The following is a 144,179-nucleotide window of genomic DNA, read 5'->3' on the forward strand; positions in this document are numbered from 1 at the left end:
TATGTTGTTGAGGACACTCAAAAGCAGAGTCCTGAGACAAGACCTGCAGCCCATTGGCGTGGAGTCATGATTTCAGGTATGGCTAGAAGGTGTATCAGTGTAGAACTCAAAGCCTCCTGCCTCAGGAAGCCCCACAAATTAACATGCTGCTGGATATGTCCAGATACGCCGTCTATGAGGCAGCTTTGTGGATGGTAAGAAATATGAAATGCCTTTCCCATGGAAAGGAAGTGCTCTTTAAGAAATTTGTGAACATCACTATAGACTCAGAAAGCAATTTAGGGTTTCAAACGAAAGAAAAAGCCGCAGGCAGTGAAACAGCATGGACCTCACCTCACTCTGAGTTGTTAAAGGTGGGATTTTTAATAGCCCTTGCAACTGTTCATAATAAAATCAATTGGCAGGTTTTCCCCTAGATACGTTGAGGCAGAAGCAGGTTAGCACTGAGTGGCTGTGATAACATCATAGAACAAAAATAAATCTCTCTGGAATGGCCCTCTGTACAAACCCTGGATTATCACACATTCCTGATAATATCTGTGGTAATTTGCTATGACTACGAGGAAGTGTGTTCCCATTTACCGCATGTTTCAGCAACAGCGACTACTCAGACCCTGTATTTTGTGTATTTGTCATCTCCGGCCTTGCAGGTTACTCTCAAAGAAAGAAACAGCACGTCATAAGAGACTATGCATTATCTGTGGTGAGAACAGCAAATAAAAACTGCAAGGTGCTATGATGTATTTACCTTTGGCTGCAAGATACTCTGTTTGGATTTAACAAATTAGCTTCTCAGAAATTTGCTCATCTGAACAGCAGCTGTTTGCCATATGGATCAAAACTGCATTTGGCAAATGGAATAATTTACTCATGCCCATCTGATTTTCATGTACAGTCATATATTTGAATGTTTAAGGGAGTAGTTTGCTGGTGTGCTGAGGGTCGTTCAGCTGAGAAGTGTTTATTTTGAATCCCAGTTTTCTTTTGCTTTTTTTTTCTTTTTTTCCAGAAGGTTTTTCTTCTGAAGAAAACTTAAACCAAAACAAAACAAAAAACCCTAAACCCAAAACTTAATAAAGTAATCTGAGGAAAACGAAAGGCAATGGAAAAGTGAGGGAGAAATATTTTTTAATCCTAACAAAATAAGCCAGCTAAAATATTTTGGGTGAAATTCTGGCTCCAAGGAAATAAGAGACACTGTATTTCCTATATCTTCTAAATATTTGATTACTATCAATAAAATCAATAATTTAATTGAAGAATAAATTATGATGATGACTGCCAGTTATAATATTAGTGCAAGAAACATTAATAGTTGTAATACTTAAAAATGTTGACAAGGAAGGTCCCAATTTACCTAATTATGGTTTAAGTCTACTAAACAGGATTATGCAAATATAAAGAAGAAATACCCTTTCTCTGTATGGGTTATAATCCTATGAGGACATAATTTTTTTTTGGTTACTGATTTCTAGCACTGCTCATGCAAAGCTGTCACAGCAGATTTCATGCTTTAATGAATGAATGGAGCATCACAACACCTTCTGGATATTATGGGTAAGAATTGTTGCAACCAGTAACTAAAGCAACTGAGATTAAGAAATTTGTTCATGGACATAATGCATATCCAGATTTACATATTATGTTCACATGTTCCCATATGGATTCCTACACTAACAACACAAATCACAGAACATCAGAGAGATAATAAATACATAAAAATTAGGTAAAGTATAATTGCAGATTCATTTATAACTTCAGTGTGCTGTCCTCATGACCAGAATGCTGGTTTCATTGACCTCTTGAGCTCTTGACTCATGACTTGTCTAATCAGAACCATAGCATAGGAAATTACGTTTTATTATCAAAAGAAAGTTGGTTTGTTTTTTTCTTTCTTTCTTTTCTAGGTTTTTCCTGTATTTGATGAAATGTCAAAATCTGATATTTCGGGGAATATTAAAAATTTATTGAATTGCAGCAATTAAAATGGTTCATTCTAATTTAATTCTGTTCTATTTTATAGTTCTTTCTGTTACACATTAATTCTGATTTTAATTTAAAAATATCTAGAAACTTCTTCAAACTGGAAAATGTAATTTTAAATTCTGATATCTGTCAAAAAGTTCAGATTGTTTTGTAATTTCAGAGATCCTTAAAACTAGAATAAAGAGACTTGTAGAATGTACCTTTTCTTCAGTTTTGGTTTTGATTGCATTCTGATATTGAAATAATCTGACCTGCAAATTCCCAGTGAGTTTTAATTAATGTTCAGGATTCTGTAAGTAGTTTGATGTAACTTCTATATACACTATGTATATTAGCAATACAGATAATTTCTTTATTGATCATGTTCTAAATGTTAATGCATTCAAAATAACATTCTCAATTAATCATATAAATGTTTAAAATCTCCTAATAGATTCTATCATTCTCTTTTTGGAGCTCCATTCACCTCTCTTGTCATCAGTTGTGATAAATTCAACAAAGAATGTAGAAGACAAGTACTGTAGTTTTTTTTAAAACTAGGAAACTAGTACCCTAAAAGGAATCTATATCCCAGCGCTGGATGCCTGAGCTACTTAGAAAAAATTAAAAAGTTGCATCATATTCCAAATTGCAAATATTCCCTTAGCTACCTTTGACCATGCTGGTACATTCACATAACAGAGTAGGAAATTTCAGAGGTACTGCCTTTGGCTCCTGAACAAATATATATATGCATGCTAACATGGCGCTATGCCCAACAACCTTAATCTCAGAAAGTGTAATTAGCTCAAATGGGAACGCTGTGCCTCTCCTATTTCTAGAAACAGATAGGTGCAGTCTTGGAGATATCTTTGCATATGTCAATAAAATTATATTGAACCTGGATGATAAACCAAGAAGCAAACTGGAAAAGCTTAAGTATGGGGATTAATCCTTGTTTTTCTCCAGAGTTAAATTCTTGATTCATGGTTTCTTTTTAGTGTCAAGGAATTAGAACCCTTAGGTGAAACAATAGATGTTTAAAACAAATATTGAAATACTGCAGCTAAGGTCCTTCTTTTCTTTTGCTGTGGTGTGCATGGAAGAACACTCAGGAAATGTGAGTTTACAGTTCATTGTCCCCCAAAATTGTTACTGACAATTTAAGACTTAAGAAATCTTCGTTTCAGCTTGATGAGTTGCAGGCTGGACTCAAGCCCGAGTGCTATACTGAACCATTGTGTTATCTGTCTTTCAAACCAAAATCTGAAGTCCGTGGTAAATTTTCTGCAAATTCCTGAGGATTCTGTATTACTTCATAAACGTATGAACATGGCAGTTTCATGTGAGTCCACTGGTTTCAGGATGGTTTTCTAATTCATTAGAACACTTCTGGCACACTAGAACAACATAATTTCTGCCCTTTACTTACTTTTTGCCTCATTGGATGCATTTCCTTAATTCTTAGCATTTTTCCTGTTCTCCTCATCTGTTAATTTCATTATCTTCTTGCAGTCTAAAACAATGAGCAAATTTCAGCTGAAAGGCGTTATGTTGAAGACACTCAGAAAGGTAGGCATCTAACCGAGAAGTAAATACTTCCAGGATACTTTGAGGGCAAACTGAAAGTTGCCCTGAAAGTTTACTCTATCCAGTCAGATTAATTGTGCCCCCGATGCTTATTTATTTCTAATAATACTACAATGAAAACTAAGTGATTACCTCAGACATAATTGCCCAAAACATAGATATCTAACATTAGATGAAATGAATACTACCCAAAATTAATAGCTAGGTAAAAATGAGCGGCCCACATAAACGTTGTCCATTTAGTGTGGAGTCATTATATATTTTATTAAGTTTGTTTGTGACCAGTCAATATGTGTAGACCATGTTACATGGCAAAATGGAGTGTGTGCTTCTCGGAGTTCACCACTGAACCCTCTGCCTCCAGCCCAGCAGGTTGCTGTGGGATGTGGCAGGTAGCTGAAGGCAGCACAGGGACAAACAGGTCTATTCTCAGGAGGGGGCATGTGGACCCAGGAAGGTGGGCTTCCTTTGATAAGGCTGGAGGACTACAAGACAGAAATATGTAGTAAATATGGGGTATAACATGGCAGAAATACAGTGTGGCTCAAGGAGAAATATATGTTTTCCCATCTATTTATAATACAATCATAGGTGTCAATGATTTGCCTCCCTTCTTGTAATATTTTTACAGACTTCCTGGGCTCTAGAATGTATCTGAAAGTTTTCTTAAGTTCCTTATTTTCACTTTTGGTTCCACGGTGTGTACATAAAAATGCCTTTTAAAATGGATTTGTGGGTAGGCAACTTTCCATTCCAAACACAGATGGTACATCTGCATTTATTATTTAGACATGCTAAGTGGAACACTTTTTTACAACCTATTGTAACTATACTTTGTTCTCACTGACTTATTAAATTTAGATATGATACAGTGACTCTTTTACTTAAAATAGAACTTTTGTGCTCTATTATCTAGTTAAAAAAAATGAATAAACAAACTACTTTATACCTTCACTGCAGTTGCTGTTCCACAGCCTTCTTGCCTGCAGAGATTTTACCTAGAGAGAAGGTGGTGTCATTGCCTTGTTCATCAAGTATGTGATCAGTCTTGGCTTAAACAGTGTGATGCACTGCTGAAAAATGCTTTTCCTTCCTGTTGCAGTTATGGCATGTTTGACTGAATACTCATTTCACCATGGTTGCTCCTTCACTGGAATTTTTGCTGGCCAGATGACCTATGATTCTCAGTCTGAATGTGTATTTTTCTGTCCTGACATCCTCTTCTTTGAATTATATCACAAAAGCTAGCTATTCATTCAGACTTGATTTTAAAAGGCTGAGATTTGTATTTAATCAGAATAAAATTAATGGGTTCTCCATTTCACTCTGAGTTTTTGATCAATAGTTTGTAAGTTATTTTGGAGTCAAAGGCCTTTGACGTACCTTCTCCATTTTCATAAAAATACTCCTGTATGACTAGACCCAAGGAAGTTCTTTTGAATACATGTCTAAAAACATGAGTAGTCCCGTAGATATAAATGGGAAATAGCCCAGAATTTAAATCTGTGAGCAGGTTTTATTACCTCTTTAAATGTGTCACACAGAAAAACAACTAGTTTATATTATTGATGATGAAGAATTAAGTTTAGGGCAAACCTAAACTCACTTGTGTTATACATTTTCTAAAACATAGTGGAATGAACATTCATGAGAATTAGGATGTCAAGTAGACTTTTACATGTTTTTCTGAATCAAAGCTTCTATGTTAAAAGCAGAATGGCTATTAGCAAAATTTAGAAATCTTTGGAGTTACAACAATTTATACAACAATTACTGCTTTTTGGCCTGCAGGATGTTACAGAGATTGTACAGTATCATAGACTGGGAGGCATATTCCTGATGTGTCCCGCTGTAATGCCTGCTCCCAACTGTAACACCTTCAGATGTGATCTTTGTGATCAGTATAAAAGCTGGTCTCTGTTAACATTCACCTTTTTTAACTTCCTTGTAACAGGTGAGCCTTGGAAATAAAGATTTAATAGGCTGCTGTTTATTGTGTCAATTCTTTGCCTGTACTAGATGAATACACTGATGTAAGTGATAGAACATTTCAAGCTGTTATTATTCCTTTACATCCTTAAAAATTTTCTTTGAAAATCTATTGCACTTTGAAGAAGTATTTTCTCTGGTTCTGTTATAACTTCATATATCAGCAGTCATTCCGGTGTCTGCAAGGTCAGGAAAGAAGACAATTAACAAAATGGTTAGCATATCTCATTATGCCACCTAAAATGCCTGCTAGCTGGACTTGTAGTTGCTAAATTTTGCCCCCAGATTCATTCATTCATTCATAAACTTTTCTACTTTGTTTTGTAGGCCAAAAACTAATTCATAGATCTTAGTCCGTATAACTGTATTTTTAAATTGACAATATACAGGAGGACTTCTGTAATTATGTGGGGTTTTAATAAAACTTTTAGAAGAGAGAAAGAGAAAAAGAAGGAAGAAAAGAAAAGCAGAAAAGCAGAGAGTAAGTTAAAGGGAGGGGCTGATAGAGAGAGAAAAGGAGAAAATGAGACAAAAAATAGAAATAGAGAAAAAAGAGGAAGAGGAAGGGAAAGAAAGAGAACAAGACAAAAAGAGAGAGAATGAGAAAAAGAAAGTGAAAGAAAGGGAAAGAGAAAAAGAAAGAAAGAAAAAGAAAGAAAAGGAAAGTTTAAAATCCATATGCACTGTCAGCTACTGGCAATGAGGCATATAAGTGGTTTACCAGAGTAATTAGTGCTCAAAGTTTTTTTAAAATGTTATATACAACACTCAAAATTTTGGTTAATTATGTCTCCCATTAAAAAGTAGAAGATTATTTCCAGATACAGGGTCAGCTTTCTACACCAGGCCTTTCAATGGGACTATATCAGACATCCTTCTCATAAAATACAGATTAATTGTCGATAGTGTGCTTGCTATTTTAATCTTGGGAAAGAAATACCAGATTTTTTTTTTTTTTTCTGGAGAAACTATAAGAAAAGTAGTTTAAATGTTGTTCATCTCAAGCTGAGTGACATAGCCCTTTATTTCCTGTGGGTGCTCAATGCACATTCTCAGTGGTTTATTTGAAGTGCTTCCATAACTGAAGGACATGTGCATAAAATAATCTCAGGCAAAAATAAAGACAGTTTGTTGCCATTTCTCTTTAATACATGAATTGAAACCATACTGGTTTATCTACTGGGAATAAATGAAGAAATCATTGGAATGGTAAAAAATAGCTAATCAGATATGTGGCATGTAAATCTACATATATTCATAACTGATGGGTTTATTTTCTTATCAAAAATTGTTTGTTCAAGTGTTTACATGAAAATCAACTAAAAAACAGAGACATTCCTCAGTTTTGTTTTGTTTTTCTTAAGGGAAAGTAATAAAACTGTAACACTGAACATTTATTGTTCCATAGTATATGAAAAAGCTATTATTTTTTCAGGTTTTTATATGTAAAACATTTTGTACTAAAAGTAAAAAGCAACTTACAAAACAGTATATTTGAAAATTCCTTATCCAGATGATTTATCTCATTTCTTAGTTTAGCTGTTTACATCGGAACCTTGGTAGGCTACACGAAGAGAGAAAAAAGTCATAAATCACTTTGAAGATAATTAATTTCATAGCACCAAAAATTGGATGACCATCAAATGTTGGCACATTGGAAAACATTCTAAGGAAGTATTTCTGCAAACTTGTTCTGTTTTTATACTTTTCCCTAGACAACCTTCATTGATTACTGTCAGATACAATTTCTTGTCTAGGTGGACTTGTCCTTCAACCCAATTTGTAGATTCTTAAATTAAAAAACAGTGTTACTGATCTGGGGAGTTAAATATACAATGACTATTAATCTGTGTATCACTATTTTAAGAAAGACTTCAGTAATAATATAAAGTCAAAAATAATCTGTTTCAGTTTAGGATAGACCACAACTGCTATTCAGCAGAAAAAAATACTGTTCCATAAAGTTTTTTCTATGCCACTATTGTAAATGCATTTGTTGCTTTATGTCAAGTCATATCAATCTGATTTTATTAAGAAGACAATTTTATTTAAGAATCTGATAAAACCTACTGAAATAGGCCATCATACAAGGTTGCTTAGCAGTAGTGTTCCAAATTCAAAAACTTATTCTTTGATAAGTTTCATTTTGCATGTGAAGAATGGGATCAAAACTTTGGGAAAGTTGAGCAAAGATGATGCACGTGAACAAGCAGACAGCTTTAGAATTGTAACTTCAGCCCATAGATATCTAAATTCTGCTTCAATCTTATTTTTGCTGCAGAAGTTGGTAGCAAAATCCTCAGCAGAAGAATACGCTGAAGCAGGAATATACTCTGTCACTGATTAATATGCAGTGAAGCCTAATCATCCATGCTCAAATTTCACCTATAAGAAAAAAGGTTGGCAACAATTAATCTCTATGAAAAGTGGGGATTGGGTACTTCATAAAAATAGACATCATAGTGTTGCGGTATGGAATACTAAAAATAGCATAGAGAAAATGTGTATATGTTTTATTGGCAGAGCAAATGTAGGGCAATCACACTGTTATCAGTGTCATTTCAGTATCAGCATTGTAATACCTGTGGTAAGATCTTTAAGGGAGAAACCTGTACTGAAAAAGGTTTCTCTTTAGTATATAAAGAAATAGAAACAGCAGAGAAATTTAACGGTTTGCCCTAGTCTTCCTTTGAGAGTTCCTGTCCTGATTCTGCAGCCACATGTCCCTTTTCCCTACTTGACTATTTTCCAGTAGCTGCATTACAAAGCTCATATCCCAAACAAGGAGACTTTGATTCAAATAAAGTACCCAAAGCTTGTTCTTGAAAAGAAGTCAAGCTGAGATTCCTCTTCTGATAACATCTTTTCTGATGTCTTGGCAAGCTTTCTGTCTCTGGAGTTACAAACCTTAAACCAGGAAAGATCAGTGCTTTATGGCCATGAACTGTGAGTTCTTTTTTGTTGTTTGTGTTTTCTCTGAGCTGCTATTAATACATCCTCATGTCTGAGAGATTGCTAGGAAACTGATTAATCCCTATTTAGGTTTCTTTCTAAAAATCTTTAACAGCACCCTAGGTAGAAATTCTCCTCTTTGATATGAAATCCTAGAGAATTTACTCTTGACAAGCAAGTTCTGGAAGTCTTCATCCTCTGGAATTCAAAGGGCTAATGCTTTTGTCTCTGGATTTTCGAATTGCTGAAGTAATTCCATAATGTATAATTCACAGTCAAAGACCAGCATAATTTTATTCTTTGTCACTCTAACCATATTGAAAATACATTTTAAAATGTCTACCAGTCTAAGACATATTAGTATTTTTATAGCAATACCTCATTTTTTTAAACCTCTGTACATTAATTTTTTGTAGCTGGTCTTTCAGCATCAGTTTTGTTGGGGTCTTCTCAGTGTATCTCTCAATGATGTTTCTTTTACAGAAGTATCATATTAGAAGATAAGGAGCCTTTTCTGTCTGCCAACCATTTTACCTCTTCTAGAGGTAAAATGTATACTACAGAGAACCTGTTTTAAACTTTTCCCAACTTAAAAGCATGCATTTAAGTTAAATAAAACAATACATGGGCTTGCATTAACATCTCTGCATTGTTTTTGTCAAAATTTTCCTGGAAATCCTTTTTGTTTGTTTATTTGTTTGTCTGGATTTTTTTTTTACACTATTTTTTTTTTTAAATTATAAGTAAAAATTATGTCCTGATTTGAAATCCTTCAACAGTTTATTTTATTTTTTAAAAAAGAGCAATTAGTGAAAATAAAAAATGTTCTAGGAAATCAAAAAATTGTTGTCCACTTTGGGATTTAACACCTAAAAAGATCTTAGAAAAAACTGCCCTCATTTTTATGGTTTACCCAGTTAAATGAAAAAAATATTCAGCCAGGTATGTTCTGTGGTTTTACTTAAGTACGCTCTTGGTTTTCACTGACAAAAAAATGCAGAGGGAAAGGTCAATTATCTGCACATATAAAAGTTTCAGAGTAAACATTACTGTATTGTCAAAATCACATATATACACACCTTAGCTCAGGCACTAAAACCATTAAACTGCTTTAAAAAGCAGATGATTTTAATATCAATGTGATTTGGAGATTTCCTTAGTGGTTGAATATTTTGGGCTGATATTTTCAGGCTTTTCAACAATAAAAAAGATGAAATGCACTTAAAAATATTTATACAAATGTAGATTTCCTTGATCATGATTAAGCTTTGTAGTTTACCTAAATATGCTAAGGAATGAAGGCACTCTGAATCAAAAAAGAACAGCTGGAGAAAGGGAGATCTGAATACTGGGTGATAACCACAGATGAATTGGGCCAAATCTTTGATTTTCAGACTACTTTGTCCTAGAGAATCTATCTTCTAATAAGCACGAAAAACCACTTCTTTATTTGATAGAAATGAAACACTTACGGAGAAGCACAAATGGATGCGTATTGGAACGGTTAAATAATATAGAGAGTAACTACCCTTAGAGAAGTAACTCAGTAACTATGGCATGTAAATTAAGGGCTTCTGGGACTGTTGCTTCATATCAAATGTATTCAGCTTCTGTTTGTTTTTCCAATGGCCAGTACCACAACTTGATGTTAGTAGACAAAGGTCAAAGAGAGGTTCATTTTTTCTTACACTCTTGCACAAAAAAATATCTATTGTAAGGGGTTTGCACATCAGATTAGGCCCTGAGTAATACGAAGTACATTAGAATCCACTTAACAGTACTCCCAGTGATGTTTATCCTTTCTAGACTTTCTTGGTGCTGCAGAGACTAATAGAAGAGGAAACAGACAAAATTAAACAAAAAGTTTAACATCCTCGTCAATATAGCTAAACTCTGAGTAGGGTGAAGGATTTTTTTGCATTCCTAAAAGTCTATAGCCACAATGCAGCACATTTCCAAAAAGTTCAGATGAATACTACTGGGAATTTTAATGAAAATAATCATTTTGCGTACACAGTGGTTTGCAAAATTTATCTCTTTGTAGATAAAGCATTTAGGTGTGGAAATACCTATTTTTGATCTGGTCAAATTTGACATTTCCTACTAATAGCAATGTGCTATATATAGATATATAGATTCTTGCATTTTTCTTTTATTATTTTTTCCCAAAATATGTGGAACAGTAATTTCCAAACTGATCATCATCTGCTGTTGGGCACCATGCCATAAATGGCTTAAATGGCTTTCATACTAGAACTTAAAAATTAAGCCCTAACTATTCTTAGTTAGCATATAACATATATGTAAAAAGCAGTTGCAATATGTCTTGCACAGGAAAACCACAAAGGATTTATGTTATTAACTGACTTGCAGGGATGAATGCTGGATTACCTGACTAGGGTTTAGGACCCAGACCTGAGCATCTGGGAGTCTGGGTGTGGGGAGAGTTGTGAATTTTGTATGTTTGAATATTATGAACATTATATATATGAATTATGATGGATGGAACCAAGCATAACCAAGTCACTTTGGAGCTCATGTTCCTTTTTTAACCTCAGCAACTTCAAACCCATACTTCTTATTCCCCAGGAGCATGCATCTGTGTATAAAATGATAAACTAGACTGTTTTGTATTTTGCACATGCCCTGCATTATTTTGCATGTTTGTGCCATGAAAGTGCTCAGTCAAGGTGTGAAGCTGCTTGCACAAGTCTGTTTTAGGGTAGAGGAAAGTGCAACTGTATAGTTTCAAGCCAAATCATACCATACCTTGTGCCTACAAAGCCAGGTAATAGCCCCTAACTAATTTTTATTCGTAAGTTCTGATATGGGCTGAAGAAATAAGAAGCTTTTTAAAGCTAGATAGTTTACTTTATTAAATACACATGGAACTTTACCTGCGAATGCCGTGTTTGCAGGGGTGACCTCCTCAGGACTGTAGGTTAGTGCCTACATTGCAGAGGGAGGTGCGGCTCTTGTCTTCATCCTTGGGTTTCCCTGGTGGCTAATCAACAAGAAGTCTCATCCGAGGTGCCACGCTCTCCCGCTTCACTGCATGGGGCTCTAAACACTTGACTCACGTGGTGAATTTGCCCTCTGGGACTAGCAGTTCAGATCTGCAGCATTTAGTATGATGACACGCAAAATCCTTTTGGCTGAATCTAGAATGGTGGACTGGGGAGTTTCTGAGCTTCTGCTTTCAACTACACATTAATCCCTGTGCTTGGATCTTGTTATCCCCTTCTTCCCCCTCTTCCTTTCAGCCTTCCCACTCTATTTGCCTCTTTCTGTCTGTGAAGAAGGCTTGGGGGTTAGGCTGGAAGGTGCCATGTGTCCAGCTGGGGCTCTGGCTGGGGTGCCTCAGCCAGTATTGACACCTGGCATGTGCTGTAGCTCTGCTAAAACTTTGCCTTTCCCAGCAGTGTCGAACCTCGCAGTCCATACCTCAGACTTTTCCCTTCCTAGTCTCAAGCTCAGTTCATAAAAAAAGACAATAAAAATGTATCCTACTTGTAATGTGAAGCACAATTGCTTGGTTTAAACTCCTCAGGCAGCCTGTGACTTTTTTATCAATCAACTCAGAGTTGAACAATGATCACTACATGCACTTGTTATTTTATTGGGCTTATTATCCAATAGGACCTTAACAGTGACACCTATACCAGATAAATCAAGAAGTAAAAAGGTGTATTTCAAACACAAGAGGGGATTCATATGACAGATGCTGGTTCATTGAGAAAAGCTTTCTTTAAAGCTAATTGTGACTTGGTATTACTCTGTGTGTGTGTGTGTGTGCATGTGCGTGTGTGTGTGTGTGTAGATTCCTGCCAAAACTGTGAATATCTAGCATTTCTGAATAGCAAGTTACATCTGAAAAACAGATCCAGCTGTGGTTATGGTCAGAAAAGGGAATATAAAAATAGCAGTTTCTATGTATTTGGTCATGTCTGCTTACTTTTCCAACCAAAATAAAGTTTTTCAAACTTCTTTTTTTTTTCATGTAGGCAGTCCAGAGCAAATACCTCTTTGGTAAAGTGTGCAGTTACTCTTTTCTTTTTAGATATCTTCTACAGAAATATGCTACTTTCCTAATGCAGAGATACACTGATTTGAAAGTCAGGTTATCAGGGCAAGTTTGCAAAGCTGCCAAAAAAAAAAACCTAAAAAAAAAACCCAACAAAACAACCTCAAAATCCCCACTCTCAGCTAAGCCCCCAAAACAGAAAAAGAGGAAGAGATTTATAGGTCAGAAAACATGCCTCAAAAGGCCAGAAAACATAACAGAATATTCTTGTATAAAACCTACAAATTTTGATTATCATATTTAGATCTTTAGTTTCTCTATGTGCAGACTGAAACTTAACACAAAATTCTTTTTGAAAACTTAAGCATGAAATGCAACTTTTGCAGCCTTCCTTCATACTGAAATTCATTTCAAGGTAAAATTTGATTGGACTGAACTAAAATATTATGCTTCAGTTGTAAAATACATGGGGCAAGAAGACACAGAAAAAGGATCATACTACATTTCGCAGTATATGATGCGGGACCAAAGAGCATTTTCTTTTCCCAGATCCAGATGCAAAGCTTTGTCTTGACTGCCTACAAATAGAGCATCTGAATATAGCATCTATAGGATCTCTCCTTTTCTAATCTCCCTTCTGTCCCTGGCCCTCCGCTCCGTGTGCCCTAGTTTCCACTGAGGGGGGATATATCAGGCTGATGTAAAAGGCAGAGGTGTCCTCTAGCAGGTCTCCAAAACTGGACAAATGAAGAACCAGGACTAGTGAGTTGCACTTGCCCAGCATAATATATGCAGCCAAAGAAGCTTATGCCAATGACTTGAGCTCTCAAGCAGAACTGCAGATACATCATGAATAATACACAGGACTATGTATTAATAATAGGAATCCATATAGCAAAGTATTTTCTCCATTAGGGAGCACCCTTGTCCTCAAGAGACACAGCAGAAATCTTCCTAAAATTCAGGAGAAATCTGACTACAGGCCAAATACTCCCCTCAGGGAAGACAGTGGCAAAAAAATCTACTTGACTTTAATGGCGCGTGATTTTGTGCTTTATACAAAAAAGGTCACTCATCACATGCATGGAAAACAAGTCAAATACATCTGGTTAACAGAATGTAGCTATTTTGGGGTCAGCGTGGTGCTATGATTATTTTTGTTGCTTATTGTTTATATTTATGTCTATCTTTAAGCATAGGGAGAAAACCAGACAACAAAACCTAAGTGAGATATTCATGTTCTATCAGTTGCAGTAGACAAGGATTTTGCACAAGGTCATTGGCCAGTGGAATGCATTTTCTCTGTTCTTGAGTTATGCATCTCTAAGGAACTCCTGTAAATTAGCTTTTATTCTTGCAAGAAAAACGAAGACAGAAAAAAACCCAACCTAGAAATAATTTTCATTCTGCAGATTTCAGAAAGTTTGTTGGTTTTTGTTTTTTTTTTTTTTTTTTTATCTCACATAAATGTGTTTTCCCTGTAATGCCAAATGTTCATAATATTTTGTTCACAGGCTCGCTCTCTTTCAAATCCTTTCCCTACCCTTTCTTTCACTTACCAAGGCAGTAATTCCCAAATGGAAATTTTATGTTTTGCCACTGGGCATAAATTGGGTGAAAAAAAAAAAAAAAAGTTTTGGGAGTATAGGAAAAAATCAAATAAAAGTTAACACTGAACATTTGTGGCTTGGGAAACAACCTGTTTTTAAGAAAAGCTGTTTCACTCAAAGGTGTTTATCAGCAGTATGGATAGTAAGTCTGGGCGAAGGAGCCTGGGCTGGAGAAGGAGACCTGTTTTCTGACTCACGTGGCATGGGGCCACATGCAGATCTCTGGTTTATTTGTGGAAGATGGAGGGAAACGGTTTCCTGTGTTGTCACACACTTGTGCTATAGACAGTAGGTTGGGTGCATGGGAGAAAGGAACAGTTTAAATTACGGCAGAATTTCTCCTGAAGTGTTTATTTTTGAAGACTCGCATGTCATGAAGGCCGGTCTCTTGACTTTAAACAAAACCCAATGCCATCGCTTCCATGAGGTTAAAAGGAAGCGCAACGGAAGAGTTAAAACCACTTTGCCTGCGACAGAAGGAAGGTCGGGCCTCACTTTGGACTGAGGCTTCTCTCCACGGAGCAACGCCAGGCAGCTGATACTTGACCTTTAGATTCCCCAGAGTTGCCACAAATTTGGGGAAGTGGCATTGGTCAGATGGCCCAAGAGGGTGATGGAAAGGCCAGTCTGGAGGGCAGGGGCAGCCATGGGCAGGTGGGAGGAAAGGTGTTTTCCTCCTGGGAAGTTGGCCTCGCTTTGTCCCTGGCCACGGGGTGGGGGAGTCCTGCTGGAATGGCGCCGGATGAGGCTGCTGTCTGGGGATGGGGCCGAGGGGCAGGTGGAGAAGGGGGGAGGTTGTGAGGGGAAATGCCTGCAGGGAGGGAGAGGTTCGTTGGGGCTGCAGGTGTGAGGGCAGAGGGGGCGGTGGGGCCAGGAGGGGCTGGGGGGGGAGGCGGCTGCGGGGGGCTGCGCAGCAGCAGACACCAGCCCCGGGGCAAGAGCCCGGTCCGGCTGCTCCTCCTGAGCCCCGAAGGGATGGAGGGAGGGAGGGAGGGAGGGATGGGAGGGAGGGAGGGATAAGGCGGTGGGAGCCCTCTCCCTGGGCTGGCTGCGGGGCGGGAGGGGAGGCAGCTCCTGGGGAGGGGAGGAGGAGAGGAGGCAAAGAGGGGATGTTGTTAAACAGTTTCTTACCGTAAGAGGGAGTTGGGACCCAGATCTTTCCAGTTAATCACACAACAAACTTAGATCATCGCAATAAAAAGCAGCTCGGCTCACTCTGCCTCCTCGAGTGACCGGCCGCGCACGGGGTCCTTCCGAGGAGCCCGCTCCTCTTCTCCTCCCCGCCAGCCGCCGGGGGGGCCGCCGGCACCATGCGGGCCACCCAACTCCTGCCAGCCTTGCTGCTCCATCAGCTGCTGCTGCTTCCCATCACCAGCCCAGCGGCAGGTTAGTTCTTCTACCACTTCGCTAGTGACCCCCACCCCCCCACCCCCGCCCCGCCGCCCTCCACCTCACAGCCGCACCACCCCACCCCCACCCCGCCTCCCCTCACGCAGGGGAAGACCCCGCCACCTCCAGCGCCCGCCGGCTCCTACCTGCTCGGCGGGGCCGGCGCCTCGCCCCGCGGCCGGGCGGGGGCTGAGGTGAGCCGGTGCCCGCCCAGCGCCTGCCCGCGGCCGGGGAGGGCTGCGGAGCGGGTGCGGGTGCGGGTGCGGGTCGGGGCAAGGCGCGGTCCGCCCGCGGCAGGGGGACAGCGGCACGTTTTGGCGGTTGGCGGAGAGGTGGGCGCTTCCCGCCGCCTCCGCGGGTGAAGGGGGGGGGGGGGGGAACTCGGGGCTCGCCCGGGACGGGGGAGCTCCTGGGGAGACCGAGGGAGGGAGGGAGAAGGAACGATCGCTCGGCGCTGCCCGCGGGTCTTGCCGGCCCTCAGCAGGACGGGAACGCGTGTCCTTAATTTCCAAGCGGCGGCACGAACGTTCAGGAGCAGAAGTTGACGAGGGATACCCAAACGCAGGACAGTATGCTGCTGAAAGGGAATGTCCTTGCTGAAGTTCGGCAGCGTGAACATCCTATTTCCAGACTGAAATACTTGTCATTTCATTAGACGTTCCCGGTGAAATCCGGCAGGCGGGGGGGGGGGGGGGGGGGGGGGGGGAAGGAACAAACAATAAGTAATCAAGTGCTGGAAGCTCTTTAGCTGAATTTCTTTCCTGAAGTGTCCCCCTTGGACTGGATATCTGAAGAGCTAACTCTGTGTTTCTATTGGCCCTCTGGGGAGACGTTTAGGGAAAAAAAAAAAAAAAAAAAAAGTTTGCAAAGGTTTCTACAAACCTTTCCTTCCTTCCTTCCTTCCGGCAACATTGTTAGGGTCAGACCTTTGCACAGACAGAAACAAAAGACAGCCACAATTCGGAGAAAAGATCTGCCGGGAGCGGGCAGAGCGAGGGCAGGCACACGCAGCGTCTGGGTCCTGGGGCAAGGTCTGAGGGCAGCAGGCAACGTGTATGGCAAGTGATGTTGATGGTTTCCAAGACGTAACTACAGTTGCTAGTTAAAAAAAAAAAAAATGTTTTGAAATAGGATTTCAAAGTGGAATATTTTGTGATCTGAGTGGGCAAGTCAAAAAAAGACTGGCAGCATCGCATGCAGTAAAACCTGTCGTTTTCCCCCTACAGCAAGAATGTGCTTCTGTAGGATGCTGAACATCTCACCAGAGCTTCTGTGCTCAGTCTGCTCAATGATGATTTTGTTTTCATGGGCATTCTTAGCAGGTGACACAGAGACACAGACACTGTGCTGCTACACTTTCACTTTTCTGAACTACTTTTCCACGTACATTGCAAATTCCATTTTATGGGCACGTGAACTTTCTGAAAAGTGATGACTAGAGCCGGTTAGGAATTTTCTGAGGATTTTTTTTTTTTTTTTTTAACTCAGAAATGCTGACCCTTCAAAACTTTTCACAAAAATAATTCCTTTTAAACAGAAACTTACTTTGGTTGGTTCCGCCAAATCAAATGAATGATAAATTTGCAGCAGGACACATTCACAATAGCTTGTGGTACCTGCTGTTGAGAAACCCTCACCTATGACAGAAACTCATCAACTGATGGGCTAGTTTGAAAAAAAAGTGGAATAAATCCCCCCCACCCCCTTTAATCCATGGACCGAAGATACAGAAACTGGTCTATAGCCAAGTTCATAAGAAGCTAGGTCATGCCTACTCTCTTGATAGTCAGGGTGCTTTTCTTGAATGAGAGAAAGTCCTTGTTCTCCCTGACAGTAGGCTCTTAGCTCTGATCTGTAGTTTACTAAGCTCAGTGTATATTTAATCTATCTAATGTTCCAACAGGAGAGGTTGAAAGACAGCCTCAGTACCCAGTATCAGTAGGCTGACAGAGAGGGTTGAACCCTAACCAAGGGGCTCTCCAGTTTAGAAGTGGATGGTTCATCTTGATGCGGAGGAAAATTAGATTTCCAAAACTTCAGAATTTTTCACAGAGTAGAACTTGTTTTCTGGCCAACTTTCACAGTGACAGTTTCTTGGCAACCCTCCCTTTCCTAACTTTCTTCCCCCACCCGCCTTAATATTAATCAATCCTATTGTTTGCCTTATTGGCAAGAAAGATGACTCTTACCACACACTGCCATTGTGCTTACCTTGCTTTTTAAAAATATATGTTCTTCAACAAAATTGTCTGGATTTTTACAATGTAGGCAAGGGGAAGTTGTATGGTATCTTTGTACGGGATGTTGAATTCTTTTTATTAGGATGTTTTTAAGAAAGATTAATATTTGCCTACAAATTTGTTCTTTTTATATGTGAAAAACAAGCTAAGTGATGAAACTAGAATTTAAAAATAGGAAAAAAAAAGAAGTCTTTCGCTAATGCATGTCCATACTTTTTTTATTACTGTTCTGTCAAAGCTGATTTTAAATGTATCTAATGATGAGTGTTATTTCTTCTGTTAATGGATCTTGTAGGTTTGGAATCCCATGCCCTAAGTTCTGTTCGAAGACAATGTCCTGTGTTACCAGGGTTGCTGACTAATACATTTGGGTTATGTTAATGGGTAAAGAAAAAGGAGGGTGAAGAAAACACAGAGAAATTTTAATGTCAGCAAGCTGTCCACGCTATCGGTTTCTGAGTTTCTTTTTAATATATAAAAGATAAGACAGTGATTAGTGAAAGATAAATGTGCAAGTTTCCTATAGACTGCTTGCCTAGTCATTATCAATATCCTGTAATTCTCTGTCACTTGCACAAAGAAATTAATCTGTAGCTAATAGCTTTATCAGGGAGTTTTCTTCCTTGTTCAGATATTCTCATTATTCAGTATTCTTAGACAGTATCTCTTTAATAATGTTAATCTAGTGAAACTAAAAATTACTTTTTAATCAAAGTAAAAAGTAGATTGGTATATTGCAAAAGACTGAATGTTAAAGATATATTTAAATTAAGGATCTATTTTTCTGTGAAAAGACTGTCAGCCAAGTGTGTTTATTCAAATTTCTCAGCACTTTCTGTAGTCTGCATGATCTAAAGCAGTTGCTAATGAAGATGTGGGAGTTGCACTTAGTTCCTATAAATAACTATTGCTTACAAAAAAAAAAATAAATCCCATAGCCATAATCGATACATGAATGTTGTGTATTCCTGTGGTCTGCATAGCTAAGTATATTTAAAAAATTTAACGTGATTTATACTTCCCCATCCCAGCTGTAGATAATCATTATACTATATACTGTCAACAAAGCGAAATGATACTTTGCCAGTTGGAAGACTGTATTCCTTCTGTTTAATGGAATCCTTTTGGTGCTCAGTGCCAGGGGCTGCTTGTTTTGCTCTCACATGTAATACAGCACTTACCCTGCTTAACAGATTTTCTGTTTCTATTAATGCCATTTTCATAAGCAACATAGCAGGAGAATATCGAGTTGAAAGACACGAGATTAAAATGTTGCATAAAACTCTGGAATATTGTGCACTGAAGTCAAGGAAAGGAAAGCCTCTTATTGGAGGAGCTCATCTGTCATTATTGTAATACTTCAACTGAGGCCAGCGTTGGAAGGGAAATGTGCAGTCTCCCTCGGAGAGTGTAATATCTCCCCTTTGGATCTTTACGCTGAACATTAGTTTGCCACTTAAGCATTTCGAACTTTTCCAAGGAGATCTGAAAGCACGATTACTGGGCCTCTTGATGGGTAAAAGCTTGATGTGGAGAGGAGAGGGTTGCCCTGAACATTTTGCAATTACTTGTACTGGATGAGTATTGGAATTTCACGTTCTGCCCATCAGCATTGAAGTGGGGTTGAAGGGCAGAGGCTGGAAGGCAGCCTGGAGGTGAGAAAGTATTGATCATAGAGGTGAGAAAGGGTTGATCTCCACACTTGCTCGGGAAGCGTGAATTGTGGGAGAATTGGCATGATGTGAGCACCATTTGTACCTTGCGGTGGAGAAGTATGGCAACTACAAACAACTGGGAAGGGGTGAGGACATCCTCGCCGTTACCCCATCTTTTTTCTGTAGGTTTTTTTGGTAGTGCCCTTATTGAAGGGTAGAGCTGTTCCTGAACATGGTTAGTGCCTGCACGTAAAGCAGCGCTGTGGCGAAGCAGAGCTGGGAACATGCTCCAGATTAGTCAGATGTGTTAGCAAAATCTAGCTGCAGGAGTTTTCAATGGCTTGTGGGCCTCCACCCATGTGCTGTCTGATGAGCCCGGCCACGCCTGGCAGTCCTCGGTGCTGCTGGGCCAGCTGGGGACCGGCTGCCTCCGCTGTCTCCCCTCAGCTCCAGCTCTTCCTACAGCTCCCAGCCTTGGCCAGCAGCACTACTGTTGTGTAGACAACATGCAGCGAGGCTCTCATCACTCCTCACAAGGGCTGTTTCCCTGCCCTCAGCAGTCGGTCACTCTGTTTTCTTCTTCTTTTTTTTTTGCCCAAATCCCTGCCCTGCCTGCTCGTGCTTTTCTCTTCACCCCCCACTCCATGCCCGGACGTCCTCGGCGGTGGCTGAGACCCCGTCGCAAAAGGAGTGCACGACGTACTGGGTGCCTTGGAGGAGACGCCAAACACTTGTACAGATTGTGGAATGCAATGCAAAATGGCGGGGGTTTAATTCTTGTGCAAAATGCGTAAGAAGACAAATCTTACAAGGGAAAATCCTCTCAGTAATTTAGACAGAGGTTAGATACAGCAAGTCAGAGTACAAACTGCAGAACATTTGTTTCTGCCAATGGGTCCCAGCATCCTGCTGAGCAGATAACCTTTTCTTGGAAGAAAAAGAGCTGTCCTTTTCCATCTACCATCCAATTTTAGAATATACTATCAGTTGTTAGCATTATCTTTAGCTTCTTGAGCTTTCGTGCTGACTATAGGAGAGGCTTACAAAGGCAGGACTTGGCATAAACATGAAGTTGGGTCCCAAGTAACATGGCAATCTTTGCTAATAAGGGGTATGCGTGCATAGGGGGTGTGTGTGTGAGTGCCAATATGCAACGTAAAGCCAAAAAGAAATATCTTTTTGCATTTCCTGAATCTGCTCAACAACTAGAATGAAAGCCAATGTAAAAATAAGGAAAAAATTATCTCTATATTATATATCTATATTTAAAACTACTTTCCAAAAATTGTAGATTTTTTTCTATTATGGCTCTTTTGCCTAGAAAATCAATTTTAGAAATTAAAATAATCACATCGTCCTCCAGATACCTTTCTGAGAAATTGCTTAATTGTGACAAGGTAGAGATGCCTCCTTGGACAGCTGGTTTTATTTTGGTGACTTTCCATCCATACAGCTGACTGCAGTTTTTATGGGTATGGTTGGTAAACTTTCACGCCAATTTATTGTCTTACATAAATAACCACATTAAACTTAATCTGGCATCTAAGTCTATTCAATCTACAAAGTTCTTTTCTTGGGCACATTTCAGAATTGTTTCAGTTTCTCATTATGTTGGTCTTTCTTTCTTTCTTCCTTTCTTCCTTCCCTTTTTTTTTTTTTTTTTTTTTTCCAAATGAGAAGTCATTTGGAAAAGGTGTTCACTTTTTTGCATTCTAGCCAGGAATTTGGACATTTCTGATACTGAAACAGGCATAAGGAGAAGTCAAAGTAAATGAAAGTAAGTTAAAAGTGCTGAGTATTAATCCTTCTTATCAAAGTGACTCTGTTAGGACTTGCTTTAAGAGAGAAAATCGCCTTGAATGTTATTTGTTTAAAAAGTGCTTCCTAACTATTCTCATAGATAACAATACTTTGATGACCCTATTAATGATTTTACTATCAACATTCACCTTTAACATCTTTTCTTTTATTACTGTGACCATACTGTTAACTTAAGCATGTGGTGTCTGAAACCATTTAGTAACATCTACTTTCACCATCTGGTCAAGTTTTGTTTTGTTTTGTTTTTTCTTAATGAAGCCAGCATATTTATGCTGTCACACTGGGGCCTGCACCAATATGCAATTTACCCTTGATGTGTTAGATCCTTTAAAAAACATTGTCTTGGAAATAGTTTATTGAATTTATTTAAAAGTATCCCTTGAACCATGTTTTATAGACAAGTTAAACACCTCACTGCATTTACATACTGTTTTTCAACCCAAGTATGCTGAGAACTGTTGCTTTATTTCAAACCCTACTCATTGATTTTTTTTCTTACACAAGCTTTGCCAAATGCAATTTTATGCATATAATTAAACATACTTTATTTTTTATTTTCATATTAAATTGTCACTATTTATACTGAGATAAGCGTTCAGCTTTGATATCTCTTCTGAAAAGTGTTGTCTGACGCTGTGATAATCCATGGTTTTGCAGATTTTTGCTTTGTACATTTTATTGAGATCTAACATTTGCTTGTTTCTTTTTTTTCCCATTCAGATACATACTTATGAATACATTTACTTGGGTGTTACTATGCAATTTTTGTCAAGTATGGTGTTCCCTGATGAAATGTTTGAATGTTTATTGTGTTGAACTGTGCTTTGCTACATTTATTTCAGATGTGTTTAGGGTTGTTTTTCTTTTCTTTTCTTTTTTTTTTCTTGAAGGCCTTTCATATGATGGTAGATTTCTGATTCCCCCTGCCCCCCAGTTTTATATCACATGAAATTCAGCTTTCATATTTTATTTTTTTTCTAGTTCATTGAGGATATGTAGTTTACTTTGGCTTGCAGTGATGATTGTTTGGAAAATTAATAGCTAATCTCATTTTGACATTCTGACCTGGTTATCAATTATAACACAAATAATTCAATCTCTAATTAGTCCATCTGTTAACTGCTCAAGGTCAAGTGACTTCATTTCATTGCAAACATGATGCTAAAAATTAAACAGAGATCTAAAATGCCAATTGATACTAAAGAAAGGGACTACGTCTTCTATATTTCTGAAGTAATTGTGTCACTTTATATGATCATTTTTCTTCACTGGAATATATTTTGAATCTTCAGCTTCTCTGAGCTTCCTACACAATGTGTAGACAACTTCCCTCTTTTTCTCCCCAGTGTCATCTTATTTTCATTGCTCCATTTGGAAGGACTGCAGTTGATTCCTGCAGTTCTCTGACAACATCCTAAGCCTAAGGAATTTAGGTGTCTTAATTTTCTTGATTTTTTTTTCTGCCAAAGATTTAGTTTATCTCCGACATCTGACAAACATAATAAACAGCAGTGCTGTTATGTGACTGTCCACATTTTTTTTCAAAACTGAAAATTATAAAAGGACTTTTTTCCATCCATGGTATAAAGACCTGTATCCAACTTACTTACATCAGTAATTATGAGAATAGAAAAAAAAAAAAAAAATTTCATCACTTCACACAGGTGAAAGTTTAACACAACAAAGAAAATAACTAATTAGTAAAATGCTGATGTTCTGCAAGTGTAAACAAACAGAATAAGGAAATAAAACTCCATACCAAACCATCAAGATTTCATTAAGAATCTTGATTCAAACGTTAACCTTTAATTTAGATCTATTTATCTTCTCATTTGGAAAATTTGGTGTTAAGTTTTGATGTGGTTTTTTCTGTATAATAAAATGGGATGCAAAATTAGAAAGAAACAAAAGGAATGAGGCCTCTCACATTCTCACAAGACTTCACAATGTGTTTCTTTAAGAAAGCACTATTGCATAGACTAGAGTGAAACTTGGAAACCCTGGAAGCTAACATGTTGAATGCATCATAACTCCTGTTTAACAAAAGCTTTGTAGAGTCTATGACAAGTCCATAAAAAAGTAGAATTTTTTCCAGGGGAGACAGCCAGTATGCTCCAGTTGTACTCTGTGAGACTATAACTCAGAAGCCTAAATATACACCTACATTAGAAAAAGTTGGGCTGGCAGAGGAAAGAGAAAGGAATTACCAATGAGGTAGATAAAGTCAGATAAAAACTGTAAAATTTTGCAGTAGACAGTCCAAGTAGTGTTTTGATCTCATTATAATGGACAAAGGTGATCTTAAGGCCTGTTGACATCCTGTATGCTACTTTGATTACCACAACGATGGTATCATATTAGTTATATTAGCTTTTTACTACTAAACAGATAATGCAAAACCAAATCCTTTTTTTATGGTCAGACTAAGACCTGAGAGTCTGAAACTTGACTTGCTTAGGTATTTGAACTCTAAATGGCCTGAAATTAGATTTATATTGAATTTCTTGACTCTTATATAACTCAGTATCAGACCTATTGTTTTCTACAAGGTGTGAATTTTTAATTGAGATATAGAACATAATCAGGTAGTTTCAGTTCTTGTAGCTCCCAGGTAAATGTCTTTCACTGTGAGGATCCTTTTTTCTTCAGTAAATATTTAAAGCATTTTATGAAAACGGAAGAACTCCAGCAGGGAGACTGTAGAAATTCCAAATTTGACTTTGGAGTACTTGTCCAACGCTGGATCCTACTAGAGCGAATGTGGTAGTTCCCATCTCCTTGGGCACTGGCTGAGCTCTTCTTTTTTCTCTTCAGCCAGGGTTGCTATCATGTTAAGAAATAGAAAGAGGCACCACCCTCACCTTTTGGGGGAATTTTTTAAGTTGACTGAAGAAATATTTTCAGTTAGTGGTTGTTTCTGTTGAAGAAAATGTTGATTCATATTTAACTGGATTCTTCTGTGTTTGAATCAGCTGCTATTATTTTCAAATTTAAGTGGAATATCAGACTTCCTTAGTAATATGTTATTCAACTACAAGAAATATCAGAGGAAATGGCACACAAAATAACCAAAAGTCCTGATTAATCAAAGTTTAGGAAACTGAAATGAATGGCAATCGCTATCAGGAACATTAGTTATAGCATATTGCATGATAACCTTTGATGTAGAACATTTCTAGGGCACTATTTGATTTAAGATTTTAATAATATAAGCACCTAATTTGAAGTAAAAAGGCTCAAATATTTTTATTTATTTTGTTGTTAGATTTGTAAAAGTAATGCCTTGTGTTATTCTGATGGTTCTAAAAGTCATACCACAGATGCATTTGGCCCTTTGCCTTTTGGATTATAGGCAAGTTGTAGAATGTTGTTGTTTGAAAGCTAAAGTAAATCAGGCTGTTATGAATTGCTAAATGCAGGATCAAACCCATAATCCTCTTTGGACAACTGCTAGGAAAAGAAGAAAAAAAAAAAAAAGCACAACTGTGAACCATGTTTTTCAGCCAGAACAGAATTTCTTGACTTTTTAAATCATATTCTTGCATGCTAGCTGGTGAGTTTAAGAAGCTGTTATCATTGGGAATTAAGGTAATGACACTTATCAGTAGATGGGAAATGTTAGCATCAGGCACTGAAAGAAAATACTTTGATATTTCTGTACAGATTCTTACCTCCATTTGACATAAAACTCTTGGCTAAGAGAACATAAAACTAACAAGTATGTCTTGTAAGATAATAGATTGAGAAATTTACCACAAAAGCTTTATAGAAGACTTGTTTTTCTGTGGTTGTCTTAAAGAGCAGATACAATCCTTTTTGCAGCACTTTGGCTCTGTCACAGGTACAGCAAAAAATAAAGCAGTTTCAGTGTAGACACAATGGTTTCCAGTAAAAGGGTGCTGATACTTAAAGCAAGAGTATCCTCACAGCATTTCCCTAAATATAATGATTCATTTTGGGTACATGTGCACTGCACAAATACAAGGCTAAAAATGCTTAAGTCACCTGATATGAGTCACTAACACAGCACCAAAACTATTAACATTTGATCTTTTCATTAAAAGCTTCTTCATATAATAATAATATGGATTTGGAGGTAAATAAATTCTTTTTTTCTGAAAACATTTGTACTTGGAATTAAAATTGTGAGCTATTAGGTGCAGAGGGATAGCATAGTTCACCTTCAGCAGTTCAAAAAGGAGAGTAGGATGGGGTGAAGATTATTTTCTGGGTACGTTGCAGCAGAGATATTCTACTCCTTTGATTTTTTTTTTATTTTTTTTTTTTTTAAAGGCTGAAGCTTGATGAAATCTAATTTGAATGTCTTTGGTGTATTTTTAGGTGTCTTAGGGATAACTCACCATGGAGAGGTGTGATTTAGCTGAATCCACTGAAAATGTGAGCTCACTTAATGATCAGGATGAAAGTTCTGCAAAGGGAACACCCTTAAGCCCTCTTTGGCTTTACAACATGTGGAGTTGTCAGTAACTCCTTCAGAGCCTCAGCTGTTGCACTTTAGAGAATTATTCTGAGCTTCTGCACAGAGTGCACCCAGCAAAAGTTAACTGACCTAAGAGCACTCTGCACTTGCATGAGGAATTATCTATTCCGGATAACAGAGCACTAGGCTGAGGTTTCATGTATTTGAAAGACTCCAGCAAAATTTAATTAATTGATCCTGAGCATTCGTGTTCTATCATTGTTGCAGATTCTTTAAAGAAAAATTAAAGGACAGCTGTGAAAGATGGAAAGAAGTTATGAAAAATACTATTATCTACTTCAAAAATTAAGGAGGGATTCATTCACCTAACCTTACCTGGATTTGCCATCTAATCAAAAAAGATCTTCTGGGTTCACTGAGGGAAATAGGAGAAATAGATCCAAAGGACAATTTGTCCTCCCTGTGTTACTCATCTGTCAGAATAGGGAGAATCACTCTCCAGAGGTACTCATCTGCCCTCACTGACAATGGAGCAGCCTACATTGGCAGACTGGTTTCTATGGAAAAAAAATAAAAATATACATACATATTGGGAAAATTTGGGGGGGTGTCTTGCAAAAATCAAAGACTTTTCTCTTGCACTTCAGCCAAACATCTCTAGCCAATCTTTCCTGCTCAGTTTTATACTCTTTCCTCTGGGCCTTTCATCAGAGACATTTTTTTCAGAAATCTTTACAGCACTGCAGACTATTTCCATGCTATGGCATCATCTTCTTTTCTGTAGGCTAACAACTTCAATTCAGTTGCACCTAAACTGGGCACAACACTCACATTGAGTCTTCACTGGAGCAGAGGGAGGACAAATGATTATTGTGTGTCACTTCCAGGCACCATTTCCATTCACAATTTGTGATAAGAAGTTTGCTGGTTTAGGAACAATTTATCACATTCAGGTTGTGATTCTCTATAACATTTATATCCTTTTCCTTCTGATTATAACTACATTCTGTCTATCCAAAATAGACCTTTGTTCATCTTTTTTGCTTGAGGTTTTAATGAAAATATTTATAAAATCTCAGATTATTATTATCAGGCGTATTTGGGGGTTTCTGAAAAAAAATTACAAAGGGTGAAAAACTTCCCTCATCATTTTCTAGCATTATGCATGTCTTTATTTGAAATTAATTTGATTATAATTCCTACCTTTCCCTTTTTTAAGAATGGAGATTGCCATCTAAGATAATCAATTCTTCTCAAGTATCTGCTTGTACCGTGTTTTTGTGAATTTCTCTATGCTTTAGGTACCAATGTTCCTATAATTCCTGATAACTGTTATTCATATCTAATGCCATATTTAATCTCAGCACTCCTCTTTTTTTCTTTCTTTTTTTTTCCCTCTTTTTCTTCTTGCTTCTTTCTTAGAGGGTAAAGGAAAAAGGAGAAATCCTCTTCATGACTTCAAAAAAACAGGAGAATTGATGCTCATTAAAGTAAACAAAACACTGGAAGTAAAGACCAAGCTGTTAAATACCACTGAGCAATGTGCCAAAAGATGCAGCAGGAACAAAGGCCTTTCATTCACTTGCAAGTAAGTTATGTATCTCTATTATTTTTATAGTTTTCTTCCAAATGGAACCTATATAACGCCCTTTGGCCAAAGGTCTCTCTGTCATTTTTGTCAGTGGTACCTTTTACTGAGGACAACCTAAAGACTGTGCGTTTTGATTTCTATGATCTTGTTCTACCTGTCCAGACAGTGTCAGTCTTTTCTGAAGTTTTATCTGAGTTGTTCTGTCTTCTTAGCTTGTCTAATCTGTAACCTTTTTCATAACATAGCTGAAAAAATGTACTCATGTTAAGTTGTGGATGACTTGTGCTGCACTGTAGTGTTTGGTGAACATTTCTGAGATTTTTATGTCTCTTATAAAATGGTTATTGTCACACATCACAGCTGCAGTATTTCAGCACCACTTCAGACCATATTCTGTCTTCATACTTTGCACATTACTCCTGCTGAAATCAATGGGAACGTCACACATGGAGCACAGATACATGCACTGCTGAAGTTCACTGGCAAGTACTACGAATCTGATACAATGGAATCAAACCTTCTGGGCTGCACAATCATTACAAGTATATGATAACTATTGTTCAGCATCTGCTGTCTCTTAGAAACACATCATGCAGCTGATTGCTTGTCTGCCTTGTACAGATTCTCTACTATTTTTTGGAACAAATCACTGTTATTTTTCCCATGTATTGGACTTAAATTATCCCCCTGGCCTCTCTTAGTCTAGACCATTAGCAATAAATGAAAGGACATGAATGCAGGAGAATCCTGGAGAGAATGGATGAATTCTGTACTGGTGAGTACTGGGCTAAATATGAGCCTGATCTTGAAACATAAAAAAGTTTTGACAATTGCTACAAATGGAAGCTAGACCAAATGTGATAACAAAAACTCTTCCTTGGCAGAAAAGGTCCTTGACTGTAATTTAATCCTTCTTTAAGTGTTTAATTCCAGTGTTGCAAGATCTATTTTGTATTGTTTTGTACTTTGACTATTTATATATGTAAACAATGAGCAGAGTTTCCTTATTTCTGTTAGAAAATATTTTCCAGGCACTAATATTTTTCACATGGTACAAGCCACTCCTTTTCCTATTGGCAGAGCTTCCACTGATGTCATTGCCAAGTGGATCAGGTTGTGTTCAATACAGCAAGAGATCCTTGAGTTCTGATGGTCAGCAGCAAGGAGTATTACAAAATTAGGTTTCACAGTATAAAGACTTTCTGAATGATGCCAAGCAAACAACAATTCTGTATTCCAATATCTGCTTAGGAAAGTTGTCTCAAGCTAGATGTAGCTGCTCTGGACAGTATGTTTTGCATTCTGAAAATAAAAAGTAAGTTAATATATTTGTTGATTCTATTTTACATGAACAATAATCTAGAAACTCTCTGAATTTTTAAAACTTTCTCATTTGTGAAGAATTTTTTTTCTATTGAGATGCTGTCTGATGGATTCATTAAGGGACAAATTCTCCCTGCTGTAATCGGTTAATAAAGCAACACAGAGGTGCCATCAGGGACTTTGAGAACACAGCTTGGAAGAGTCCTATTCACAGATAGCAGAAATGCAATCAGTCATGTAGTTATTTTGCACTGAAGATGAAAAAGAATTACAAATCTGACTATTCAAGCTCTGAATTTCCAGTTTCCACGACACATTCTTAGCAAGGAAGGCTAGCAGCAAAGGGGTAAGTGATTAGGTCCTGCCTGTGCTACCACTATGCAGCAGAAAAGAGGGATTTTTCTGTATCTGGGAACATTCTTGTGGTTTCCCATTTTGCCCCAGATGAGTCCTGTTGTAGTGTACATAGTTATTTGATGCTACTGTAAACACATATTTTACATGTGTTCCCTTTTAAAGGAACCAGTGATTACTAATGTTTCCCTTTTATTCCTAGGATCCCCAGTCTTTAACTTCATACCAGCATATGGTTACTACAAGGTGAAATTTGTTGCCAACTTAAATTAAAACCAATTAGTTTACTGGTTGCTGTGGGAACCTTCTGAAACAAGAAGAGAAGTAACACAAAATGGCATTTTAAATACTTGAAATACAAGACTTGGATTTTCCTTTGTTTATTGATGTTTTCTTGGCTTGATTCTGATACTTCATACCCGCGCAGTAGTTCTCCATCACTTGGGTCACAGCACTGATGTTTTATTTTCTGAATGCAAACTTAATTTGTTTAAGCATAAAGATTGAATAAAATAGAAATACTTTGTAACATAATTGTGACAACATCACTGGGAGCCGCAACACCTGGGTCTGCGCCCTGTGAGGTACACAAGCAGGAACAGGGTTGGGTTTCTTTTCTGCCAGAAAGTGGCAATGTAGCAGATCCCAGGCGCTACAGACTTATAAAGGATCAGCCACTTGTTGTTTTCTGGGGGAAAAAAGAAATATTAAGACAACTTTTTATTTATAAGTTTCTGTATCATTTGCAAGTAAATTTTGAGTGTGATATTTGGTAATCATTAATCCTTGCTGGTTTTAACTCTGACACCTTTTTGTTGGAGCTAATGTATGTCACTTCTCAGGATGGATGTTTCCTCTTTTCCCTTGCTATCATGCTTGCACAGATCTTGACCATTTCCACTGGAGTTACAAGATCCTTATCTAGACTTATTTCTTCTTCATAACACTATTCCTAAAATCACCTCTCAAAGTACCCCTTAGATTCAATTACTTACCTTGTCTTTTTGACTTCATAACTCTCTGTGCATCTTCTTCTGCCTTCCCTATCAGTTTTATTAACCTGCTGCTAAGCTGTTCTTATTCCTTTGTTTTACCACCATTTGCAGTCCATTACTCCCACTGTTTTCCTTCAGTCATCCTTGCAGCTTTTCCCACTACATTTCTTAATATAGATAATATAGTTACTATTTTAATGGCTATACAGATGACTTTTGCAGGCATGTCACTTCCTTACGTACAAAGCTGTGCCTGTCTCATCCTTTGTTATCTGCTTAATTTCTGGAGTATCTTTGTATTTACATGGAAACGGATTCCAGTACAGACCACAGGATTTCAGTATCTGATCAGAAAATCTAGTGACTACCTCAGTACAAATAGCAACAACAAAAATTGTTGTGATCAGCAGTATCAGTAGAAGAAAGTCCAAAAATTTGCTTAAATATGTTGACTTTGGAAATGTAAAAACCCTCCAGATTTGGGTCCAAGAAAAGATTGTTAGAAACTTTCATGTGCAGAAGTGGCTGAAGCCAAACTGGAAAGAAACCAAAAGGCAACTGGAAGGCAAAAACTGAAAGAAATGTTTGTAAACAGTGCATTCTGCATTCCCACTTTAGGAGGGAGGAGGGGAAAGGAGAATGTAATTGGAAAGGCAGGAAAGGTCAAGGATATTTTTGTGAAGATGGAGTTAGAGGCACTTGGATACACTCATATTTGAGAACCAGCCAGGAGAGAACAGAAGGCTGAACAAGGGCAGAAGGATGAAGGTTAGCAGGTTGGAAACATTTGGAGTCAACAGAGTAGAGAGAGCAGTTGGATGAAAAATCTGTTTGGTGATGGAAACGATAATGAAGAGGATGTTTGAAAGAGAGAAGAGTGGGGAGGTTGGATAGGATCTTGTAATATTTTTAACTGAAGCCAGCGAGATCTCACACAGAAAGACTTGTATGGTGAATTAAATGAAGATGAAAAAGCTTTGAGTTGAGGGGTGCAGTGCTCAGGAATATGGCACAGCCAAAGTATGGATGAAGTGTAGGAAATCTGTGTGTGCTTTGGATATTATCAAGTAGTGTTAAAATGCCTTCTCAGGTCAGAATTAAATATCTCAGAAGGTTTGGGATGACTGACTGAAATGTAGACTTTGTGGTGGGCTAGAGACAATAGTATCATGTCAGTGATTTGTTATTTGGTTCTAATGAGAAATTAAGGGAAAAAAGAATTTTCAGCAGGTTTTTTCTGTTGTCTTTCTTTTTTTCTCTCTCTTCCCCCCCACCCCCCATTGGAATAATTGTTCCCCCCACCCAGGCAGTCAACTGTGTTTTTAAAATTCTTTGAAATATTTTACCTATGCTTAAGGAATTTCCTTTCAAAATTAAGTTAGGAGAAAAAGACTTGCACGTTTCATTTAAAATATTAAAAGAAAGCATTTTCACTCTTCTGATTTCTGTTTGCCTTTCTTGCCCCCCCTCAAATCCACTCAATTCAGCACACATTGTAGTCTATCCTTGAAAACAATTAAAAATAAGAGAAAAAAAAAGAAAACAAAAGCAAAGCAAGGACAAGCTGTAGGTACACTATCACAGTTTAGATTATTCATAAAAACAAAAATAATCTTGTTTATAAACAGCTATGTTGTTCTAGGCAAGAGACTACTTGTGCTTGAATTTTCCTCAAGCTGTCAGTGTGAGATACTTAACTATTTCAAAGGCATGTTGTAAGCACAGCAAAGAAGATGTTTTAGAGTCCTCTTTTTTTTTTTTCCCCAGAAAGCAGCACAACTGGGTACATAAATGTTGTCTCAGTCACATTTATCTTACTTCTAAAATAAAGATCTTCAATGACAAGGGAACTCTTAGATTAGTGTGAACAATCAAGCTGGTATTTAATGTAATGGCCACATCAATTTAATTTCTTTGTTTCTTTGTTCTTGTCAGCACAGTTGTGGGTTTAAATAGTAATTTTGACCGTTTCTCTGACTTTCCCAGTAAAAATAAATCTGATGTCATTGCATGCTCCTTGGCAGGCCATGTGTCATTATTATAAACCACATAGAGATTGTTTTCTCATCCAGATTTTCTTTGCAGGGCCTTTGCTTACGACAGAGTTACAAAACGGTGCCATTGGTTATCCTTCAACAGCTTGACAAATGGTGTGAGAAAGAAGCAAGACCATGCGTTTGATCTGTATGAAAAGAAGGGTAACTGATTTATTTACTGATTTTGTTTTTCCAGCTATGGAGGGGGAAAAAAAGCTGAGGTCAGTCAGTGACTTCTTGGCTGTAGGAGCATCCTGGGCATGGGATGGTTTTATGCATTCTGAAAGCTTCATCCTAAAGTTTTATTTACAAATATCCTGGGTTTGCTGTCATGCAAGTTCATCTACATACTTGCTTTTGCTCAGTTTTTCAACATACATATTTGCTTACCATCACATGTACTAGTCTGAGTTGCTACTTCAGTTTTCTACTAAAAAGCTCAGTTGTATGAGTTACTGTTATTGACTTAATATTGATTTTATTTACCTCACTAATGAGTGGGGGACTTGAGTCCTCAGACATGGACTTTTGATCAAACAAACACTTTGGAAACATTTTCAGGAGCTTTCATTGGGAAGTCAGTGACCGATATTTTGAAAAAAAAAAAAAAAAAAAAGAGACAAGAATATATGTGGACAATGAAATAGTATTTTGAATAATTAAGTATTTAAAGCCTATCAAAATTACATTATTTTTAAGTGAAAAATGATGATGAGCTCAAATTTTAAATGCATTAACCAAATCTCTAATTTTCACCTCTTTTCTTTCAATAGACTATGTCAGGAATTGTATCATTGGAAAAGGAGCAGACTACAAAGGAACAATATCTATTACCAAAAGTGGTATCCAGTGTCAAGCCTGGAATTCAATGATCCCCCATGAGCACAGGTAAGAGTTCAGGAGCAGAGACAATGGGAATAGTGCCCAGACAGCTTCCATAAAGCATGGTTTGACTTATTAGCAGACAAAGAATTTATGAGAAAACTGACCTTAGACAACAAAATCTCTTAGGTGTATTCTTGCCTTCCCCCAAAAGGCGCTGTTCTCCAGATCCCAGAAACCCCTTACCTTCTCAGGCTTTCTCCAAAGAGGTCTCTCCTAATGCCAGCCTGTGTGTCTGGATCCCTTCCTTTCCTGTTTCAGTTTTTGTAGCTGTTTATATCCTTTTGATCTCTTAGCTACTGGCAGAAACAAAACATCTGCATAACTTCAGCCTGGGGTCTGGAAGTTTATCACTGTTTTCCAATTGACTCCCAGGAAATGGGTAATTCTAAAAAATAGATTATTAGGAAGCAAGGGATATTAGAGGTATTAGCCCACCTATTTGATCAGTAAATAATTATTGTTACTGTAGTTTGCATAGTTACTATTAATTCTCTATTTTTTTTGTAGAATATGTTAAACTCTATAAAGCACTTAGACCAGGCAACAAATACATGAAAAGGACTGAACAGATTATTGACATCCTTTCTTTCAGATCATACAAGCAATAACTAAAGACTGATGCAGCACATATGGGACTTAACTTTTGAGTTTAAGACCTGATATAGTGAGGAACAGAGGCCATATCTACACCTTGAGAGTAGACTTAGTTCAACTATTTTGGCTAGAGAAAAAGAGGAGGAAACCAAAAACTGGTGCCAGTAAGAGTAATGGTAAAACGAGATTCAACCACAACAAATGTTGCTGGAAACTAGCAAAAAGACTATGAAGTACTGGTCTACTATTTGACCAATTCTCTTTGAACCTTTTTGTACTGGCTTTAGCCAGTTAGATAATAAACCCTTAAGAGCCCAAACCAAAATTGTCCTCTCACCCATAAGCTTCCTATCTCCATTTCTGCCTTTTGCTGTGGACTCCCAGCATCAGCACTTTGTTTAGGAGGAGCCAAGCTGGAGATTGCTAGTGAGGAACTGGGCTGTGCACTGCTCAGTCCTGTCCTGACCAAATCTATCCAGCGTGCAAGAGGATATCTTGGAACAACATTAAAAGGCAAAGGATACTTGGGTTCTTTCCTCTTATGATGTGTTACAAAGCTGAGCCTCAGGCTTGGACTCGGCTGCTTATAATATAGATGGTAGTGTGTCTGATTTTCAGTGTGAGACCAAAGCCGTTCTTAATTGTGAACATATGAAGAAAACCATCAGCTCCCACAGCAATGACCTCTTGAGACTCAACACCTTGAAGTATACAGTCTTCATCTTTTAGAAGTGAAAGTTTTCTCAATAATTACAGCCTAAGCAAGAACAAGCATTATTCTGTATAATATTCATATGACTTTATATAATTAAAGAAAGAAAAGTGTCTGGATAGTATATATTATCACTAAATTGCATTTTAATATACAGCATACACAGTTTTATCTACTACATTTAGACAGCCACTCTTCTATGATGAATTTTATGAGAATGACTTTTCTCCTGCCTTGTGCAATAAGTTTAATTTTTAAAAGGTCACTGGATAAATGAGGTGGCTGCATGCTAATTTTGTTTTTCAACATCAGAAAATATGATTTCATCATCAGAGACATGAGGGAGATGGGAAGAAGCAGACAGTAGTGGTGTGTTTGGAACTTATTAGTATGAAAGGCTTAGATTTTTAGGTCAGTTTTTCTCAACATCTGATTATCACAAAGTGCCACTGGAAAATAAATGCCTTTTTTTCATATTCAAGGGAGAAATGTACTTTACAGATTTTTCATTATCTTTCTAGAAAGAATTGAAATAACTTCAGACTTTAAACTTGTGCTTGGATTTAACAAACTATATTTTTATTTATTTGTATTCCAGTAGAACGTGGAGACTCCCAGCTGAAATCAGAGTTCCATTATTTTCATCTCCATCCTAGCACAGACTACAAGAGGTTTTTTAAATTTTTTTCTCTTAAGAGCTTTTTATCTAAATGGATAAAGCCAATGCAAAAAGGGTTCAAAGAGAAATGGTCAAAGAGCAGACCAGTACTTCACAGGTTTTTTGCTAGTTTCCATGACTTGCTGTGGTTGGATATGTTTTTATCATTACTTCTACTGGCTTTAGTTTTTGGCTTTTTTCTTTTTTTTCCTTACCTAATATAGTTGAACTAAATCGGCACACAGTTTTAGGAGTGGCTCTATCTTCCATTTCTGGGTGGGTCTTTACTGCATCTCATCTTTTCCTCCCTCAAGAATGTTGCTTCCGTACCCGTTGAAGCCATTTGTATTTCTGTCCCATCTTGAGTTTCTAATGCTATACTTTTAGACTCTTTTTTTTAATGTTCTGATAGCATACCTGATGTAATTTGAAATGCCTTTTCCCTATGTTTTCTAATGTCCATAATCTCTGAGCAGAAATATTTTCCAGCAGGAAAATTAAATAAAATATTATAATATGCACTAACATACTACATTAACACATACACAGGTAGCAACGTCCCATCAGAAAAGTTTGTCTCGGGCTAACTTTAACTAAAAAAAATTCAGAGATTTATATTTCAAAACTACAGAGGAGAAACAGAAGGAACAATTTTATAGGCAGCAGTAATAACATAAAAAAATATTCTTTTCAAGCACCAAAAATAAGAAAAGTGCTTTTAAGTAATGCTTCCACATTGCATTGACTAGAACCACAATGCTATTAACAGAGGTATTTTCCACTTCAGTTAGTTCAAAGATTTCATTAACGGGAATAAAGCATGATTTAAATGTCACGTCAGAATTTTCTTTTTGTTCTTCTTCTTTCCCTCTCTCTCTCTTTTTTCTAATTTTTAATTTATTCATTTGTAACTTAGAATTTGCCAAAGACGGCAGGAACCATACATATTTTTTTCTGCTTTTGTATATAAATTAAATCAATTCATGTGTATAAATACTGTCCCAACTGCTTAGTTTAGTTTCCTAAGCTGCAAGTGTCTACAGTCTTCTAAAAGAAGTTAGATGAAATTTTATTCCTTTTTTTTTTTTCCCCTCTAGAATATAGACATGTTTGAATTCCCTTGGTGATTAAAAAAGCCCACACCAAAACAACAACACAAAAACCAGAAAAAAACAACCAACCACCCAACCAGTCAAAATAAAGTGTTAGGCATTTTCAGAATAAAAGGTGCACTTTACTTGTGATATTTCCACCAGAATTCAAATTTAATGACACCCCCCCCCCCCCCCCCCAAACCTGGATCAAGTCTTAGAAAGTGCAAAAATTAAAAAATTTATTAAGTTGAATTACGAGTTTTGTGTGATCCCCTATGTATTTTGCCCAACCTTTCAATTAACAACAACAACAAAAAGTATCTTCATGGAATTGAGCATAACTTTGAATTTCATGTGTCTTTTAACCACAGAGATTTAGGTGCTGTTTAAGCATCACTGCAATGAAACTGGCAGTGAAGTGCCACAGGGTTTGTGTGCAATGTGCAGCCTGAGTGTGGGCATGAGCTCTTGCAGTGGCATTGAACAGAACCGGCTCTAGGGTGGGCTCCTTACTGTGGGGTTAGCTATGCCCTATCTGTGGGGAAAAATAACTAGTATTACCTTTATGTATAAATATATATACACATATATATATATATATATATGTGCCTACATATATATATATATGTCAGTGTGTAAACGGGGGTTTCTCTAGAGGTAAGCACATAATTTTACAGACAGCTAAGAACACAAAACCTTGACCCTGGAGAGTTTATATCTGATGGACTGAGCATAAGCAGCATTTTCATACTAAAAATGTGTGCTAGGCAAAAAATATAGTATTAGCTCACATTTCTACAAAATCACTGAAGAAAAACAAAGTGCTTAGCATTGGCCTGAGAACCCCTAATCTAAGAGAAAGATCTTACGGGGCATTGTTATTTAATAGCCCCTTACAGCAAAAGCAGAAAATATAATGAAAGAGAGCACAGTTTAAGTCAGCTAGGTTGCTGTTAAATGACCTAATTTGTATGATGGCAACGATGAGTCGGTCTATAAGCAGCAGACCCTAAGGTGACAACAGTGGGGCTTGGGCAGAACATGAAGCAAGATAGCCAAAGCAGGATCTGGGGAAATTTCTGATGCTGAAATGCAAAGCAGCCCGTGGTTTCAGGCAGTGAAAGCCTCTCAGCGCGGTGTGTCACACTGTTCGGCCACGCTCACACGCTCCTGATGCTCAGTTCTAGCTGCTGCCTGACCAGGGATGGGAAGAGGTTTCTCTGCTTGTGGGCTTTATGTCGTGGGTGCACGCTACGCCCAGCTGGGCCTGCTCTATGTGCACAACGCGCAAGGGAAAGGCGGGTCTGACATGGCTATGGACCCAATGAATTTTTCCCCTATGCATCCAATATATTTTTCCCCCTGGTCCAAGGACCTTCCACCGTTGTGTGAGCAGTGAGGAGCTCCTGAAGGAGAGCGCAGTGAGGGCTGGCAGGGAGTCTGCTGCTGCCTCTGGCTCTGCGGCAGATAGTTGGCTCCGGACGCCCGAGGGGTGGGAGTAAAACTCGCTAGAGCAAGCTACGCGCTAGACAAATTGTCCCAGATTTAGGCCATTGATTGAGTAATCCTTACTGAAGATGTGTATTTGTGTATGGACAGATATTTGGGTGTGTGCACTTGTTTAAGCAGGGTGGAGGGAGAAGGAAGCAGAAATGTTTCTAAATGTCTGTAAAAAATAATATGATTAACACCAAAGTTTGCATGCTCTTATACTGTAATGATTGTCATTTTAAAACTAGCTTTTTGCCTTCGAGCTATCGGGGTAAAGACCTGCGGGAAAACTACTGCCGAAACCCCCGAGGGGAAGAGGGAGGGCCGTGGTGTTTCACCACCAGCCCAGAGACGCGCCACGAAGTCTGCAACATCCCCCTTTGCTCACAAGGTAAGCCAGCACGGCTCACGGGGAAAGTTGCCTTTTCTCTGCTGACAGAGAGAACAGCTTCGCTTCCAATAGTTTCAGTGACTCTTGGTCATGGACTTTGGAGAAAGACTAGGTGATTTCTCAGCAACAATAACTCACGTAGCGAGAAAAGCAGTTATTACAGAAAGAGATCTTGTTATGTTCCTGTGCTCTGGAAGACTTGAACAAGCTTTCAGGCTCAGCAGCTTCTTTTCAGGTCACGGAGGAGATGGAACAATGAAGCTTTGCTGATTGCGCAGATGTGACCCTTTATTCACTTGTCTGGTCCATAAAGAATCCATTAACAATTTCAGTGTTACTATGTGATAAAATCAACTAGTGCCATTCCATGGTAAAATCAAATTTTCTTCTTCTTTTTGATGAAAATATAGATACTGAATTACAGGATGAAAGCTCAATCTAAACATGCATTTTGTTTTTCAAATGAATACTATAAATAAGTAAAACTTTTTATAAATCCAATCCCATTCAACTTTCAAGTCATAGAATTTGAAAGACGCTTCATGTGCACCATTTCATTTGTTGACTTTTAAGTTCTGTTAACTTCCAAACTAAGCTCTTATATCTCGCTAATCAGCCAATTCGGTTCCAGTCAATCAACCTATTTAAATTCTCAAGATTGGATGCCTTTAATTTTCCTGCTAATGTGTCATGTGCAATAGCTATGCAGTGGTGGGGGAAGAAAAGGGAGAGGGAGGAAGGGAGGAAGAGGGTGATTTACAAGGAGCTTGAAAATCTATTAAAAGCTAACATTTAAAGATCAAGTTAAGCGAGCTTCTAATGGGATGAGACCTGGAGCTCACTGCAGGATAAAGACTTCGGTAGCGGATGTTTTAACTGAAGAGTGAGATCTGTAATTGCATAAATTAATATTTACTAAGTGATCCTTCGTTACAATTACTCTAATTAGGGGGCACTTGAGAAATGTGTGTATAGTTAATTATGGTGAATTTATTTTTATATTTTAAGTCTTCTCATGCTAAATTATTAAGCATATTTTGTTCAACAGTGATTTCAAATCCCTTTGGTAGCTTTTGTCCACCCTCCATCCACCCCCCCACTTTCCCAAACCAGAGCTGAAAATGTATCATAGTTTAAGCTGCCAAAAAGAATTAGTATCGAAAAGAAACAGTATCATATGTAGCTGAAAGTGCTGGGAATTTAAAGAGACAGACTGTACTGCATGAAATTGCGATTCAGCCATTATTCTGGACTTAACCTTGGGCTGTTATTATACTATGACTTAGAGTGATTTAGAATTATGAATGTTACTTAATTAGAAAATATCACCTCTGAAAAATACTCCTTCATTAGATGTGCGTCTCTCTCTGTTACTAACCGTAAGTAAGGTTAAAAATCTGCCAGGGACATGAATGCCTCTAGCAGCTCACACCTACCTGCCTCGAAACCATAAGTGTCCTATAAAGTGATACCAAATTTAAGCATCTGGATTAGATTCAAGAAAGAGATGCAGTTCTATTCCAGAGGATATTTCCCATACCAACCTAACTAAAAGATACCACTTTTTTATACCTCTCTAGGTTGGTTTCAATTTATAACAGCAGGGATATGATTTAATTTAATTTTTTGTGTGTGTGCTATAAGACATCAACATAATAAATGACCAGTACATATTTTTTTTCCTAGTTGAATGCATGACCTGCAATGGAGAGAGTTACAGAGGGCCAATGGATCACACCGAGTCGGGCAAGGAGTGTCAGCGTTGGGATCTTCAGAGACCACACAAGCACAAATTTCGTCCAGAGAGGTAACCTCTCCTCCCCGCAAGCAAATCCATGTGGTTATAATCTGAAAACTACACACGTTCTGGAACCAGTTGGGCAAAATCAACATTAGCTGAACTGAAATTTATGGAGTTCACCAGTTTTAGTTGCTTGGGCTTCTGGCCCATTGTGTGTGCAGGCTGGCTCCTGTCACGATGGAGATGCAGGATGGGGACTAGAGGCCAGTTTGTGCAGTTGTGGCTACATCCCATGGCTGTGAAGTGCAGTGATGTACATGCACTGCATTAATGGCTCAAAATTTCCTCCCTAGCTTCATTGACAGTAAAAAATTAACCTCTGAATATTTCTGTATACGTTGTGATGCAGTTTCAGTCAGCTTAAAATACCTTAATCACAAAGTAAATAATGATTAAAAGTCATAAATTTTTGTTAGAGTTCTTAACACAATTAGTGAATACAAGCTTGCAACATTGTCAAGTCAGAGTAGGCTCCTTTTTTTAAATATTGACCAGCTTTAAAGTTGTAGATGGTCTTCTGTTGTAATCAGGTTTAAGCATCCAATTTGTTTGATAAAAATATTTGCCCTCTACAAGTTTTTTTTCAGTCTGGTAAAGGGGTTCATCGTTCTGTTTAGCATTTTATGCACATGGATTTATATTTTAGACTTTTCTCTTTTTTTTAATTTAGGCATAGACACATAATGCCAAAAGATGAGTCAGAAATAACAAGATGAAGTGCATCCCCTTTAGGGTTTGTCCTAGAGGGTAAAATTCACCCGACCACAAAGGGTCACCTATAATACACACTTTTGGAAGGGTTTTGTGTGGGGGTTTAGGCCACACAGGAGGGCCTTTGTGTTTCTCTTAAACTTGACTAAAGTTTCAATTTAGTTTTACTCTGGATTTTGGATTAACTCCATTTATAAAGTGGATTGAATAAACTTAAACTGCCAGAGGAAGACTGCAATAATCAACAAACTCAGAATGATTGAGACCCTCCACTGAAAACATCTTTATATATGTTGAAGTGTTGAACTAAATAAAGCATCATTTTTATATTCAGAAATATGGGTACTGGTAGTAGATTTTAGAAAGCCTGATTATTTATCAAAACATTAAGGATCTGCAGTTTTTGAGTTTATGTGATATAACCTCTTTTTCCTCTTGGCTCAGATGATCTACTTCATGAATAATAGCAGGCTATCCCAAAGTCCTGCTACAATAAATATTTTGTATTAGCAGACTGGGACTGAAGATAATCTGTTTCTGAGTTTTGCCATACACTTGCTGTGCATACTAAAATAAGTCACAGAAAGAGTTTTGTTCCTTGGAAGTGAAACATTTATGGAACTTCTGGGTACAAACAATAATACTTTTACTGTCAGGAGGAAATTTCTTTTTTCCGTTAATTTTGGATTGTTTGCAAAATGACTTTTCAGACTAACTGCAATCTCTTGAATGATCGCCTTCCTCCTTGTAAGATTTCCTTCAGAAAATGTCTTGAGAGTTTTCAGACTGTAATAAAAATGCTTTTTTTATCAAAAAGCAACCCATCCGGGTTGAACTCATCTGTATGGGCTTTCAGAAGAGTAACTGGGGTCTAGTACATTTCTAATACACTAATGTTAATTAACATCATGGAATGGTCAGTAAAGGTAGTGACAATTATACTTTGATTATACTAGCTTTTAAAAATGTTGTGGGCTTTGGTTTGTTTGGTGTTTTTTTTAATAGTCATCTAAGTTAAAAATAAAAGCGGAGGTCTGGAACAAATGATCCATTAAAATACAGCAATCTCTGGAGAGGCTTATAGTATATCATCTAGGGGTAATGTGAATAACCTGGAAACCAGGAAGGACTAGCTGGACAGATTTAAACTTATTTTCATTTATGGATCCATCAGTTGCAATGATGAAGAAAGAGAAGTAAAACTAGTAATCTTTTCAAATGCTCCTGTCTACCTGCTATTGACAATGCTTTCAGTTCAGGGTGAGTACATCTCACTTTTCCTTTTTTGTGACCTCAGTGAATTGTTCCATGCTTATTCCCTTCAGAGGTCAGTTACTGAAGAGAATTGATAATACCTGTTTACTTAGATGTGATTGAAGCTAGCAGAAGGAATCCCCCCAAACAGCTCCTGCATGACCCATTTTTAGCTATTAGTGGAGGCAGAACTGTATTCTGAAACTCCAGTTCTCTCGTGTACTGTTCATGGGCAGGTTTATGCCTCAGTATGGAAGGAAGACTGTTGAGGATAATGACTTAGATAGGCATAGAGTAGCATAGAGAAGCAACAGTTTTCTCCTCTTCTGCTCATATTTTCTGCTCAAAATCAAATATGCTGTGAAAATAGGTACTGACTGCATGGAGGAAAGTGGGGTTGAAGTGTAGTATAAGAGTTGAATAACTGCAGGTATCCTTTTATTAAAATACTCTGGTTTATATCTCTTGTATGAAAATCTACTTTATACAAAATCAAGTTTCCAGTCTTGCATGTCTTTAAAAATAAAAAGAAGAGGAAAAGAAGTATTGGTGAAGAGTTTTAGACACTAAGTTTCAGTTTAGTTCCAGCAGAGCCAGACATCAGCATCTGTCTCTTTAAAGAGAATAAATGTTATCTTTGTCTAACACTTTCCCCCCCTAGCAACTGAGAAAAAGTCTTGATTTTAACACCAGATGTGTATCTTAATGCTTCATTTCAGTTTCAGCAGGGAAGTACAGCTACTGCAATTTCAAGGGGAAAAAAAAGAAATATGTAGGGTTCTCAAAGATCTTGGAAACCTCAGGCTCTTTGCTGGGTCTAAGCAAGAGGTCTGTGCCTGAGTGTTCTGGGGAAGGAGGAGTGTGCAGAGCAGAGAGATACGTTCTCAGGGAATCCTCCACAGCCTCACTGTTGAGCTGTGTGGAACAGTTTGAAGTTCTGTTGTTTATCTTATCCCTAATATTTGTGTCTTAAAAGTGTTAGTTGGCCTTTTCCATAGGAACTGAGGAACTGTTGCTTGCTGGATGTGAAGGAAAGCAGAAGCATGCCTGAATATTATGGGAAGAATCAGTGACTGGGAAAGCTGTTGTTGCTCTAGAAAAGGGCACATAGATATAGTAGGTGGAAAGATACAGTTTGTGAATATCCATCCCACAAAGACACTCAAAGCTTGATTCTGGAAGAACTGTTACACCTCTGCTTAAGTTTTAGTTAGTAAATAACACATTTGTTGACATACTGTGGGAACATGTCGTATAATATTAGGAAGGACAGAGCATTCAGTGCTATGAGAGACACTTGCCTTCTAGAGAGTGGATTCTTTACTGCCCCAGTTGTTTTAAATGTTTTTTGGGAGCTATGACTGTAGTTACCTTGCCATTCCTGGCCTCACCTTGGTTCCTGGGTAGTGCCATGGACCCTCCATTGCTATATGACATGGAGCATGTGCTGCCAACATGAAAGCTCATCACTGCACCTGCTGGGTGGCCAAAGCCTTCTCATTTTCTACTATACTATTAGCCCATTAACTATTTTCTTGTGAAATCCTTGGACACAATTTGTTTCTTTACAGGTAGTCTTCTACATAGTACAAAACAGGGTATTGCTACTAGATTTGAAACTACCACATTCTTGAATGCCCTTGAATTCTCAGTTTTGTGAGGTTTCTTCTTGGTGGTTTTAGTGTTGGGTTGTTTTTGTTTTTTGCTTGGTTTCTTGTTGTTGTTTGTTTGATTTTGAGTTGTTTGGTTTTTTTTGGTTGTTTGGTTTTTTTATTATTCTAGTTATAAGCTGTCCCTGTCCCTTGTATAGATGAAGGAACCTGATTTTTCCCAAGGAATGGGAGATCAAGTTGCAAATGCATAAGTCAGAATTAGGATGATTGTTTGACAGAAAAAGCATCCTAGAAAAACACAGTCTTGTAAATCATATTTTCCTCTGCTTGTGTGAAACACATCTGCTTGCAGTTGTAAATGGGTTCAGGTTCCCAGGTAGTTAACTTTATTGTTCTCTTACATATTTTTCATGTTTCCCTCAGGGGCATATCTACTTTTTGTTTCCTTTACAAATATGTTTCAATAGAAGTGGAAAACCAAGATAATTTGTATTCAGTGGAGAAAAAAAAAGTATGCATTTATCTCCTTCTCTTGAAGTTTATAGATGTTAATATAGCACATTTATGCAAAAAGAACCTCCTTATCTTGAATATCTGCCTGATTGTTCAAAGATGGCAGTAGGAACGTGGAAACAATTAAATAGCACAATAGTTTCAAATCTTAATGAGATAAAGTCAGACGGAAGTTAATTCCTTATTTTTCTCCTTTTTTTCCCCAATGCTTGAAATGAGGGCATGACCTAGAATGAGCTCTATTACAAAAATGGAGCTATCATTAGTAACATAGCTATTCAAAATAGCTTCCAGTTTGAACCCAGGGCTGTTGCACTGAAGAACCTGTTTTCTTAATGAGTCCAGCATGCCAGGCAGTGTTTGTATAATCCACACTTAATTGGGCTGTTTTAAAAAAATGAGTGGCTTTAGAGTCTGGTCATCAGTTGACAGACACAAGAGCAAGAGTTTAGCAATTAGCAGAGTTTAGCCCATCCGGTATCCTGTGCATTAGCACAGCAGGGAAGCCCCTCAGTGGAGGTCTGATTCTGCTGCATATTTGGAAAGAGATTTTATGTTATTAACTTTCTAATAGTGTTAAAAGTGTATCTGCATCCATCTCACAGGATCAGACCCAAGGTTAATGGTAACTGGTTCTTGTTTGCCTCTGTCCTTTAAGTACCTTGTACGAGCCTGGGCAGTGTTGCCAGGAAGACTTCCCTGACACGTTTCTCGTTGTGGTTTGCAGATATCCTGACAAGGGCTTTGATGATAATTATTGCCGCAATCCTGATGGCAAGCTGAGACCATGGTGCTACACTCTTGACCCTAACACCCCCTGGGAGTTCTGTGCAATTAAAACGTGTGGTGAGTTCAAGCAAAATTTATTGCTTCCTTTTCCTTTCCAAAATCTGGACACAGATAGCTCAAGCAATATAGGACCACAGCTAGTTCATTCATTGCACTTCAATGACTTCTAAAACATGGCTTTCAGAGAGGATCTCTTATAAAGGCATTGTAGATAATCTGGACAGGAAATAAAAGAGTTGCATGTTACTTAGCACTGGAATATGGGTATATCTTACATACAGGAAATAGCATTAAAAGGTAGGAAAATCGAGAACTAAAAAAGTGAGGCAACATCATCATGAAGAACTCATGTACAGTATTAGTCTGGCCGTGCTGGGCATCTGCATTACAGTTTGGGAGCAGGTGCACGCACACCTTCCCTACTCAGTGCTCTCTCCATCAACAACCGTTCGTTGCTTTGTTTTCCTCTTGTGTGTTGTGCAGTTCTAGGCTTCAGTTCCTGCACACTATTTAGCCTTGTGCTGAAGACAGAATTATTAATTTCCTCATGAGTTTCTCTGTGATATTCAGCACTCCAGTATCAAAGCACTCCACGGGCAATTAATTTCTTTTCATCCATAAACTACAAGATGGTCACTTTTGTTAGTCTCACGTTCCAGACAGGGAATTGAATCAAAGTAATGGTAAAGTATAGAAGTATTGGATGCCCACTTTGAGATGCTCTAGTTCAGAATTTTTAGAGCATTCTGTGGTGTGTTCTATCTTCAAAGCCCAGATCCCAATAACTTTGGTGGTAGCCCTGACAACTCTGTTCTACTGATCATTAGATATCTTAAATGAGCAGTATGGGGACAATGAGAAGGTAAAATTATTGGACATCCCTTGAAAACTTGGGTAAAGTAATTTTGCTAGACTTTCTTGGTAATATTGGGGCTGATGCAGATGGTAGAATTAAGTTTTGCTGGGACATGCTTTAATCAGGAAACCGATATTTACATCCCTGAAATTTCTTGCCTCATTCACAGCTTGTGGGACCTACAGGTGATAGTCTCCTCTCTTATCTCCCATACTTCTTATCCCAGACTTGGGATCCAATTTTTTGCCCTTAGTGAACTGGCAACATGTGAAATAATCAATGTACAAACATGATCTTAAAAGCAGTCTTGTAATACCTAGGCAGATTATTTTTTTATTCTTTTTTACTCAAAATACTTTGTTTATAACAGCTTGGGAATAAAGGCAATTTCTGAAATGAGGCATGACTTTAACTGAATCCATACCGTAGAAGCCTGTCAACTTCATGTGCCCCAGCCCTGTGGCAGACCCCCCAGGAATACAGGCAGAAAAATGAAAACAGTATTTTTGGATTTTCCATGAAGTAGAGGCAAAGGGAAGCTTCCAAAACTGCTCAGTGAAACTCAATGTCATGTTAGCTCATGAGAAAGTCCATTTCTCTTAGATCTGCAGTTTTGGAAACTACAATTTCCTTTGTTGTCCTGCTTCAATTTTGACCAAAATTAAGTGTTAAAAACAAAAAATCCTCGAAACCAGACACTCTGCTTTTCATCTAGCTCTAAGTGTCATTTCAGTAGGCTTATGTCATTGTAAAATTAATTTGGCTCTCTTGGGAGGAGGATAGAAGAAGAGAATAGATTCTATTAAAAAGAACAATAAGACTTACCTGAAACTGGATTTATGTAAGAATCCAAAAAAGGGGGGGTGGGAAGAAAAATAATAATAAGCATAAAAAGAGTGATTTTTAATGACTGTTTAATTTTCAGGGTTCTCTGTATTTTGTTGTTGTTGTTATATAAATGAAGATAAACCGTTACTGGGGTATCTAAAATCCAGATAAAATAGAGACAGTGGTGGATCTTAAGAAAAGTCTGTTTCCATAATGTAATCCTGTATTTTTCCTATAATGTTATTATATACATAAATACTGGGGGTGGGGGAAGGGGGTGTGTGGAGAGAGAAGATGGAATGGCTCTGACATGAACCTTTATGTGTGAGCAGTTGCTGCCTAAAGGGGGAAGCATGGGATTCTCCGTCTTCACTTGGAATTCTTACCAAACCAAATTATGCCATGTTTTCTGCTTCCACCACCAATAGTTTGGAATTTTATCTCCTTGCTTGTTCTTGGCTTAGGCCAGTGTAATGTCTTGGGGTGTCAGTCACATCTTTCCAATTAGTCAATTGTTTGAAATCCAAAAGTTGAGTAAGAATACTCTCAATGTACTTCCTGATGCAGAGTAATTGAATTTATTCTGCACTATCATATGTCATTGCAAATCCAGTATAAACTAGTTAAAACTAGCAAAATTATTCCACTGTAAAAAAAGTGAGGTTAATTTGCTACTTTGGGCAATGTCTGTAATCACGTTCTCCAAAGAGAGAAGAAACTTAACAGCACTACTGCTTGTTTTGTGTCAGGCACCCATTAAGTCACACCCATGTTGAAAGTCTTGCCTGTAAACTACAGTACTAATTCATGTAACTCTATCTAGAGTTACTGATAATCTTTGATAACAGGGAAAGTTCAGTCTTTCGCCATTGTGAACACAGTCTTGCTTAGCTCTATAACTGAATCATCTTTCCAATTTTTTAGTTAATTCATTAAATTAGGGGTTGTTGTTGTTTTGGATTTTTGGTTTGTGGTTTTTTGTTTGTTTGGGGTTTTTTTTTACCTAAACTGTGCTTCCTACATTTCCCTAATTATTAGATAATATATGAATAATATGTAGCATACTAGGTTTGTTCTTTTCCCCTGGTAGAAGTGTTTTTATTATGAAAAAAATATATTCCTAAGTTACAGCTGACTGTTTCACAAATGCAACTTTTATAAACCTTTATCCTTTGGCATTTCCTGAGCTGATGTGTCAGTGTTCTGAGGATTCACATCTGGCTTCGTTGGTCACGTAAGCTTACAGTCCATGCAACTTTCAGTATCTACATTCTGGCTTAAGCTTTATAAAATACTTGGGTGGGAGGTCTCCTGCAAACTACTGTAATGTCACCTTTGTCTACCCAAGTCACAATTAGAGTCCTGAAGAAAAGGTAATCCTTAAAATGAAATTAAAAAAAACCCAAAGCAAAACAAAATCCATAATGTAGTGATTTTAATGTTGTGATGAAAGCCTTTTGTCTCATTTATAGGCAAAAGTTGACTGAATTAACTAGAAATACTTTCCTTCATCTTCAGTTAGTATATTAAGATCAGTGGAAATTTCATATGCAAAACTGTATTTTCACTGCAGAAAACTATAGATCTTTGGAAATTACTGAAGCAATCTATATGAGGAAGAATACAGAAGTGGTGATCTTGAAAGTGTTTAATGTGGCAGATGTTTTCAAGGGTATTTAACACAGGCATATGGCATTGTCCTCTACATAAGGTGCGGTGCTGCTCAGTGCTTTCCTTTATAACCTAGTAAGGAATTTATGGCTGATATTACTGTTATATCACCAGCTCAGTGACCAGCATACCAACACAAAATATCAAAGCCCTGTTTTCAGTTCTCACTCTTTCTTGAGGCACATAGAAAAGCTGTTTTCCCACCTCCTAGCAGGGAGCCCAAAACTCTAAGTCATTCTGGGTTTCAGTGGCTGCGCTATTTTCTGAAGCTGTGGCTGTGTGCAATCTCGGTACACTGAACGGAGAACATCATGAGTTATATGTCTTTATAGTCTTGTGGTTTGGATTCTCACACAGGTTTTTAATTCCTATGCTGAGGACCGTTTATATATTTTACAAGAAATACTAATTAGAAATAATGCTTTGCAAATCCAAGTCCTTGGACCATATACAAAAACGTAGGTGTCCTCTCTTTGGGGGAGTGACCACAAGGCAGCATGCTGCTTGTGGCTTTTGCTACATGTCATGAGTACTATTATGCTCTATAGCCAAAATGCTGACAACAGCTCATATACAAAATTTTCGGCAAAAAGTCAGTGGAAGGAAGCATTCAGAAAATAAATATGTTTTTAAGACTGAAGAGACAGGAAGGCATTGTAACTCTATTTCCAAGCACAGAAGGCAGCATAAAACATTGTGGCTTACAGCCAGGGCTGTGAGAAAGAGATGACAGGAGCAATTAGGGATTAGAGATGGCTCAAGCTGCAAAAATTGGATCTGGATTAAGACTTCAGGGACCCCAGGATTGGTTTGAAGTTGCTCACATATGTGTCTGTGGTTTTGGCTAGAGACAATTTTTAGTTAGAAGAGAGGATAAAAGGACAACTATAACAGCAATAAAGAAGTGTAGGATGAAATGAAGAAATGGAAGCAGTGACAGCAAATATGAAAAAAGAAAATGACTGTTACTTTGGCATGAATGAGGACATGGACTACAGGGAAGACAAGAGTGGGGAACTAATACTGCTTTTTAAAAAAAAAAAAAAAAGGATGGCTGCGCTTCTGTGGATGAACTATAGGGCTATAAGAGAGGTGCTGAGGCCCAGAAATGAAGCTACATATGTCAGTCATTCAAGAGCTGCAGAGCTATATGGAATTATTGTGGTAAGGACAGTGTTTGGTTGCTGTCTACCTGATTTCCGACCAACCCAGCTGATTTTACCATGGATTTAGCCTTTGCTGTCAGTACTCATAGGCAGTAGGTGACTGGAGCCCCAAAAGCCCTGAGAGAATTCAATAAGGGTCTGGGTTTGATGGGAAAGAGCAAGTAATAAAACAGCAAAATTGAGAACCTAGGTGTAAAATGAACCATTGTAGCATGCCTACAACTTTTGAGAAGGCACAGTATCACCAATATTAGATTACTCATTCTTTAGAAGCAGAGATTTCAACTGCCCATTTGAATGTGAAGCTCTGATTAAAGACTTACTTGTTGAATCAACATGTAAACAAATAAATGTCCCACTCAGTTTAAGCTTAATATTTATGCAAATAAAGATGTTTATAGAAAGGAGGCAGTAAAAAGACTGATGTGTAGTAGTTGATAAAGTGTTACCTTCCAGCTCGCTTCATGTGGAAGCATAGCAGAGGTCCAACATTTATTGTGAATGCAACGACTTAATCTACATTTCCTCAAAAAGGATCCTTCTCAGATGCTTTTCATCATCTCTGTGACAGTTTTGAAAGTGAGATTTAAGAGCTCTAAACCTGCAGAAATCCGGATTTTTTTTAATGGATTTAAACTAAAAATTGTTTGGGTTTAGAGCCTAATTGTACATACTGGAACAACCTGAAAAGATCTCTCTGTGCTTAAGGACAAATGAACTATAGGTGTGCAGGTTTTAGGTGACAATGAGTTCTTCAGTACTGTGATTCTTAAGCTTAAGACTAATTTATTTCTTCATTTTCTCATATGCTTTACTGAAAAAACCCCAAAACGCTAGAAATCAGTGGGGGTTTTTTTCCATGTTTCATGTACTGTGAGATAGTACCTTGAAGGAAACACGTCGAGAGAAAAGCACTGCCACTATCATACTGCCCAGAGCTATAGATCATATTGCTTGAGGTAGGGATGCCTGGAGGCAGTGTAACTGAGCATGAACAGCTTCTCACCATACTGTCACTCAAGTTTCTTACTGACATTTGCAGAATTGTGTGGATCATGTTTAATGAGGACTTTGCTGTGTTTAGAACACTTTTGTTACTGGATTAGGCACCTTGTCTTTTAAAATTTACTTTTAAAAATCTACTTTTAAAAATCTTTTGTTACAAATCAGGGCACATTTTCCTTTTGTTGACTGGCACACTAGGAAAGACATTGCAGCAATATAAGCAAAAGTAGGAATTTTCCTGGTGAAGTAATTTAGGACTCTGCTTCTTTTCCAACTATGTCTTTTTCCAAAAATACATAGATAGTATTACCATGAAAAAACATGAATACTCCAGCAAAATCCCTACCTTCTTTTAAGTCAGTAAGAGTTTCACCATTGACCTAAAATTTGTGCAGGATTTTCTTCTGGGTCATTGGGATTAAAGACAGAAATAGTACTCTAACTGGTTACTTCAGCTGTAGAATGACTCAAGGCCCCTGCTGATTCCCTCATGCTGGCATTACTGTGAGAACCAGAACTAAGACGACTATCTGTGGCTTTACACATGAAACTCTGGATAATGTTTCATCTCTTTACTTAAGCATCTATGAATGCATGAGCTGGCCTTTATTAATGAAGTTATGTATTTTGAGGTATCAAAATATGGAGGGTTTTATGGAAAAAAGGAAACCTTTGCATTATTGCATTTTGGCTGGGGACTTCAGAGTGAATAGGTGAAGATGGAAATACTACTAACAGGAAATCCTCAAGTAGCTGTCTGAATTACATGGTTAATTTGAGTCATCCAGAATACAAAGAAAAATTACAACAAAGTTCAAAAGTAGCAAAATGCTGCTAGACAGTTACCAAATTCTTCTGTTCACAATGAAGTTTCATACAGGAATAAGAAGTGACATTTAAGTAACAAATCATAAATAGTAGTCTTGCATAAGATGATATTTTGTGTGATCTTCCTTTAGCAGTACTTTTAATCTGAGTTCAGAGCTATAAAAGCTGAACTGGAACAACAACAACAACAACAACAGAGTACTTCTAATATGAAATTAAAGTACCTGCCTGCATAGTGAGGATTGCTTATTAAACTTAAATTCATGTTCAAACTTAATTCATAATGTCTTTCTCATTGGAAGAAGCCCTTGGAGTTGCAGGTCTTAATTTATATTTTACAGGAAGTGCTAGGGTAAGAATGGGGATTCAGCCTTAGTGATTTTTAGCTTGATCTTGTTTGCACCTTGCAAGAGAACTGATGAGTGTGGTCTCAGGACTTTTTCACCAATGCTCTGCACATCCGACGTTCATGCTTGGAGTTATTAAGCTTTAGATAATTGGTTATGTGGGTAACAAGAGTAATTAGCCTCAAGACCAAGACCAGTACTGAATGGAGATGACTAAGTTGTAGGCTTGGACAGCCTGGACCGTTCTTAAAGTTTGGCAACTGTCTTATAGTCTACAGAGCACCTCTGTAATGCCTGGTGTGGCAGGCACTGCTCCTCAAGCTTTTGCACATCCCTCTGTGCATCCAGGCAATGTTTCATTACCATGAACAGGGAAACTGTTCCCATCATGCCTGTCTGTGGAAATCACCAGCTGAATGAAGGATTTCTTGAGCCTTTTTTTGATATTTTTTGAGCTTTCTGTGAGACTCAAGAACTCAAGAGCCAGAAAAGGAGAGAGGTTGTTTCTGAGGGCACAAGCCCTCAGAATTTCAGAATTAAATGTCAGAAATATTTTGGAGTCTCAATTTTCATGTTTGAAAATTAGGTATTAGTAGGAAATGCAGGTGGTATAGCAAGAGTTTGAGGAGGGTTTTGTGGACCTTTTGGAATGATAGAACTGCTTTATTTATCCAAATAAAAATATTTTAGTGATCCTCTTTATCACTAGAGTTCTTATTGAGAGCTGCCACAAAGTAGTAGTAGCAGATAATCCATCACACATTGCAGATTTTGAAATAATTTCTCTCTTAGCCATTATATTGTAAGTCTTTCCAGTAGTAGCTTGGCTGTGCAAGTATTCATGACAATGTTTAAATAGGATAATCTGACATGGACAAATTGTTGTAAAATCTGATCTACAGATAGAACTCACTGTCCAGACACATAGTATAAGGTTTAGCGATGAGCTGTGTATCTGTAGATGTATAAGAAAGAATGGTCTACAAAATAACTCTGTGGACTTGCTTAAATCAATTGATGCATTATTTATGTCATTTCAGGCACGTGATTTTAACACACACACACACACACACACACACTTATACATAAGCGCCAACCTAATCACTTTTCCCTAGCATGAGTACAGAGTAGATGTACTATACAATTCATTACAGTTGATATAGTAACTTTTGCGTATAAATAAGGTCTTTATAATAGCTTGTATAAGGCTGAAATTTTATGCATTATTACTATTATTTAAGAAGACTTTTTGCTAGTTATATAGTTGTAATTTATTAATTTACTTAAGAAATATTATGCAGCCAGAATGCCACATGTATACTGAAATTTATCATGGTAGGTAACTATTTTTTCCCTAATACACCACATCGCTTTATTTTTAATAAAAGTTTTGCATATATTTTTTGAAAAGACTAATATGTATTTGAATGTGGCACAGCAATGTTTAGTCTAATCAGCTTAGGAGCTATTTTAGAATATAATTCCAAATGTTTTCATGTGTTAGGTATGAAGGAAAACCAAAATATGCAGCTATGTATTTCTATTAGATGTATGAATTTCTTTTTTTGTTCTCCAATTATTTTAAAAGTGAGTAATAATGATTAAAAATATAGTTACTAGCTGCAAGCCTGTTTTATGAATCTACTAGAAAGGGTGCATTTGTCAGCCTGCAGAAGCCTGCTTGTGATACTTTCAGTGCCATGTCCTTTTGGCTTTGGAACGAGCTTGGAACTCACAATCCCATTGAAACAGGACAACCTTTGCAGACAAAGTGCCTTGGGAAGGAAGGACAGGGAATTAATTTGACTGTGAAACACTGATGTAAATACATCAACCAGTTGAAGAGAAAAAGGGAAATTTTCTCCAGCATGGAGAAATGTATAATTCAACTGCACAACTTGATGTTATCATCTGACAGGGAAGTGATCTTTAACATAGAGGATTAGACAGCAAATCAGCCAAACCCATCTGTTATGACATTTGGTTTCCTTAAGATCCATATTCTCTGCAAGTTCATAGAACTGGCTCAAGTTACCAGGAATGAACTATTATGAGTAACACACTAATATTGTTCTAATCACTGGACCGTTTGAAGAAAACTAATTTTAAAACTTTATTAACTTATATACTTATTGCTGGCATCTAATCCTTTTAGGGTAATTAATAAAATTAGTCTTGTGAACAATAGCAATTACCAACAGATGGGCAGTTACTTACAAAAATACTATGTTGGGAGTTTTTTTGGACATTGTAGAATTGTTGCTCTTACTGTAATGTATTTAGTTTTGTACTACTTTGTATATATCTGATGCAATATCTGTGCCATTAATTTGCAATTATGAAAATTGCATAAGAAAGAAAAAGAGACTTTCAAGCTATGTGAATGAGTCATTTCAAAAACCACTGTTTTTCTGAATTTAGTTCAAGACAGCCCACACCAGGGTGAATGCAGGGTATATCAACATCTGTAAAAGATCTTGAGTCTGATGAATTTGTTAGTCTTTAAAACATTTGTCTCTCTGTAGAGAATAGTGATCTTTGATTTCCAAAAGCTGGGCTTTTTTTTTTCCCCTCTAACTATATGAGGCATAAAAAAAAAGAAACTTCAAGGAGGATTTAGCACATTACTTTATAATAGGATTTATCTTTTTTTTTTTTTTTTATCTGCATCTTTTTTTCCTGTGACTTGATATTCTGGGAATTCTTTGGAGAAAACCAATTGGGTTTTAATCCTGCAAACATATATTAACATGTTTAACAGTGTGCACATGGGTGGTCACTCAGTTTTGCAAAGTTAAGCAAATGAGAAAATATTTGCTGAACTGGAAAGAGTAACCAAGAATATCCCCTGACCTTCAATGATATAGCATAGGCCAGGTGTCTCACTAAACAAAAGCTCTTAAATATTGCAGAATCTTTGCCTGCAAGTGGATAAACTAGCATAAGATCTAACACCTATTTTGATTTTATGGATGTTGTGAATGTGAAGAGGAGAAAATTATTCTGTAAAAGACATCAGATTGGCAGTTTCACCAAAGAACTCCAATTACAATGATTTGAACTGCAATACCGAGTTCAAACCTGGCATCCTGAAGCAGGCTCAGTCTTAAGAAAATGAAACAGCACTTCTTCTCTGCAGATGAAAACGCCACGAACAACACGGAGGCGGTGGCTGAGACATCAACATGCATTCAGGGACAGGGTGAGGGTTACCGTGGCACAGTCAACACCATATGGAGTGGAATCCAGTGCCAGCGGTGGGACTCCCAGTTTCCTCACCAGCACAACATCACTCCTGAGAACTTCAAGTGCAAGTGAGTAGAGACTCTTGGGTATTACTGCAGTGGGAAAAGAGCTTAGTTTTCAAATGTTTAGAAATTCATGCCACCAAAGTACACCATAGGAACCCTGTCCCTGCTCTGCGATCTGACGCATTCACTCTACTTGCTGATGCTGAAAACCATTTGAACATGGGAAAATCAGTTCTTCAGATCTCCAAATATTAGTACTAGATGAACTTGTATGAAACTGTAGGGTTTTTAATGAACTTTTTCTTCAAGCGTGTATTCTCCAATTTAATTGATTGTGAAGTGTATGGATGTTTTCCAGACTGGGACCTGAATCCCAATAGTGCTGGTACATTACTATTGCTTTTCTTTCATGGAGGTAAGTACTTGTTCACAGTGTGGTTTCTGACTTTAAATTAATATGTCCTAAATGTTACCTAAGTGTAATCTCCTTGGTAATACTTAACATTTATAATATTTGACAACACTTCTTTTATTTTCCATCTCTCTAATCCTTTTTCTGTCACATTACTAAATGTACTTGCATGAATAGGACTGCTTTTACCTGAAGGACCAGTGGTCATCTAACCTTTTTGTTCACTTCATAAACTCCCAGGATGTGAATAACCTACTTGGTTTAAGCAGTTACCTTAATCATGCTCTTTCAGTCCTTTTTTCACGGAGCATAGAGGAAACGTAGCTGACCAGCATGGACCCAAAGCCCAGTTTGTACTAAACATCTTTACTGATGGCTGAATATCAGTCTGGGCTTGTGCTGGAATTTAATAGTGTGGATCTTTCAAAGTAAAGAAAAAGTTCCAGTTTGAGTTTGGATTATCTCTCTAACAATAGCTTGTTTGAGCAAAACAGTTAGGTTTGTTGTCTTAATCCCTTCACTGCTATTGTACACTTTATTGATCAAATACAATGTATTGGAACACATCTACTGAAAATGTAACAATCATCGTTGCAATGGAAAATAGGACCGATCCTGAGCCTCCTCTGTCAATCTCAGGATCACCTTGAAATTACTTGGAAGATAGTGCTTGAGCCTGATCCCACAGGTTTTTGTCAGACAAACCACCACTTAAACCAATTTGTGCTGCACCTATGTAACACTGCTGCAGCATCAGGCCCTTGTGTAGTTTTAACAATGCTCCTAGCAGTGTAGAGGGGCTAACAGTATTAGGACTGCTTATTAGCTGGTGCTTCAGAGAGTAGTGGCTATTAGGCCGATAGCTTGAGTAAAAGCAACAGAACTGCTCATATGACTGTTCAAAACTCACATGAGTAAGAGTTACAGTATTAGGCCCATTCTTTCCATAGTCTATTATCAGTAAGTGCTGCAGACAGAAAAATACAGTGAAATATGGAGATGCACAGAACATGACAACAACTGTCAGGAGATGGGAAAATAAATTATTTTATTAAGAGTTTTGGGCTTTTTTTTTAATTCAAGAGGTTTGACTATTTTATGCAAGCTGAGAGAGACATTTAAAGATGTTCCCTTGTGACTAACTTTTACTTTAAAGGTAACAGCTGTATAGAATTTCACATACTTTTTTTTTATATTCCAAGATTGAGTTTCTTAAATGAATCGCTGACAGTCTACAGGACTCTGTTCTCTAAACTCAGCAGAACCATTCAAAATACAGGGAATTTTAAACACTTTGGTATTGTTTATATTTAAAAGCACTTGTAATGGATTGCAGGTGTATCCAATGTCAGCTTGCATGCAAATTTTGGTGGAGAATCTTGAATAAAAATAAGCTACATTGAAAATATTGTTAATCTTCAAATGAAATGTTATATCCAGTCAAAACATAGGTCCACTGAAAATGAGTTCCCACAACCATATTCTTATTACAATTACTATATTTTTCTGGACACTGTATTCTTATTGGCTCCTCATCTCCTTGCACTTGACAATGATCAATAACATACAGACCTTAAGGAGCATATATTATTGCTAATTCATAATAAAAAGCAATAGAATGCATCAGTGCTTTTAGGTTATCCCTGCTGCGACCTAACATATTTATTTTTATAGGGATTTGAGGGAGAACTACTGCCGAAATCCAGATGGATCTGAATCACCCTGGTGTTTTACCACTGACCCAAACATCCGTATTGGTTATTGCTCCCAGATTCCCAAGTGCGATGTATCAAATGAACAAGGTAACAGAGGGAAGGGCGATAACGTGATTTTAAGTGAATGCTGTACTGTTCCGAACAGCAGATAGGCAGACTTGAAAACTGGAGAAGTTGGTCTCAGTACATCTGTATTACACCTGTGTAGTTCCATTTTGGCTTTATTTGCATACTTGGGATTCATCATGGTGTAAATGAGATTCATTTCTCAGTTCATGTTTCGATTCCAGCAGGGGAAGATGCAGCAAAGATTTGCTATTGGATATGATTTTTAGACAAGGTGAATTTGTGTGCCATTTTATATTAGCTGGAGATCTGTTCCACTGTCTTACCTTCATTAGTTTGAAAGGCCTTTTTCCAGAGCTGAGATGAGTTTCTTGGTTCACAGTCTTTCTATAATTGCATATGAAGCCACCAAAAGCAATTTTTTTAAGCTTATTTTTTCCACATAGCCCCTTGTCTAAAAGGTGTTGAGCTGAAAAAAACCACGTGAGACTTCCCATATAGCCTCTTAGCTTCAAGCTGTTACCTCTGCCTGTAAAGTCTACTCTGAGTAGTCAGGCAAATGTTGTTGTTCCCATGAGGTCTTGGTATTACTCTAAGGAGCATTACTGCATCCTGAGAACCGATGTCAATCATAGCATAAACTGAGGCTAAGATGTCAGACCTATGACTCTACATCAGACTGCATTAAGATCTCCATCTTTAAATTTTAGCCATTTTTTCTCTTAAAAATTAAGAGTTGCAGTTGCAAGAGTTGTCAGAGAAAGATTAAACTTTGACTTTCATTCTGTGTTTTTTGTAAAGTTTCAATTATCAAAAAGTAAAAATACTGATGAATATGAAATGAAATGCTTTATAAAAAAAGTCTTTATAGTAGTGATCATTTTAAACAATCCTCTTGAAAAGTCTCAAAAAGGCTTGTGATATGAGCTTATGAATTAAACATGACTTCTGCTGGCGTGAACAAGCAAGTTTTTGAATTGCATTCAAATTAAAGTCACGTTGCATTTTTGATTTTGCCAAAGTAGAACTTAAGTCTAGAATTATACACTCTTGCCTGTATCCAGAATCCACCCAAAGGTAACTTGTTGCAAATAGGCTAAGAGTGCCTGTTTTCTGAGGAGGGAGGATTAAGGGGACATTTTTTTGCTTTGTTTTGTATAAAACAGCTCCTGACAAGTTTTAGAATATTCTGTTTGACCCTTCTAAATTAACCATAAACTATTTATGAAAGAAATTTTCACAGTTTATCTAAGACAAAATTTAAAATGCTACTGTGTTGAGAATGAAAACCTCAAGCAGGAGATTGTATATCTAAATTTGAAAAATTTCTCCCATTTTCTTTCTGATTTGATTTATACAGTTGTCTGATTTATATTGTATAGTGTTTGCTAAATATAACACTTGTCTTTAATTGTTTGGATTACTGATGAAAGGAAGCGTTTTCTTTTCAATGTTGCACAATCACCTTCCACTTCTTTCTGTCTCAACATTCTTTATTCAGATTGTTATCGTGGCAATGGCAAGAGTTACATGGGGAATCTATCCAAGACAAGATTTGGGCTAACTTGCTCCACATGGGACAAGAATATTGAAGACTTACGTAGGTGTGTACATACAAAACAGAAAGAGATGGTTCAGTGACTCCTGAATAAATACCGCCTCCAGATGGCATCTCTTCTTCTTCTGCAGTGATTCTAAAATAGTCCCTTATGCCCTGGAGCTTTTAGTATCTTTTTTTTTTTTCCTTCTTTTTTTTTTTTTTTTTTCTTTCTTTCTTTCTGTTTTTTTTTCCCCCCCTTGATGTTTAAATATATTACACAACAAGTCTTTGTTCAGGCTAACCACTAATTGCAGGCTTTGGGATGTTTCTTAGTATTTACTTTACTGGCCTGGTTTACCCTGTCTTTGTCCTTGAAAGTTTTGTTCTATGAGAGGATAGCAGGAATAAACTAGGAAATGGTTATCTCATCAATCTGATCTCATAGCTCATGCTGCTTCAAGCAAGAGGTTGGACTTGAAACCACCTAAGGTCCCTTGCAGCCTGAAATTGAATCTTGAGTCCACAATCTAATGACACTGACATCAAATGCCATTAAAGCGATTTGCAATTTCTGTTGTTTATCCTTACTTTGGCTTCATACTCTAGTAGTGGAAATGGCAAGTTAATTTATTTGTTAAAATAAAAATGAATCAGCAATAAGTATAAAAGAAGCTGTGAGTTTCCAAGATTTTTTCAGTCATGCCAGGATCCGCAGTGTTGTCTCTGCTGGTTCAGAACAGTAGATTAATAAATCTAAGAAGTGACAAAAACAATGACTTCCAGGTACCGTACAAAGACAGAGATTCATCAGAAATTTTGCTGTGGATGAGATATTACACACATTAGTGGCCCAGCTGGAAACAGTCTTCCCTTTGTTTTCCTGTACTTTCTGAAGTTGATGCGATTATGTCTGTATTACCTTTGGTACTTGTTGCTGAGTTAGTGCTCATGATCACCACTGTCATAGTGCCCAACGTATTAGCTGTTGGCCTCTGGAATTTGTCTGTCCCCGATTCCTGCTTCTGACCTGATGGTCAGTCAGGTGCAGGTGTGTAAGTCAGTAAGTCAGCCTTTGGGGAAGCTGTACTGCAGATGGAAGACTTCATTGGCACTGTCTGGAGTCACCAACTGGACTATATGTGTTTTTTCCCACACAGGGTCAGAGACAGCATACATATTCCAGGGTGCTGTCCACGTAAGGGAGGCAGGGGTTTAAGTTCATGACTTCTGAGAGCTCTGATAAGTCTTCAGTTAGCTGTGAAGGAGACGGCTGGAACCTACTGGATGCTTGATGCAATTGCGTTCTTGTATAATCTTAGGAACAGATCAACCTTTCTTCTCTTACTCCCACAAATTTTCCATCTGTGAACTTCTTTGGGGAATTATCTGTCTCACTCCAGCAGTTACTCTGGTTATGGGTATGCAAGAAGCAGCATGCATGGTTGGTTATGAACTAAAAGAGCAGTGCAGCTGTAACTTAGGAAGCCTGTATGCTTCTGTCTGACAAGCCAGAAATATTTTCACCCCCAAATTTCACCTTTAAAGTGCCTCGTGTAGGTTTGCAACTTAGGTGACTTATCACTGCAGTTTGTCTGAGCCATTCATCCCTCTCCTTGCCTGCTGCTCAGTTTTCCTAACTTTCTTGTGTTTGTCTTTCCTTTGCCCAAGACTGAGCTTTCTTTGCAGATTTGGTGCTCCCTTGTGCTACCTGCTAATCTACCTGCTGTGCTCCAGGGAGGCCCGCAGGTTTGCTGAGGGCAACACAGATGCTCTTTTAATCATTGTAATGACCCCTCCTGAGGGTATCCAAGGATTTTAGCTGGAGTGCGAGATCTAGAAACCTCCCAGCTGTCCAGTGGACACAGTGCTTAAAATACCAACCAGAGAGAGGAAACTTGGACCCAGATCCAGCAAATATTTGGGTCTCATCTTCCTTTTGATTTTAACCAGCACTAAAGCCTGACCTGTAGGCTTCTCAATCAGCTAATATTACAATGTGGAGCAAAGCAACATTTAACCTTTGAAAATTTGGGCTATAGTATAAAGCTTTTCAGCACTTTGAATTTTTTTTTCCCTGTAGGCATATACAAATATTCAGAGAACCAGATGTTAGTAAGCTGAAGAAAAACTATTGCCGCAATCCAGATGATGATTTTCATGGTCCCTGGTGTTACACAGATGATCCTCTCGTTCCCTGGGATTACTGCCCTATTTCTCGATGTGAGTACTTGGTATGCCTCAGGCACTGTCAACTGTGCAGTCCCAGTGAAGCCATGGTGTCACATGCGTATGCATACCTTTCTGTTGTCACTTGTGACAGCAGAAAATGTGTAATTCTATCAAGAATCAATTGTGCATGACTGAAGAGGAACGGACAGAAGCTGCTTGTGCACTATATGAACAAGAGGTCCTTTTCCTTGATCAGCTTGGAGATTTCAAGGCTTATTTATGCATCAGGCGCATAAAAGGGCTATTACAGATGGTCAAACATTTTCCAACAGATCTAGCTATTGAATGAGGGCTGGATGGAGACAAAGAATTGTCTAGTGGTCAGAATGCTGGCTGTGGCCTCAAGAAACCCAGGGACAGTTATCTTCTGTGCTACAAGCTTCATAGTCTCTTTCTGTGATCTGTATTTGTTTGTAAAGTTTGGGTAACTCACTATATATATTCTGAAGTGTATATGTGTTATATAGATTAGATTCTGCTTTTGGATGTTTATGGGATGATTTAACTCCTGGCAAGAATTAGGAACATCGCTTCCACAAAGTTGCATTTTAAAATCTAAATAGCTCAAATAAACAGAATTAAAAATCCTAGGGAATTCAGTAATAAACTGATGTTAAGTGGAAAAAGATAGATTTATGCTGAAAAATGTGCAATTCACATTTATGCTCAGAATTTTTCTCTTCAATTCTTATTTCTAAATCACTGTGCTGTGTATCCTGGGAGAACATTTAAATGGTAAATCAGACTTTTGAATACATGTCTGTGATCTCTAGAGGTTAATGATAATGTTACATTAATTCCTAGCAGCAATCTGCTGAATTTCCTCATAGTTTGAACTGCAGCATTTCTAAAAGGTGATATTTGAAGTCTCAGGTGACATTTTGGCATCTATGTGAAGAGTAAACAAACTGTGCAAAAGGTTATTTCTGTCAATGTAGATAAAGAACAACAGCTGAAGAAATACAAATTTTATCCACTCACTCTGAGTTCATTATCGGGATCTATGAATTCCTAAGGAAATATTCACAGCAAACATTTGTAGGGTATACAGCAATAGTGAGTATTATGAATTCTGGAATCAAACTCTAGAGCTGGAATATGTCTGTTTTACAATTGTAACTCTTATGGACTAGTATTAAACTACTAGTAGCTCACTGGGGTACTGATAACCAGCTTAACCAGTACAGACAAAATGCTGGCAGTTCCCAAGTGTACTTACTTGATGCCTTTAACTGGTATCTTTAAACAGTACTCTCTCTATATATATTTATTTATATGTATACATACACATATACATATGCATACACATACACATACACATACACATATGTGTATACACACACATGCAAATTTAACTACGTATATAAGTGTATACCTTTATGTATATATATTTTCTTAACAATGGAAATCTAGTTGGATGATACTCTTTACATTTTGCCTGTGCAAATTTTCAGTAGCTATACATGTACCTCTAGCTCATAATGCTGGGTCACTCTGCAGACTTCACTGAAGGCAAAAATTTTGAGCCAAGTTTAAGCAACCTTGTAATTGTATTTTGACTTGGAATAGGTAAAAGAACCAAACAAGGTTTTGGGAAGCACGTTTTGATTAGGATAAGTTTCTGCGGATAGCAACATAAAAGGACTTTAGAAGTTTCAAAGGTTTTTAAGGAAATTAGAAATTTTTATTAAATCTGAATTGGATTCAATCACATGACTTCTATAGTTCCTGAAGGCTTATAGAAAAGTAACAACTTCATTTTTCAGTATTTGCTTGTTCAAATGAAACATGTAAATTGAACATGATAAATAGCCTGATGTATTCAGGATTCAGCCAAGAAGAAAAATGATTGAAAAATGCTGTTGCATAATGTCTAATTCTTATTTCTTTCTATTGGAATGAAATTTTGCCTTCTTGTTAATCCTTACCAAATTGTGCTTTTGCAGAGTATAAAGAATTCATTGAAGTTTAAAACTTTGTGAACTATTAAAATTAACAATATGCTGTTTGCTGTTTATTTTTACTCTATTCAATTTTTAGATGTGTTTTAATTTTGTATTATGGCTATCTTATGTGTCTGTCTAGGTGAAGGTGATACAACTCCTACTACAACCAGCTTGGATGGTAAGTAAGTTTGCAGATGTACTGTGCAGTGCATATATCGTATCCTCTAAAACTAGCTATTTCTTTCTGATTGGGAAAAAAGAGAGACAGGTCAGCTACAGATACAAAAAAAACATACAGGTTGGGAAAAAATGCTTTTACAAGAGGGAATAGATTTATTATACTCCTTTATCTATTCTCACTGTCCTGTCTTACCAGTGGTCAGATATGGCAATAATTTTCAATATTTGCTTTATAACTATGTAAATCTCTGAAAAACCTATTTAAATATATGTATTTTATATTCCCTATGAATATTACTATAGACTGACCCAGCTTCACTGAAGTAGTTTTGATGCTCTAGAAATATACTTCATTAGCACAAGAAAGTTAATCTGTAATAAATATTGACCTTCTTGTGGTCCTTATGTGCAACTGTACAGGTTTCCTACCGCTGTTTTTAGTAAAATGTGATCTCTGGACCTGCTTTCAGATACTGTCATTCCTTGTGCCTCAACAAAACATTTGAGAGTTGTTAATGGAATCCCAACACAAACTAACGAAGGATGGGTGGTTAGTTTGACATACAGGTAACTATCACTTTGATTAGAAAGACAATACGTCTACTAGGATATTTGTTTTGGAACTGTAGGAAATGTTGACCATAATAAGAATACTTCTAGATTGCAGTTAAATTCTGTAAAAGCAGAAAATCAGCATTCCTGGAACATCAGGTGATTCCATAGTATTCACTCCGTCAGTGAAATATTTTTATGGCCATTATCATTAACTTACACACATGAGCTTGTAAAGCATTCATAGTGTTCTGCTCTTTCGATTAGGTACTGCAGACCTTTTCGTAACAGTGGCTTATGATCCGGCATAAAACTATTTATTTTAGAGACCGTTACAAAAAAATTGAGTTTCATATCAATATTTTCACTTTAACAGCAGTGCATTTAGTCATGAAGTGTTGGATTCAGGATTTATACCTAGTGTCAAACTTAGTTTTCTGCTCATATCATTGCATACAATTAAAATGTATTCTATATTAAAAAAATAAGTAGGAGCTATAAGGAAATCCTTTTCATTCTGTAAAACAAGACCCTAACATATACCGCTGGACATGCATATTACGTTATGGCAAATCTTTCTTTGCTACTGTGTAAAAGCCGGAACACAGAACTACTGTTTCCTTCTCTGGTTCATAACTCATTAGCTGGAAGTGTGAATCATTAATGTATAACAGGAAATATATCTCATGCATCAGCCCTGTATCTTCTATAATGAAAAAAAAGTTTTTAAAAAATCTTTTTTGTCTGCTGGTACAGACTAAAGTACAGCTCAATTCTGTTAGCTTATGATTCATCATATCTTTTTAAACCATGTTCTAAAATAGGTCTTAAATGAAAAATTGGAGTAAAGGAAAAGATAAAAAGCCTATTTTCTATGTTGCTTCATTGCTAGAGAAATTCTGGGGGTCCTTCCCATCCCTGGTAATCTTTGTATCTTATGAGATCAAATCAGAACTAAACCTTTCTGGAAGTCTAGCGGATGGTCCAGAAAGACATTTCTAGAGGAACATCACTCTATTCATAGACTAAATAACCAGATACGTGGGCTGAATCACATTCTGGAAAAGTTTTATCTTTGCACTGTTTTTAAAGCAGCCTTGATGTTTGAGGAACTTTTAGACAGGTAAGGTGTATTACATCTGAATGCCTAAAAGTTAAATAGCTAATGTTAAGGTAGTCAAACCTGGATTTTGTTCTATGAGACAAAATTCCATTAAGTAGATGAGTGCTTAAATGATTGCAGATTCTTTTATGAAAAAGGGATTCCTGGAATAGTCCAGCAGTAAAATATATATTTTAAGTATTACATATGGGCATGAAAATATAGTTTTATTTTGTATTGTTACCAAGGAAGCAAATAGAATGTTGTCTGAAACAAAATCTTAATGACCTCAGGACTTTCTGCAAAAAACTAAGTGTACACCTCAAAATGGAATTGCCATGTCTCAATGGTAAAGACTTAGTGATATTTAGAAACTTGTATTCATATCTGGCAACCAAGGCTCACCTCTAAATATTAAATTAATCAGTGACGTATTTTCTAATATATCTGATACAGATTCTGTTGTCAGGTATATTTAAGTATATTTGGATGAATTTAATCTATTTCATGGAATCAGCTCTGGATTTGCCCCAAGTTTAATTAAGAAGTTTAACCTTCCTATGTGTACTAGTCAATGTTCTAAAACAGATGATGCAATCTTCTAAATTCCTTTAGATAATTAGTGATGCAAACATAACACAGAAGAACAAGTTTATACTCCTGATTGTGACATTTTTATATAAAACTAGGCAGAATCTATATTTTAAAAAAGAATCCAGCCTTTTGGACCACATATTTTGTTCCTCAACTAAAACACAATTAAAAAAAAAAAAAAAAAAAAAAAGGAGGCAAGCATCTGTGTTATTCTGCTGTCTTTGAACTCCGTATAGAGTTTGGGCTCCTTCCAGCAGTTCTTTGCAAAGCTTTGAACATTTGTGTGATTTGAATTTGTAAATTGTGAGATTTTAAGCTTTTCCCAAATTGCTGACAATTCTGATTCACTTTCCAAAGAGCTGCAGAAAATAAATGTGATTTTGGAGGCACAAAGAAGGAAACTAATTAATCTGCATTCCACAGTCGTCTTTATTTTAGAAAGAATTGTCATGCTTAATTGCTTTAATTTTACTTGATATATTATGCTGCAGATTTTATATAATCACATGTAGGATGTCATACATTGCAGATTGTTTCCAACTGAAGTATGTGGGGACAGAAATCTCATAGGGCTTGTAATCAAATAGGAACTCTCCACCTTGAGGTCAATGCTTTGAATAATACCTTCATGAATAATGACCAAATGTTGTTTACATCTGGTGGCAGTTTGGGGACTTGCTTGAATGCTTCAGTCCTGTTCTGATTACAAAGAATTAGCTTGCCTTTTTTTTTTTTTTTTTTTAAATTAGGTCTCTTATTATAAATTCAGCTTTGAAACTGCTAAATGAACAGTAACTGAATTCCTCTTTCCTCCTGTTATTTATACATTGGAGTAAATCTCTGCAAAGTCATGTTACTATAAGTGTTGAAACTGTAGAGCAAAGGGACAGAGACATATTTTCATGGGCTGTCAATCAGCCACCTTTCACCAGGAAAAATATGTAGGGAGCAAATGTATTCTTTAAACTTTTTGACTATGTAGAAACTAATAGTATGACTTTTTTTTTTTTTAACTTCTTTTTCTTCTTCTTTTTTTTTTTTTTCTTTTTTTTTTCTTTTTTCCCAGGAACAAGCATATCTGTGGAGGTACTTTGATAAAGGAAGAGTGGGTTCTAACAGCAAGGCAGTGTTTCCCTTCTCGGTACAGTACTCTGTGACTTTGCAATATTGAAATACCTCTATTTTCGGGAATTTATCAACACAACGCTTCTTCAACTTAAATTCAGCAGTTTTCCCTCCTGTTTGGCTTTAACACTGCTTTTCTGATATAAAAGTCCTGTGGGACCTTGGTATTTTCTGTTATTATTGTTGTTAATCTAAAAGAGCTCTGGCTATTTTACATAGAAGCATAAATATGTTTTCCAAGTGTAATGGTTGGACAATTGCCTCTTTATGAAAATAGTCTCATGCTTCTGCTTAACTGGACAGAATAAAATAAAAAACTTGGGCAAACCTCAAAAAGTTCAAAGGTTCATACTGCCCAAGGATCTAAATATTTGGATACTATTAGGAAACAAAAATTAGATTTTAGTAACAGTTAAAGATAAAATTATGTAGTGGCTTCAGACCAAAACCTTACATCCTAGCATGTTGATTTTGGAATAGCAGTTGGCAGCATAAACCCATTTCTGGTGAAGAGAATTAAGATCTTCTAGCATAATCACATTAAGCAGAGTTTTTTGAGTTATTTTGTTATACACTCAGCAAAATCCTAACCAACTTTGCCTCATTTAGGTACAAAGATTTGAAAGACTACAAAGCCTGGCTTGGAGTCCATAATATCAAAGGAAAGGGAGAGGAGAAGCATAGACAAGTTCTGAATATCTCCCAGTTGGTATATGGCCCTGTAGGGTCAGATTTGGTCTTGCTGAAACTTAGCAGGTTAGTAGCTATTATTGCGAATTCCAGGATTTTTGACTGATGAATGAGATTCTTCTTAAATAAGATTTGCAAATTAGTTCTCTACTACCTCTGATAGCAGAGATGTCTCCATGGGGTAAACTTCCAATTGTAAGAAATTTTACTGATATATGCAGAAATGCAGGTTCATCTACCTCACACAGAAAACAGATGTCACTTCTGAAAAATCGTGCCTATGTTTTATTTCCTGATAAGCAAGTTTAGGTTTGTTGGGAGGTTGTTTTTTTAAAAAAAAAAAACCCACCCAACAACCATACAACCCACATTGACTAGTATATGGTTTTAATTTATAGAATAAGCACCAGATTGTAGCTGAGATACTTGTGTACATATGAGCTTTCAAACTTTCTCCATAATTAGGAAAACTATATATTCAAATGAAATGCTATCATTACTTACTTTTAAGATGAGAACCCAAGTTAAATAGCATAAAAGTGGTGACAGCATTTCAAGAAACCTTTTGACAGTTAACAGTTGTAGCACAAAAAATAGGTAGAAGAGTCCATCATATTCTTCAAAGATGGAAAAGAAAGGAAAGGAATTGGCACAGTTTTTAATTGCTGCAGTCTATAATAGATTTAACATAATTTTTAAGATACAATTTGGAATGATTAGTAAAATCCATTATATCTATTATTTGTTTTCTCTTTTCAGACCTGCCATATTGACAAATTTTGTAGAAATAATCCGATTGCCCATTTCTGGATGTACCATTCCAGAGAAGACCAGTTGCAGTGTTTATGGATGGGGATACACTGGATGTAAGAAACTATTTTTAAAAACTAAATGAATACATTGAGAGCTTACTTCCTCTTGTCATTATAGGTGAGGCTGCTGGTATTGCCTGATGCCACGGTTGTCCAACAGTTTTTGTTATAAAATGCAGTTTCAATTTTTTCTAATTTTTTGAATCTTTGAGCATTTTATCTAAGATCAATTAACATGAAATATTTTCTACTAGTCCATCCTTCTTTTTTTTTTCTTCAGTGACAGGCAAAGCGATTCAAGCATTTCAAAGAATGAACTAGTGAAAAATATTGTGTTACATGTTTAAAAAATCTGGCAGAATTGTTTTGCAGAGTTCTAACCCTTTTTTGAAAAATTCTGATTCATCTACTTGAACAGTCTCTTTCTGTATCCCAAAGCAGGCCACCCTGTGGAAAAACTAATACAGAATAATGTAATCAAAGACATAATTAACATACACAATGACAGTGAGCTAAGGATGCACAGGCAGCCCTAAGTCTGGCATTTCCTAACTTTTGAGTACTTGACTTTGCAACCTTACTAATGTTTATTAAACACAGTTTTTGTGTGAAGTAAATACAAATATGTGGGAGAACAGACATTTATTTAGTCTGGTAAATACTATATCTGACTAATTATGTGTTGATGATAAAGTTAATAGCTGCCAGTTGACAATAATTACTCCAATAATTACTGTGCTCAAATGTCATTTCGCCACAGACCCTGAGTAAGCAGCAGCGACATACTCACGCTGTCCTGGAAGCAGAGCAGAAACTAGACTGTAATTCTGAGGCTCTCTCCCTTGTAACCATTACTCTGCATTTCTTTGTGGGTGGCAAGTAATCTGTACCAGCCCTCTCCCAGATGACTGCTTTTGATGTTCCCAGCATGGCCGTGTTAGCCGTCCGCTGGGGGGGAACGGCTGTCTGGGGGACAGGGAAGTTGGGCTGGATGCACGGTGCAGCATCGCAGGAAAGCTTAGCTTAAGAGAACCGATAAGGACTTTGCAATGCCGTGGAGTTATGTAATACAGTAAATACATAACATCTGTCATCCAAGGACTTTGTACTATATTTTATGCGCTACTTATTGTAATCCTCGCAGCATCCCGGTCAGGGAAGGAAGAAGTGTTACATCCATTTTTTCAAGAAAACAGGATAATCAGTCGGTGAAGAGCAAGCTTGGCCATTTTCTTTTCATGGCTGTGCAGAGAACGGGCAGGTCCAGGCCCTTTATTTATCTTCGCAGCTTGTACAGGCTTGTCTTTTGACATGTAGAACAAGAGTAAGCTCCCCAGGGCTTCCTGACCTTCACACTGATGAATGGAGATTGCACAAGGCTGTGACTGTGCCCTTGCGGGCACAAAGTCATTCAGTGTGGCTGAGCCAGCACAGAATGAGAAAAACTCTGCTCCGCTACAGTATTTTTCAAGTCACACATCCTTCCCTAGGCCATGGCAGGCACTGTTAGACATTAACTTGTGTTTAAGGCAGGCAGCAAAGGCTCACTTTTTCTGATTTCTGTGACGTGACAGGGTAAGCTGATGGTGGACTGTAGAGTAAACACAGTTACCTAGCCCTTTCTTCTAATACAAAAAACTTCTCCGGATATTCTCAGAGAACTGAACAGACATGCACACCAAACCAATTTCTTGCAAATCTCATTTGTAGCAAATATAAGAAATCCAAAAAACAAACGCATGATAACGGCGAGGATGGACAAAAATGTGAGTACTAGAGAGCAAGTACAATAACTGAAGTTACATAAGCAAGTTTATCTGGACTGCATCTTCAATTATTTTTTTCCCCTAAAATAAAATAAAGTATTCATTTTCTTTTCAATCCTAGTAATTAACTATGACGGCCTTCTCCGGGTAGCAAACCTGTTTATTTTGGGAAATGAGAAATGCAACCAATATCTCAAAGGGAAGATAACTGTGAATGAGTCAGAAATCTGTGCTGTGGCTGAAACCATTGGTGCTGGGCCTTGTGAGGTAAGTATACATTTCCTAATACATTCTCAGGAGCCATCAGCCTGCCTACTTCTTTCCCAGAAATAATTTACTAGAGTTTTTCATAATTATTCTCTCTGCATTAAACTTGTACACAAAAAAATTATTTTATTCTTTTGCATCGGAAAATAGTTTGTGTTTCTAGTGCTCTATTTTCTGCCAGAGTGCAGGAAGAGGTTCCCTTGCTTCAATTTCACCATACCACCGCAGCAGAAAAGGACTTACATGAATGTTAAATATACTCATATGACTAAACATTTTGCTAGACTGAGACAAATTCGTGTTTTGTATAATAAGGACTTGAAGTGGATTGTGTGTTAGCAACAGCAGTATATTATTTTGATTGAGTAGAAAACAAAAGCTGGAGCAAATTTAAATACTTAGCTAGATGAGGACTTGCATGCAAAATACAAAGAAGTCACTGCTCAACAGAGTTGATAAAGTTATGAAGGAAGGAGAAAGATCCAAAAATGTACTGAAGTTCAGTATTAGTCAGAAGGCTGGAGCATTTGGCCTCCCTAATCGAGCCTGAGCAACCTATCAGTGAGGACAGGAGAACTACTTCAGTGAAAGTATAGTTTGATACAGTTATTTTGCTTGGAACTAGTTTTGATGATGGAGAAAGGATATCTGAGGAGAAATGCTGTAAATCATTTATTATGGGAAGATATCATTTTTTTGTGTGGAAAATCTGCCTGATTAGATGATGTCTAGAAGAAGGCCAGTCATGAGCATTATTATGCATTTAATATCTGGAGTCAAATAGATGATTTCTTAATACTGATGTTAACCAAGTAGTGAAATTTTCCCAATGCAAAGGTACTACCAAACCAGAGGGAAACAAGGTCTTCATCAGACCAAAGCCTCTTCCATTTATTATTAATATTCCACAGGATCATTTTGTTATTTTAAAGTATTTTCTTCAAAATCAAATATTTAATCATAAATGAGCTCTTAGACATGTCGAGGCTTACAAATGAAACATCTGCATGGAAGTCAGCTGGGGATCCTGCACTTTGTTTTTCCCTGCAAAAAGAAACGGACTGAATTAATATTAGCAATCAGTCTTAATCACTGCATGGTTTCCTGCTCCCTGAGTTCCCCTTTGAAGCTACTTCCCTCAGCAGAGAACAGGCAGAGAAACAAAATCAGATTGGCAGGTGAAACTCCACTCCTAAAAGTGTTTTATGAGCCACTCTGATGGTACTGACATAGTTCATTGTTCATGTGGGAACTAATCCGCAGTCAGTCGGGAAAAAAAAAATGCAAACGAAATAAAGGTCAAGCATTGTTGTTTCTCTGGTGATCTGGAGAGAATACAATGCTAATTGTCAGCTTTTATTTTTTGAAACAATGTCTCACTGTCTGATATGAACATTTACTGCCTTGTTTTGCAGCTAGTTTGCTAGGTTGAGTATACGTTTTGCCTGAGTAAAAACTGCAGTTTCTATGTTCAAGTCCCAAATCTATGTGAAGGTATCTAAATTACTGTTTCAATCTAATTTAAAATGCATGTATTTTAGTGCTAAATAAGACCCCGATCTGAGTTGACCATACTCCAAATTTTCACTGAATGCACGTACTGGTGCATAGATGTCTCATTCACTCAGCATAATGAAAAAGAGTATTTTAACAAGTTATGTCTCAAAATTATGTCTACAAAATATTACCTTTTATTACATTTGGGATCCCCCCGCCTATTAGTACACATAGATTCTCATCCTAGGGCTTTGCAAGATGACTGACTGACGGAAGGGTATGAAACTGGCTCTGTCAGTAGTCTTTGATGCAGTCTGTCATCATAACATAGATGTTTATCAATCAACTCACTTTCTGCTTATCTGGTTTATATGCACATAAACAAATATCATGCTTGCAGGTAGCTGAAAGAGGAGAGTAAGATCTGGTAGTCTGAATTCACTAGAACCACATGTAAGGATGGATCACAGGGTTTAATTTGCATGGGAAGCCACCAAAGGTCAAAGGCCAACCTTGGCTTTGGTTTTTATAAGTTCTGGTTTTGAAAAAGATATTGGAAACTGGTTTTTGTCCTATGGCAAGAGTAACTCTATTGCCTGTTTGTTGAGCTAAGTCATCCTAAGAAGAAGCGAGTCAATAGGAGACAGGTGGGAGCCGTGTCTTGAGGCATTTTGAGAAATGACATTCATATGTTTATTTTTTCCTAGCGAGATTATGGTGGTCCCTTGGTTTGTGAACAAAACAGGCTGAAGATAGTAGTTGGTGTCATTGTTCCTGGCCGTGGATGTGCCATTCGAAATCGTCCTGGGATTTTTGTTCGGGTCTCATATTACTCCCGGTGGATACACAAGATTATGATGACCTACAGAAAACCCTGAAAAACTCAACAACTTCCATTCAAAGAAAGATTTTGGACAGCATGGAATTAATGTGTAATGTAAAGATCAACAATTTTTTTAACTACTCGATAGTTAAGTTTGTTGATCTCCTTTTAATATTTATGGGTGGTTTTGGTGTTTTTGTCTATCAGTGTTGTTTTATAAATGTTGGAGTGACTTACAGTGTATGCAAGTATGGTGACATATCTCCTGAAGATACTTGAATGGGTAAACAATTTTGCAAAGATATTATTACTGGATGATAAATGGTTTTGTAGAAATAGATCATATGACCTCTTTTATGCTGCTCTTCAGATTATCTTAGAAGGAGAAACAAATTAGTTTTATTTAACACATCTGATTCTTTCTATGAGCCATATATTTCTCTACACATATGACAAAATACCTACTGAGAGATATATGCATCTGTCAAGGACAGCATATATGGTCATATTTCTCTTCCCCCCTTATAAGAGGTCAAAGATGTCAATATTTCATTAAAAAATAATTTCTTTAGAAATTAATATTTTCATTATTGATGTACTTTGACAAGCCTGCCATAAACAGAGTTCTCATAGAAGTCAGTATCACTTCCTTTTACACGGTCCTTATAGACTTTAGTTCTACACTTGGTTCCTTCAGTGTGTAAGTGGTTCACTAACAGATATCTCAAAAACTCTTTTGGATGAGAGAAGAGACATAGAAGTGGATTGGTTAGCAAACTATCAATCATTTGTTTGAAGTTAGTACCAGAAATAACTGTGAATTTACCGCACTAAAGAGTATTTCATACAGTTTGAAAATGAGTCCTGATTAGCTACTGGCAGACTTTGGCTGTTAAAAGAAATTTCAATCAAATATGCCCAAATCTTTCTCAACAGACAAGTGTTAAATATTCAGTTGATTCTAGTTCTTTCATGAAAGTAACTCTGTATTTACTGGCACCTGGCTGAGAGACTTAATACTGGGAAAAGTTATACATTAATAGTCTTTCAGAGACTTAAGATCTTTAATAAAACCTTACCTACATTTGGTAAAAATTATTTTCTTTGTATAATTCCTTTCAGGGTAGTAAAGTTATTGCAGAGATTGTTATGATCTTGTACGTAATATGGAAAACATCACCAGTAGTTTAGTAGCTTGTGTTTCCTGCCTGTATGTAGAACCATCATTTTCCTTTATGTTGACAAGGAAAGGGAACAAAAATAATCAGCATCTGTGAAAAGCGCTTGTTCTCTTTTAGGCATTTAGTTGTACGGCCGGAAGTATTATACAAATATGTTGTTATAGGCGGCACCAATTACCCTGTAATTTCTGGAAAATTGATACAACGTATATCCAATTGTTAGTTTTACTACTGTAAATGTAATTGCAGAAGTAACTGCACTGTTACTTCACTTGTGACTATGTAGTTGTAAATGTTTCCAGTAGCAAATTGTATGGTATGTGTATCATATCTAACTGCATAGCCGCTAAACTGACATCATGGTCTAGACATAAAAGGACATTTCATTACGAAGACGCAGGGTCGAATTCTGCCCTGACAGAAAGTAACCACTTCAGGGGAGCTGTCTTGGGAGGCAGCCCTCATCTTGACTCACCAAATTATTTTCTTCAGCAGTGCACTTTGACTTCAGTGGGACTCAAATATGCTTGCACCTCCTGGTGAACTGGGATGAGTTTCAGCCCATGCTTAAGTGGCTTGGCTCGCTGAGATTTGTGTCAAGCACCCAGAAGATTCTACTGGCACATAGGAAGAAGTCTTTCAGCAAGCAGAGCTTCTGAAATTCCTCCTGATGTAAATAGTCTCTTTGGACAAGATGCGACTTCTCTGTACAGTGGATCTGAGTGAGGTTCTGGATGCTACGCAGATAGTCTGTCTCCATCTATTCTGGCTGCCTCTGAAGGCTTTATGCTCCTTTTGGGCTCTCTTACTTACGAGGCCTAAAGAAGGCAGGATTTAGCCTGTTGTATTTACAGTTAATTATTGCCATGTATGTGAAGAGTGTATTCTTACTAAGTATATACTGACCATATCTTATTGACAGGATTAACTTTTTAAGAGAGACTTTTAAAAAACTCCAAGTGAGTTTTGTTTTCAGTCACAAGTAGAATGTGGATAAAATATATAATTCCATGTTCACTCTTTGTATTCTAAGAATTGTTATGTGCTCACTGTATTATATTTGCAGGCATTTTGTTATGTCTATCTAAAAAAATCAAATCCTAAAATATTTTAGTTAAAAGCTTCTGCTGTGCAGAAGACTGTGATTTTTATATATATATATACACATATATATATATATATATATGATAAAAATACTGTTTTTTGTTAGACAATGTGTAAGGATTTTTACCTGTTTGTTCTGGGCAGCGCCTCAGTAAAATAAATTGTGCAGAGTTGGTGCTCCAGAACTTAACATGTTTGTATGCACTTGCTTATCAGGTGCTCTTGCTCTCCCTATCTCAGTATGGAGGGCACACGAGACTCTGAAGAGCAAGGGAAGAGAAGAATAATGATATGTGGCAATGAATTTGTACTTCATTTATTCCTGTGAATATTTCTTGTTGGTACCAATGGTACCGTACCAGGCAACTGTTATAACTACAGGATTCTCTTAAGAAAGGACACTCTATAGATATTTTTTCACTGTTCTAATATTTTTCTCTCTGTAATAACAAGGCAATCTGATCTAGTGCCCATCTAAATTGCTGGAAAGCCTCTTACTAACTTCAGTGGGATTTGGACTTTACTTTGTAGATGTGATTTTATTCATATTAGAATTGAAGGGTACAGAACTTAAATTCTTATCTAAGGACATTCTTAAACTCCATTGAATTTCATCTTCATTCTCTTTGCTGCAACTAATCCTTGGTCTCTGAAAAGTGTAATAACTGGATATAAAATTTTTTTAATTAAAACCTAAGAGGTGATTTTGTGCTGCTGAAGTTAGTTTGACTTAATTACTGATTTTCTTTGGGCATTGGAACTGACTGATGCTTCTTCCTTTAATTAATGAGAACATTTTTTCCTTAAAAAAGCTCTTTCGCTATCTCTCTTTCTCTCATAAACCTCATGACCCTCAGAGAAACTGTAGCTCTCATTGGGAATGTACTGGTCTAGATTTTTGCTGCTACTGCTGAAATCTTCTTCTCTAGTTTAAGATTAAAATTCTCAGAGGCATTCTGCAAACCCTTGCTGCAGGTAATGCCAATGTACTTGACAGAGCTACTCACTTGAGTTAGAGCTTTTCAGATGAGGGTCCAAATATATCTCCGAGGGTCAAAATCTACTCAGGCAAAATGTCCCTTGAAATCAGTGAATATGATCGCCAAAAGAGCAGGGGCTGAGAGTTGCTCAGTGCTTTTCCCCATGGCCATGCACTGAACTACATGCATCCTTGTACACTGCAAAGCACACAGATTCTCAACTCCACGGCAACTGCAACAGGAGGTGAGGCTTTATCGCCATCCTTCTGGAAGGCTGGTTTTAAACTAGTTGACCCCCCCCCTCCCCCCCGAAACCTGTATGAAACCTATTGGATTTGCTTGTTTCCTTATCAATTATTTTCTTCCTCCCTCATGTGCACTGGTATATTATTGTTTTATGAATGTTGGGGCTGCTGGCAGGAACTGACATGGCTTTTCACCCTAAAATTTTACAGTGTTCCTTTTTAAACATACTCTTGGGCATTTATGTATGGTGTTTCCTTGCATGGGATCTAACTTCCACTAACTGTGGGATTCAGTGTATGATAAGAGTATTTTTTCATATTTAAGTGGGAAAAATAATGCTCCCATTAAATACAACTAGCTGAATGCCTAATGAAAAGGGAACACTGTGGTTATAACTTGTATTACAAATCTTCTGTAATTAACGACATCTTCATTAGTTAATAAAGTTGGTATTTTTGTAACCTTGTTTATTCTTATTATTCTTAATAAAGTATTTTATAAAAAACAACAACTTAATTAGCATTATATTTCTTATTTAAAGAAGAAAGTTTGGAACCCCATTGCTAGGTTCCCAATTCTAATTTCAGTGAGGGATTTTAGTGTGCAGAGTAAAGAGGGCTGGTACTTTAAAGATCTTAATTTGTCCAATAGAAGGATTGCACATAAAATGAAAGATACAGCCAAATCCATGCTGTGATCCTGCTGAGTCTCCCCAGGAGCTTCCTGATGGAATTCTGCACTAAGAATGGCCAAAGCATATTACAGAGAGAGTATATTTGCAGTGAAAAGGATGTTCTTAACCTAAACATGAATATTTACCAAGAGGTTTGTAGTTCCTTACAGTTTCGGTATGAGAGGTTTGGAATTTTAAGTATTTCCTTTAATGTACTTTACACTTCAGGAAAACGTTCCCCTCACTGTATCACTTAGTACTACTGATGGTACGAAAGATGGTGGAAAGGAGACCAATAACGCACAAACCTAGGTGCTGCTGCTGCACTTAATATCAAAACCAGCCAACAGCAATAGCTAGCAAAAAAGGAAACAAGCAACACTGTTACTAGCCCCACCAGATTAGTGCCTCTCTCCTGCCGAGTACTGTCAAGTTCCCATAGCATCCTTGCATTCTGGCTCAGTAAGTTCAAATAAGGGACAGTAAGTTCATTACTTCTTTTTCATTATCCAGCTGAAATTTCAAAGTTCTAAGCATTTCTGGTTACACTGCAGTTTTGATGATTTAAACATATATTTGCTAACAACTCCAGCTATATCAACAGTGAATCATTCTTCAAATAAATTCATGTGCAGAGTGTTTGAAGTCTGATTCTGAATTTTCCATGGTAAACATCACTTTCTTGTTGTTTGTAGTCCAAAAAGGGGATTTTCTAATTGATTCATGAAATCAGTGGATTTTATCAGGAACTCCTGAAATCAATGGGAAGCTTGCCAATAACTTCAACCATGCAGGAATGCTTCCAAAGTTATAAAAATCTAGAAATAGTCCATATGTCAAAAACTATATCTTGCTATAGTTTTACATTCAAAGTGTTAAGGATGTTCAGGTGACCTGTCTACCTCCTGGAAGCCATGAGAATTAACTGCTCGTACAAGAATTTGCACAACAAAGATCTATAAAGGGATATTGCCTTCATATTACATTCTGTCATGGCTTTATCTTTTGTAGTTGCAAGAACACTATAATCTGTAGATGATAAATGATGGAAACCCACATCGATGCTCAGTACTTGCTTTCTGCTCTTTGTTATTTAACAAGCCTCATGTAAACAGAGCAGGCCATTTAGTAGAGTTCAGTTGTGTTTCTACTCTGCCTTCAAAAGCACCGATGTCTGGACAGATATGTTCCAATAAAAACCACGTGCAATAAATAGGAAAGAAAACAGCTGGGAGAAAAAAGGCAAACCATAAAAAGGTTAATACCAAAGTAAGCCCTAAAATGAACAGATAATTATTCTTTTTTCTTGTTGTCTCGGTTTTTATAACATAGGATATACAGTGTGAAAGGCTGCAAGAGAATAGTTTAATAGCCTTAGCTTTCGTAAAGCTGTTTCAGCTTGGTTCAGAACACTTGGGAAGGTGCAATGACTTCTCCATATGGTCACAGAAGATATAGTGCAAGTTGTGCTTCTGTGTCTGAGGACCTGATCCTACTTGCATTGAAATCACTGTCAAAACTCCATCTAGGTCTAATGGGTAGGAGCTAAATCCTCCTTCTGAACCCCTTGGACCTTTTCATGGGACTGTTTCAGATCCTGACTTAGTCAAGCACTCAGGGCAGACAGGTACTGAGTGGCAGAGGAGAAAAGTGTATGTTTTACTTCAAACCTGGGCATCAGAGTTTCACTGCGGAATATCAACTTTGCTCAGTCAGAGCCTAACTGAATATAAGGATTGGTTGATTTTCTTACTATTCAAATATTTGTCACTAAAATAATAATAATACTTAAAAAACCATGAAGGATCCAGTTACTATTAATGTAGTTTTTATATACATAATAATAAATTCCTTAGGGAATTCCTTAGGCAAAAACTCTCCAACTAGAGCAAAAAACTGTACCACCTCAGAGCCCAAGAGATGTTGGCATTTGCTTGCGATACCCCAAGTTGTGTCTAAGCTAGTGTTGTCCTTAATTAGGTCATTTGATATATTCTACTAGGAGAAAAAATATACACAGGAGAGTGCATTTCATAGTAATTTATTAAAAATAAGGCAGGAAATACAGCATTAGATGCATTCATTAGATTAGATGAGGCTAGTGTAAAACACAAACATGGATATAGTCCTTCTCTCCACTTGAGAGAGATTTTACCTTGAGTAATACACGAGTTTATAGTATTTAATTCAGTTCAGATTACACTAACTGAAAATTTTCCAGATGGTTTTCTTTCCTTGAGGATTAATGTCAGCATGATACACAGACTGAGCAAATATGCATTTACATCAACATTGCTATTACAAACCATGTCAACAATAGTCTCATGTCTTGGGTGTAAATATGCCATCTGCTGTTCAGCCTTGTGTTCGACAGTACTGTAACTTCACATAGCACTTACAAAACTGCCATCACATAATTTCTTCCCTCTTTTTTATTTTTTTATTTTTTCTTTTTTTTTAAATTAAATGGAAGCTCAGAAAATTTGCTGTTCCCAGCAGTGTAAGTTGTGGAAGCTTTGCATTAAACATTCACTTGAGAGCCTCTGTTTTTCATTGCTGTGCATCCTCAGGAGACAGCTGAGTTCCAATTACTGCCTGATCCTATAATTCTTTGAAGTCTATGTTTCTGTTGGGAAATCCCCACATAGCCTTAATTTTTCCTGTTGAACACATTCAGAATATGTCTCTAAGAATACCTGTAGGACGAACTGAGAAGAACGGACTTCCCACCAGGAGCACTTACCTCACTTTGCCTAATAACCAAGAATGACAAGGGGAAGCTTAGTGGTGACAGCCAGGAGTATGAGTTTTTCACATCCTGGATTTGCACATTTGTGATGGTAACCTTCTGTAGTGTAAGCCTGAATTGAGAGAAAAAGTCTTATGTGCCTCACCTCCTTTGCCCGTGCTCTGGACTAGCTGGATCCAAACCAACCCAATCAGTTCTGCAGTGACTGTGTTTACGTACGTCTTTGTGTGTGTGCGTATTCATGTGTACACATGTATCTGTTCTTCCTAAAGCAGTGTAGAAGCTCTGGCATTGGTGTTTATTGTCCTGGAAGCAGACAAGTAGACCTGACTAGTGTTCAGCCAGCTGTGTACTGGTTTGGACCCATCAGTATAACTATAATCTACATGCAAAGGCCCCAAAACTTAGGAATTAAAAAGCTCAGCCTTGGCTCTGAAGATGCTTAACCCTCCAGGGAATCAGTACTAACCTTTTGCATCTACACTGCTAATTGAAATGGTGCATGCACCTTTGGAGACCCTTCTGGATGCTTTTTTTCCTTTTATTCCACTTTAACTTTTTTAGGTATCACCAGAAGCTGGCCTTAATGTTAAGACTGTCTTAAAAGCAAATATTTTTCCTGTATAAACCTGCTTCCTTACTGGAGCTCCTTCTGGGCTGTTATCTTAGTTAATTTGGTTAGGAGTCTCTTCTAAAGTTCTGGATGTGTTTTCCAGGCTGAATTCTCACTTTTGTTAGCAGAGAGGCCTGGCTGTATTTGTAAGCATGGTGTTCTTTAATCCCCTCCGATGCCACTTAGTGTTAACAACTTTTTAGTTCATATAACTCCCTAACACTAATCCCTGAGCATTAATTCCTTTAACTTTCTACTGAAGTTTTTTATTTAGCCATACCTTTCTGCCTGCTTTATACACATGCTTGGTAAAAAAAAAAAAAAAAAAAGTGGGGGGGAGACTTTTCAGTTTTCTTCACCTGGCCTTTGCACTAATGCTGCTAAATTTTCTTATTGGTACTTTTTCCCATTGTGACATGCAGATCTTACCAACTGAGTCTGCAGGAACATGTCAGTTTTATTGGTATGTTTGACAGAGACCAGGCTGGTTTCCAACTGAAATACATTTGTTTTCCCTCCAGTGTGCCGGCTTAGCTGCCCAGGCTCACACTCTGTGCGGGTTCCTCCAAAGAGGTATTTCCCTGCCTATTTGGGTATGGATTGTGCATTCCCTTTCAAAACTGGCGGCAGAGTTTCCTATCTTTCCCACTCCACGCTGGGGAGGATGGACTTTTCTTCCCATTTCCCTGACAAATTCTTCAGGAGCTTAAAATCCTCCTTACCTTTAAAGCAATTTCTAACTAAATGTAGGAAGGAGTCTGTGAAGCTGATGGGAGCTTGGGCAGCCAAAACTTACACAAGACACCTCGCTTGAACATGAAACAGAAGTTTTGGATATGCTTCCTTTTTAATTATTTAAATATAGTCTTGGCATTCCCATATTCTTCTGAATGGTTATTATTTCAGACACTTAGGGAGAGTTTGTGACTTGCTTGCTCTGATCGGACATGGTGAGGCAGTGATGTTTGCACAGGCTGCAGCACAGTGTGATCCAAGGGACTCCTCAACGCTGCTGACAGACAAGGACTCCAATTCTTTTTCTTCTCTACTGGGTTTTCTTGCTTATTTTCTTGTTTGTCTTGTTTGTTTGTTTGGTACTTTATTATTCTATTTTAATGCTGACAGGAAGAAAATAAACAGGGAAGAGTAGGGCTGGTGCAAGTGATGTGTTTGAACTGTCCGCTGGGTAAGATTTATGGTCTGCTAAGGACAGCTTTTTGGAATGTTCTTCTCTTCACTCCTCTCTTGGCAGTTTTCTTGGCCTCCTTAGCTGTCTGAAGACGCTTCACTTTCTCTATTTGGAAAGTGCTTTCCTCATTATCTTCTCTGCAAGGGTGGAAGTGATGAAGTCACTTTTTGTCTCTCTTCCCCCCCACCCCCCCTCCCCACACTGCTATCTACATCCCTCAGCACAGATTCAGCAACAGTACTGAGCATTTCACTGCAGGACATTTTCCTTCTGCAAAATACAGAGCAAAGGGCTACTTGGGCATACACTTGTCAAAGAACAAAATATAGCAAATGCACTGAGTGGAGTGGCATTTCTACATTTGCCTTACTCTCTCCAGAGACCTCGCCTGTAAAGACAGAGCTCTGTGGTGTGTGAGACAGCAGAAAAAGAAAACTCGATCTGGAAAAGAGAAGGCTTGTCAGAAAAGACTGTTGCTTATACACTAAGCTTCTGATTGCTCTTCAAGATGGGCTACTGCCTGCACATGAGTAGTGAATGGATGCCTGGCTTGAAAAAGAGAAGTTCTGTAGAGGCGAATGAAAAGGTTAAGGGCTATCCTCAGGGAATTTTAGGGGTGAGAAAGCAGAGGAATAATTTTAGGTCCCAGCCCACAGGAGTGGCCACTGAGGAACTTAGGAACCGCACAGCTTCTGACCACAGCTCATAGCCCCTGTTGTTGTCAGGTCTTTTTCTTTGGAAGATCGACCAAAGAGAAGAAATTCAACTTTGAGGGAGAAAATTCAGCAAGCTCTGCTGAAAACATTCATCAGCGTGTGACTGACTTCCCTGAAATCAGCCCTTTGCACATGGAACTGGTTTGGTTTGGTTTGTTTTTTCTGCCTGCTATGGGCAGATTGAAGAAGTGGCCTGAACCGGTTTATGTCTGTATCTGAATTTAGTCAGTCTTTTGACTCCAGCTTAGAAGATGAAAATCAGGGGAAGAGAAGTTTTTTTTAAAAAATGTTCTCTTTCAGGCCACATCCTTCCTATCGTTTTCCCAATTTCACACATTCATTAAAAGGGGAAATGTACTGCATACAGAAAACAAACCAAGCTCTCCAAGTGAGAACATATAGCAATTTCATTCAGAAACGCTCCTTTTAAGGCACAGAGTCTGTAAAAACCACACCAAGAGAATACTGTACTCTGCGGTCATTTGTTAGTAAAGCTGACAGGAAATCAAAACTGAAAGGATTCTTCTGTAACTGCCAACTTGCTGTAATGGAAGCCAGGGGAAATATATTTATCTGTTTACTTGACTAAGAAGAAAGAAACCAAAACATATTTTCCTCCAATAGTAGAGGGAGATTAGACTGTTACTAGTCACTTGTGTGCTACACTTCCCTCTAGGCCTTTCCTAATGTTTTGTCTTATGTTCAAAACAAATAAAATATCAGCTTTTAGGAAAAGAAAATATTTCATAGAGTATAGAAAGTAAAAAGATCTTTAAGTACCTAACATTTCACCTTTACAGCCTTAAGGATATTGCCCAGTACTTCACTTTATTGAGAACTATCATTTTGTAGATTATTTTTGCACAATAGACATTGCATGCCTGCTATCTGGCACAAAACTGCAGCTGCAAAGATGGACAGCCCATTTAGAGGTATGACTCATTAGGCTTGGTTTTCCCTCGAAAATTAATTTTTATACTATTGAAATAAATGACATGAACTAGAATGGATCAGATTACAGAAGTTTCTGCCACCTTAGGACTTATTTAAATAGATGCCAAGTCAGTTGAATCACATAGGACAGAAGATACTTCTGATGTGATACTGAATGTGATCGCTGTAGTTAGGATCTCTGTAAGAAACATTTACATGATGATGTGAAGAATAAAATCAATCTGAAATATTCCAAGGTCAGGCTCAGCAGTGGATTTTGTCTTTGCTGCACTGCTCTGATGATACAGAGCTGCCATAAATTTCTTCAACTGCTGTATTTACAGCAGTTTTGCACTGCCATGTAGCAGTCAAAACCAGCTGGCAAATCTTGTCAAAGATATTTCATTTGATTAATTCTTCTGTCTGGGGAGATGCAGTGCAGTCTGACAAACCATGAAAATAAAAAAAAATAAGATGTATTTCCTAGAGACTGCTAGCTGGGCAAAGCTTTTATAGATGGAAGAGGGCAAGAATCAAAAGTGGTTATTTTTCCTAACAGGATATCTTTGATGTGAATCTTAACATAACTGTTTTTAGGGATGTTGCATGAAAGAAAGCAGTCAGTTTATAGTGTGCAAGATAGCTGAAAAACATAACTAACACATTAGGTTTTGGCCAATTTAAAAATTCCACAGCAAGAACCATCATATTTGTAGCAAGAGATGAATCTGTACATGTTATCATCATTCTGTGGTTTTGTTTTTTTTTTTTTAATGCTTTTCAAATTCTGTCATGATTTTCAAAGTGCTGAGAAAGAATCTCATTCATAGACTTTCTGACATTGTTCCTAAATATTGAATGTACCTATAGAAATTCAGCCAGAATAGGTAGATGGCCACTTCTGACATATTCAGCACTATAATACGAACATAAAATGATTATGCTGTAACAAACCACTTAGGTCCTCATTTGGGACCATAATTAAACATATGTTGGACTTCAAGCATAAACTTAAGTCCCATTGACAAGTGTCTTCCTTTGAAGATACAAATAATCCAGTGAATTTATAAAGCATTGTGACTTTAGCTGCATGTGGGTAAGGATTCTATTGGAGATGGGAATTGTTTATACAGTACCGAAGCCAGGAACACCATAAACATAAAAAAGACTTCCAAAACTGACATTAAAAATGTTAATGGCTCCCTTTCATTCCTCTTCCCTTTATAAAATAACAGCTTAAAATGACATTCAAAGGCTCAAACACTGCAACTATATGGAAGAGGACACATTTGAATTTACTTCTGCTTTAACCACAGTTTGTGTAACTCCTGTGAAAATAGTTGTGGTGTCATGGTTTAGTCTTCAGAGTCTTATTAGATGCCTTATTATATGTCTTTTTGTAGTTGAAAGGTAAGACAGAGAACATTTTAATATTGTTGCACTTTAATACTATTCAGTCTAGTTACTTCAGAGTCTGTGGGGAGCACCTATAACTGGCCTGTGCTCTAGAGCTGAATTTAGAGTGTATATCTCTGCATCATCTATATTACTTGTCTAGACACATCTCTTAGGATTCAGAATTACAAATGACAGATTGTATACGAGGCCTGACATTTATTTGATAGAATATAGAGATATATTTATAACATGATGATAACTGTATCTGATACATGCTTCATCTAAGATCAGAATGAAGCCCAAAACATTCACATATGGCAGGGTCAAAACCCCTTTATGATTACATTATAGAATAATGATTACATTATAGAATAAAAGTATATGTGTATATGTGCAAAAGTCCCAGATCTTGGCTTTCCAAACGTTTTTTCTATAATTCAAACTCTTATCCATCCTCAGAAGAAATTCTGAAGATTAAAAAGCCTTGAACAACATGCTTGAAAAGTGTACTACAAATACCTAAGTCACATGAATTATTTGATCAAGCCAATTGAATTATAATCAAGAAATTAAGTTATATTGTTTAGTGTAGCTCAATTCCATAGCTCTACAAACAAGGCAATGGCTTTGAGATTAGCATGGAAGATTTGTGGATTAAAAATGAATGTTGATGGGAAGTGAGGATTCACGTGGAAGAACTTGAGGACATCTCCTCCCTAGAGGAAGAGTTCTTAAGTAGTCCTTGCAATCAATGTATGTATCAATTCTTTATTATTATTACGCTTTTTTTTTTCTTTTTTAATGACAGTACAGATCATGGAACTAGAATTTACTGGAGTTGTATTCAGTTCTTGTCTCTGCCTCTGTCTTGTCATGAGTCACTTTATCTTTGACTGTCTGTTGTCCTCCATATCTTTCTCCCATTCAGTAATTTAACTCTTCAAGTTCCCTTTTTTTCTACTAAAAATCGTTGATTTCTAATGGACAGACTTTGTTTCAAAATGGAAATCAAAGACTGCTCATAAGAAAATGTGGAAAAAAAATTTGCTTATAGCTTCCTAAATAGAAGGTTTCATTTTAGAAACGCTCCCCTTTTAACAAATATCTTTAATCTTAATTCAGCCATAATTTCACCTAATTCTAATAAAAACACTTCCTTTTTGGGGGTTTGAGTGTTGAGTTTAATGACACAGCTTTATTCCAACTCTATTATGTTCAGTGCTTCAAATTGTTCTATAAAATGCTATTGCTTTCTCTTGAATCCTCATGATAACATCGAAAGGTAATGAGCAGATGTTGCCTTCATTTTACAAACGAATACATAGGTGAATTTGTGCTTCTAAGATTTGCAAGTTTTTACTTATTTCTAGCTACTTACAACAACAATTTTGAATAGAACATGAACAACATGAGGAAACTGGTAGTTTTTGAAGACAGACGAGAACCTGAAGACCCCTAAATCCCTTTCATGTGTAAAAACCCAATAAACTCTGCATTTATGTTTGTTTGTCTGTATTTCCTGAAGAAAATGTCACAAATTTGGGAATTATTGACTAGTTGTGAATTTTTTTTGCATTTAACTGTAATGAACTGTATATCACAGTTGCTGATACAAATATGTGAAGGAAAAACCCCCAAACAATCAAACCTACCTTTCCTCTAGCTCAGTGACTATCAGACATGAAGGTAATAGTTTTAAGCATCTTTAAAAGAAAAGGAAATATACAATCACTCCTTTTTTTTTTTTTCCTTTCTCTTTGAAAGTTATTACAACTCCACCTATTCAATCTTAATGTTAAAAAATATGACAGATATTTCAGGATCCTGCAGGATTTTCATTTCACATCAGGCTACTTTTACACAATGATTTGCAGAATAATTTCCATATTGTTGAATTAACTAAACAAAATAGTTGCTGTATCCACCCCAAGATGAAATGCACACATTTTGTACAGCAGCAATGTAGAAAAGTTTAGTACATGAACTAATATATCCAAGTTGAATTGAAAGCGTAAGGGAAATTCTAAAGAGGTAGAATGCAACTAACATTGAAAGTTGGCAAAGACTTTACACAGTTTAACACAAGCTGTTCCTCTCTAATATCATAGTGACAGTTTCATATAAATGACATTTCGTGAGTAATAAAATGACAAATACATCATTAAAATTAGAGACAGATTGCTAAATGGATTAGACTGCAAGTATCTTGGTTTTTTCTTTCTTCTTCCACATGCATATTTCATCTTTCTGAAAAATTACATGCCAATGTTGTTCATATTGCCAGATCTTAAAATGAGTTCTAAAATTCATTCAGTTCTACCATGCAACAGCTCTTTGAGGGGAGGAAATTCAGCACTGAATTTTTTTAGTATCCTTGAACAAACCACCCCAAACTCTGTTCTGCAAGCTCTTAGATGTATGAAGTGCCAGGCACATGTAGGGCCTTGTACATATATAAAGTAATTGCAGAAAACTAAAAGGGTCTTTCTTTTTAGATGATCTTTCAAAAAAAGTCTTCTTTAAGGCTCAGGTTAGAGCATCAAAGGCTGTTATAAATCTTGGTCTCAGAGTGTGTAAACAACTAATACATTTGGGGGTTTAGAAAAGGAACCAGTCAAACTACATTCACTCAGACAAATAGTATACAAGTATACAAGAAAGAAAACCGCATAAAATAGGCTTTTGTCATAAAAGAGGCTAAGAGACTGGCAAAACATATTTAAAAAACCCTAATCACATAGCTATCTAGAAGGACTTCTGAAGAAATAATACATAAAGAGAAGCACACAAAGTTTTGTAACAGGCTGTCAGAATTCTGTAGTATAAAAATACAATTTCCTTTTGGCTTTTGGGCTCATTAAGATTATTCACTGTAAGAAAAAATATTCATTATAGAATAATTTATGAGTAGTTTCCTTATTATCCTATTTAAATCCTCCAGGAGTCTACTGATTTTAGGGTATATTTTCATACATGATTGGATTGCAGACTTGAGTGACTTGTCAATCGTGGCTATAGTATGCCTATAGTCTGTGCAATTACAATAAACAAGACGTTGTTCTGTTGACAGAGGAAATAAGGACGTTTGATTTCCTATAGATGTGTTTCCCTTAAATATCTTGCTATGCAGTAACAGCAAACCTGCCTCACTGAAAAATAGGCAGCAGTAATGCAAGTGGTCCAGGGCTCCGTGTGTGCTGAAACATAATTCTTTTGTAGACTCTTACCCTTCCTCTAAAGTGAATGTCATCAGAGGATTCAGAAGTTGTTACAGAAGTATTGACCAGCAGATACCTGAACAGTGGGAGGGTTGACCATGAGGCAGCAATGTACCATCCCAGCAAAGGAGGCCAACAGCCTCCTGTGCTGCAGGGCCACAAACCTGATTAAGGTCTTGGAGCATCTGATGTATGAGGAGAAGCTGAGGGAGCTGCGACTCTTCAGCCTGGGCAAGATAGGAGTCAGGGGGTATCTTATCAGTGAGTATAAATACCTCATGGGAGGGTATAAAGAAGATGGAAGCAGACTCTTTTCAGTGGTATCCAGTGACAGGACAAGAGGCAATAGGCACAAACTGAAATACAGGAAATTACATTTGAAGATAAGAAAAAAAACCACACCACAGTTTTACTGTGAGGATGTTTGAACACTGGAACAGGTTGCCCAGAGATGTTGTGGAGTCTCCATCCCTTGATATATTACCTGGACAGGGTCCTGGGCAAAGAGCTGTATGTGACCCTGCTTTGAGAGGGGGAACTGGACAAGATGACTTCCAGTGGTCCCTTCCAACCTCAACCATTCTGTGATTCTGTGATCTGTTTCCTTAGGAAACCCATCTCAAAACATATATATAAAATCTTCAAAATATCTGTGCAGCTGGTTCTTGTTCATTCATTCTCATGGAACAAGTAAATTTGCTTACTGGAGGCTACTCACATATCCTGCAAAACCCACCATTCGTAGAATATACAGGGACAGCATTTGAACAGAAAAAGCTTGTCAGAAACCTCTAGATTTGTTAGAAGTGCCCTACATTTATCTGTCAGTGATATGTTAACCAAAATCCTCTTTTATGATAACACTAAAATATCTTTTACTAGGGAAACTAATGGGCATCTTATCAGGCAACCTTCCTTACAGTATTCCAGTGGAAACAAGCAGGGACTCATTTTAGAATTATTGAGAACAAGAGAAAGGAACTAAACTTTTTTTTTTTTTTTTTTTAAAACCTCATACTCTTGCAAAGCCTTACTTTAGACTTTGGAATTTTTATATTCTGATGATAATGGCAGCCTGCAAGAGTAAACTTATCTCACTTTGAAACTGTTTCTATCTTTGATGAATTTGCAAGCTATTAAAAAGGAAGTGAAGATTCCATCAAATTGACCATAAGGAAATATGTACATCTTCTACAAACCAGGGCTATTTAGTTGCTCGGTAGATTCCACTTTTTGTAAACGGACTGTGGAAATGAACAACTGCCATACTTGGCCAAGGCATAGTGTTTGTAATCATTTTCAGGACTGCATAGGTCTTGTATCTAGCTCTACAAAACTGTCTTTTGCCAAGGCACAAGTGAGAGAAACTGCACTGAAAAAAGTTACAGGGCCTGATCATGGAAGATACTGAATGACTCTGGTGAAGGACTAAGGGACTCTTGGCTTCAGCTAAAATAAAGAACTGTGCAAGATAAGGACCTCGCTCTGTAAAATAATCTTCTGATTAGGCATGTGCTATTTTCTCCTCTTCTGAAATGAGTGTGTGCACATTAACATGTGTAAATGTCAGACTAGTGATCTGCTGTATTGAGCAGTCTCAGTATAAATCTGTCTAATGCATGCCTTGTCTTAGTAAAGATACAGATGCTTTCTGTGGTCCTATAAAAATGTGCATTTTAATGATGAATGGGAGAGTTTATAGTTCCAATTACTCTTGTCTCCTTTGAAGCAGGAAAACTGGCAACCGCTTATCTAGACTTTAGCAGGTTGAGATAAACCTTGATAGCAAAAAGTATCTGGATTGTTAGAGCTTTTAGCTACAGTAAACTACTTAAACTAAAAGCAGCTGTTAGTCAAAAAAGAACAATACCCATTGATGTGTAAGATGTTCTGTAGTGGCTGGGTTACTATTTAATGAGGGTTTTTTACATATGAGACTATTGTAAAAAATCTAAGTTACACACACAGGTGCTCACATGCACAAACATGCGCACGCAGTGATATAGCACACACCGTGTTTGAAGAAATCTTTTTTGGCTAACACACAGTAGTTATTTGGAAGAAATGATCCATGGAGATCACTGTGTTCAGAAAACTATAGTTTAGTTCCAACAATATAGCAGTGAGATTACACTCATTGTTATGAAAGTGTTATTGTCGCTACAGATCTATTATTCCCATGTGACGTCTGGAACAGTAAAATTATCCTCACTGAGAATTAGTATTCTGTCTGCTTCTTTTTTGTCCTTAAATATATTAAAAATACAAGAACAGTGTCGACTTCTATCATGTCTTCTGAATCATTACCAATGTTGTATTACATAAGACACTGATTCTGACTCTCCCTGGGTTTTGTACTATGTTTCCGTTAAGTTTCTATAAAGTTTTTGGGTGTAAATTTAAGTCTGTGTTTTAGTTAATATGGCAAATAGGGGAAGATACTAATTCAATTTTTAGTATATCTTCAGTGTGCTCACTTTGTTTATAAAACACTGTTCAGTAGTTTTAAAATTCTGTGCGGACCTGCTTGGTCAAGGATGAAGCATCCTGTATTTAGATCCCCCAGGTCTCTGAAAATGTCTATATCATGCACACTGTCTCTCTAGTTTCCCACACCAGTCTCCTGGAAATATGAATAACCAAATCTACAAGACCAAAGGTTTAGCTGACAAACATGGCAATAGTCCACATGATTTCCAAGGGGTAAAAATTTACACCAGTTAAAATCCTCCCATCTGACTGCAAGACTCTCAGTTGTGCTTGACTTTCCTGTGGTTTCTGTGCAAAACCAACTTCTGTACTCAAATCTCAATCAACTTTGCTTGGACTGCAGCACATTTTCCCTTGAAAATCAGTTTGGACACATGAAACTCAGCCCCTGTTCAGGCTGTATTTCCTGCAGCCTACCCTGATACTTGACTTTGCAAAGACAAGGTAATGTCAGTAGTCTTTTCTGGGATTTCTGTATTAGTTCACTATTGGCTGCAAGACAGGAGTCGGGATCTAGTGGGAAAGATTAGGCTGGCACAGGAGAGGGTTGGGGTTATAAGGTAATCTCGCTGCGGTTTATCCACACGCATCTGCCAAAGGGTCGCCATAACTACGCAGTAGTGAAGCAGCACATTTTTCCTTCTGATTCATATCTGCGAAGGCGTCAATGCCGAGATGAAGTTTGAATCTCTGCATTAAACTCTGAAATTGAATCCTAAAGAAATAATTTGTTCTAACAGAAAGAGAAGAATTTGCAGCCCACTGAAAGCTGAGGCTTAGCCTTACCCTTTTCCTTATATTTTAGCATAAAATCAGACTTGCCTAGTTGGTTGCCAGACAAATTTTCCTATTTTCATATGCATATTCTTATTCTTGCCATGGCTTATGCTGGGACTTGGCAGGTTGATCCACAGTTGTGAACTTTCCTTCCAGACAAGGACCTTGAGCCTCATGTGAACCAAAGGCTTGACTTCGTTCTTTCAGGATTTCCTGTTTAATGCTATAATATGGTGGTGTCTAGTCTATTCAGTTTAGACACTGGTTCATTTCCAGTTTGAAGTGCCTGGCCCCAGAGACGGGAAGAAAGAATGTTTGAGCTTCTCTAAGGTAGCTTCCTGCATCCCTTGAACAGTTTTGAATAGAAATAAGTGCTTCTGAGGTCTGCAGATGGAGTTTCAGGCTGCTAAAATCAAATGTCTCCTCTGTGCCTGTATATGCAACTTAGGTACCACCAAAGAATAATCCAATCTAAGGTATTTGTCTATCATTTTCCATTGAGAATACAGTGAAATAACAGGAAATGTTAGTCTCCTCCATTCACGTAGGATGCACCCTACTAATTTTCTCTGTGCAGAAGTGAAAATCTCCAAATCTGCAAAATCAATAAGACTTCGTGCCTGCAGGACTCTAGGCTCTGCTCAGGATATAATCCAATAGCCCAGCAGAGCGTTTCCCTCCCTGGGGCCATGGTCTGTTGACCTGAATCACTATGCAAGCACTCATCTGGATGAGTCAATGAGCATATGAAAGTTACCTAAATTACACGCAGGTATCTATCCACTATCGAAGTTGGCTTCAATTATGACAACATAAAACTTTCAGGGTTTCTCCAGAACATTTAGACAGATTTCTAGTGTGGTTGCCCTTAAACTGAATTGCAGCAGAGCTTTAGCTGGCATTTTAAAGACTGCCATCCCATCAGAAGTACTTGTGATCAACCTGAGGTGAACTATAAGGCTGTGAAGGGAAGAAGTTCACAAATACAAGATTAGGCTGTCCTGGAAAATAGAGCTTCTGGTTTGGATGTGGTATGCTCTAGAGATCTAAGTCCCAACTGGTACTGGATTTATGGCATAAGGATTTCATCTGCTTTTGTTTGTCCTGTATTTCCAGTACTAGATAGCATTATGGTGTTTATGTGGGAGGGGGAACAGAACTGCTTCTTCTAGCCTTCCTCATCAGAAACTTGCTGTTGGCTGAAACATCAGTTCTTGTTAGTTAGGTGAGAATTATGAGTACAGGTGCATATCGAAACATATTATTGCACAAAATAGAGCTTTCTGGATTTTATACTTTCCGTAACTCAACCAAATTATTTATTCCGCCCTGTGCCACAGTTTTCCATTTGCCAATGAAGTAAGACATCCTTATATATCAAGATTGTTGAGAGAGTGAAGCACAATTTTAAAAATATGGGTAAAAAGTATAAGTTGTAGAAAAAAAGAGAAAAGACAGACAAACTTGTTACTTTTAACGTAAATATGGATTAAAATTCTGTATTGTAAAACTTTATTTTCAGTGTTTGTATTGCTGATAAAGCCAGATATTCTGATCCTGCCAGAGCCAATCAGATTTGATGAGAACGTTAACTTGGTTTGGAGCCAGGAAATAGGTGTAAACATCAGACCTCATTAGATTTTCCTGAACTGTATTGAAATTGAGGTTTATTTCATGCCATGTATAATTAGACAGTTATTGTAATTATTCCAATTTATTTCACATCAAGACTTTTGCATTGCATCCTTTTAAGACAAGAACTGAAGTCTCCTATGCCCCAAGGCACATCAAAACAAAATTTGTCATGTCCTATCCATCTAGAGGACAATCAACATTTGTATCTGTCCTCTGATAACAGCCAACTCCTGACACCTCAAAGGATGACAGAATTTCAGCAGAACAGAGAATGCTTGTAGATGACATCTGTACGTGAGAAAGGAAGAATGTGTATTTTCTAAAGGGTCATTTTAAACAAGGATAATTCATTCATTTCTAAACTACTTTTTAGACTGAGTCTATCTTGAAGTGTCTTTCAGATATGTCCTTATGAAAAATGATTCCACAGAACTAACTGACTGGATTGAATGATCTGAGTGTAAATTATTCAATTAAAGTTGAAGGCTTTTTCTATCTGCCATCCTTGCATGCACAGCCTGCTTTCTAGAAGCATTTTTAACAGGTTTAAGCTGACTGAGTTTGTGTATTTCATTCAGTTGTACACAGCAGAGTACAGCATCTACAGACAGCATCAGAACTCTGAGGCCAGTAGATCAAAAAGAGTAATAAAAATAGTGTTTTCCTAACAAAATCAGACAAGCTGAGGGAAGGCATATGTGTTGAGAAAGGAGATGTCATTTTTTTCATTTATGCTGCTTTCTACTGCAAATTCTTGTGTTTGCTGTTCATCTGGCTCTCTTTAGGGAACTCTAGACCAAAGTCTACTTCTTCCCAGGTTTTGACTATTGTGGTCTATCTGCACCAGTCTTGAAGGTAATTTGTACCTAAGTCTCGTAAGACCCTTTTCTACTTCAGTCATTCAAAACACTTAACCCTGCAGTTACTGGAGAAACTTTATATTTTGGGATCACCAATGTTATATTTCCTATTGCCTTGTCTGAGATAACTTGTAGGGCTTTTTTTTTTTTTTTCCAACAGCCTATGTTGTTCTGACATTTGAAATCACATTCATGTCAGGTAGGATATTTCTTGGGAAAAAAAAAAAAAAAATTACTACAGTTCTGTCTGCACTACCTGGATTGTAGTTTTATTATCAGGGCAAGTAAAGCCTCTGTAACTTACTGCAAGGAAATATATTTTTCCTGGAAATGCTAAAATGAGATATAAACAATCATCCAACGCTGAGTATGTAAGAGCATACCATATATCCTTCCTCAAGACTGTGCTGTCTGTTTACTACTTTTTACTTCATCTAATACCAAAGCTTATTATACAATAAATGTGCTATATCTCTTGCTGATACATTTGTTTCTTTTTGGGGAGAGGCTCTTCGGTGATATGCTGGTCTTCACATAATCCATATTATCAAGATTACCCATAAAATAGTATAAATCATTTCAGACTATGAGGAACACAGCATTTTTGAGATAGGGATAAGAGAAAATAACCTAGTATAAAGCTAGTAATACCTCACCAGATTTACATGGTTATTTTGTATGGTCATACAGTATGATAATGTGATAATAATTGGTCATTAGATAAACTGATCAGCGCTCTTGGGGTTTTAAATGTTACATAAATGGAAGTATTGTTTCTGAGATTAATCTATGCAAGAGATATTGAGATCACATTTTAGCTCTTGAGGTCTCAAAGAAAGAGCTTTTAAGCTCATAAGTAAAGGCAGGGTCTGCTTCATGATTTGTTGTTAATATGTTCTGTTGCTGTATCTTATGAAAGTAATCTAACAAAATGTTTGCTTTGGTTTGCAGATATGTTTTCTCAAGAAATATATTTCTTAAATTGTAGTAGTACTAGCATGACCAGAAGGGGCAGAAGATGAGATCTCAAAGCTATTTCTGTGCTGCTCTGATTCTGAGAACACAGCTCCACTGAAAGTGAGACACCATGAACTAACTTCAGTCATTCCGGCAAAGGTTGTCTAGCACAGAAGAGCGGATGCAACTGCAGCTAAACCTTGTTCATGCCTTTTATTGTCATAGAAAAATTTGTAAAAGCAGATCAAAAGTGAATATACTACCAGTAGAAAGAGGAATACACATATCACCCAGCGTTACAAGGATTTTGGGTTGTACTTCAAACTATACCTGTCAGCTAGAGCATCCTCTCTCCTACCAGTATAGTAGGACACTTTTTAATTTACTCATAGGTACTATGGGGTCACGTGTGCTCTCCAGAATACTTTTCCCCTTGTGCTGAGTCTGCCTCACCAAGGCAACAAAGAAAAATCTCCTTCCTGCCTTATCTTTGGGTCCAGCCATTTCCTTAACCTTCTCTTCCTGCAGTTTGATAATGAGGCACAACCTGCCTTCAGAGCACCTCTTACTCATGGGAACTTTATGGGCAATACATCTCAAAGTCTCCACCACCAGTTACGATACCGAAGCAACACCTTAACAAAGAAAGAATGAGGCAGAGAGGAGAATTTGGAGTAATAGATAAGAAAATGAAAGAGCAGGGCACATTTAATCACAAATTTCATAAGCGTGAGATCTGCGGAGTGTGGAACAGCAGGCTAAGAGGAACCATGGAAGCTCCACCTTCAAGGGAGAATACATCATTTCAAATGTTCTTGTACTGTGGGAATGAGGGGAGCTTATGAACAAATAGGTCTCTTTCTGATAATTTATGATGTTTTTAATCCAGAACAAAACTTGAAGAAAATAATGGCAGTAGTCAGCCCTATTGATTATATCAAATAATAAACCAAAAGCATTGTCCTTTTCATGATATGCTTACCTAGCCCTTTGCTTTGATTAAGTATAGTTAGAAAGACAGCTATTATTGGTTGGATGGCTAAACTTTTCTTCAGAATTTAGAAACAAAGTCATGCAAACCAGGACTGGTAAAGTCATCGCAGCAGTACAAACAAATTCTTGCTGCTTTGTCCCAGTGTTCCTCCCTGAGTATCAGAGCATGTTATGAAGTTTTTTCAGTGCAGATCCACAGTGACGGCATGAGAAAAATGAGCGACGTGCTGAGCTATTTGTCATTAACAATGGATATCAAAGACACAAGGGCTGATTTGGAAGAAAATCTCTGATTCCAAGGTCTTTATTTTAAATCCATTCTTTATCATGGAATCTCTTATAATGTGGACTTAAAAAAATTAAGGGCAAAGAAACCTTTGTATATTTTTATCCCTCCTTTTACTTCTTTTTTGACACTGAAGTCTTCTCACAGAGCTGCCAAAAAGTGAGAAAACATTGTCCTCAATGATAAGTGAGGTAAAGAGAACACCTGCCCAAAACATGTATCCACAGTTCTGTCCATTTTTTGCAAACAGTACTAATGCAACTTTCTCAATTTCATTACGATATCTTGCTTTTGTCATGCAAATTCTGATTAGACTTACATTACATTTTAGACATGTTTTCACACTTATTTCCACAGCCTTCAGGACAAAATACACTCACCCGCTTCTTGGCTTAATCTTATTTCATCATGTGAAAATTAGACCAGCTTGAGTAAAAATTGGAAAAAGAAAGAAAATCTGTGTTCTCTCTTTTTCCCTCTCTCCAAAGAGTTTACTACTTAGCACATTTACTAAGTCCTACTGTAATGTGAAGGAAGTAAGTTCGAGCCATATCCTGTGACAGTGGAATAAAAGGCTGAATGCTCCATCATCTGAGCAATCAAATAGATAAAAGTTTGTGTAGAGGAAGGGTAGCACTTCATCCTCCTTTACCTCTGTGAGGATTTGCATGTACTCTGAACTTGCTGGTCAACAGATGTCAGAGGTTGGAAAACTGTTTTGCGAGTCCAAAAGCAGTAAAGTATGAGATAGCTGCTAAGATATTTTACGATATTTAACTCAAAATAAGCACATGCCTCAGAGCAGAATTCTAAGGACTTCATGAGGAAAATTCAGAAACTGAGAAGTTTTTAGGAAGTTATTTGGGATTTTGGAAAGGGACTAGTTTAGACTAGACCCCTATATTTAAGCTGGTTAAAGCTAAGTGAGATGAACTCAAACCACTAACAACTTTAAGTGGGAGTTGAACTTGCATGCTAGTCTGTTTTGTGAGTCAGGCCAAAGTGCCTGTTATGACTAAGGAAGTTATTTGAGACTTTCTAGGGGCAGATCACTGGAGACTTACTCAAATGGCTGAGTCCTCACATTCTCCTCTAGCTGATGTCAAAGGCACTTCTGAGAAAGGTCAAAAACTTGACTGACTCTTTTCAGCTTATCAGTTCCACACCACTTTCATATTATCATAGTAATACAAGAGGAGGATTCCTCATTAGTTAAATGGGCTGTCTTGGATTAAAGGTTAGTTGTGGAAGGGAGGTCCATCATCAGCTAATTTGTTTGTCTGCCTGGCAGGCTATTATTTTGCTGTGGAAAAACCTTAAGCCCACAGTATAATGGCATTACTGTCTGGTATTCGTAATTCTAGCCACACAGTCCTCTTTCTTCAAAATTCATCTGCTCATTATTTTCTGAAGCCAACTTTATTTTTTCTGCAAGATGCAACAATAAGTAAACAACATATGTTGTTGATTCAAAGAATTAACAAAAGAGTGGGTTTTTTCATGCTCAAAAATCCTGTCTGTTGAGCGTGTGTAATATACTTTCTGCTTTTGCTAATTTCTCCTGCTTCTAAGTGTTTGCATTCAGAAGCTGAAAAGGACTTAGACGTTAATTGTACATGTGTTTTGAGTCATGAGTTTATCCTTCTAAATATATCTTATACACACTCACACAAATTCCTTTTTTTTCTTAATCTATCAGTCATTGTACAAACAGTACAAGTACAAACATTTGTCTTGATCTTTAGGAAACTATTATATATGGTTGGGTAAGTCAAAGTTCCTATTTTCTGCACTGGAGTATGATTTCATCCCTGGATAAGTGACACTATGTTTAGTATATATGACTTATATGTGCTCTAATAGCAGCCAGCAGCTTGAGCCTGCTGTTACTGACATTGTTTTTAGTGGTGCAGGATTATTACTCAAATGTCATCATATTTACCTGCAAGGATTCCAGGCATATTATAAGTGTGATAGTGGAAACAAACTTCTGCATTATGCCCAAACCCATGTTGAAGATCCTACCATTAAAATCAATAAAGAACATTTAACTCATAGACATTGGCAGAAAAATCCATTTGATTTTTTTTTTTTTAATGGCCCTTTCAGTCAGGAAAAGTAAACGTGTAACTTTATTTTATGCTCAGTCTATTCCCACCCACCCAGTTTGCAGGAAAGCCTCTAACTCACATTTTTACTAATATTCTCCAACTCTTGCTTTGTCTAAATTGTTCTTTGGCTTAGAAGAACATTTATGTCAGTGTAGTGCTTGTGTATGTGTTCCTTTAAATCTCAAGTCACAGGAGAATTTACGTACAGAATTATGATTAAATATCAGCAAATATAATTTGTATGTTAAATAGTCATCCAGACAGGAGATGGGGCCATGTGAGACTTAGCTGGCCAATCAAAAAGTGTGAGTAATGTGTAATGAGTCACACAAATATTGAGACTGAGAAGTTGGCAAACAATCGGAGTCTGAAAATCACCTAGTCAAAAGTAGAAAAGAACTTCAAGTTTTAACTTGAAGAATCATAAAAATATCTCATTTAGTAAAGTTAACTTATACCCTGGCTTTTCACAAGCACTTTGCTAAAATCTCTGCTATCTGAATGTCAAACTTCTTTTCTCAACGCTCACTGTTGTGCTTATTACCAATAAAATATTCTCATGGCTTTATACAGAGTGTATTTTTGTCTTCTACTAGCACTAGAAATCCTTCTATGGCAAAATATATCCTTCCAGATACAGTTTAGACCATTCTCTATATAAGATGTACTGCATAAATTCAAACCTGTGTAACACAGCATATGATTCATATTTAGTTCTCTGTGCCTATGTGAATAAGGGAGGATGAGGAGGAGGTGTTATATGTCTAGTATTTATTCTCCAAAGTACTGGTGGAGACACATAACTACACTCAATACCCCTAAACTATGACAATGGATTGTGAAAATGACTAGAATAGAAAAAATGATACTCTCCCTTTATTTAGCTCCTGTATTCTTTATTAGGCACTGGTACGCATTCCACATATGACCTGTAATATATCAGTAATTATAGAAAGGTTTCATGGCGTTGCAGTAAAATTTCCAGAAGAAAACAAAGAAATTGAGATAATAAATACCACAGCAAATTTATTTTGCAGTTATTCTATGATTTTTAACTGATATTCACTGTTAGGAACATTTTAAAATGTAAATTTACAGTTTAGAATTCTTTTAAGATAAATATAAACATGTAAGCCTCAAAAGCATATTTTTAGTCTATAAATTAACAACAAATGCTTGATTCTAATGGTGCTAGCCCACAGAAAATCAGAGAAGGGGAATATTATCTCATATGTCCAAACTAATCAGCTATTCCACATTTTCACAATATGTTTACATGATATACACATTAAATATTATTCATTTAAATTACACAACTTCAGGTAGAAAGTAATTTATTTGTTGTTATATATATTCCCTGTGGACAGTGTGCACTTAAACTATGCATACCTACTTGCATAGAATTCCATCAATTGTTTGTACTATAATGTAGTCTGCATTTCATTGTCTCCATCTACTTGATTATTTCTAATCTTTTTTGACATCTTGTCTATGAAGACCTGTCTGAAATCAGGCATCTGCTTCTGATTAGAATCAGTTGTGATTTACACATATCAACTTCTAATCTTGCTTTAGTCACTGGACCTTCGTGTGGTCACTAGTCCCTACTGGCTGAATGATTTCTAATTTGATTATCCTGCATTAGTCACCATCTACCAGATGTAGACATGAAAAATTTCCCAGTAGGTTTATAAAGTCATTTATGACAGGAAGCAATTTTTCAGTGCATTCATCACTTCTGTCTCCATCACGCCATTTCTTTCAACAAAGAGTTTTTGAAATATAATACCAAAAAAGGTGAAATCGTACAGCTCCATCTATAATTGTAAAGATGATGCCTCCAAGTTTTTGATATAGCCTCAGCTGGGTTGTTCATTGAAAAGTTAGTCTTTTATCTTCTAAATCATTGATACTAATTTCTGTATGCTTCTGGTTTTACTCGTAATTATCAGTGATCTTTATATTTGTGAATACATTACATTTCAGTGGTTATTCACAAAGTCATGAATTATTTATTCTTAGTGGTACGTGGTTAGTTGCCAGTCATACTGTGCTAGCCACATTATATTAGCACTATATTACTTGCTAGTCACATTTCATCTTTTTTTTATTATTATTGAGCTAAAAATAAAAGATAGATTAATGGATAACAAAAACCAGATTTTTTTATTCATGAATTGGTGTCCTCACTGAGAGAGACAGCTTCCTGTTAGGGAACACCTTTATTAGTGCAGCTGATATAGTTTAAATAAATAGGGTTTCCAGCACAAAAGCCTTTCTTCAGGTCTGAAATGGTGCAACCCTCAAAGCCAGAAAGAGATTGCTCCAGGATCTACTAAACATGTTATCAATTAGATCTTTGGGGAGAAAAGGTTGTTAATAACTGTGAAACAAAGATGAAGGAGGAGGTGTTCACAGGAGAACGACTAAGTTAGCTATATTACACGGGAGACAAAAAAGAGAGGCAGGTGACTTACTGTCTGTGGGACATGAAAGAGAAAGAAATATCATGTGTCATGATACTAACGTGAAATATTCATTTTCCAAATAGTTATGAGACGTAAAACCAAACATAGTATAAGATTTAGCAAATACAGGAAATCATGGAATACAACGAAAGCTGAAGTACATGGAAGAAAAAATGTCTTTATGTTCAGTCTTCAGTAGGTTTTAGTCAGCATATCATTTTAAGACTTTTGGAGCATTATGGTCCTTGGACTACAAGCAATTTTTAAATTTTTATTTTTTAATATGGGCCAGAACCACAGACTATGAGTATAAAATCATATGGTTTCTGATTTGGATTCAGCTTAAATGCTTTTTTCAGGGAATGATAATGTTCAAGGGGAAAGTCACTCTGGGCAGAGGAGCCATAACATGATCTACCTACTCATGGTTCAACAAGATCTAAAATTTTTTTTGGAGCTCATCTCTACATGGGAATACATAAAGTAGTATCTTAATTTGTGTTTTGTTATTGCTTATGACTTTACTATCTTAATTTCCAATTATATATTAAAATCTACTATGGCTTGATGGGATTCTATAATTATGTCTCATGCTTAAAGCAAACTCAGCTGAATATTTTCTTTTTCATCCTCACAAGTGAAAAATATATGGAAAAATGCTGTGGATACCACCACTGCCTCTGATGGCAAACAAGTATGAGAATCTTAGTAGTTTCCCAGCAAGAAGATATCGGGGTTGATGGCATCAGATGAGTTACCCAGAGGGAAACTTCTACAGGAATTAATTTGTGCCTACCTAGCAAAAGGCAGAGGGACTGTTAACATCCCACAGCTTCGAGGTATTCCATTGTGATGGGCTGACCCTGGCTGGATGCCAGGTGCCCACCAAAGCCGTTCTATCACTCCCCTCCTCAGCTGCGCAGGGGAGAGAAAATAAAACAAAAAGCTCGCGGGTTGAGATACGGACCGGAGAGATGATTCACTAATTACTGTCACGGGCAAAACAGACTCAGCTTGGGGAAGAATTAGCTCAATTTATTACAAATCAGCCAGAGTAAGGTAATGAGAAATAAAACCAAATCTCAGAACACCTTCCCTCCATCCCTCACTTCTTCCCGGGCACAACTTCATTCCCGGATTTTTCCACCAAGCCCCCCCAGCGGCACAAGGGGACAGGGATGGGGTTTATGGTCATCACACGTTATTTTCTGTTGCTTCACCTCCTCAGGACGAGGGCTGATCACACCCTTCCCCTGCTCCACTGTGGGGTCCCACCCACGGGAGACAGTCCTCCACAAACTCCTCCAACGTGGGCCATTCCCACGGGCTGCAGTTCTTCACGAAGTGCTCCAGCATGGGTCCTTTCCACGGTGTGCAGTCCTTCAGGCACAGACTGCTCCAGCGTGGGTCCCCCACGGGGTCACAAGTGCTGCCAGCAAACCTGCTCCAGAGTAGGCTCCTCTCTCCATGGGGCCACAGGTCCTGCCAGGAGCCTGCTCCTGCGTGGGCTTCCCACAGGGTCACAGCCTCCTTCGGGTTTCCCCCTGCTCCGGCGTGGGGTCCTCTGTTCCCGGGCTGCAGGTGGAGATCTGCTCCACTGTGGACCTCCCTGGGCTGCAGGGGGACAGCCTGCCTCACCAGGGTCTTCCTCACGGGCTGCAGGGGAATCTCTGCTCCAGCGCCTGGAGCATCTCCTCCCCTCCTTCTGCACCGACCTTGGTGTCCGCAGGCTTGTTTCTCTTACATGTTCTCACTCCTCTCTCCAGCGGCTGTTTCTCCCCGTCCCAACCTTTTTTCCTTCTTAAAAATGTTATCACAGAGGCGTTACCACTATCACTGATTGGCTCGGCCTTGGCCGGCGGCGGGTCCTTCTTAGAGCCGGCTGGTATGGGCTCGCGCTCTCTCGAACACAGGGGAAGCTTCCAGCAGCTTCCTACAGAAGCCACCCCTGTAACCGCCCCCCCGCTACCAAAACCTTGCCACACAAAACCAATGCATCCATACTTGAATATATACTGAAGGCCATGAGAAAGAGCATAGATAATTTAATATGAATAATCAAGAATAAATTATTTTTAACCAATAACTGAACAGAAACCTTGGAAATTCAGCCTATCCCTGAAAACATTAGCTATACAAATACTTCTACCTTATATGACTTCTGTGCCTTATCTTACCTATATAGCTGATTCTCCTGCTTTCTACTGAATGGTACATAAACGGATTGCATAAAACATCCTAAAGCAGAGAACAAAATGAATTCCCAAAGCACATGTGGTTTGAGCAGATTCCGCTTAAGAAGTTAAATTTTATATTCATCAAATCTTGATCCAAGAAGGATCAGTGAGTGCATGTGTGTGCTTTTAAAATGTAATAAACATAATGTTTTAAAAATTAAGTAAACATTTATTATTTAAGTTTAAACCCAAGATATCTAGCTAGAAGTGTTAGCAATAAATGTATATTTGTGGCAAAAATAGAAAATAGTAAAACTATTACCAATGAATCTTTTAAAGAAATTTAAAATCAACACCATAATAGAAATGGACACTTTTGCTATCATCCACCTGTTCACAGGTATAGCCTTGCAATTAGGACAGTGAGTATTGAAGCACTGCTGTATATCCATTGAATATGCAATAGTAATTTTGCCTTCTCTGACTTTTGTTTAAACTCAGTTTCACCACAAATTGTTTTAGTTATCTAGTTTTACAGTGAAATACAACTATGTCTGGGATGGGGTTTGGGGTTTTGGGGTGGGTTTTTTTTGGTTTTTTTTTTTGTTAGTTTGTTTGTTTTTTTCTAAAGAAGACCGCAAATAGAATTGTTGTTCCTTCTGTTACTGTATAGTGCTTGTTTCAGCTGAAATGGGAGTTTTATATACGGATTAGGATCCCTACAACAATCCATTCCTATTTCTTTGCAAAGAAGTGTGTGGGTAACGATTGTCCCATTCATAGAAGAACTCCCTAAAAGATGTTCAACTACTTCAGCTGAGAAAAAAAAAATTGATGACCTACTAAGGACTATACAATTTACTCATGACTGGGTCTTGAATTGAATGAAATGAATATTTTAGAAAAATATTAATCTTGACTTTTCATCCAAGAAGGACAGCATGTACCTTACAGCCACGACATTTCAAATATCAGGCCTGAAACCCTATCAGCCATTCAAGACTTCTTTTTCTCACATCAGGAAAGTTAGTTCACCTGTTTTTTCTGGAATACATTATTCCCCAGTGTGTATCTAAGGAATTACACCAAAGCAGGCTGACCTGAAAGTAATCATTGTGTAGATTTTGTTGAATGTCTGAGTCAAGACAAAATTAGTTTTTATGAAATTGAGAATTGAGTATGATTAAGGGAGTGAAAGAAAGACAGAGGAGGTAGAAGCAGTAACAGCATTCCTGCTCCGAGTTTTCTTCCTGGTAGACATGAAACTTTGCCCAAAGAAAATTTGTTAATGTATACACTTTGAAAAATCTTTTCCTTTTGTTGAAACAATGCAGTACTAAGGAAAAAAAATCCATCAAAAAATTCCTAAGCACTTCAGCATCACTTTTTGTGGGGATGGAGTCAGTCTGAGGGGACTAAACTGAATGCTAAGCATGTAGTTTATCTCGCCAGTCTGCCTAATTAAAGGATAAAGAAAGCTAATCACTTGTAACAGGGGAGTTTTCTATTTTTTTTTCTTCCCTTTTTCCAGTATTTCTTTTACTCCCCAAACTTATTTTTTTATTATTTTTAATTGGATAGAGGCCCTGAGAAATCTGTTTAGTTATGGCAAAGGAAATTAATTATATTTTGCTGGACCCTGTGGTAAGTTCAGTTCAGTTCTTCATGGTTTTTATATCCAGTGACACAGAATACCCTGAGCAGTATGAGATCCAGCATTCACTGGATATGTTTGGCCTTGAATTCCACAGCTTATTTTGATATAAGGTAATTAAGCATTGCCTAAGGCAAGGAGGTGTGTGCATCTTTTCCTTTCAGGGCTACATTGGTAAAAGCATGAGATGGCCTGGTCTTGGAAGGCTTTTCTGTTTATTCTCATAGTCAGCGCTAGCTCATATTTCTGTTTGTTTCTCTACGGGCCACTTTGAGTAAAGCAGATATGTATTTACTCCGTGATCTACAGCTAAGGCATATTTCCTTAGTTGAGAGCTGGCTGAATCTGAGCTGAGATCTGACATGTGGTTTATTTTAATGGGAAATTTCTTTTGTTTCATCATGGTATTTGTCATCTCAAAGTAACTGCAAGTTGTACTCATATATATCGTCTCCCTTGTGTGGGATTTCCCATGTGATGGGAAAAAAATCGTGGAGTGTCATGAAATTTGAGTACTGAAAGGGAACACCTTTTCCCAATCTCCAACTGTTTGAAACGCAAAGCAATAGCATCCTGGCAACAAGGCAGGCAGGCTATTGTCAAAGCATACCTTTTTTTTATTTTGCCATAGTAGAGGCAAAATGACTCTCACAGAAGCTCCCCAGCAAGGAAAAAAAAAAAAAAAAAAGAAGCCAACATAGGTCATTTTAATCTGTTTTGAAGCACCTAAAGAATCTTCCCTGCTTTGGGCTTAAATTTTTTATCTAGAAAACCTCAATAAAGGCTTATTGTACAGGACCTATGAAAATCGGGACACTTTTCCATAAATAAATGTTTTTTCATCAAAGTTTGAAACTATAGCCATACATGAAGTAATTCAAGATACTACCTGGCTTATGGGTGACAGATGTTGGGAACTGACTTCAGGGGCCTAAAAGAGACTGTTGTAGGGCCTGGAACCTAGACATACGTAAATTGGACAAGTGGTGCAAATACTCAAAGTTTATAAGAGTGACTTAATGACTTAGTGAGCTGTTTCAGATGAAGCTGGACTTGCCTATGAAGTGAGTATAAAAGCACATTCTACAAAAGCTGATGCCTCTCTTACACTCTTTGATAGCGATACAATAGTATAGGTCTCTTAGTGAAGAAAATTAACATTTTCTAAACCACTGATCAGTCATTCACCAGTTCCCTGATCAATTGGAGTTGGAATTAGAAAAGTCCTCCTGAAAATGCTACCAATGAGCTAAAAGGTACTATAATGTGGAGGAAATCTCTATTTGGCTCATCCCTTTTATCCATAGATGGAGAAAAAGCATATGCCTTCCTGAACTCTTGTATAAAAGGAAGGCAATGATGTGCCTGGGCCAAACAGGAAAAGATGGGGTTGATGGCATACCTAACAGATTGAAACCAACAGAGAAAATATGGTGATTTATTCTCTACAAGGGCCATGGTCTTATATTACTTGGTAACATTGTAGCATAATTAAACCACATTATTGCATTTTGTCTCTTTTTCCAGAATAGTCAAGTAAAGTGTGTTTGTTAAACTTTGAATGCATTTAGTTTCCATATTGAAAGCAATACTGTTCATCGGCATATTGTACTGATGTTCCCTGTTCTTTAAATGAACCCAATATCTTCAGGTTAATGTCTTCTATCTTATTCTTATGTGCTTAGTAGAACTATTTGCTGTTTTCTATTTCTGAGCCGGTTGCATTGAATCATTTTTGTGGAATGACCTGTATACAGATACTTTATAATATCTGGAATAGAATACAGTACATATGATGAAAAAAATGTTGATCACTACAGTTTCTGCTTAGATTGTTAGGTCTTCTCTAAAAAATATGAAAAAGTCTTCATTGTACTTTCAGTTAAATTCCTTATGAACTGTGACTTTTTTTCCCCCTTCAATAGCATTCCTGTGCAGTTCAGTGACAAGGAAAGGGGTTAACGGATGAATAATTTTCAGTGATCTATTCGTATTATTGAAACATAGGAGGCTGTAAAAGGTGGGTTAAAAATAAAATTAAAAGACTGAAATTTTCATGTGTGCAAATGTGTTACATATTTAAAAAATACTACATCATGATGTTGTTGGCCAGCTCAAGTTTTAACAATCATCAGAAATTATTTCAGTTTCTTTTTTAACTTAGTATTCATAGTTTCCCTCTGTTTTTACATATCATCTCATCTTTCCTGTCACCCCTTTCTTTTTTTCTTTTTCTTTTTTTTTTTTTTCTCCTTTTTTATTTTAATAAAGCCAAGGGAATCTAAAACTGCTCTACCATCCAGATCTGTCCTACCCAACTGTTACAAAGGAACTGAGATGCCTAATTTAAAAACCTAGGTGTTCAAGGGAAAGGAACATGTACTTCCAGAGTGAGAAATGTGGTCCTGATTTGACCTAGAATGAATGTTAGTTTCTCTTCATGTGTATAATCCAAGGGTCGAAGATGAATGAAGATGTGCATGTGCAACACATAGGCCCAAATAAATGAAGCTAGTCACTAAAGGGTGAACACAGGGGTAATGTACCTCAGGAATTGTGCTCAGGGTAATGGGAACTCACTGGAAACTGTGACAAAAGTTAAAAATATAAAAACATCTGGTTTTAGTCAGATTTAAAACTCATCTGTGCCAATATCATATTGTTGATAGCGGTGAGCAAATGCTTTGGTAACTGCACAGCCGTGCAGCTTCCAGCCATCTCTTGTTGGGGCTTTCTCAAACTGAAGATTGCACCACATCATCAGGTTTATTAGTTTTTGATGGATCTTCCAATCCTTAATTTGTTTAATGTGTTTTTGAACCCATTTACACTTCTGGCAATGGAAGTAATCTGTGGCAGTGAGTTCCACAATATAATGAGGTGTTTTGTGAAAAAGTGCTCCTTTTACTTCCTTCAGACCTACTGCCTGATAATTCTACTTGGTGCTTTCTCATCCTCGTGTTATAAAATACAGTGAATGATTATTCCCCAGTCACCTTCTCCAGCCCATTCATGATTTTACAACCTATCAAATCACTCTCAGTTCCTTCTTTTTCTGAGCAAAGTTCTAGTCTAGTTAAAATATTCTCATATGGAAAGCATTCCTTACCTCTCATCATCCTTGTCACAGCTCTCTATACCTTTACAAGTTTTACTGTATTTATTTGGAGAGGGGGATGGTAAGGAGTACTTTACATAGGATAGAAGGCCTGTGTTTGCCATGGATTTCTACAGTGGTACAAGGTTTCTTATTCTGTCTTTACTAGCATTCTGTTTTCCTCTGATTGCTGATGATCATTGAACTGCCGATTCTAGAGAAATAACAATGATCCAAAGAACCCTTTCCTCACTGAAAGCAGTTTATCTAAAGTTCATCATGATATACTAGTAACTATACTTTCTTTTAACTACTTTGTATTTTTCAATACTTAATTTACATTTGACCTTTTAATATCTAATCATTCAGTATCATATGATATCTGCAACTTCAGTGTCTGGCATGACTGCCTTGAAAAGATGTATATCAGCAAAGTTTTTGTGTTCCTCTTCACCCCAGGCCAATTATGTTTAGCTACATGCGCTGATCTTCATGGATGCAGATCTTCATGGGTTACCACTAGTAACATTTCACATTATTTGTTCCCATTATTTGTTTCCCAGCTTTTAACTGATCATTAATCTGTGCAGGGACCTTTCCTGTTAGGTTAAGAAGTTTGATGAGGAACTTTTTGAAAGTTCTTTGAAAATCCAGTTATATTAGGTAGCTCACCTGTTATTCTTGTTTCTCTCAAACAGCCTGTAGTGAAGCACAATTTCATCTAGCAAAACTCATGTTGAGTATTCCCTATTACATCACATTTATTAATGTGGTTCATTATGCAGTTTAGTTGCTTGATCCAAGACAAAAGAGTCTTACTAGTGTGGAGTTTCCTGGATATCTCCTGATGGATTCATTGAAAATCCATCATTTCATTCAGCACCTTCACTGTTTCAGCATCCAAGCTGATTTGAGCAATTCTGACAATCTGAAATATAATCTGATTTTGAATTTTCAAGGGAAAACTATTTTGCTTTCTTCATGTTATAAATGATAAAAAACTCATCAAAAGTCTAAAACCCTTCTAAGCACACTTCAGTTTGAGTTATTTCCTTGGATTTGCCTGCCATAAGGAAAGGCTCAGTGTCAGAGCTTACCTACGTTCCTACATAGTGAACACCAATGCAAATAATTCACTTAGTATTTTTGCTATGACTGCATCTTGTTGGAGAAATTCTTTTTTACCTTTTATATCACTTATCAGCCCTGAAGACAAACTGGCATGCTTCCTGCTTTTGATATGTTTAAAAAAGTTTTATTCACCGTTTTTATGCCTCATACAATTATTTAACAAAGTGATTTTTGGCCTATCTTATTCTAGACTTGCCAGAGTTTATGCTTAATTCCACTTCCCTTGCTTGAAAGCATTTTCCATCTCTTGAAGAATGCCCTTCTGTTTCTAATACCCTGTGTTATTCTTCTGTGATGACTTTCTGGGGATCTTTTAAGGTCTCTTTGGGTAGGTGGTACAAGCTTAGTCTGAGTCTTTGTTACAGTGTTTTAAAACAATTTCCTTGCCACCTGTAAGCAGTCTGCAGAATGTGCGGGAGGCAGACATCTGTTAATAACATATTTGAGGAAAAGAGAGATTTTGTATTACAGATGCTCATATGTTTCACTGTGTTTGAGATAAGGATTCACAGCTTGGAAAACTCTTTAAACTTTCCCTTTCAAAACAAATAAAGACAAACATTAATGGTTGGACTCGATGATCTTAAGGATCTTTTCCAACCTAAACGATTCTATGATTAAAAGAGTCATTAACAAAGCAACAGTTGAAGCATTGTTTCAGGTCATATGAAATGTTAGTTCACTGTTTTTCCCAGTACTGAAATGGTCAACATCTTACTTTCTATTTTTCATGGAAATCTTCAATAATTTATTGAATGTGAAGAAAGGAATATGATTTCCTACTCTGGACATCAGCAAAGGATTGCAAATTTTATTTCCTTCTCTAGGGCTGTTTATGCTTGTTATACAAGGAGGAATCATGTAAACCACAGAAACAACAGTGGGAATAGAGACTCTTCTCAGGTGAACAGTGTGCTCACAGACTGGGAGAAGTAAGTTCCTTTGCTCCCGATACAGACAGAAGCTATTTCAGAAGCTCCACCAGGAGGAGCAGGCAACATCTTAAGAGCTTGGTAGCTGAGGCCCTCTTCTTGAAAGATGAAAATGACTAGTAGAGTTCACTTTTAAGGAGCTTTGAATCCAAGTTTCTTGCCTCTGAGGATACAATCTGGCACCGAGATAGACATCAAGAAAAGAACATAACTCCTTCTTCTCTGACAGCTGTCCTTCTGAATCAATGCCCATGGCATTTGCTTTTGCAGGAGATATCAGTACTTCTAAGTAGAATTACATGTTTTCTGAGCCCAAAAAGTGGCACTTTCAGGATACAAGCTTTTACCACAGTTATGAGAAATGTTTGACATAATGTCTTTTATATCAGTTGGCACTTAAAGGTGTAAATCAAAAATATGTAATGAATACTTGACATGTAGGATGGGGGACAGTTCTTTTGTTTGTAGGGATTGTAATGGGGAACATAACCTAGTTCTGAGTAGCTCATCTTACTTTTATTAAATACAAGGAAATGTACTTCTCTCATGAAGATGACTGCTACAAACCACTTTTCCTGTCCTGTGACTTCAGACTAACATTTCTCAGCATATTACTCATTTTCCCTAAATTTCTTCATGATGGACCTAAACGAGGTCAAATCCTGCTTTATGCAAAAGCTACTCTTGACTTGGTGATATTGTTTGAACTAGAAAAGTGAACAATATTTAGACACATGGTAGACAGGAAATATATTTCTTCTTTGTCAAGAAATGACATAAGTTTTTCTATATAGTAATAATCCTTTGCATTTTATTAGGGGAAAAACATTAAACATAAGAAACATAATTGGGGGGGAGTTGCTTTGTAATTAAAACAGGATGATTTCACCTACTTAACTGTCATGAGCCAAAAAAATAAGCATGTTCTAATTCCTATTTTGTATGGCACATCATGATTTCAGTATGAATTGGCTTCAAAAGTCTGAAGCAGTAAAGTCATAAAATTAGTATGGATAGATGAAATGGAAAACTATTAACTTTAATGACCTCTTGTTCCCTACGTGGGCCTATGCCTTCAGGAAGAACAATGAGTTCTACAAATTTCAGCTGTTAAGTTTATGATTTTACTCTTCTTTCAAAAATCTTTTCCACTCTACTATTTTAAACCAGAAATCTAGACCTTCCAGTAAAAATTGTTAACCAGAGAATTAAAGTAAAAATTTTAATTCTCAAAAATGTTTAGAGTTGCTCAAGTCCAGTGTTCAATGGGTCAAAAAAATTTTTTTTCTTTGGTTCACTTGAATGTCAGGTAAGAGTTAGGGGCTGATTCAACTTAACATTGCACTGCCTAAAATTCAGGTGCCATAAATATGGGGGTGATATTCACAAGGCAGAGTCAGAACTCTGCTCTGTGTCCTGTGTACTCAGTTGGAGACAGGCTCTGCAAACTGGCTCAACAGTACTAAGACAGTTAATAGGAAATGCCAAAGCAGCAGTTTTCTGTGAGATTCTTTCACCAAAGTCTTTTGGTGTACATCTCAAGGCTGCAGTTAAGAATGTCCACGAAACTACAGTTTAGTGCTTGAAAACCTGTCCCAGGCTTAGGTGCCAAAGCCTTTGTTTTTCTTAAACACAGTTGTTGGTGGGGTGATTTTCTCTCTTTCCCATAATACTCTGTGCGTCAGACCATTCCCATCACTCTTTCTATGCCCAGCCTGCTCTCAGTAAAAGACAGTAGTGTAATGAAGGCCTAGAAGGGATCCCACGTGCTGCTAACCTCCCCTTCATGCGCTGGAGCTGCATTCAGAAAGAAGGATGTTGGAATCAGAGAAAGCAGGAGGAAGTTTTAGTCTGTAATTAGCGATTAGGGAGAGGAATGACTGGAGTCTTACTGGTGCAAACTGTTTTAGAGGGAGCTGCCTGATCTCTTCGCAGGATTTCTTAGAAAGATGCTAACCACCTGGCTCTGGAGAGAGACCTAGGCTGTGGATCTCAAGCAAAGGGACGTAAAAGTCCTGTGACTACAGGATCTTTGCTGAGTACACAAGCATTCAGAATTATTGTTCAGAGGCATCTGACTCCATCCGCTGGCTATTTTTATTAAGTCTGGGTCAGCCTGCTGAGTGATCTAATGAGATTAGATCTTCTTTGAAGCTCCTGATCTTGTTCTACTGTCTCAGTTAGGGTTGTTACTGGATCACAGCCCCTGATCCAGAATACCTCTGAACAAGTCTTCCTTGGGTAGAAGGATGAAAAACGAAGAGTGAAGAAAGAACACATTTCGCCCAAGTGGCCAGGGACTCTGCCATCCAACACTTCCACATCTGGAGAGATGTCTCTAGATCTCTTTGGATAAAATGAAGAATTGATGTGCAGGACTCAGTCGTCTTCATTGTCTAGTGTCATTTCCAGTGTTATGGGGATCCTGCTCAGTCCATAACTTCTCTTCTAGGGGAACGTTGGTCCCATAGATCCTGTGGCATTGCATTTCCTATGGTGTTACAAGGCGTTAGCAATGAATCTCACTGCATAGGCCTCCTTGTTGATTGTTTATTTCCTTCCAATAATCCCACACAACATATGTAGAAGTAGAACTTCTTCCATGTTTGAAAGACATAGATTTTGCTTTACTAAAAAACTGTCTCTGTGTTCAGAACCCTGAGTTCTTATTTCCCTGACTGTAAAAGAAAGACAAATTTTAATCCCTTTGGTTTGTGCTACCTCATGATCGAAGTAATTTTAGAAAATCACCAGTGGCAGAACTCTAAAAGGTGCAATTCAGGCTATGAACCAGCAAAAAGCATTTGCTGCCATTATGATGCATGGAAGCTGTTTACAAACTAATCTGGATTCACACTTTGAGAGGTACCATTTCCATTTGAGGTCCTGTTACCCGCACATTCAGGCAGGACTTCCAACTTTCCATCATTGTGCATTGCTATCTGCATCAGAGAAGGAGATTGCTGAAGGAATCGTTTGTAGGATAAATATCTTTCTTATGCCAAATAGTTAATGTATTGAGCTGTCGACTTATGCTTTGAAGCTTGTGTGTTTGTGTTTCAATCCATGTTTTAAGTTACTTTGCTCTTCTGTTTGCTTGTACCTTTAGACTTCTGTTCTTTCAGCCTGTTACATAATCATAGATTTATTTTACCACTTGTGCTGCGTTGCTTTAAAGCTTTACCATCCATGAAAAGGAACACTGTGAAGAGTCAGAGTACTGATATAAAACAATTTTCCCTGAAATCCCCTGTACATAGAGCATGATTAATTTCACAGCTGTGAATCAGATCTGGCCTTGCTTAGTATACACACTCTATAAACAATGCATGTACATATTTATACATAATGAAACAAAAAAAAAGTAGCACAGAGTTTACTTGGCTAAGAACAAGTATTGCATCAGACTAATATCTGAAAGTCTCCAGAGGTAGGATGAGTCTCCCAGCTTTGCAAGTAATAATTTGATGCTCTAATAGTTTTTTTTATATTGATGTTATAATACTAGGCAGATGTTTAATTCACATGTAATCCATAGTACTGAAAGCATGTGTCTTTGTAATATAACTATCACCAGGATGTAACAGATATATTGGCTTTTAATCAGGAAGCTTTTGTTTCAAACAGTGTGCTATTTCAAAAAATAATGTATGGAACAAGATTACAAGCTTTTTAAAGTTATTTCAATCCATTCTATTTATTTTACTGAGAGAGGTGATAAGAATGGGATTACATTTGTGATATACATTTTTATAAAGATTCAAAAATGGAAAAAAAAGGCCTGCAGGAGACTTATATTTCAGAACAAAGTTTTCAGGAGCAGTTCTGAATAAAAGAAATCTTAGCAGTCTAAAATGATGGAAAACATCTATGAACTGAAGTATGTAATCTGTGAAATTTTGACACCTATTCTGCCCTTAGTTACTTAAAACTATATTTAAGTTGCTAACAGGTCTTAACTGAGACATTAATGGTCATTAGGATCAGACTTCAAAAATTGCTTTGATGCCAAGTTGAGGTTCTAGGTAAAATTTACAAACATAAACGCAATTCTAGAAACTACAGCTCTACTGCTTTTTAACTTTGGTGATTACCACATGCTGGATATTTTGATTTTCAGTCTCCAAATGCTGCAGGTGCCACATATTTCACTGCTGTGCATTCACAGAGCTGCCTCTATGCCCCTGCAGAGAAACTTGACACCTATCCTAAGTTTAAAACCTACTGGGGTTTGGAAAATAAGACCCAAGTCATAGCCTGAGGCATCTAAATGTAAGTGTCTACATCTGAGATAAGCACCTCAACCCTCATCACAGTCACTGGCATTTATTAACCTAACAAACAGAATCTTCCAGTGCCATTTCGGATGGCTGCCCTAGGGTGTCCCAAATTCACACATGGATGAGACAGGTAAGACCCAGGACCCATGGAAACATTGTGCCCTTCTGGACCATCGGCTGGAGTCCAGGTAGGACACCTGAAGGCATCTGAAGTGGCACTAAACACCCCAATATAAGGGCAACTGAACTGAGTCCCCATACAGTATAGTCAGTGAACACCTAGAGGCTATTCAGTTCTTCCTAAAGTGAGTATCTTCAAAGTAAACACTTACTTGGGGCAAGACTCAGTTGACTAAGCATGGACATCTAATGTTGTAACTCGGTCAGTCGCATGGAGCTGAGAGATACGATGCAGCACTTCTGGGACATCCATATCCTCTGGCAGCTGGAGGCAAGGTGGGCTACCCCAGAGTATATCCAATGGCACTGCTTTCCTACGCCTATGCATGGGTCTCATCTGAAATAACTCTCCAGATTCCATTGTCTAGAACTTTATTTACCTCACTCACATGTTAGCATTTATATCTAGGTGTCTTTGTGAGATGGATTTCAGCCTCCAGTTTCCTCTGCCTGTCTGCTCCAGTGACTGACATGTATCACACATCCTAATAACATGGCTCGTGTACATTAAAACAACATCCTTTTCATCTGCTGCTTTATTAGGGAACGGATATTTTAAAGTATTGAGTGAAATATATCTCTCATAATGTTTCTCTACCATCAATCCTAAAGTGAATCAAAAGGGCATTAGCAAATGGACAGAAGTAGAAGTGGCTGGTCCTTATTAAGCCAGTGGGCCAGTGACAGAGCCAGGAAGAGCACCTAGGTCTCCAGAATCCCCAGCAAGTCCTGATGGATGCACCAAGTCACCTTGTAATGGCTTCGGTCGCTTTGTGTGTCTTCAATGTGTGTGTTACCTAAGGTAATTCTGGAAATTGCATTTATTGTGTTCAGCATGAAATTTCATCTTTCTGTTTGCAAGAAAAATATTTAATTTCTTCCTTTTTTCCTGTTCCAAGTTAATTTATGTACCATTTTGATAGATTAGTATCTGGTTATCATAGAAATTTGTGGATTTAATGAAACCCATAACTATTACTTGTTTGGATTAGCACAGAAAAAAAAAAAAGATGAAACTGAAAATTACTGTTTGTCTCCTTGGGATGCTTAAGTTATCAGTTCAGAAGATCTTCAGTTGCTCATGATAAGTCTGAACTTTTGTTCAGAGAAAAAAAAAGTGATTCACTGAGTCAGTGCTCCCTTTCCTTTCTCCCTCTTCCTCTCTCCCTCCCCATTACTCTCCCCCTCTCATGCACCCCTGGCGCTCTTAAATTATTTCTTTTCTTTTGAAAGTTGAAAATAAATGATTGATAGCAGCAAGCTACTTGGCTGCTGTGCCTCGATCCTCTTTTCTTGGTAACTGAAACAGTCCTGTTTTCAGCTGTTCCGAGGAAGTCTGAGACATGCATGTGTTGGTGAGTGCTGTCTGGACCAGTCACCCTGCATCTGTGAATTATAGTCCTGGAAAAGCACAGCCAGCCTGAGGCTAGGTTGTTTCTATCTGGCAAAGAAAGGGCAACTCCAGTTCTGGCATTCCCTATCCATGGAGAACCTAACTTTGCAACTTAACGTGATTTTAATACCAGTGAGTTTTTTGATGACAATGTTGTACATCAAACCATGTAGGAATCTGCTGACCTCATTTGAGGGTGTACCTGATAGCTTTTCAACAAGGCCAGGAGGGAAAATTCCCACCCCTAGGCAAGTATTTAAAGCTTTTTCACATTGGATTACACCTTTCTTTTTGAATGGCTTCAGTGATTTTGTAGTTATCTAACATGAACAAAGGAGAGAGAATTTGAGCCTAAGCAAATGTGTGTATGTGTAAGACAGAAAGAGAGAGGCTGGAATAATTTTTCTGAAACTGGAGCCTTAAATGGTTATGTTTTTAGCATTCCTATCTACAGTGGAAATCCTTTCCCCACAGTCAATCCAAAGCCTATTCAAGTCAATGGATTTTGGATCTCTGTCATCTGCAGCTATGGCAGACAAACAAAACAAACTGCTATCAACTGTAATATGACCTAAGTATTTGCAGCCCCTTAGCAAAAAGAAAAAAAAAAAAAAAAAAAAAAAGCTGGCTTTGGGTCATTTCAAGGAGCTTACTGAAGTGTTTGTTTCAACTGTGTTCCGTTTCTAAGCAATTTCATATAAAGGAAGCAGAAGAACATATAAGTTCACATTCAGTTCTCAGTCTAATGCAGGAGCAGGTTTGAACACAGTTTTGAAACATTTTTTTTCTTGCTCTTCTGATATTAATAGGCTAGTTTAACTGCACTTTGAGGACAGAAAATCACTAGATGTCTAAATGAAAAATGTAAATTTTGCTTAAAAACGTCCAAAGGAAGTATTACATGTTGAGCTGGCACGAGATGTTGTTGCTTCCTTGAAACACTGGTTAGGACCTGGCCTGATGTGTTTCATTTTTTCTAAGTAAGTGCTTTAGATCTGTGGCAACAAGGCCTTGAATATATCATTAGTCTTGTTTATGAAAGTGTAGATATTCTGAGAATGATATAATAAAGCTTAGGACTTGGAAACAACAGCTCACCAGCTTCAGTTTGTTCTCTTTCCTCTGCAAATTCCTGGTGTACATCTTCTTCACTTTTAACTGAGAGGGGCTAGGTAGTCATTTGCTTTTGGAAGATAACTTTTTGGTAGCTGAATGAGAGGAAAAAATAGAGCATAAGAACATCACAACTTTGTCTCTGGTTGTCATAAAGCACCTAATGAGTTTGCCAGGATATACAAACTAAGTGCGTCTTTATTAATTTTCTGATTGTAATATCAGAGAGAACAGCTCTGCATAAATTATATTGGAAACTTCCTTTCGCATGAGTTGTGCTGTCATTGAATCCTTTTGGTGAAAATTGCAATGAGGATTGATGTCTTATGTACCAAGAGAAACAATACAAAAAGTGGAACATTAAAAAATGGATTAACAATAAGGGGTCTTGGGTGAGTTACTAAAAAGAACAGGACCAAAACCTTTGGCAAATCTAGCTGTTGGGGTTGAAGGTAGTTTTTACCTTACCACTTTGCTGGACAATCTGAAATGGGGTGACAGAAGAAAAGTGTGTTTGCAGCTCTGAAGCTTGGAGTTATGGAGGTGCACCAATCAATCTGTACTGAGGCATAAACACATTTGCTTCTATTACCCCAGTCCCATTGCATAACTTCTGGCAGAAAACCAAAGCAGAAAGCTGAGGGGTTTATGCCTTAAACTGATGCAGCTGTTTGGTCTGGTGCATCGAGTCAGTGCCTAAATAAGATGTTCAGCTAAGAGACTCAATTAATGCTGGAGGGAAGAACTTCTACAAGTGAAGATCAGTTCAGCCGTTGTGTTGCAAAGATGTCATTATCTTCCTCTGCCTTTAGAAGGGTTCTCACTTGCTCAAGTCTCTTTGTTTATCTTGGTTTCTAAGGTTACACCTGATCTCAAATCTATCACTAACTCAGTGAATCTCAGTAAGATCAAACCTGTTGCCACAGAACTAAGCCAAACTTACGATCATATTGCTGTTGGCAGGAAAGAATCTTACCAAACTGTTGGCAGCTTACAAGAATTTAACACTGACTTGAGTGAGTTCCCAATTTTCTTTCTAAAGTACATTTCTGACTAGCATCTTCACTGCACAGAGTCAGATTTGGAATCTGTGTTCATTCCATGGATGTAGCTTCCAAAATATTTTCTTTTTACAAAAGACATTCCACAAGCATGATCAAGTACAGCATGCTTCTATTCCACTACAAGGTATTTCAAGAAAGGAAACTTTTTATAAGTTTATGCAGAATTGACAGTGGAAGTACACGGAAGTCCCCTTAATGAGCCATAGTTCTACAAGCCCTCACACACTTCCTAAAGTTTTACTTTTTTAAAACATGCAGTTCCAAGATAGGTTTAAAAGTACAATTTATAATTAAAAACTGATCCAGAACAACCTAAACTAGATCATGCCATCGATGCTCAATCCAAAACAAAGTCATGTGAAACTTACACTGAGAGAAAAGGGAAAGCTTACCTCCTACCTGTGCCCCAAGAGTCTTCCTTGGCTTAATACAGTGGACTTCTGCCTTATTCTGTTTAATTACTTTCCACAGAAATTGCATTTATAAATGTGCACTTTCAAAGAGTATAGCATGCAAGTGAAAGCCTTTAAAATATTATTTTAAAGGCAAATCACGTTTCAGATCTCAAGGAAAGCATGCAAATTATCTATGTGTGGTTATCTATGTTTTTTTCAGGTGCTAGTGTCATTACAAATAACAACATATTCAGTTCTGAAACTGAGGTAAAAAGGTATGAACTGACAACTTGAAAAAATGTTTTCTCCATGGGGAAAGAAAGCATTTCACAATAAGTACTTTCTATTTTCCTGAAACCCCTGCATGTAACTGATCCTAAATTTGTTGAAGGAACATGTGAATGGTGATGCTTTTCCCCCAAACCCTTTTCTCTGTAACTGGGGAAATATGAATGACAAGACCTTTCTGGGAGAAAAAAAAACCCTGCCGGCCTTATGTCAGACATACATCATGGCCTTTCAAGAAATGATCCAGGACTCTCCTAGGACAGGACCCTGGGAATGTTCCTAGGCAAGCATCCCATCTGGCATACTTTAAGTCAGTTAAGGGACAATATCGTATTAACATTTAGGAGCAAGTACAGCTGGGTTTCCCCTGGAGTACAAACGCTGGCCAGGAGAGTGCTACTGAAGATAAATCAGGTATAGAAGTGAAAATCTGGTCATTAGTTTTGACTCAGGGGCAATTCTGCAATGTCTGTAACTCTAATAAAGTAGTACTACACAATTAAAGTCTTAAAATATCCCACTCATTTTCTGCTAACATATCTCAAATGTAACCCAGGGAGACCTATTCCCTATACAGGAGAAACTTCAGGCTTTATGAGCAGTCAGATTTTGACTTGTCTTTGAGAATGCTCAGAAAAGCTTGCCAATTCGCTAGTACTCATTGTAATGAAGTATATCTTCATCCACTGACAGCAGAATTGGAACAAATCGCTTAGAAACTGAGATGAATTAATTATTTTTCTGGCTTACTGATTTAATTTAAAGTAGCTTCAGATTGTTCATGTTAGTATGTAGATTGAGTCCATTGTTACGATATTCCATGTGTAGGTGGAAAACCATATCAATAACTTCCAACTGTTATTATCATCATAAAAACAGTTCAGAACAGAATCTGTTTAATGAACACTGGTTAAAGCTAAATAGAATGGAAATGAGGCCTTCTGTCCATTCTTGTGAAAGGTTTAGATAAGGATAAGTCTGGATTGGCTTAAAATAAAACATTTATTTAAAAAAAAATAAAAATACATTGAGATTGATTAGTATTAATCAAAATTCATCAACCACTAAGGTAATAATTAAAGTTGTCATGTTGAAAACATATAGGAAAACCTTAGAGTTAGGCCTTGGCCAGTTTTCCAAATCTGTCCAAGTTAACTTTCAAAGGGTTTCCTATGCAAAACGTTAAAATAAGTCCCAGAATTTTGAAAAATACTTTCCTCCTGGACTGAACTTCTGAAACATTTTTCAAAACATAGCTTTAGAGGAACTTGAAACAAGAGACAGATACAACTGTGTCTGCACTGCTCATATTTTACTGGAGTAGCTATGAACAATATTTGAAAACCAAATCAAACCAAACCAGGTTTTATTTTTTATTTACAACCAAAATAGATATTAATGAAAATTATCCAGTTTTTCACTCAATCTAAAGAGTTTTCACTACAGATGACAATATTGAAAATGGTGACAGATAAGTGATATAGACAATAATTCAGCTATTCATCTTGTTTTATGGCTGAAAGAGAATTGCTGTATGCAATTATTTGTTACCCACTCCTTTTGAAGCATTATGAAAAGAGAGAGCAAACAGGAATTTCCAGTAAGGTTGGAAAAATAGAAGCACAAACATATGTTATATCCAGAATCACCGAATGTTGAGTTTGGAAGAGACCTCTGAAGGTCATCTTGTCCAACCTCCCTGCTCAAGCAGGGCCACCAAAAGCTGGTTGCCCAGGGCCAAGTCCAAGCGGGATTTGAATATCTCTAAAGAGGAAGGCTACACAACCTCCATGGGCAACCTGTGCCAGTGCTCAGTCACCCTCCCAGTAAAAAAGTTTTTGCTGATGGTCAGACAACACCTCCTGTGTTTCAGTTTGTACCCATCATGCCCACTCACATTACTCAAAAGCGGATGCACGTATAGACATTTTCATTATCAGTCAACAGAGTGACTAGAGCTTTAATACTTAGAATAGAGTTATTCTTTCAGGGAGCTAATTCTTCCTTCCTCGGTGTCCTGAATTCTGAAATGCAGTTGGCAATGATGACTAAGAAATGCAAATTATGCAGAATAGGGCATTATTTAATATTCAAAACACCTCATTTTACCTGGTAAAACAGATGTTCACATTAATCTAGTTGCGAAACTCCCGTTTGGGAGTAACAGACAGTGGCGCTTTCTCTAGAGCAAATAAAACTTTGGGGGAGACTCTTCCTTTGCATTCTATTAATGTAACTGAAAATAAACCTGCTGGAACAAATCTAACATGATTAAAAGGAAAAGAAAGAGATACAAATACTGTTATCACCTGTTCATTTTCTGTTCTACAGACAGTGTTTTACTTGGATACTAGTAAGTCCAATATTTTCCATTTCTATATATAATTGATCAGATTTTTGTTTTTACAGAAGAATTTTTAGATTCATAAGGTTAAAGTTCATTTAACATTTAAGAGACAAATGAGGTCAGCATTAGTACTGCAAACGTTTTTCATTATAAAAATTTAGTCACAGGCTGGTTCAGAAGTTGAAAATACCATAAGAAGAGCGCAAGACACTAATCTCCTTCATGACAGTGACAATTCCCAGAGCTGTTTAACACAAGTAAAAGCACTCACGTATTTGAAAAAGAGCAGTATTTCATATGGATAGAATCCAAAATACCATGGTTCTTAAAATTTTAAAAGCATTTTTTTGAGTTTTTCCTTCTAACTCAGTTAGTAATTTTGTGAAGATAGATTTCAGGTTGATTTTGGCAGGTGTTTATTGTTTTTGAAAATCAGGAGAACTAGGACACTAAGAGGAGGAGATGTGGCTGAGGAACCACCCTAGAAAGTTGCCAAAATGTCATCTCTTTTGAACAGATTTAAAATTTGTCTTCTTTCTTTAGCATGATTCTTTGAAGCCTAGATGTCTTTTTCCTGTTTCTCAAAGAGTGTTATAAACTTCTGTTTATTCTATATGTTTTCAATCCAGCTACTCATGCTTCTTACATCATCTTTCACATATTTGTTCTATTCTGGAAAACTTCTGCCAGCTAAGATCTTATTTTACTTCAGTGTCTTTCTATCTTCAAATTAAATGAGAATTTTTTCCAGCTTCTGTAGTATTTCAGTTTTTAGATCTACAGCATTTAAGCCTTGATTCAATATGTTCTTGGTTTTGGTTCAAGGATAAAATTATTATTTTTTGAGCACATTCTTAACTTTAAATGTGGATTTTCTTTGGTTCTGAGGATTCTTTGTTTCTTTGATAAAATAAATTTCAGTGAAGGACTTCAGTACCAAAATAATTTTAGTACCAAAGCAAGAATTAATACTACTGTTTTTATCAGCTCACCTGTTTTTGTACTTTACTGCTACTAAAGTAACACAGATTTCACCAAAAAGAACATTGGCAATAATAATGTGAAGATGTTTGGGATTTTATGCTCACAAATATTTCAGAAAAGATGTTAATGGAAGATAGCCTCTGGCTATTCCCCCCACAAAACACTCCCTAGCTAGAACCTTTGATGAATATTCAGCTTTGAGCCTGGAAATGATATAAAACAGCTATGCTGACTCTAGACTACCTGAAAATTTTTCCACTGTGAAAGAACCTTAGTTGTCATGCTGGGTTGTGCAACACAAGACCTGCTATATTCATCTTTAATGCTTAAAATGTCTCTTTCCATATAAATATTATTGATAAATTTTATTTTCTGTCTCGGTAGTTCTGGTGGTTTTTAACTAGACTACTGCTGAAAAAGTTCTTTGATTTCTGCATTTAATATGTTCTCTTTACAAGCCACATTCTGAAATGGATTTTTCCATAAGGCATTCTAAGCCATTATTATTATTAGTAGTAGTAGTTTTATATTTTATTTATTTTATTTTAAAAGAAATAAAGAAAATGAAATAATAGGCTGTTATCCTTAAATATCTGGGAAAGTTAAAATTGCTGCCATCATAGTAGCAATCAATGGTGTATTTCAACGAGATCTTGCTCATTTTCCTTAAAAAATGAGCAAAACACAAAATAAATAAACAGAAAACCAAAACCATACCCCAAACTACCCATATAAGTAGGATTATGCTTCCTTAGCCTGTTTGACAGACTTGAGAAGCCCAAAGTCTATCCTATGCCTCGAGAATTGAGAGACACTGGAAATTTCTCTATTGTCTTCTACACACTAATGATATTTCTGAATAATGAGAACATAAACCAGGTTTTTCCATGCAAGCAGGCAAGTTATCTTTGACCTTCTAAGTTTATTCAGGAGAACAGCAGCGTGAGATACAACTATGTCTACAAGGAAGATAAGATTTATAAAATATGACCTTTCATAAATCTTGTGTTGCCTATGTTGTAGATGGTAAAGCTGAAATGACGCAACCAATAGAAGGCTGTGTGTTAATATGGCAAGCAAAAAGCAGGTCCTATAGCATGTTACATGGCAGCCAAAGATAAATAAACAATGCAAGGTAATATTACTATGCCTACTCTTGCTTTTCATCATGACTGTTCAGCTAGCTTCTTGAGAAAAATTAGGTATAGTCACAAATTTCAAGGAGCTTGAATCTATTTAGATGGAGTGCAATGGAACTGGGAATCTGGAAATCACCCCTGCCAAGAAGAGAGTTGGAATACATGCCTTTTGCATAACCCCTCACTTCACAGCTGTTTTTCAAAACATGGCCTGGTTATATCTCCGTTATGCTAGCTGTGCTAAGAGCCAGGGGTACTGGATCTCTTTGAACAAGTGCCCTGGCCTCTCCTTTTAGGTATTAGGCCAATCTTCTGTAGCAGCTAATGTAGATTTGGCTTGGAGAATTTTTCTAGGGTGCAAAGAAAAAGTATGCTATGCAAACCCCTACTATAGGCTCTTTCTGTTTTATTTGCAGAAAACAAATGGTCTTTGCAATTTGGTAAAAGCAATATTTTATGCATAACTTCAGCTAACTATTCCACTGCCATGAACGCAGAGTATTTAGATAGGCAGACAGAGGGTTTATTTAATAATACTAAAGGAATGAATGCCTTACATAAGTAGCACCTGATCCAGTGGACCAGAACTATAGTGTGCCAGGTGTCTGAGGGCACAAAATAGTCTCTGAGCTACAGAATACTGTCTAGGACAAGAAAAAAGGCCACTGGCACATGGTAAATCATGGGGACACACTATAAGAAAGTTGTTCAGCTTGGCAGTCAGCAGGAAAATTTTCTATAGCAATTTTTAGCTAAAGGAGTAGATTGATAAATAAAAGGAATAGGATGAGCCTTGTGTAGTTGTTCGGTGGGAATAGACTTTTATCTACCCTCAAGGGGGTAGGCAAAGGACCATTTCTTAATTTACAATAGGCATCTGGAAGGTCCACAGTAGCTCCTCGTTCTTCTTTTGTTCTTGACTTCATGTTCTGAGAGGAGTTAAGGTAAAATAATTCCAGTAAAAGGCTGCATTTCAAGAATGAATACAAACCAGTATAACACCCAACTTCTGCTGTCAGTCTCTTAGCTGACTCTTGATACACTGCCACCGTTAAATCACATATGGCCTTTGTTAAGGCCACTATGCTTGGGTGTTTATGCATTTTTCTTCTTGGAGTTAATTAAATTCAATGTCTTTTTTTTTTTTATTTTATTAATTTAATTGAAATCAACTAATGTTTTGTTAGCTTTTGCCTAAGAACTATACATAGTCAGTGCTGACAACTATAATGCAATACATATTTCAATGTAAATAAAGTTAGACCTTTCAAAAAATTAGACAGACTTGATTCAGTCACAGTAATTTGTCCTATTTTTATTTTATGGCCTAGGCATGTCGGTATTGATTCATGAAATGTATACTGTTTCAGTAGCTGTCTATACAGTTCTTGCAAGAGATCCATATCCTAAAGAAAGTCTGGAAATAGATTATAAAACATGCTAAAAAAATGCCCTACATAATCAACAGAAATGCACATTTTGTCCTGATTTGTCATTGAGGATGCCTGGATGGAGATGCACATGGGAAAATTGATAAATTGATGTGATATGAGCCTTCTCCAGAAAAGACTTCTGGACTCCAAGACTTCTGCGTGGTGCACATTATGCAGCCTAGGCATGCTCTTTTCCCACCGTTTTCCCTGAGAAAAGCCAAAGATAAACAGAAGTCCATCTAAATCCTTGTGGAAAACAGTGAGGGGGGTATCCCTGGAAAGATGATGTAGCCATTCAGGTCTGTCAAACTGAACTTGAGAGCCATGGGTTGAAACATCATTTGAGCAGATGGATTATTGAATAAGAATGCCATTTAAATGTAAGTATTAGGGTGTTCACTCAGCAGAGAGCCCAATAACGCACATATGTTGCAAGTGATAAAGTGTGCTTGAGAATGGATTTTTGGCTAATTATATATGTATACGTCTGAAAATGTCAATTACTCTAATTACCCTTTTGTAAAATAAGTATTTTTTCATCTACTTTTTCTTTTCTATTACGATGCTTCAGGTGGAATGTAGGACAACCGGACCTTAAAAGAGAGGAAAATGCCACTGACCCAGGAGATTTTTCTTCTTTGGTGTCATATGTTCCTAATCTTTCTTCTCTTGACCTAGTCAATCCAGAGCTGAGTTGTGAAGCTCACAGTGCTCTTGTGAAATTGCTTTGGCTCACAGCAAGAGGATGGTTGATATGTCTAAGTCCAAAGACATGCTCTTGAAATGTTATTGAAAGAAATCTCAAGTAACCACATTTGATTTTTTTCTATGAAATCCCATAGGAAAGGGGACTGTAAAATGAAGACATTTACATTTTCTTGTATGTGCCACTGCCTTCAGAGACTAATTTTTCTTCACTATACTAGCTTGAACAGAATAGACTTTTGATATTGTTTGGCATTCTCCTTGTTCACAGATCTAAATTTTCAGCATGTAAAAAGTCACATATCTTTATAAAAGAATTCAGTGATTGCAGAAGCATCTTGATTGTCTGTAACACTGTAGAATTCTAGTTCTGTCAGTCTGTATAAATGGCACACATTTTTTTTCCAAATTATTTAATTTTTTAAAGTATATTAGGAACAAAAGAAAACTTTTTTATAAGTTAGGCCCATTGCTATATAGAGGGGTTTTCTGTACTAATGCAGAAAAGGCAAATACATTTAGTATGTGTTTCTGTGCTGTATTTAAAAAGCACTAAGCTCCTTTGCATTCAACTATAGGAGGTTGGGAATTTTTTGATTAATATTCTTATTTTTTTTAGGTGAGCAATACTTGATGGTTGCATAGTAGTTTCCATTGGAAAACAGTAACTTAGGTGTGCAATAGAATTTTAGTCTGAGCCAAAGAAAGGAATTTACACCCTAAGACAAATAGTGCCCAGACTGGGAACTCACTGGGAATAAAGGTGATATAAATTTATGTTAGATTGGGAACACTTGATCCTCAACCTTTGAGTCTGACAGTGAATTACAGTCACAAAGCAGAAACAGAATGAAGTACATGGCCCATATATATTGTAATAGCATTCCTTCTCTTGTGAGCCAAGAACTTTATTTATTGTTATATAGTTCAAGTAACATAACACACCAGATTTGCCCAATTGAGGCTGACTAGTCATACCTAAGCAAGGGCACCTTCATATATTTTTGTGTTATCACATTTGTATAAGGACAGATTTTCTTTTTCTAGCATGTAATTCCAAACAGTAGAGCATACAAATAGGAAACAGATTTTCTTCTGTATTCATAAATCCTAAGACTCAAGGGTTGTAAAGCAAAATGATTTATAGTTCTGAGCATTATCAAAAATAAATGTTACTTTATAAAAATGGTTTGGAAGTATAAAACCCAAAAATTTAACAGGATTCACAGTCCTTCTGAAGTTTGGAATTAGATCACTAGATAGGCTTTGTTTACATGATCTATCCTCATATGATTAATATTAGCTCACAGTATGTTATTTTCAAGAGAACTTTTTAAAAAGGCGTAAGGAAAAAAATCATGTTGCTCATTTAACTATTTTGTTTTTCATTTTTGTCTGCTGCATTCTTTAGCTGAAACAACTACATTCTTTTCAGTGGATCCAGATAGTGAATGATTTATAAAACCTCTGAACCAGCTCCGGATTATGAAACCAACCCCAAAGTAAGACTACAAAATGATCTGTAAACAATGTTTATTCCAAAAAGATGGTTTCTTTGTTAAACTCTTCCTATTTCTTTCTATTGATTTTAAAGACGGATTTTGCTTTAAGATATATTAAGCAATAAAAGTCCTGCGGAGAGGGGAAGAGGATTAGACAATAGGAGTGGCAAGTCTTCACAAAGAATTTATTCTAACAATTTCCATGGCCGCTTTTCATATATGAAAATTACCTTGCAGCTAAGCTGTTAACATGTAACTGAACATGGCATTTATAAAGGCATGTTCTCAGTCCAAAACCATATACTAACATGCATTTTTACTACAAACTCCTTAAAACTGAAATTGAGGCGAGATTCTTTGGAAAGTCACAGCCTGGAAAAACAAATTTTAAATACAATTCCAGTGCACAAACTTGAGAGACTGTCAGTTGATTTTATTTGGGTTCAAAATGAGTCATAATACTTTTGATGCTACCTCTAAATGGATTCTGTCAGAAAACTGAAGTACCACAGAATGATTCTTTATTGTATATCAGAAGCTCTTTACTGTGGCAAATACAAAATAACCCAAAGTAGCATATGGAATGCAACACTCTTAGAGCCTGGAAAAAGACAAACACGGAGAAGAAAACTTATGCAGGGAAATACTTAATTGAATTTTAGCTTATTAGGTGTCTAGTTTGGGGCTAAATAAGCCTTATTTATAGTCAAGGGAGTAAAAAAGGCAATTGTGAGGTGCATTACCTGTTTATTTCATGAATCGCATACTTGGGGTGCTTCATTCTTTTCATTAACCATGAAGGGAGCTTTTGGTGACTAGATAATACATACTTATCTTCATGGAGGTATCAGTATCACAAAAGTGTGTCTTGCCATGTGTCCCCTGAGGCAAAGCTGAGGATGCTTTCCCTCCTGGATCTCACTAGGCACAGGAAGGGAATGAAAGAATGCTTTACAGCTGCTCAGAGGAGAGAGAAAAAATGTCAATAGTTTCAGAAAAACTGTATAAATTATCATATGGCTTTGCTACTCTAGTTTGTATGGGTTCTTATACCACATTAATTGCTCTAGTAACTGTGCACATTTAAGTCATGTTTTAACTAACACAACTGAAATGTTCAGCTCTGTTTTTTCCCCTAATGATCTATCTGGGGAACGCAGCTATACAGGGGAATTTTTTTGACTGTCAGTAACGTACACCTCCCCTGAGAGTATGTGAAGGAAGATAGACATCTGATAGGGGTTTACAGTTTGTCCTGACTGAGACCTGGAGTATTTGCTTTTTCAGGGTATTCCCATTTTTAAACTAACTGGTAACTTTCAAGTTAGCATAGCAGGACCAGTTTATGGGCAATTTTGGTGCTGGTCCGTATGCACAGACTCCTGACTGCACAGGTCTTGTAGTCACACCACACTCTGATAACGGAGCAGGAACGCTTCTTGTAGAGCCAATACCCTGCGAAGTTCACACCCGACCTCCCCTCCCAGCTGTGAGTCACAGTGGGGGGAAAAAAAGCATTAAAAAAATTCCTGCAGATCTCCAGTTAAAGGTGTTCTCTGTTCTGTCTGATGTTTTCTGGGAATTCTGCAAATGCATCCATCCATCAGCAATGTGTCACTTACACAGTCTGTGCCTTTTTAGCCTCCGAATCTCCACCAGTTTGAACTGCTTCCTCTGCTCCCCCTGGCACTTCTGTAAAGTCTCCAGCCCTCAGCTTTCCATACTGTTGGTTCAGCCAGTCCACCTTTGGAAATTTCCTATGGAAATGACTATAAATATGTATCAATTTCTTTAATTACAGCTTCTGTCTGCCCTGTCACTGCCTTTTGTACCCGCATGTCAACTAGGAAGGGCATAACTGATCAGGGAGAGAGGTGACTAATGGCCACCCGATGCTTTGTAAAGGCAGCAGGGAAAACCTTTGCCAGTTAAGGCTTCAGGAACTTTACTGGCAAGCAGGCTGCGAGAGCTTAAAAACTCTTGCAGCAAAAGGACTGGTTATCCTGAGATGAGATTCCAAAGCCTGTGGCTGATGCAACTTTTCCCTTGAGGCAGCAAGATTCTGGACTCAAACATCATATTTTGTAACCAACCTTTTATCAAGTTCACCATTGTTCTCGGTTGTACGACATTGATAAGAATGTCAAATTCATAGAAAAATTGCAGAGTCCAAGGCGTGAGCTTTCTTTGGTAATATCACATTTTGTTTTTTCTTAAATAAAATTTCTTTACGATTCTCAATTTGCTTACCAAAATGAAGAAAAATATCTCAGTCTGAACTGCATACACCCCTTGAATTTCATGTAAAGAGGCCTATTCTTTAATCAGCTGAAGCACTCATTAACACACAGAAGCGTTCACAGAATTACATACTTGAGTCTCTTGGTGATGACCAATTACAAAAACAAAAACCAAATGACAGTTGAGAAGAGCAACTTGCATACAAAAGCATAGCCCAGACTGAAGAAAGTTTGAAGAGGGGGATATTGTTTCTGCATATAAATCCTATTTCTTTTATGCACTTTTAGCATTTCCAGATGGTAAGTTGCTGTTACAGAGACAAAACCAATAACCAAAAAAACCCCATATAAACTTCTTAAATCATGCACTGGCACAATCACAACACAAATCAAAACTATAAATAATGCAGCTCCATTTTTTTGTCTAGGTAAGTACTTCCTGCATCGTCCTCTTGGGATTACTGCACTGAAACTTGTTTAACCACATAGTAAATGGCCAATGGAGTAATGTCACTGGCCATGACTACACTGGAAAACATTTTTATTCTTTTTCTCTTCATTAGTATTCTAATAAACCCCAAACTTTAGTGCTTTTTATTATTATTATTTTTCCAAATACCAAAAATCTCACAGTTGCATTACTAAGTCATATACAAATCAACATAATAATTTAATCAATATTCCTTTTGGAATGAGTCACGGTATGAGAAGCTGATGTATAGAATTTTTACACTCTGCATTGTGCATAACGACAACATTATTTTAGAAAAATCCAAATGATGTTAAGCCTTAACTTGGTTTGTCCCTTTCTTTCACACACAGATTTCAAAGGAAGGTATACTAAACATGGGAAAGAATGGGAAATAATCTGAGAAGATAAAACAGAGGAGAAATATGGGAAGATATTAAAAAAGGGACCAAGCAGGAAAAAATCAAGAAAGAAACAACATGGAGAGATGGAAAAGAGAAGTGTGGAAAGACAAGAAAGGTGACTATGAGGATGAGATGGAGGCACACATTTAATACTTTCAGTAGGGTATTTCCAGAATAATGTCATGTATCTGTAGGAAGTTATCTTGACTATTTTTATTATAGAGCGTAATTCCATGGTGGCTGGGCTTCCATGCTTATGCTCCAGTCTTAAGATTTTTGGCCCTTTTTAGATCTTTCTTTCTGTAGTATTAGTCTCCAGGAAGTCATTCTATGTTTTGCTGAGATGAAGGGGTTTTTTTCATATTTATCCAGCTTCCATTTAGAATCCATCGGGCTTAAAATTGTATGGTTATCTTCTAATACAATTTTATTTTATAGGAAAAGAAAATAATTCTTGCATAAATGCTGGCTAGGACAAAAGGATGTAGAAACAGTCCCAAAGCATATGGGTTAAATTAGCGCCTGCTGAGTTGCAGTGCCAGCATTTGTCTGATTTAATGACATGATTTTGAATAATTGGAGGGGGGTCTTGAGCATCCTCCATGTGATTTTCTGATGGATTAATTTTAAACAGAGGCCTAGGGAACATTTGGGACCACTAGTGTGAGTGTGTTTCTGCTGGTTAACAGTGAATAATTGGCCTAGTTTCTTGTCCCATTTCTTCTTCAGGAAAACATAATTAATTTAAATGTGCTGGCCAGTGATATCCACAGCACTGCTGCAAACTGTAATAATATGGCTAACCTCTGGCGTAACTGAAGCAGTTCACATGGCCAGCAGTGGGACAGGCAACAAGACCAAATCAATAAGAAACAGCTCAATCAAGTTCAATCTATCACTTCTTAGGCCAGGAATATTTAAAAATATGAAGGGTTATTTACAATTAAACACTAATACCAAAGTAAAAGAATATTAAAGGTGACATTTTAGATCACAATCATGCTTCTGGAGTTTAAGAGTGAAAATAAAATGAGAAAGTCTGGTTTTCCTAGTGTCTGAGGAGTTCTTCCTAATAGATGAATGAAATATAATCTCAGTGTTATTTTCAATGATTACTTCAAAACCACCCTTTTCAACATATTATTTTGCCTTCAAGAAGCATCTCTTTTGTTTCATGATGTAAGATGTTATCTGGTTTTAAAGGGGTGCTTTTCAACATCTTAAGAGTAATAAAATGCTGCAATTATTTGGTTTTCTCTTTTGGTTAACTTAGTGGTCAGGCATGTAGATGCTGATGTAAATATGGATTTTCAGTTATGTAACAGAGATCAAAATCCCACCCAAAAATTGTTTTATGAAAATGTTGTAAAGGAGTGCACGTGTATACATTAAACATGGAGAGTAATTTAGGAAGTGAAAATGAATTATCTAATCAGAACTAATATATTCTCTTGCATTTTGTTAAATATTGTCTATTAAAACACACAAACAGAATAGTGGATCTGTACTAAATTATGCTATACCTATACTTCTTTGATTTTAGGATATGGAAGTCTCAGACTATGAAAATGAACACATTCATTGCAAATTCAAAACTGAGAATTGGATGTGACCTACAATGTAACCACAATGACGATAGCTTTTCTTGGAAGATAGCTCACTTCAAAGTCTTTATTTCATATATTTCTTGAAGTTAAATGCAATAGCCCCAAACTTGGTTGGTGTTAACCAGCCTATTATTTATTCAAGTTCTTGAGTAAATTTTCTAACTTACAGTGACTTCCTGTATAGCTTAACTAAACAACGAGAAGTGCCCAGACTGTTGTAAAACAGAAATGATACAGGACTTTCCTAATATAAATCCACCCTCTTAATAGTCTTTGAAGATCTAAAAGACATCAGGGTGTGTCCCATATTGCTGTGTATTGGCACAGTGATGCTGTGTTTTAAATTAAAGTTACTAGAATCTAGAAATCAGAACTAGAGGGGCAGGGGATGGGATGGTTAGTGAATGAAATATTTAGCTCACAAGCTGAGAAGAGTTTTGAACCTTGAGTAGAACAGTTGGAATTTATAATTTCCACTTTGCAAAAGGTTAGATTTCCTGACTGAAAAGTGTCCATGGTTTGTTCAGTAAAGAATCCCATTTTTTTTGCTTTTAGATATATTTAGAGACTGTGAGAAATTTCTTATGTTTATACTTTTAAAATTATTTTCCCTGTACTTGTGTCTGACTAGTCAAATGAAGCAATACAAAAAATGACAACAAATTCAAATTTCCAATTTTCCAAGTGAAAACACTTTAATTTCAGAAATATTTTTTCATCACAGAAACTTTCAGGAAAACAAAAGTTTTCAGTACAAACGGAATAATCTTCCTCCACTCAGAAGTGTTTTGGCAAAACAATTCCCACCAGTTGTACTCAATAATAGTGACCTCAGTACGGCCTCTTGCATCCATATCATTTACGTGAACCCAGAGAATGTAAATCAGCCTATTAAGGACAAATGTTGTTTTTATTTACACTTGTTTCCACCTTGAAAAAAGTAAATTGAGTCCTTGTGTTTTGGGAAAAAAAAATATAAAATTGTTAGCAATAATTCTATAAGCATCAAAGCCAGAGACTTCTTCAGTCAGCTGGTCTGAGATTTTTCTTTAACACAGTCTAAACTAGGAAGGTAGGGAACTGATAGCAGTCCAGACTCTGACCTCAGCCGTCTGACCTGATTTTCAACAGTTGAGCACTCAGAGTTTAAGCTGAAGTTAGCAGGCCTTGCAGCTGTGTGATTTGCTTGCCAATCAGCCTGTTGGCCTGAAAATAAGAAAATAGCATTAAACTGGCTAAGGACTGGAGAAGACAATCAGTGATTATTAACAGTAATAAAGGGGTATTACTTTAACAATAGCTTGACCTACTTATATTAAGAAAGAATATGCAATACAGCTAATTTAGTTTGGAATACACCATCATGAAGCTTAAGCTGAAGTTTTATTTAAGATAAATTTATTTTATTTATTTTATTTAAGATAGTAGTATTCATATTACCATACCTAGGATATTGTTATATAGACTTAAAAGGAAAACACTGTCCAATCTCTGTGTCACAGGAGGGTTGTGACAGAGTCAAAATATGCCTTTTCATTTCACTAAGCTGTTTCATATGATACATCTTTCCAAGAGACTGAACATTTATTATCTATAAACTGTGTTATAAAATTAATTATTAAAGTACTGTTTAACATTCTTAGAATACTCAAACTGGTGAAGTAATAAAAGAATATATTCTCAAAGGTGGGATTCAGAACAACTTGTTTGAGAGTCAAAATCTGTACATTTTAAAGTAACTGCAGCTTTCAGGGTACAGTGGGTACCCACTGTAGGTGGGTAAGTACCTAAGTGGGTACTTAGGGTGCACATATGACACCCTAAGTTACCTTGGATGGTGCATAAAAGCCCATCATAAATTCATGAAACTGGTAGACTCCTGATAAACTTAATGGAGAAGTAAAGGATTCCTTAGTCAGTAAGCTTCACTCTATTGACTTTAATATATGCTGGCTGAGTCTCTGTCCTACAGCCACCACCACTTTTAACTTCCAAAAAGTGAAGTTGAAAGAATCAAGAGCAATTCGTGGAGTCAATAGCGTTCCTCTTTTATCTACAATATGCCATGAATTTAGATAAAAAGATTGAATTATTAAAAGTTCAGTGAAGATTATGATGCTTTTCCTGCACTTTTTTCTTCATGTTCTCTAGTCCTCAATGAGCACAATGATGTGAGCTTAAAATAGCTGCCCATGTGCAGAACAGCCCTTAGCTAACTCGTTATGAGAACAAATGAAGAAATGAAATTGTTTCCATCAGCATCAGCTACATCCCTATTCTCCACTTTGTGTCTACTATCAGATGGGAAGGTTTCTAGAAGTGTTGGGCCATGGGAGGGTGAAGCCATGCTATGCCTAATCTTCCTCTGACGTCAACTTTCTTCCAAAGTCTAAAGGTCAGTTTGCGTGGATCCTTTGCATTCCTAATTAGTCCCAGGACCAGATCTCAGATGTACTTGGTGAATTTTTTTCTCACTCTGGAAATGCAACTTGAGGAATTCAATAGTGGCAAACACACATTTTAAGAACAAAAAGCCCTTTTGAACGAGTTATAAATTAAATCCCAGAGCCCAAATGAAATAAGTATTCAAACAGTACAGTAAACAATGGAGGCCAGATTCCTTTCAGTTAGTTTTTAGATTAGCTCAGATAATAACAAAATATGAAAAGTATAGTGAGTAATTACAGATAAAGCCACCTGATTCATGTTTTGAGTTACAGGTTATTTCCAGACCCCTTCACACTCACAAGCCACATGGTAAAGCAATATTCCTGTTTCCATGCTTTACCTTGTATCTTCATAGTGTTCTGTAAAACAAAATCTGTGCAGATTTCAGACCAGGGTAAAGGAAAACAATCTTGCAATTGCGAAAGATTTTGCTGGACTGTTTAATGATTGCATAGGTCACAAGAGGCTGTTCGAAAACTATTAAACAGGCAAAATCACCTTCTTTATTACTTGGAAAAACTTACATGCTTACTGCTAAATTTCACTCTTAAACAGGGGAAGGAGTAAATAAATGCTGCCAAGATCCGAAACAGTATTTAGCAGTTCGTGTAGGAGCTCACATGAACTGGCATACTTTCCTTACCTGACCTGGCATACGATGCTACAGTCAATGTTCAAGTGCTCAAAACAGGCCTCTTCCTATTTCAATGGTTCCTTGAGTCTTGTGTTCTGCTTTCTTTTTGACTCTGTACAGGACACCTCAAAACAACTTTTAAGAACTGCAATTCTGGTTTATCTACTCATTTATTTATTTATTCATTCGTAATAACTTTCATTGTGGTACCACTAGATTACAGTGTCCTTGAACTATGACAGTCTTGCTGCTCCTCACCAGAGGGCTTCCGAAGTCTGAGGCAGTGACAGCAAGAGAAGGTATTTTACCACTGCAAAAGTACCTGCTATTTCAAAGAATGTAGACAATAATCTTCTTTCTTTTCAGAAATTTCCAGTGTTATGTCACCCCATAATCAGTTAGAATGTCAGACAAACATCAACATTGCATTTTGCATTAAGTATTCTCGTGAAAATTGGAAAAATAGCAAGAAAAACACATGGCTTATCTGCGTAAGACACAGAGACTATATTTAATTCCAACTCACTGAGAGTCAATCACAGCAGATGGAGTCCATAATTCACTAGATCTGGAGTTTCCATTAACTTGGAGTGACAGTCTTAAGCCAAATCCTTGTTATTTCTTTAATTGTTTAGTTAGCTTCACTAGCAAAGCAACCTCCAATGGAGAATTCCCCTTCTGAGCCCTGCTGTTTGCTCCTCCAGGTCATCACCACTACTGAGTAAAGGTAGATCCAGCTTGCCGTGGTCTTTCTGAAGGGAAAGCATCCCTTGTTATCTGTCTGGTTCTTACTATATCCTTCTCAGTCCTCATGCCTCTGATGTGCCTTGGGTGTAAAGCAACTGTGGAAAGGACTGTATTTCTGCTGATCCTTGGCCATGTGTTCTGCTCTTTCTTTACTTGCATTATTGTTTGTTTGTTTGTTTGTTCGTGGCTTTTTCTTTTTGTTATTTTGCTCCCAATTTTATAAGCAAGTGCCTATCCTTTTTTTTTTTCAGAAGGAGCATGGTCTATGATTTTTCCTTGTTTTTTCTGATAACAACAGTGGTACTTCTATGACTGGGGTTCTTCAGCCACTGCACTTATTTACAGATATTCATTCTGAGTGCAGGTGGATAATTTCCTTGTCTCTTGGGTGAACTGGTGACACTACATTACTTTTAATTATTATTTTCCAGGTAGAGAGTGTGTCAAAAGTTCTATTACAATGCTACTGTTATATTTATAAGACAGACCAATCTCCTGCTGTTGATAGCTTTCTGAATGTCTTTTTTAAGCATATGGTGTTGACTTTTCCAAAAGAGTTCCTCTCAGAGAATTCCTAGTTACCTTCTTATGCAAGGGTAGAGGTGGAACAGGATAGAGTGATCTTCCCACCAAGGATTTAATTTTTTTGTGAGTTTTTTGATTAAAAAATTACTCTGACTACTAATGAAATTAAAGTGAGTGTTTCAGTCATATTTCCTGATTTATGATGACACTTGCTCATAAATAAAGTCTGTGCTGCTTATCTTTCAGTCGTGAGAAGAACTTGTGACTCCACTTGGGATGCTGTTCAAGGTGATGAGAGAAGTGCTGGAAATACTCCATATACTGGAGAAGGTTTGTCTGAATGGAGGATGGGCATGCTGAGCTCCTTTAACCTCTCCAACAATCTCATGATTTCTCCTGGGAATGAGCAAGCACTTTCCTTTCAAAGGATTCCTTGACAGTTGACTGTGCATATATTCATCTTGCCTCTGGTCTCCAAAGCCCACAACAGTCAATTAAGCAGCATATCTGTAAACTGTCCTTCTTTAAATAATTCTGTCATAATCTCACCCTTTGATTTTCTTGAAGCTCTGCCTAACTAATAATGCATTTTGTATAAATAGTGGTATTAATAGCTGAGCAATTTTATTCTGTGTTTTGAACCTCCCATGGAAAATGATTTCTTCTTATCTAGAGTTAAGCTCAAACCAAACCGGTATCTTAAAATGGTCCTAGACCACTACGTACCAGCTAACATGGTGAGCACATGCTGTATTGGAAACCTCTGTCTCTGCGAAGTATGCTAGGAGTAGGTCTATACTGGTAAATAAAACAGTCTCATCTACCCGCCATCTATAAAAAAATGGCAAATAAAAGGAGGTTCTTCTCTGGCCCTAGGGCCGAATGTCTTGTCATAGTTTACATCTGAGTTATGACTAAATTCTTTCCCCCAAACCTCCATAACTGCACAGCCACAGCCAAACTGCCCTTAGCCTGTGGTGTTCCCTGAAGTGCCCCTGAACATTGGGAAAGCTCTAGCTGGGGTGGGCAAAAACCGTACCAGGGCTGTATATTAAACAGTACACATGTCTATGGGCCAGTGATCTAGCCTGTGCCCTGGATCTGTTTTACTTGCTTATGTGCCGATGGAATCTAATTATCTGCAAGGTGCTAAAGTGAAGCACAGAGCTGTTTTGTACGTGCGGGAGGAACGTGAAAAACAGACAATGTTCTTTAACCCCTTTGTCATGGATGGGAAACACAGGGAAATAATCTGATTCCAATTACATTCATAAGAAACAAAAATTCACTCCCGGGCAGGAAACTCACAGCCCATTTCCAGCTTTAAGCAAAATGTCATGGCCAACTTAAAAAGTGCTTAAAAATGGCTTTATGTAATGAAAGTGCTGACAGACCTTTAATTATATCCGTGAGTGAGACTATATAGCAGAATAATTTTGAATTCTTTGATTCTTGAGGTCTGAAGCAATTTTAATTCACTGTGAAGTGACATCTACCAGAGTACCAGTGTGAGGCACTTTATTTTAATACTAAACATATGGAATTACAAACTGACAATTTCCTAAATGTCCATTACTTCTGCACTGACTCCAAATTAATCCATTAAATTAAATGTATTAGCATTAATACCAAATGTATTCCTGTAACCATGCAAGAGGGGGAATAATATATTATTAATCTTACTGATTTTTGTATAACCTGTTCTACATACCAATTATCATTATGGCAGCAGCAAAATCCATTTAACATTGTCTAATGCTTGAAGGTATGTTGCCTTTTGTCATCCTGTTATAATTTTGCCAGACTTTGACAGTTTGTTGTAAACTTGTCCCTGCCAAGCATCTGCCTAAGTCTGAAGGATTTTACCTTTCCTCTTTGCTTTCTTTTTCTTTTTATAATTTAAGTGTTACAAGTAACTCAGTTAAAGTCAGTGGAACTTTATAAAGCTGTGATGAATTAGGGACTTATGTATAAGGTTAATCCTCAGCCCAGTAAAGAATTGTATGTTTATCTAATGTTATGCCATGTAAATAGTCCAGCTGATTCTAATGACACACATTCATGCCGTGTAAAGTAAAGCATGTCTGTATCTGTCATTGTAGAAGAAAGGACCTTACAGTATGTATTAACAGTGTAATCATTTCAGTTTAATAGAAGAGAAGTGCAAATAAAAGAAGTATGATCTTTCTTGTAGGATCTGGCTGATAAAACTTAGATGCAAGGAGGAGACTACTCTGAAATGTATTTCAGCATATATAGTAATATTTAGCCCTCCTCAAAGTCCAGTACAAATCCTATTCAAATGAATGTGCTAGCTCTAGATGCCTGACAAAATATGAGTATAAATAAACCATTACCAAAGATTGAGTCTAAACATTTAAATTGTGATCCTGACACTTTTGCAAGGATGCAGTTTTAGCACACACTGATGATCTGTGTATCTCATGGAAGGTTCCTATCACAAACAAAGGGGCCATTTGCGGACCTTGGAAATAAGTAGAGGATATAAATTGTGCTACCTTGCAGCTGAAAGATGTAAATGCTCAAAGTGCTTGTCAGAATTGTTGCACAAAGTTCTCCTATTGTAGAAAATAACAGTACAAAAGAAAAAGCAACAAAACCCCTTTGATATTTCATACCAGATCCTCTTGGTTACCTTGACCAAACATTCTTTTCTCGTAAAGTCTGTTAGTAAAGTAAAAAAAATTATTTCCCCTTATATAGATACATTTCTATGTACCATCTATTCACAGATGAGCTGTACCTGTTGATAGTAATACAAGGTTTTTAGTTAGTATAAATGTCTTTAACTCCACTTACTTCTAAGAGGAAAACTAAGTTTGCATCTTGGCTGAAATTGCGAACACTGCTGAAGCCAAGTGGGGTGATTCCAATGATGTTAGTGGACCTAGGTTCACTTATGTAAAATTAAGCAGCGATGGTGGTTGACTTATAGCTCCAGAAACCCCAAATGCTTTTGTGTTAGTGGGAGAGCAAGATGAAAGTATATCTCACAAATTAAGCATAATATTCTTGTATACCATCTGTAAGAACATTAAATTTGTGCAAACACCTTCTTTGACTTAATAGTCTTTGGGTCAAGTCAATAGTTCATCTTCTTTTAGGCTCTTCCCAAGGCACTTGTCCAGGAATAATACACTATGCTCCCATCTAGTTCACAAAAATACCTTAAATACAAGGGGATTATTTCCACACACACACACTCCCCAAAGCTGTAAAAGAAGACAGTTCTCAAGAACTGAAGCAAGCACTGTAAATAACAATATAAAAGCCAAACATCAGGAATCAATAAAATTCTTTATGTGTTTCAAAAATACCCCGACTCTAATTGCCTGCTAGTGAACATGTAAATTGCTGATATATTTTTACAGATTATTAATGCCGGGTATATACTTGTCTATATAATTAGGAGCAAATCGTCCATCCGTTTAATGCAGCATATTTCTACGTGGGGATTGCTTTGATTTAAACTAGCTAGATGGGTCTGGACACAGTGCAATTGTTGGAGAATTTAGGGCACTTTGGGGTCCTTTTTGATGAGGAGTGCAGGCTGAGAGGTTACAGTGTTAAGGTCGAGCTGCCAAAACTCTGGCAACATTAGTCTCTTTTGAACAGCATGTCACAGAAAGCCCTGCGTTCAGCCTTGGGCTGAGGCTGAGCAGGCTCCACAGCTGTCACGCAGAATGTGTCCCCGGGGAGACCCAGAGGCTGGTGCTGCGCAGGGAGGTGCTCCGTACCACTGTCAGTGCGGGAGACGTGACGTGTTCGGAGAAAGATGTAAAAGTACACCTGGGAGCAAGACAGGCGGGAGATAAAGAACTGTTCTCCTTTCAGGGCTGCTGAGAAGCTGCAAAGCTTACTTATTTATATTCTCACCCATCTGCCTATTTTTGTCAGGTTTCTTCTGTGTTTTGCATTGTCCTCTCTCCAAATATGTATAATCAAGATGACAATGGTAAACTGGCTTGTTTTTTCACAGGTACTGCCACAGTTATCGTGACAGAGATTCGTGCTAACTAACAGCCTACCGGTGCTTACACAAACACGGTTTGACAATAGCTGCACAGACTCCCTGCTTGCGAGAGTCGTATTTGGATACCAGGACTGGCCAGCTTCAGTAAACTGAAGTACGCTACTTCTGGAGGCAATTTAGGAAACCCCCTTGTGTTTCATAAAAAGCCAGATACAGACTCTATCCATTCTTAAAATTCTGTACAGCTTAATTTAATAGTGTGAACTGAATAAAAAAAACCTGTTTTTTTTCCTTAATCTTTCCATTGTGTATCTGATTATAACAATAAATGATGGTCTAAAATGATGGTCTGTGAAACTAAGATTATTCAAAGTTGCACAGTGAAGTTATGTTAAATGTTAGCTAAATTAGACCTTTTTTTATCCTACCCCATAATTAATTAAAAATGCGGCTCAGAAAAAATATACAATTGTTTACTCTGCTAGTACCTAAAGATTTTAATTACACTGAACAGTGAAACAGAATCTCAGTATTCTCTCACAGGTAGACTGGTAGATCTGAGTATTGATATTAAACCTGATCCCGTCAGACATAACGCTGCCTTTGCTGTTATCACAATCGATGTTCTGATGTCAACTGATAGGCGTAAAATAATACTGAAACTACAGAAGTAAAATTAGCATGATGTAAGATTGCAATTAGACCTAGTGAGTATGAATATGATCTCTTCAAGTCCTATATTTCCATGTTTTTATAAGGAACAGAACCAAATTTATAGCTAGAGAGAGTAATACAAGAAGAGCCACTGAAATTTTTTCTTATGTATAAAGATGCATTATATGCCATTGGATACTTAAATTTATAATTGCAACATTCTGCAAACCATTATTGTTTTGTTCAAATGAAGGGCTGTGTATGTGAAAACCACAGTTGCAGTAATGTGAGATTATACCATAGACTGAAAAAAATATTGTGCAGAATATGTAACTATATCTTCTTTTCCATTTCCTGAGCATACAGAGGAGGTAATTTTGTATCTGTGCCTATAGACATATGTAGATCCCTGTTACTGACTAAGAAGGACGTAGCACGTATATACATATTAAGGACAGATTTATGAATATAAATTAAACTAAATATTAAATTTAAAACTAAACTAGAGGTAAGCATTCTAAAAATTTTACTTGTATTCCACAGCAATGCAATAATGTTCTAACACTCCAAAAAATGCAACCTAGGGAATACATTGCAAAATGCAATCATGTACCTCATAGAATCACATATTCTTTCTTTAGTGCTCCAGTGTATCGGCTCTTATGCCAAAGTACCGTGTAAAAGACATTCTAAATACATTTTGCACAGTGTCATGAACAATACAATTTCATCACTGTAAATCATAATTGATTAAAACTCTATGAATGACCCAGATTCAGAGCTGACACCAACTAAAGTACCTTCACTGAACTCAGTGGAGTTAAGCAGATTAACTGATGTCAGTATCTGCCCCTGTGACTGAAAGCTGTGAAAAACAGTCTATTGTAATATAAAACTGTTATTTATGAGAAACTCTCTGTGAAGAATAGCAGGATGCCAGCTTAGCTGAATGGGGAATCCCAGAGGTAATACAAAAAGAAAATGCAGAGAGGGCAGAAGCAGGGAGGGTCTGCCCAGAAGGAATGTAGATGGATCACACAGGCACACAGGGATGGAATTAGGAAGACCAAACCTTGATTTGTCAAGATTTGGAATTGGTGAAGAATGTTAAAGGCAAAACAACAGCTTATCATCAGCTGCAAAGAGAAGACCACATGGGCCCATAGCTAGATGATGGCGATGACTTGCTTTCAAAGGTCACGATCACAGAAAAAGAAAAATTAACGCTCATGTTCAGGAAGGAAAAGAAGGAGAGTCCAGGAAACCGTTGGCTGCTTGTCTCAACTGAGACCCTGGGAAAATTGTGGTGCAAATCCTTATGAAGGCCAGTTTCAGGCACTTGCAGGACAAGAAGGTGACTTGGCCAGCGGGGCTTTACCTGGCGATTGAGCCTGATCACGATTGCTTTTTATGATGACGTAACTTGTTAAGCAGTGGGTGTCGGTTACTTTGACTCTAACAAGGCTTTCAGCACAGTATCCTGGAGAATCCTTGTAGCCAAACTGGGGAGACATGAACTGGACGGGTGGACTACAAGGTGTGCGGAAAACTCGATGAACTGCTGGGCTCAGAGAGTGGTGGTCAATCGCTTGGCTCCTAACGGTTGGCCTTTCTTAGGGGTCAGTACTGAGGATAATGCTGTTTAAAACCTTCACAAATGGCAGGAGCAGTCATGTCGAAAGGCAGAGCTGCTGCTCAAAGGGACCTTAGTGATCTGCAGGAATGAGTCAAAAGGAGCCTCATGAGTTTCAGCGAAGACACAAAGTCCTGCATCTGGGATGGATCAGCGGAGACTATGAATTGAGTGGCTATATAGCAGCTTTCCTGAAAACAGCATGGGTGGTCTGCAGACAAATTTGCAGTGTCCTTGTATCGATAAAGGCTAATTGCATGCTGGACTGCAACAGGACAAGCATAACCAGACGAAGGTATCCCTTTCTGCTCAGAACTCATGAGGTTTCACCTGGAATATTGTGTTCCATTTTGGGTCACCAAGTAAGAGAAGGATTGACAAGCTGAAGAGTCCAGTGGACGGCCACTAAGATGTTTAGGAGACTGCTACATAGTGGGAGGCTGAGAGATCTATGTTTGTTCTAACAGGAGACCTATTTGCAGTTTTCATGCCTGAAGAGTTTTTATAGAGAAGTAGAAGCCAAAACCTCCTGAGAGGCAAGAAGGCAAAAAACATCTGTGACAGGTTGCAACAGTAAGAATGCTGACTAGTTATAGGGAATAAAAAATATACTATGCACCTATTTAAGAAAGGAAACAAGCTGCTCAGAGAGGTCGGGGAATCTCCATCCTTGGAGATCTTCAATATCAAACCCAAACCACCTGATCTAACTCAGAAATTAGTCCTACTCTGAGCAGGTGCTGGACTACATGACAGACAGAGCTCCCTTCCAGTCTAAATTTTTTGTGATTTTCTATGATTTGGTATTACTCATATAAAACTCCTTTGTGGTTTAATTTAATTTAAATAATTATAATAAAGGCTTATAAATGAAAACATCACCCCATAGGATTAGACACAAATGCCAATTTATTTGATGTGCAAGAAATTAAACTATACTTTGTGCTTAAATAGTTAAGACTCTTCTTATTTTTTATTACTGCTTATGATTTTTGCTTTAATTTCTGGTTATGATTTTTGCTTTAATTCCATAGAAGAAAACCTGGTTTACCATATACTGAGTTTTGAAGTGATACTTTCTGCTGCTGCAACTCACTCTTGTATAACAGTTCCATATAATATAAATTGAGAATACTTTTATATAAAATGTCCAAGCACATTCTGTGTCTACATTTTTCTTATCTTTTAAAGAAAACATTTTCGTCCAGTGTTTCTGCCTTGGTCCTCATCTGTCTTTCATCTAACTTAGTTCCAACAAGACCTGTATATGAGATGCATTGGTAATTACTGGCTCCACTTAGAGACTCTAATACTTCTATCCTGGAAGTGCTGAGGTGCTGCCAGTCCTTAAGGCAGGAAACATTTCTTAGCTCATATAAACATTTAACCTGCTATTATGTCTCCTTCCTTTTCTGTTCCATTTCTCATTTGCCTAAAGTGAGCAATGATACAATAAAGATGAAATTATTTAACAACTTTGATGCCAGAAAAAGAAGCTCTTGTCCATTTCCAGCTCCTCTGCTTCTCGCTGTCTCCTCTCCAGATCCATATTTATTATGTCATCAAGCTATGGCCTTATACAACCTGTCTTAACACTGAAAATGCTTTGAACCTCCTGTGAGACTAAACTTCAAAGGAGGGAGAGTTTGCAGATTGATAGAGACAAATTGCTTTAGAGATCTATATTGAGAGGCTTGAATTCCGTAAAAATCCTGCTCCTGGAATGAAGAACTGGCAAGAACAATACATTTCTGAGGTTCTTCAAAAAGAAGTAAAATTGTGAGCATGAAACTGCCTTAAGTCAGGAAACAAGTTGGATACAAAGAGTTATTTAGGTGGAATTAAGCCACTTTGGTGTGGCCTTTCTGACAAATTTTCAGATTAGAAAGTAAAAGAACATTATAAATGTTAAATACTAAAATGTATTTTATAAGTTCTCGGCTAAAGTTAAATATTTAGAGTGTTGAGTTTATGGACAATTTCATCTCATTGATGCCACGCTGTCTATGCAAGGTAATTCATGTCAATGTCAATCTTTTAATTGATTATGCTGGAATTCAGACCTCACATACGTAATTGGCCTTGAGGTGGAATTTAATTCACTAAATTTCGATTACAGTCTAGAGCTCTGCACCTGAGCCTGTCCTCCCAGGTTCAGTTTAGAGTAAGGGAGAGAAATATGTCAGAAAAATTGTACTCTAAAAAGAGCTCTTTTAGACAACTCCATTAAGATAGATCTGACTACTCTCATTATTCTTAATAGTCAAAAAGATTATTAAAGAAGCCTGGAGAAGAAGCTGACCTGTAGATATCTACCATTAGATGAAATATATCCTGCTATGGCGAGTCAGCTATAGTCCTGTAGAAGTGGAAGCAAAAACTGACCTATATGAAACCTTCCTTTTATCACTGTTTCTGGTCATTTAAAATTAGCTTGGATATTTCATTACTCCACTGAAGTCTGGGTTATAGACAGATAATTTCAGTCTTCTGCTACTATAGTAGCTTTTCTTACTTTCTTTTCTCTTTTCTCTTCTTTTCTTTTCTTTTCTTTTCTTTTCTTTTCTTTTCTTTTCTTTTCTTTTCTTTTCTTTTCTTTTCTTTTCTTTTCTTTTCTTTTCTCTCCTTTGTTTTTCTTTGTTTTCCTTTGCTTTTCTCTGCGTTGATTTTCTCTGCTTTGCTTTTTTTCTTTTTATTTAGTTTTCTTTTCCTTTCTTTTCCTTTCTTTTCTCTTCTTATCTTGTCTCTTCTCTGTCTTGTTATATTTAAATAATAATATTATTAGCTTTGTGGTTGCACAATGACATTTGCAGATAGCCAGCAAAAAAGTTCTTACTGCCTTGCATGCTTCAGCATTAGAACACCATTCTCTAACTAGATCCAGTCCTTGTTTAAATCATAGTGCTGTAGAAATGATGGTATTACTGTCTCAGGCACAGAGCAGATTTGTCTGGAAAATAGAATAAAAAAACCTAGAAACCCAAAAAGCTCCAGTGGAGTGGAACATGTGACCGATAATGTGACTGTATAGCAATGCTGATGTGTATTTATAGAAATCATTAGGAATTACATGAGTCTCTGCCAGTGGAGCTCTTAAAGGCACTAGTAGGGTCTACTTTCCCAAGATGTTTATATATTCCTAACTTGCATCTCTTGTTAGAAGTCTCTGATCTTCCTATTTCAAGTAAAAGTTTACTCTTTAAAAATAACAAAGATGGCAGAATGAAGGCTGGAATTTATTTCATACTTTTCTTAGCTTGCTGAGCTATGATTCACCATCATAAATGTTTGCTTTAGTTTGGGGATTCCAGATGTTTACTTCCCTCTAGTGAGCACAAGAAAACAAAGATTTGTGGAAGTGAGATTTTGTGATCTGTGAGTAGTGTTGGCCACCTGTTGTTTAATTGCTATGGTTATTTGGTCACTGTTTATAATAAAGTTCAGTTTATAAAGGACTAATAAACTTTAAATTAAATTCTGTCAAGTCCTAGATGTCAGTAAAACAGTATGTCACACTTTCTACTGCTGAGCTTCTGACTGTCTACAAGACATAATAGACATGTTTGCAGTCTCTACATCTGCTGATCAGCTCTTTACCCTTTATCAGTAACTTCTCAGCAGAACTTTAATATGATTTCAAATTTCAACTTTAAAATTTATAGCAGAGTGTCATTTCAATTCATA

At 37.2% G+C, this 144,179-nt stretch overlaps 1 protein-coding gene across 3 annotated transcripts; it reads left to right on the forward strand.

Moving 5' to 3' along the window:
- Positions 1–15,242: 15,242 nt before the first annotated feature.
- Positions 15,243–74,068, forward strand: HGF (hepatocyte growth factor). 3 transcript variants are annotated; one of them, XM_049814245.1, is made up of 18 exons: positions 15,243–15,516; positions 27,099–27,264; positions 32,025–32,137; positions 32,749–32,863; positions 37,658–37,800; positions 39,487–39,607; positions 44,420–44,538; positions 54,322–54,496; positions 56,520–56,647; positions 58,128–58,230; positions 60,247–60,386; positions 62,481–62,519; positions 62,992–63,088; positions 65,836–65,910; positions 66,504–66,650; positions 67,344–67,450; positions 69,284–69,429; positions 71,634–74,068. In XM_049814245.1, exons 1-18 carry the CDS (start codon positions 15,441–15,443, stop codon positions 71,802–71,804), a joined length of 2,181 nt encoding a protein of 726 aa, XP_049670202.1. In that variant the 5' UTR covers positions 15,243–15,440; the 3' UTR covers positions 71,805–74,068. The 3 variants fall into 3 exon arrangements, with proteins under 3 accessions (XP_049670202.1, XP_049670203.1, XP_049670204.1); XM_049814246.1 differs by having other exon boundaries at positions 37,673–37,800; XM_049814247.1 differs by lacking the exon at positions 71,634–74,068 and having other exon boundaries at positions 67,344–67,514; positions 69,284–69,357.
- Positions 74,069–144,179: the final 70,111 nt, after the last annotated feature.

This window comes from Accipiter gentilis, chromosome 11 (genome assembly GCF_929443795.1).
Source record: "Accipiter gentilis chromosome 11, bAccGen1.1, whole genome shotgun sequence".
NCBI classification, from domain to species: Eukaryota; Metazoa; Chordata; class Aves; order Accipitriformes; family Accipitridae; genus Astur; species Astur gentilis.

Bases quoted from the DNA above. Each gene is read 5' to 3' on its own strand.
- HGF (XM_049814245.1), top strand. From the start codon at position 15,441: ATGCGGGCCACCCAACTCCTGCCAGCCTTGCTGCTCCATCAGCTGCTG. The intron at 15,517-27,098 runs GTTAGTTCTTCT...CTTCTTTCTTAG, and splicing joins CATCACCAGCCCAGCGGCAG to AGGGTAAAGGAAAAAGGAGA. The intron at 32,138-32,748 runs GTAACTGATTTA...TTCTTTCAATAG, and splicing joins TGATCTGTATGAAAAGAAGG to ACTATGTCAGGAATTGTATC.